Source organism: Moschus berezovskii, chromosome 6 (genome assembly GCF_049115385.1).
Source record: "Moschus berezovskii isolate FMDL1 chromosome 6, NW_MosBer_1.0, whole genome shotgun sequence".
Classification (NCBI taxonomy): Eukaryota; Metazoa; Chordata; class Mammalia; order Artiodactyla; family Moschidae; genus Moschus; species Moschus berezovskii.
The window spans coordinates 53,270,911-53,415,089 of NC_142465.1; the positions used below are offsets into that span (position 1 = coordinate 53,270,911).

Below are 144,179 nucleotides of genomic sequence, written 5' to 3' on the forward strand. Positions count from 1 at the left end.
ACTTTTGCACCAACCCAATAAATCTATGGAAATCTTTACTGGAATTGCATTACACTTCTTCACTACTTTAGGAAGAATTAGGGAGCCTATTTGCTATATTCAGTCTTTCTATCAAGGAAAGATGATTGTCTCCATTTATTTTCTTTGATCTGTTTTAGAAAAGTTTTCCTCACATGTCTCATACATTACTTGTTGAATTAAACTGTAGAAAATTCTTAGAGATGGGAATACCAGACCACCTGACCTGCCTCCTGAGAAATCTGTATGCAGATCAAGAAGCAACAGTTAGAACTGGACATGGAAAAACAGACTGATTCCAAATAGGGAAAGGAGTACGTCAAAGCTGTATTGTCACCCTACATATTTAACTTATATGCAGAGTACATCATGAGAAATGCTGAACTGGATGAAGCACAAGCTGGAATCAAGATTGCTGGGAGAAATAATAACCTCAGATATGCAGATGACACACTTATGCCAGAAAGTGAAGAACTAAAGAGTCTCTTGATGAAAGTGAAACAGGAGAGTGAAAAAGTTGGCTTAAAACTCCACATTCAGAAAACTGAGATCATGGCATTGGTCCCATCACTTCATGGCAAATAGATGGGGAAACAATGTAAACATTGACAGACTTTACTTTTTTGGGCTCCAAAATCACTGCAGATGGTGACTGCAGCCATGAAATTAAAAGACGCTTGCTCCTTGGAAGAAAAGTTATGGTCAATCTAGGCAGCATATTAAAAATTAAGATATTACTTTGAGAACAAAGGTCTGTCTAGTCAAAGCTATGGTTTTTCCAGTAGTCATGTATGGATGTGAGAGTTGTACTATAAAGAAAGCTGAGTGTTAGAGAATTGATGCTTTTGAACTGTGATGTTGGAGAAGACTCCTGAGATTCCCTTAGACAGCAAGGCGATCCAACCAGTCCATCCTAAAGGAAATCAGTCCTGAATATTCATTGGAAGGACTGCTGCTGAAGCTGAAACTCCAATACTTTGGCCACCTGATGTGAAGAACTGACTCACTGGAAAAGACCCTGATGCTGGTAAAGATTGAAGGCGGGAGAAGGGAGTGATAGAGGATGAGATGGTTGGATGGCATCACTGACTCAATGGACATGAGTTTGAGTAAACGCCAGAAGTTGGTGATGGACAGGGAGGCCTGGAGTGCTGCAGTCCACGGGGTTGAAAGAGTAGGACATTACTGAGTAACTGAACTGAACCGTCACCTGAAACAGTATCTGTTGCACTTAAATGCTCATTAATGTAAATGGCTGAACAAATCCATTTTAATGGATATTCAATCCACTAAAAAACCTCAATATCCCACATAGGCAGTCACTTCAACATAGCGTCATGTCAACTCCCACACCAAAAGAGTATTTTGTAAATTTTGACCCATTGTCACTTTCATGTTATGGTCTTTTCAGCTGTCAAGTGTGCAAAGTGAAGAAAAAATTTAGTTAGATGGGGGTTGCACCTGGAAAATAAATTTCTTAAACTCCATATATGTTTCAAAACTGCTGGGTTCCAAGTCCATCTATGAACTCCCAGGCTGCCAGTATCACGTGCAGCATACTAAAGCTACACTATCTCAATAGCTTATTGATTCTGTATAAATCAAGTCAATCAATATGCCAACTTGTAACAGACTGCACACTTTTAACTGAACATGGCAAAATATTCACTGTCTTGAACTTTACATCATTTGATGTTGAACAATGAGGCAAATCCCAAAAGTATATACAAAAAACGGCTTTGCACTTACAAAAGACTGTTTCCCATACTGATTAATCCAGGCGGCTAACTCATTGGTTTATGCAACTTTATTGAAGAAAAATAAATCAGTTACTAGCAGAGCTAATAGTTGATCACTCGTCCACTGACGACCTGCATCATTTATTCTGTGCTATATTAAACAGTATATTGGAAGACAGATTAACTCCAAGTGACTCCAAGCCTCCTAACAATTTAAATGAAAATTACAAAATGTTTTGAGACCCTATTTTGGAATACAAAGGGTGTTTGACTTCCGATTTCCATTCTCTGTAGAACCAGAACCAGTCATTCCTTTATTGACATGCATAAAGTACATCACATTTTCTGTTCTGCTGATACTATAAATTCAATACCAATTCTCCAGCCACATCAGTTATGAGCATAAAGTATATCATGTAACCTCAAATCTCTAACAGTGGAAAGCTTAAACAAGAATGGCTGCTGCTAGAATAATGCTGCTTCCTTTGATGTGACAACTCAGCATCCATTTCCCGCCCTCTTAGAAGATTCTTCAGCACGTAAGAGCAGTGAGGAATGGTTTTAGTCTCATAACCAAGTTAGAGTGAAGACAACGGCCACATAATACACATGCTCCAATTTTTAAAAAATTCTGAATCTTGGGCAACTGTTTTCTTGTAACTACTTTACAGTTTCTAAAAGCAGTTATTGTTCAAACCTGGAAGAACTTAAGTCTTCTCAGATGAGCATGTGAATGAATGGAGGGAGGTAAATAAAAAATAAAATTAAAAAAGATGAGGTCTGACAGGGAAGCAGCCAGATAAGAAAATCAAAAGAGCAACAGTAATTTAAAGTTTACTCCAGTTATAATGCAGGTTATTCTGACTTTAAGGGAGTATCACACAGCATACTTCTGAGTCCATTCCTGAGATATTCTGTTGTACTTATCTCTGTCTGTTTTATAGATCCATGAAATCTCTGGCACTAGGGAGTCATCTGGGTTTGGATCACATAGCAGTGAACAAATGGATAAAAGAACTTTAGAAATAGTTAAAGCAGAACACTGTGATCTTAGAATATCGAGACAAATGCTGTCATTACTGTTAATATTTGGATGATAAATTCTTGTTGTAAATGCAACCTTAGGTGGTTTGAAGGGGTAGTCTGAAGGAAAATGAATACACCACCTTGATATGGGCTGTCATTAGGTCCCATAATTATAGCCTGCCTATGAACATATCATCCCCAACTGGACCTGCAGAACATTGTGCTGGAGGGTCACGGGCCAAATTATTAAGTTCCTTATTAATCTGTTTCAGCACCATAGTCTGTGCTTTTCATCTGGCTCCTATCTCGGTGTGTGCTTGAAGGTCCAGCCAAAACTCTTGATGATCCCAGTGGCTGGGAAGAATTGTCTCTTCATCTCACACCGGCTCTGCCAGACAAAGGCGCAGAGGGGCCGGGGCCTCCCTCACACTGCCCGTGAGGACTCAGCCTCCTCCCCGTGGGGCGGCTGGTGCCTCCCTGGCCCTATGGGGCTCTAAACAAACATTCACTTTTACTGTCACATAATTTTCAGCAAGAGTGACAAGATAATTCAACAGGAGCAAAGAATAATCTTTTCAACAAATGGTGCCAGGACATCCAAAACAGATATTCACATATATAACAATGAAGCTGGACCCCTACGCTCTCATTGTATATAAAACACAGCTCAAAATGGATCAATGACCTAAACATGACAGCAAAAATAATAAAACTCTTAGAAGAAAACAAATTACCATGATTGAGGATTACATAAAGGCTTAGGCAGCAAAACACAAGCAACAATGACAAAATAGTAAATTGGACTTCATCAAACATAAAGATCTAGGCCCAGGGGAACAGAATTCCAGGCAGAACAAGTATGAAGGCTCGAAGGTAAGCTGTGTATCAGAGGAGTAGAAAGTAAACCAGAGAGTGGAGAAAGCTGAGGCATGATAGAACTAGTTGAAGAGATGGGCACAGTCCAGTATATAGAGGGCCTTCAAGGCCATGATAAAATACATGGATTTTATTTGAAATGCAGTGGGAATCATTACAAGATTTTGTTTTAGGGAATGTCATGTTCTGATACATGTTTCTGAAGACGACTTTGATTCCTGCATGTCACATTAACTGCTGCTGGGCAGGGAACAAGGAAACCAGCTTAGGAAGCTTTTATAGCCATCCAGGCGAGACATAAATGATGGCATCAAGAGAATGGATAGATTGGAGATTAGATAGATATGGAAGAGCTGAAAGGACTAACTGAATGTGGTAACTGAGGAAAATGGAGGAAATAAAGGATAACTCCTAGGTTTTCAGTTTAAGATGTATGTAATTTATAGAGAAAGAAAGACTAGAAGAGTAAGTTTGGAGGCAGTTAGGCATGGAAATCAGTGTTTTGGTATGTAAAAGGTGAAAAACCTTTAGTCACCCAAATGGAGATATCAAGTATACAAGTCTAGACCTAGGGGAGGAGTCAATGCTGGAGATAAAAATGTGCGTCATTTATTAGGCCCAGGTAGGACTATCGTGGAGAAGAAAATGGCAACCCACTCCAATATTCCTGCCTGGAGAATCCCAAGGACAGAGGAGCCTGGTAGGTTACAGTCCATGGGGTTTCAAGAGTCGGACACATATTAGCAACTAAAGCATAAAACAGGACTATTTAGAGCAAATATCTAGATAGAGAATAGCAGAGGAGCTTAGACCATGGCCCACGGCACTGCAATACTAAAAGACTGAGTACAGGGGATGGAGCTGGCAGAGGAGACTGAAAAAGAGTCACCAGTTAACTAGGAGGAAAACAGCAACAGAATTGTGGTGTGTGAAAGGGTACTCAGCAATATTCAATTAGTTACCTGTATGCAGATTTAGTCACAGAGGTAGACAATCAAACACTTATCAAAGCAGAAAAGACCAAAAAATGTGCAAAAGGTGGGAAAAGGGAGGAAACAAATTGCAAACAGTTTAGAAATAGTAAGTCTTGTTTATACATTTTTTTTCCCAGGTTCTCCCAAGCTTTTTATTTTTTATTTTTTTAATTTTTATTTAACAAATGGTACAAAGCACAATGCCAAAAACATTAACGGTTAAAATTTCACCAAATGAAAAAATACTATAGAATACACAGTTGTAAAAGCTACATTAAGTTATTTTACAACTGCCTCAGGCTGCAAAAAGAAAAAAAACCCAATGCCATACCTAAGTTATCCCTCTCTCAAAATAATGCCATTTATGTTATAAACCATAAGCACCCCATCAAAAGACGGGAACTGCTTTTGTTAATTCATATATATATAGATGTGACTGTATCACTTTGCTATACACCTGAAACAAACACAACACTATAAATGAAATATAGTACAATATAAAATAAAAATAAGTAACAGACCTTTGGGGCTTTACACCGAGTTAGAGTTCCTATCAGAGGGATAACAGCACCACAGCCGCCCTGAATCCTCATGAAGGAGGCAAACGAATGACTGGATTACAAGAGTTATAGGAATGAGAGCTGCTCACTTCCCAGAAACTACAGGTCACAGAAAACCAACAAAGGCACGAGATACAGACCATTCACTTATGAATGTGTAAAACTCAAGAAAGTCCACATTATTCCTACAACATGTTGAAAGTGCTTCAGAATTCACACAATACTAATTTTCTTTTGGTTCTGGTTAAATTATATATACCAGTTTATCACAAATGGTAGAAACCATTTTTAAGTAATCTTTTAAAACTTTGAACAGAGTTACAGATTGTTTATACATTTTTTTTAATAAACTGAGTAGTTAGCAGCTAGACTGTCTTTGAGCAGGCTGATTTTATCATAAAAGAAAAACTGTTTCAATTTATGGCTTTGCCAGAGCCTTGAGGGTGTCACTATAGAACACACCTGACAGGCTTTCTTTGTGTGATTTTTCAGTCTAGTCCCTTAATTGTAAATCATTTCCTCATCAGGAGTACTCAAGTGTCACAGAAAAAAAGAGGGGAAAAATATTAAAAAGTATTTCAAAAATAATATGGAAGCCAAAAATCATAATCAGAAGGTGCAAATTAATCTGACAAAGGGTACCTTTACATCGATGGTTCTCAAACTTGAGTATGCCACCAGCATCATCTGGAGGATTTATTAAAAGAGTGAGTGAAAGTTGCTCAGTCGTGTTCAACTCTTTGTGACCCAAATGCTCCAGGCCAGAATACTGAAGTGGGTAGCCTTTCCCTTCTCCAGGGGATCTTCCTAACCCAGGGATCAAACCCAGGTCTCCTTCATTGCAGGCAGATTCTTTATCAGCTGAGCCACAAGGGAAGCCCTTGAAACAGAGTACAAGGCCCCAATTCAAAATTTCTGATTCAGTAAGTCTAGAGTGGGGCCCCAAATCTGCTTGGACTAACACATTCCTAGGTAATGTTTATACTGCTAATTGAGGAACCGTATTTCTTGAGTCTCAATGACCTAGGAAACTTGAACGGCAGCTGGAAACATGTCCAAGAAGAAATATTTGTAACTACCCATGAACTTAAAGAAGACATAAAGATGGCTAACAAACACATGAAAAAATGCTCAACATCCCTCATAATCAGAGAGATGCAAATCAAAACCACAATGAGATACCATTTCACACCAGTCAGAATGGCTGCTATCCAAAAGTCTACATGCAATAAATGCTGGAGAGGATGTGGAGAGAAGGGAACCCTCTTACACTGTTGGTGGGAATGCAAACTAGTACAGCCACTTTGGAGAACAGTGTGGAGATTCCTCAAAAAACTGGAAATAGAACTGCCATATGATCCAGCAATCGCACTCCTGGGCATACACACCGAGGAAACCAGAATTGAAAGAGACACATGTACTCCAATGTTCATTGCAGCACTGTTTATAATAGCCAGGACATGGAAGCAACCTAGATGTCCATCTGCAGACAAATGGATAAGAAAGCTTTGGTACATATACACAATGGAGTATTATTCAGCCATTAAAAAGAATATATTTGAATCAGTTCTAATGAGGTGGATGAAACTGGAGCCTATTATACAGAGTGAAGTAAGCCAGAAAGAAAAACACCAATACAGTATACTAACGCATATATATGGAATTTAGAAAGATGCAAATGATAACCCTGTATACGAGACAGCAAAACAGACACAGATGTATAGAACAGTCTTTGGGACTCTGTGGGAGAGGGTGAGGGTGGGATGATTTGGGAGAATGGCATTGAAACATGTGTGTTGTCATATGTGAAACGAATCACTAGTTCAGGGTCGATGCATGTTATAGGATGCTCGGGGCTGGCGTGCGGGGATGACCCAGAGGGAGGATAAAGGGAGGAGGGAGGTGGGAGGGGGGTTCAGGAGGGGGAACTTATGTACACCCGGGGCGAATTCATGTCAATGTATGGCAAAACCAACCAATATAATATTGTAAAATAATTTGCCTCCAATAAAAAATAAATTAATTAAAAAAAAAACAAACTAAAAATAATCTAAATGTCCATAGTTGAATGGATAAATCATGGTATGCATTTTGTAACAGAATACTACATAGCCATGACGATGAGTGATTGCTACATACATCTATACAGATGAATCTCAAAAACGAAGTTGAGCAAAAAAAGTCACTAAAGTATACATATGATTCTATTCACAGAAAAGCCAAAAGCAGGAAATACTGTACTTATAGAGACACATAAACATGTGATAAAATTATAATGAAAAATAAAGATTGATACAAAATTCAGATAGTTGTCATCTGGAAGTTAGGAAAGAAAGAGAAGCATTAAAGACACCGCTGCTACTAAGTCGCTTCAGTCATGTCCAACTCTTTGTGACCCCATGCAATGCAGCCTACCAGGCTCCTCCGTCTATGGGATTTTCCAGGCAAGAGTACTGGAGTGGGTTGCCATTGCCTTCTCCTAAAGACACTGAGGCATTTCAAAGTTAATGTTCTATTTTTTAAATGATGTTGTACTTCAAAATGTAAGTAAAAGATACACTTCCTAAGTGAAAGTCAAAGTGTTAAGTCACTTGGTCATGCCCGACTCTTTGCAACCACATGGACTGTAGCCTGCCAGGCTCCTCTGTCCATGAGGATTTCCCAGGCAAGAATACTAGAGTGGGTAAACATTTCCTTCTCCAGGGGACCTTCCCAACCCAGGGATCGAACCCACATCTCCTGCATTGCAGGCAGATTCTTTACTGTCTGATCCACCAGGGAAGCCTTCATATATATTCTAGCATGTGTGAATTACTTCATAATAAAAATTTTTAAGTAAAATGGGAGGTAATGAATGATAAGCTGTGTTAGATGGTGCTGAGTACAAGAAAGGTGAGGAAAAAGAAATGACTCTAGAATTTGGCAAAAGGAAATTTGTGGTGATCTCTAAAGAGTGATTTCAGAAGGGTAATAAGGACAGAAGCCAAACTAGAACACAAGACAGAAACTGCCAAAACCATCAGTTCAGTTCAGTTCAGTTCAGTCGCTCAGTCGTGTCAGACTCGTTGAGACCCCATGAATCACAGCACGCCAGGCCTCCCTGTCCATCACCAACTCCCGGAGTTCACTCAAACTCATGTCCATTGAGTCAGTGATGCCATCCAGCCATCTCATTATCTGTCGTCCCCTTCTCATCCCGCCCCCAATCCCTCCCAGCATCAGAGTCTTTTCCAGCGAGTCAACTCGTCGCATTAGGTAGCCAAAGTATTGCAGTTTCAGCTTTAGCATCAGTCCTTCCAATGAACACCCAGGGTTGATCTCCTTTAGAATGGACTGGTTGGATCTCCTTGCAGTCCAAGGGACTCTCAAGAGTCTTCTCCAACACCACAGTTCAAAAGCATCAATTCTTCGGTGATCAGCTTTCTTCACAGTCCAACTCTCACATCCATACAGGACCACGGGAAAAACCATAGCCTTGACTAGACGGACCTTGGTTGGCAAAGTAATGTCTCTACTTTTTAATATACTATCTAGGTTGGTCATAACTTTCCTTCTAAGGAGTAAGCGTCTTTTAATTTCCTGGCTGCACTCAGCATCCGCAGTGATTTTGGAGCCCCAAAAAATAAAGTCTGACACTGTTTCCACTGTTTCCCCATCTATTTCCCATGAAGTGATGGGACCAGATGCCATGATCTTTGTTTTCTGAATGTTGAGCTTCAAGCCAACCTTTTCACTCTCCTCTTTCACTTTCATCAAGAGGCTCTTTAGTTCCTCCTCACTTTCTGCCACAAGGGTGGTGTCATCTGCATTATCTGAGGTTATTGATATTTCTCCCGGCAATCTTGATTCCAGCTTGTGCTTCTTCCAGCCCAGCGTTCCTCATGATGTACTCTGCATAGAAGTTAAATAAGCAGGGTGACAATATACAACCTTGACGTACTCCTTTTCCTATTTGGAACCAGTCTGTTGTTCCATGTACAGTTCTAACTGTTGCTCCCTGACGTGCATACAGGTTTCTCAAGAGGCAGGTCAGGTGGTTTGGGATTCCCATCTCTTTCAGAATGTTCCACAGTTTATTGTGATCCACACAGTCAAAGGCTTTGGCACAGTCAATGAAGCAGAAATAGATGTTTTTCTGAAACTCTCTTGCTTTCTCCATGATCCAGCGGATGTTGGCAAATTGATCTCTGGCGCCTCTGACTTTTCTAAAACCTGCTTGAACATCTGGAAGTTCACGGTTTACATATTGCTGAAGCCTGGCTTGGAGAAGTTTGAGCATTACTTTGCTAGCGTGTGAGATGAGTGCAAATGTGCAGTATTTTGAGCATTCTTTGGCATTGCCTTTCTTTGGGATTGGAATGAAAACTGACCTTTCCCAGTCCTGTGGCCACTGCTGAGTTTTCCAAATTTGCTGGCATATTGAGTGAAGCACTTTCACAGCATCATCTTTCAGGATTGGAAATAGCTCAAGTGGAATTCCATCACCTCCACTAGCTTTGTTCATAGTGATGCTTTCTAAGGCCCACTTGACGTCACATTCCAAGATGTCTGGCTCTAGGTGAGTGATCATGCCATCATGATTATCTTGGTCATGAAGATTGTTTTTGTACAGTTCTTCTGTGTATTCTTGCCACCTCTTCTTTTCTTCTGCTTCTGTTAGGTCCATACCATTTCTGTCCTTTATCGAGCCCATCTTTGCATGAAATGTTCCCTTGGTATCTCTAATTTTCTTGAAGAGATCTCGTTTTTCCTATTCTGTTGTTTTCCTCTATTTCTTTGCGTTGATTGCTGAGGAAGGCTTTCTTATCTCTCCTTGCTATTCTTGGAACTCTGCATTCAGATGTTTATATCTTTCCTTTTCTCCTTTGCTTTTCACTTCTTTCACAGCTATTTGTAAGGCCTCCTCAGATAGCCATTTTGCTTTTTTGCATTTCTTTTCCATGGGGATGGTCTTGGTCCCTGTCTCCTGTACAATGTCACGAACCTCTGTCCATAGTTCATCAGGCACTCTATCAGATCTAGTCCCTTAAATCTATTTCTCACTTCCACTGTATAATCATAAGGGATTTGATTTAGGTCATATCTGAATGGTCTAGTGGTTTTCCCTGCTTTCTTCAATTTAAGTCTCAATTTGGCAATAAGGAGTTCATGATCTGAGCCACAGTCAGCTCGTGGTCTTGTTTTTGCTAACTGTATACAGCTTCTCCATCTTTGGTTGCAAAGAATATAATCAATCTGATCTCGGTGTTGACCATCTGGTGATGTCCATGTGTAGAGTCTTCTCTTGTGTTGTTGGAAGAGGGTGTTTGCTATGACCAGTGTGTTCTCTTGGCAAAACTCTATTAGCTAACTCTAACTCAGTATCAAAAGGCAAAATGATAGGATACTGAAAGAGGAATTCCCCAGGTCAGTAGGTGCCCAGTATGCTACTGGACATCAGTGGAGAAATAACTCCAGAAAGAATGAAGGGATGGAGACAAAGCAAAACCAATACCCAGTTGTGGATGTGACTGGTGATAGAAGCAAGGTCCGATGCTGTAAAGAGCAATATTGCATAGGACCCTGGAATGTTAGGTCCATGAATCAAGGCAAATTGGAAGTGGTCAAACAGGAGATGAAAAGAGTGAACGTTCTAGGACATTCTAGGAATCAGTGAACTTACGTGGATTGGAATGGGTGAATTTAACTCAGATGACCATTATATCTACTACTGTGGGCAGGAATCCCTTAGAAGAAATGGAGTAGCCAACAAAAGAGTCCGAAATGCAGTACTTGGATGCAATCTTAAAAATGACAGAATGATTTCTGTTCGTTTCCAAGGCAAACCATTCAATATTATAGTAATCCAAGCCTATGCCCCAACCAGTAATGATGAAGAAGCCGAAGTTGAACGGTTCTATGAAGACCTACAAGACCTTTTAGAACTAAAACCCAAAAAAGATGTCCTTTTCATTAAAGGGACTGGAACGCAAAAGTGGGAAGTCAAGAAACACCTGGAGTAACAGGCAAATTTGGCCTTGGAGCACGGAATGAAGCAGGGCAAAGGCCAAAACCATAAGACAAGTGAAATCAAATACTTCAGGAATGCACACGACAGAAATTAGGGGCAAACAATAACACTTTCTGTAAGAGGAGCAACATTTGGGTATATAGAAGAAGGAAATGAAGCATGTTTCAGGCCAAAAGAATAGCAACAATGCCAGTAAAGTCAGAATCAAAAAAAGGTAAGTATGAAGGGAAGGGCAAGCAGTACAGTTTAGCTGTAGCACAGTGGCTGGGTGAGTACGAGGATTTAGCTAGAAACGTACAGGTTGTCTAAACTGGCACTGTCAATGTGGTAATCACTGGCTACATTAACTACTGAGCACTTAAGAATGTGGCTGGGACAACTGAAGAACTGAAGTTTTTAATTTGAATTAATGTAAATTTAACAACTGATACCTGATTTAGTTATAGGAACATTTTTAAGTCTGTTTGGAAGAAACTGGGTATATGAATAAACTTCTCAAACTGCAGATTTTATGAAACCTAAATATAGATCAAACATTTTCAGTGAAAATGTAGCATCTGATAGATGGGCTATAAATAAGGTGACCATCTGTACAAGTTTTAATACTGTAAGTTATACAACACAGGGTCACCCTAGCTGTAAACGTAATCTATACTCTAGATGTCAAAGCATGTAAAAAATCATTAATAAAATCTTTTATTACATATTGAGATCATAATATCCTGGATATATAAGGTTAAATAAAATGTATTAAGATTAATCTCACCTGTTTTTTTACTTTCTACAATGTGGCCATCAGAAATTTTAAAATTATACATGGCTGACATTATATTAAGTATTATACAGCACTGATCTAGAGAAAGACAGGCTAACTTGAGCTTTAGCTATTACTCAGTAGTAAAGTTACTGAAATCTCAAAATATCCACATTTTTTTTTAAGTAAAAGGAAGTATTGTAGCACTTGGAACTATTAAACTAGAACTGCCCTTTAAAGTTACGTTTTTTAATTAACTCAATAAATCAAAGGAGAAATGAAGTCACCAAGGGAAAAAAATGGTTTTCAGGCCTATAAAACCTAACTTGCTTACAAAGGCTTTATAAGGGCATAATATACAGCAACAAACGAGTTCCTGGTCATGAGTGCGTGGCAAACCATTTACAAACAATCTTATTTAAAAACCAACTTTTGTATTTATTCCTTCTCTCAACAGTCATAGGTTTACAGACATACTCAACATCTCATTTTCTACAATCAGGAAAATTTTCAATCAATCTTAGATAATCATAGACAATGCTAAAACCTTGTGGAAGTGCACAGTTCTGTATTTTGGAGCAAGCCTCAAAAAAAGGGTGATAGATTGTCCTTATAACCTTTCTTCCAACAATGTCCTACACTAGAAAAAGAAAAGTCAGAAGGACTATTTAGCCAGCTGCTGCTAAGTCACTTCAGTCGTGTCCGACTCTGTGCGACCCCACAGACGGCAGCCCACCAGGCTCTCCCGTCCCTGGGATTCTCCAGGCAAGAACACTGGAGTGGGTTGCCATTTCCTTCTCCAATGCATGAAAGTGAAAAGTGAAAAGTGAAAGTGAAGTCACTCAGTCGTGTCTGACACTTAGCAACCCCATGGACTGCAGCCTACCAGGCTCCTCCATCCATGGGCTTTTCCAGGCAAGAGTGCTAGAGTGGGTTGCCAATGCCTTCTCCCTATTTAGCCTAACTCTTGCGATTCTGGGAAGTATCCTGTATCCTGACTAGCATCTGGCTCCCTTCCCCCCATCCCCATCCATAATTAGGGAATGTTAACACCATCTAACCAGTTGCCCAAGCTAGAAATGTGAGTCTCTTTCAACATCACCCCATTCAAAGACCTTTTCAAATTCTACCCTCTTGTTTCAGAATTTTAATATCTCACCCCAACCCAAATTGCCACAAAAGGGTCAAATAGCTATATACGGCAGAATTGGGATTAAACTAAATTTCTGTCTCTATATGGACTCTCTCTCTCTCTGGGTCATCTAATTCACCTCTGTGGTTTTAACTCCCAAATTATATCTATCTCAGGCTCAGATTTTTCTCAGAATACCTCAGAATTGAAAATCTAATCACCTACTAGGAATATCCACCTGGATATTCCATAGGCATCCCAATCTCAACATATCAAAAAATTCAATTAATTATTTTTCCCATCCAATTTCTCATTTATCACCTGTTCTCCAAATATTGGATTAGAATTCTTATATTAGAAAATTGGATATCAATTTCTCTGTCAATATCCAATTAATCAAGTCCTTCCCATTTTATTTCTTGGATATTTTTCAAATCCTTTCTCCATTTTTCAGCCCAACAAATCCTCAGCTGATCTCCCTTTAACAACCTTCATCCAAATTCAGACTATAACCTACGTGTTCTATGAACCGATCATCAACTATCTTTCATGTCTCTAGACATTGTCTTGTACTCAGTACTTCAACCATGAGAAACAGTGTGTAGTTTATACATGCGCTAGGTTGTTCCTCCTCAATCTGTCTTTTTCATGTGTTCTCTATGCCTTGTTCAGTCACTCAGTTGTGTCCGACTCTGACCCCATGGAATGCAGCATGCCAGGCTTCCCTATCCCTCACCATTTCCCAGAGTTTGCTCAAATTCGTGTCCATTAAGTCAGTGTTGCCACCCAACCATTTCATCCTCTGTCGCCCCCTTCTCCTCTTGCCTTCGATCTTTCCCAGCATAAGGGTCTTTTCCAATGAGTTGACTCTTTGTATCAGGTAGCCAAAGTATTGGAGTTTCAGCTTCAGCATCAGTCCTTCCAATGAATATTCAGAACTGATTTCCTTTAGGATAGTCTGGTTTGTATAACTGAATCATTTTGCTGTACACCTGAAACACAATGATGTAAATAAACTATAATTTTAAAAATTGAACAATTTTTGCCTCTTTCAGTTGCTGCTTTCTTATCTCTGGGCCAGCTATCTTTTTAGTAAAATTCCTAAGCCAAATAGATTTTGAATTTGTCTGTTGTATAATGATGTATAATAAAGCTGCTGCTGCTGCATTACTGTTGAATATTCAGGGCTGATTTCCTTTAGGATTGACTAGTTTGATCTTCTTGCAGTCAAGGGACTCTTAAGAGTCTTCTCCAACACCAGTTCAAAAGCATCAATTCTTTGGCACTCAGCCTTCTTTATGGTCCAATGCTCACATCAATTCATGACTACTGGAAAAACCATAGCTTTCACTATATGCATCTTTCTATACCTAGATGGCCTTCTTTCCAACTTTAAGGAGCATGTGCAGGTCTACAATGTCCACCCATGCAAGCAACGGTAAATCTAAAGTACTCAGGTTCTACTGGTTTTAAAGTCTAAGAATCAACAAAATGAGTCTATCCTGCTGCCCCAAGCAGAGGTTCTTAGGTATAGAAATCTACCATCAGGATGTATTTCTAGTTATAGAATTTATCCAGGGAGACTTAAAGGGAATAGCTAGTCATGCTCACTATACCAGTAGAATGAGCATTATGGACATTTTCTTTAGACCACAACTAATGGTTTCTAATTTTCAATTAAATACCTGTTCTTGAACACCCTTTCCAAGAGGGGCTGCCAAAATTCTGCTTGATTTAGCATTCTTTGTTGAGTCATCTGAAGAAGTGACTTGATGAGTTAAGTCTAGGGAAAAAGGGTGAAGCCACCACGTAGGTGACCTATAGTAATGTAATGTCACCAGGAGCAAGGAATGAAAATTCTAAGGTCAATATGATTAAAGGAAATGTTCTGGGCATATGATACTTCAAGACATTGTTCACTTGGAAATTACAACTTGTCATCCAAACAGTGAATAGCACATAAAGAAAATATAACAAAGTTCAATAAGAGGCTTCAATATTCACAGGATATTCAAGAATCTGCACACCAATGAGCATGAAAATGGATTTGTAGTAACTCAGGTTCCACACATCAATTTTTATGAGCTCATCACAAGAATAGAAACTTCCCTGAGAGCTCAGGGGAAAAGAGACTTATCACTGTATCTACACTAATTCAAAAGTGTCTGTTATTAATACTTGGTCTGTCCTGGTATCTTTTCCATCTACTAAGATGCATAAGGTACCTCTCTATACTCCCAGAATTTATTCTGCTTTCTTCTCTCACTATATTTTCAACACTACCTTTTAAGTAAGCTATGTCCTTCCTCTCGATTATGACCATCTTGAAGATTGTGTCATGTCTTTTTCATCTTTGCACTCCTAACAAATAACAGTGCCTGACATTTGTTAGCAATCAATAAAATTCTACCAACGAAGTCTTCTTTTTACTTGATTAAACCATCTAAAAATCTAAACCAATGCTACTCAAAGTAGCAAGACCACAGACTGTTTATTTATGATAAGGCGTCTGAGCCAGAATGTGTGAAAGAATGGCTTCCTTTTTTGAGCAAGTCTTACTATGAAAAAATGTTTAGCTAAACTAAGCAGTGCTATCTGATCTATATTCTTGCCCCACTTTGAGCCAAACACTTGAAAGTTAAACAAAGACATTTTCATAAAGAAAATTAACTTTTATAGCATATGTATATTTGGGCTTCCCTGGTGGCTCAGAGGTTAAAGCGTCTGCCTCCAATGTGGGAGACCCAGGTTCGATCCCTGGGTTGGGAAGACCCCTGGAGAAGGAAATGGCAACCCACTCCAGTACTCTTGCCTGGAAAATCCCATGGATGGAGGAGCCTGGCGGGTTACAGTCCATGGGGTCGCAAAGAGTCGGATATTTACAAATACCCAAAAAGATTAAAAATAAAGGGATCTACTTTCATTGGTTAAAAAAATAAAGACACAGAGCACTTAAAAAGTTTTTTTTTAAAGCCAAGACACATTAAAAAAAAAACCTAATAAATTTTTAATTAGAATTTTTTTCCTTTTTTTAAACAGGACAAGTAACAGATTACATCAAACTTCAGAACTTCTCAAATATCTAGTTATTATACACATTCCCATCTGTCTTGCAGGGAGGGATCTTGGTCGGCTTAACAGTTTCAGGTAAAATAAGCTGCATAATAGTATATATTACAATAATAAGTGTACAATGCTTACATGGAATATGTTTTAGAAGCAAGAAAAAGATGCATATGCATCAAAAGGCGACCTCTTAAAATGCCACAACTATTTTTTTTACAGTCACTCTTGTAACAGGTCACAAGATGGGGTCACTAAGCTCAGATAAATCACTGTGATGCACATAAAATACAGAAAGATTGGTTATTTTATATATTATATATATATTTATATTTTCACACGTTAGCATCTGAGACATAAACTGAGAATTTAAAATTTATTCTCTTCAGATAACAAATCATTTTTTATTCTTCATAAACATGGTGCCCACAAAAGCACATAGGTAAGGCACAATAAGGTTTTCTGTTACAGAACAGTGTGCATCATGTTTACTTAACCAGGAAACGTGCATTAACTGTGCAAGTTCATGCTTCAAACCTAACACATATACAGTTTTAAATAAAAGGAAACTGAGCTTTAAACAAAATCAAAATTGGTACAATTTCAGCTGTTTCACATATTCATTTGGACTGACAATGATATATCAACAGGTTATTTTTAAAAAGCCAATTGCTACATTACAAGTAAACTTTGCTCCATAACTATTTTAATCTGAAATCATAAACCATAATAAAGTAACTTTACTGAAACAAAGTAAATACCCAGGCACAAAGTGACCGTCACCCGTGCATTTAATATATACGAACTTTCATAACCCAAAATTGCAAAAAAGAATTTTTCAAATACACATTTTGCTGCGACAATGTGCCCTGCTTTAATCTTGACATACAACAGGGAAGCTAACATTTCATTAAATTATAAATAGATTGGGAAAATGACTTAATCCCAGTGGTACTATGTCAAAGCCCTAGTATTTATAATAAATACAGCTTTTCACAAAATATTTTCCCAATATCTGCCAATTGCTTTTTTATTGCTCACATAAATTTGAATCTATTACAACTGATATTGGAACTTTCACACAAAATCACACAGACATTTTTATATAAAACCTATAAAAGTTATTTTAAACTTGTATCTAATACTTCCAGGTGTTTGGCTGTTTGATCTGTATGATAGTACAGCCATATGTATATATGTGTGTGTATATATACACATATACACATACACACATATATATATACATACACACATATATACACATACATATATATATACACACATTAGATTATGAATAAAATAGGAAGCTTATTTTACTGCTTTAATGCAGACATCCTCACAAAACAGACTACTTTGGCCATCACCAGCATTTATACATATATACAAAAGCCAGTTTAAGTACATGTACATCCACTTAGACTTTTATGTAACCACTAAACCCGAACTGATTTTCCCATATTCCAGCTGGAGCAAAAGAGTCTCTTACAAGCAACAGAAACCTAGGGTTAAATTGGGAAATTAACAGTTTTACCACATTAGCCTGTAAGGAACTATTTAGGTGACTGTATACAAAAATTCACAATATCAGTTTACAGGAAATTATGGAAAAACAAGAAGCCTTTTCCCCATGCTTTTGTGTGGTTATTCAAACACTTCTTGGTGCAAAAATACAACCATCACATCTGAAAATGCTTAATAAGGTCAATGTTCCTCATGCAAAACTTTTAAGTGCATTGGCTTAACTGAACTCCAAAAACTGAACAGAACAATTACACTATCTACTCAGCATTGCTGCCTCACTGCTAAGTCCCTTTGGAACCTTAAGATTTCTGGAACGTTCAAATAGAGCTGTATTCAGTAAAAATATTACATACAAAAAGCATTTAAAAAGGGAGACAGGAAGCCAAACAGGAATTTTCTTACTGTAAAGAACAGTCTTAGGAGTGGAAGAAAGTCTTTTCAGGAACCTCCTTGAGAATTGGCTAGGCCAGTCCGAAGACGAAGATGAGACATAGAGTTCATATGTTTATTTGATGGCTTCAAGGGAGTGTTGCAAGTAAGAGCCTGGGGAAAGCGATGGTGGTATCTATCTAGTCGTAAATATTTTACTGTAACCAATTTCCCTGTTGTAAGATAAAAATAATATTTTAGATCTGTATGAATGTGCTTAATATTAATAGAAAACAAACTGTGGTAAAAGATAAATTAACACAAATAAAATAATCTAAAAATTATTACTCTACAAATGATAACCGAAGATTCTTTAAAATCTGGTAGAATTTAACAGTAAGCCATAATATATCTTTCAAAATGTTTGTAGTATTCAAATTTCTTACCATCAAACCAAGAGCCATGCAATGCCTTAAAAGCTTTCCCAGCATATTCTGGAGACAGACATTTAACATATACACAACCCTGTAATATTTTAAAAAGAAAACAAAAAGGAAGAAAGAAATAGTCTTAGTTTAGTAGCAACAATTCAAAATGTAGAATTCAATACTGAAAGTTATTTTACCTCACGAGAGTTCTTGTCTACTGCAATGTGAACAATGCCATCATTATCACTGCATTTTTCTAAAATTGCTTCTTGAATTGCCAAATGCCACTGATCCCCTATTTCCCTAAAAAATTAATGAAAACAAAAATCAACAGCCATATTCCTACTCAGAAAGAAGTTTTCTCTCTCTTCAATGAATGCATGCTAAGTTGCTTCAGTTGTGTCTGACTCTGCAACCCCATGGACCATAGCCTGGCAGGCTCCTCTGTCCATGGAATTCTCCAGGCAAGAATACTGGAGTAGGTTGCTATGCCCTTCTCCAGGGGATCTTTCCGACCCAGGGATTGAACCTGCGTTTCTTATACATTGGCAGGTGGGTTCTTTACCACTAGCATCACCATATAACTAACTAGAATTAGGACAGCTTAAAAACCATATATTATAAAAAACTAATAGTATATAAATGCCTGTTACTAGCAGTAGGTCGGAGAAGGCAATGGCAAGCCACTCCAGTACTATTGCCTAGAAAATCCCATGGATGGAGGAGCGTGGTAGGCTGCAGTCCGTGGGGTCACTAAGGGTCGGACACGACTGAGCGACTTCACTTTCACGCACTGGAGAAGGAAATGGCAACCCACTCCAGTGTTCTTGCCTGGAGAATCCCAGGGACGGGGGAGCCTGGTGGGCTTCCGTCTATGGGGTCACACAGAGTTGGACACGACTGAAGCGACTTAGCAGCAGCAGTACGTAGATTTTTAAAATGTGGGCATTCAGAAGTCCCAGCTATGTTCTCACTTTCCAGTATAAGAATGTACAAGCTGAGGCACTGAAGGATCAGCCTACCATAACAAGAAGGATCAGCCTACCCTAGCAAGATAAATATGTTTTCAATTTTATGTTTAAAATCCTTTGCACTTACAGTCATTTCTCTTTTCAAACAAGCGTTAATAAACACTTCAATGAGTTGTGGTAAACTTATAAAAGTTAAGTATTATTTTTTAATGACAGTTTCAAATTCCTAACTAAAGGAAAATTCTTAGTAAATATTATATTCTGAGCTGTTTTTTCCCAAAATATTAGAAACTTTACACAGGACAAACATTTTGCAAAAATAAGTCACTTTACTATTATGAAAGAGGTTCTGCTATAGTAATACACATTTGTCTTTCTTGTGAGATACAGATGGTGGGGCACAGGAAAAGGCCATTACACTTCAAATCATAAATCTTCATCTCAGGTAATAAAATACTGGACTGGCATAGATTTCCTAATCTCTAAGGTATGAGGTAAGACTCCCAATAGAGGGATCACCAGACTGCTGTTTCTACCTCTGCAAAATGAAGGGTGTGTGTGTGTGCATGTGTATGCTGACAGTGCTTTGTCACATTAACAATTTCGCTCTTAGTCTACCATATCAACTATTTCTTGAAATAAATGAGTTATCAGATGGGAATTATGCATATTTTATATATAATACAATTTCCACTATCAGCTTTTTTTTAAAAAAACAGAATTTGATTTGTCCTATTATTGGACAGATAAGCAGTCACCTCTAGGAAGCAAATTCTAAAGATTATTACAGCTTATACGTAAATATTATGGATTTTAAAGAAATAACTATACTATTTTCTGGAATGCATGTGTCACTGTAATTATATAGAAAAGTTTCTCAAATGGTAAATGGACATAAAAGTTCCTCAAATATTGCAATGACAGGTAGACAAATCTTATAGAAAGGAGGGTATACACATCTTTCATAGAAAACTTTTTATAATAAGGGTTTGGAAATTTTAAGACAGCAGATATTTTTACTTATATTGCCTACAGAGGCCAAGAGTGGTGGCAAACATGACATACATTTAATAAAGGATACTGTTGTTTATCATCATATCTGTCATTAATCTGATTCAAGCATCTGTCTTCTATAGGGATTCACAGTAAATACAAAGATTTTAAAAAGTTTTTCAAATCATTATACACCTGTGTCTTTTGTGAAACTTTGTTTCAAGTTTAAAAAGAAGAATTGGGAAAATTATAACATTTTGGTAGTTAAGATTCAGAAGTAAAAGAGATTTTTCAATTATAGACACAGCATTATAAGTCTACCAGGTATTTTTCAGCCAAATATTTTAAAAATTGAGTGCACCTTTTGTCATAATACTTACATAACTGGATCAAACATATTTCGAATCTTCAGACATGGCGTCAAACTATTTGGTGGTGAATTTCTTCTATCTAAATGAAATGCTATAAAAAAAACAAATTAGTTTTACTATTTTCCACTGTTCCATTTTATTGAAAGGTATTCAGTCACTGAGTTCATTCAAAAAAATATTCATTGCATGTTTTTACTATGAGCTAGATCCCTGGATCAAGGTGAATAAGACAGACACAATCACAAGACAAACACAGAGTCACTGATCTCACACTTTACAGTGGGGGAGACAGATGAAAAACAGTATCCCCAAAGAAATTCCAAGAAAGAAGGGTATAGAAAGCTGTCAATGTACTTAAGCCCATCTGTGAATATCAAATAACACTGAGGATGGTGTACCTATGGTTGATGCCTGTTGATGTATAACAGAAAACCACAAAACTCCGTAAAGCAATTATCTTTCAATTAAAAAAGAAAAAAAGAAAAAATTTATGCTGAAACCTAAAGAATAAATAAACATAGGCAGAATAAAGAGAGGTGTAAAGGACACCTAAAACAAAGGTGACAGCTTATACAAAGCCCAAGGCAAGAAGGAACTTGATATATTCAAATAACTAAAAGACAGCCACTGTGACTAGAGATGGAACAACAGAAAGATAAACCTGAAGAAGATGCTGGATTATGGAGGATTATGTAAACCACATTAAAGTACTTGGACATTATCATAAAAGCAATGGAAATCCATTCAAATGTTTTAAGGACAGGAATAGTAAGATGGGATCTCTTAAAATTTTTAAATAGACTGTTATGTGGAAAATAGATGGAAGTAAAAAATGAATGCAAGGAGACCAGTTAGAGGTTATTATGTTGTCCAAGAGGGAGATGATAGTAACGTGGATAAGACAGGTCAACGATGAAGACGGAAATAAGTGGACAGAATCAGGACATTATGGAATAGATTTGACATGACTTGTTTAATGACCACACATGTAGGGACTAAGGGAGAGATTAAGGATGACTCCCAGGTTTTTGACAGAACCAACTGAAGAGGGGATGGTATCATTAATTAAACAGGACACTGGAGGAGAGGTCAGTTTGGAGAGAGATGACATCATGTTTGTGCATGTGTTGAAAGTCTGGCGCTTCTTAGTACAGAAGACAAGTACACAGCTGGGTATAAAAATCTGAAAATCAGAACAGAAGACTTAGTGCATGATATAAAATTGAAAGTTATCAACATATATATATAGCAAATGAAGTTGCAGCATAATATCATTTGAGAAGACCAGGATAAGATAAAAGATGGCCTGGGAAAACTTCAATACTTAGAGGTCCAAGAAAATCTGGAAAAGAAGATTCAAGAAATGCCAAGAAGTAGGATGAAAACCAGAAGAAAGTGGCAACCACAAAACAAGAAAGTACCAAGGCAGGTTCAATTGTGAATACTGCTAAGTAAAATAAGGACAAGAAAGAAAAAGTCCAATTGAAATTAGCAACATCGAAGTCTAAGAGCTATTTCCTTGAAATGATGGGGATGGATAACAGATTGAAGTCAGGGGACGACAGAGAATGAGATGGCTGGATGGCATCACCGACTCGATGGACATGAGTTTGAGTGAACTCTGGGAGTTGGTGATGGACAGGGAGGCCTGGCGTGCTGCGATTCATGGGTTTGCAGAGAGTCAGACACGACTGAGCGACTGAACTGAACTGAACTGAAGGGAAGATATTTGAGAAGACTAGAGGGAATGAGATCCAGAGGGATCCTCTAAAGAGAAGGGCTGGGTCCTTGTTAAGTGAGATAGCTCCTTGATTTCAACAAGAGGTGAGGATGAGCATGTATGTGTGTTAGTTACTCAGTGAGATAGCTCCTTGATTTCAACAAGAGGTGAGGATGAGCATGTATGTGTGTTAGTTACTCAGTCATATCTGACTCTTTGCAACACCATGGACTTGAGCCTGCCAGGATCCTTTGTCCATGGAGTTCTCCAGGTAAGAATACTGGAGTGGGCTGCCAGTTCCTTCTCCAGGGAATCTTCCCAACCCAAGGATCAAACCCAGGTCTCCCACACTGCAGACACATTCTTTACCATCTGAGCTACTAGGATAGAACAGATTCTGGTAATTCTATGGATTTGGTGGTGGAAATTTGAGGCAGGTACAATCCGATTGCCTTTTTTACTTGAGTCATCAACTGAGAATCAGAAGACAGAAGAGCAAAGGTTTGAAAAGAGGGGATGAGATCTAAAACTGCTATTGAGTAGAATAGGAAACTGAAGTGACTAGCAAAAAATATAAGAACAAGAAAGGCAAGTAGTACTGACAACCTAATTGCAGTTAATTATTTATAAAGCTGCCAGTCTGCCAAGTGGTTATGACTTTCCTTGCTATGCTCAGTCATTAGCATAAAGACAATCAGAGATAAACAGTTCCACCCTTGGTTGGAATTTACCAGGGTAAGATTAAGGACAGGTGATGACATAAGGGCACTAGCAAGAGAGTGACTGAAAAGATGGACCAAGGAAACTAAGATGGACAGAAAAAGAAGTAAGATAGGAGAAAGGCTAAAGAACTGGAGAAAGAATGTGTACTGAAGAATCAGATTCTGGAATTCCCAAATACATGAAGCAGGAAGGTTGAAAGGATGAGTTCATGACCAAAACCAGAGTGTATCGATTAAAGATTTCAGAAGTGTCAGTAGTAAGAAATATCTGGAGTATGAACATTTGAACAGTGTTTGACACGGGATGGAGGTATAGTCACTAGATATGAAAAATCTTTGCCAAAGCTCACATCAAGAAGGTCTGTGAACCTCTAGTACCTTCTGAACTTCTCAAGCAGTATATAGATTCTGTTATTAGATGACCTTTTAGCTGTAGACAGTCTGACTTCCTTGAAATTCTAATAATGACCTATGTTAGCAGGGGTTCAACCGGAGAAAACAGAAACATTCATATCACCTTATTTTAGCCTAGACCCAAGACTCCAGAAAATAAAAGACCTGGAAGAAACTATCCCTGGCCAATTCTAGTCAGAAAGTAGTCCAAAAGATCAAACTGATTAATCTAATTAAACTCTAATTCCCATGGCTATGTAAAGATACAGTAGCTACTGAATGATACATTTTAAATACCTTAGGAGCTACCTTTGGGTCCTTCTAATGAATGCTATTTATTCTAAACATGACATTTGTCAGAAGCATAGATAATTCTTGTGCTTCCCAGCAGATAGTGTTTAATTTTTAACTGGTGCTTTAAAATACCTTTAGACATACTAATATTATCATCCATTTCGTATTTAAGAACTATTTAGAAACTGAACTAAAAATTCAGTAAGGTTGATTATTTAACAGTTACTTGGGGAAAGTACCATTAAATGACAATAGCCATTAAATGACAAAGTACCATTAAATGACAACTGGGTTTTTTTTCTTTTTGCAGCCTGAGGCAGTTGTAAAATAACTTAATGTAGCTTTTTACAACTGTGTATTCTATAGTATTTTTTCTTTTGGTGAAATTTTAACTGTCAATGTTTTTGGCATTGTGCTTTGTACCATTTATTAAATAAAAATTTTAGAATAAAAATAAATAAATAAATGACAATAGCCTGCAGTGGTAGTGAACTCAAAAGACTACTGTAACTATTATTCCAACTCTTCAGACACGCACCATTTTGTTATTTAGCCACAACACTCGGTTGTGGGGTATCGCACTTCATTGACCAGGGATTGATCCTGGACCCACGGCAGTGAAAGCCTGAAATGCTAACCATTAGGCCACTAGGGAACTCCCCAGCATGCACCCTTTAAAGCAAACAGTTGATGGTTTAGTGTCACCTTGGCAACAAAGCTTCATTTTTATGCCACGATTATGGAACCTATTACTAAAGGTCTTTGAAAGTGAAACTCAATTAGAGAAAAAAGGGAGAGATTGGATTTTACTTCAATTTCAAAACAATTAACCTACCTTTCCCATATAGTCTAAGTATAGCAAGCATTGATAAATACGCTTTTTATCCAACAAGATTAAAAGAAACTCAACTCACTACTAGTTCTGAAATACAAATTAAACTAGCCATGAGATTTCTTTTTGCAATTAACCATTAAGATACAAAAAATTTAAATGGGCTAACAGTTATTACTTGTAGAGGTTTGGGTACATAAGGCAACCAAACACCAAATCCTCCTATAAACTTATATCTGTTTTTGCAACTATACAAACATTAAGAAAAATGTGGAAAGACACCCACAAAAGTGACTTGGCAATGAGATATGCAAGTATCTCATTGGTGAAAGACTCTTACGAAAAAGGGAGCAAAAATAGAAAAAAGTTAAAATGTTATGATTTCACTTACATATGTTTTAAATATAAAATAAATATGTGTATAAATATATACTTGTGCATATATAAATATGTATATATAAATAAAATATATATAAATTATATATTACAAATTATCTGCACAAAAAATATCAGAGGAAAAGAATGCAGTTAGATCTTTAATACTAGGTTGCTTTTGGTAAGTGAAAGAGAAAAAAATCAAAGTAATGTATCTAGTACTATACCACTGTGAAGACAAACCACGCTATTTGTATTAGCACACAGAAAAGTGGGAGGACACTGACTCCTTCTAAGGGATGGGGCTGGAAGGGAGCTTTGCCATCATATATCTTTCAGTTGTACTATTTTAAACACATAAGAATTCTATATTTGAAAAAATTATCTATATTTTTTGTTGTTTAAGCATACATACCTTGACCTTGCCACACTTTAGAAGGTATTACTAATATTTTGTCACAGGAGGCAGAAGGCTGGATCCACCGCCAAACTAGAAAGTCTGCACCACCTATTCTTCGTGTTTCTGTGCGAACTCTAGACTCATTAGCAGCAAGGAAGTCAACAGCTCTATCCCAGACTTTCTTCATTCTCTTCCTATCATTTGAAGGAAAATGACAAATTTACTACCATCTTTGTTTGTCATCTTTTTCAAATATTAGTAACTGAAGGTAGTAGTTGTTATTCTTAATTAGGGCTGTTCTTATCAATGCTTATGCACTTTTTTCCAAAAAGATTAAGGTGCCTGAAACTCCCCTCAGATTTACCATATTTGGATGTCCAGAGGTGGAACAATGCATTGGTATTTTCCCCTCTCAAAAGCTCTACTGATGATTCTGATGTGTTGCTACACATCTTACACAGGTTAAGAACGCTGCTTTAGGATGTGACATCATCTTTTATTTTCAAGAAGTTGTTGTTGAATTCTTTTATTTTAAAAGCTTCATTAACAACGAAATTAAGTATTTTAAAACATTAGTAAAACATCACTGGCTACTGTCTGTCTCTGTTTATTTATCAGGATGTAATTGAAGGAAATAAGGTAGAGACTTTTAAAAAAGTAAGAAAAGTATGCTTAGAAATCCAGTTGTCTATTATGCCACTTAAAATCAGGTCAATAATAGATGAAAGCTTAGAAAAGAGTTTAAAGAACAAAGACACCTGTATAGTAAAACAGCTATTGTTGAGAAGGGTCATAACTCTCAATGCAATTTTCATGACCGCAGAAGGTAACATTCTGATTTACTTCAACTCATAACGCTTTGAACACACCTGTCATGAGGCTGTATTAAAGAATCTCGCACATGGGGAATAGGCATGTAAGGCTGTAAATCTTTATTTTCCTGGCAAGCTTCATTATGACTTCGTAAAACATCTGAAAGTAAATCAAACAAATTTACAAAGAAAACAACTATTGGAAACCATGTAATTTATCACATGATGACTATTCTAGAAATAGTTTAGATTTTTACAAATACTGTACCTATAATCTTTACCACCATATCATACATCTGCCTTGTTTCCTCTTCCTCTTTTGTCCAGCGATATTTCATGTAACGCAGAACGACACAAACCATCACTACACCTGTAATATTTACATATACTGTGTTTTAAAATTGTGGTCAGGGGCATTCAGTAATATTTGCTGCAACCTGAAACAATTGTCAGTTGTTAAATCTGGTATAACAAAGTAGAGGGAAAAAAAGCCATTTTGACAGTTTCTACAGTGATTATTTTAACTGCCATAATGGGATAGTGGAATAAGGCTTCAAGACAGTGGTTTGATTTAGCTACATAATAAAATTAAGTATAAAAATTTATTAAACATTTCCCAGTGTGTCACTTAATCTTTCCAGAAAAAAACATTTCTTCTTTAGGTTGACAACTGAACATTTAAATTTCATTTTTTTTTTTAATACAAAGTAACATGGTTCATTGGAAGGACTGATGCTAAAGCTGAAACTGTAATACTTTGGCCACCTCATGCGATGAGTTGACTCACTGGAAAAGACTCTGATGCTGGGAAAGGTTGGGGGCGGGAGGAGAAGGGGACGACAGAGAATGAGATGGCTGGATGGCATCACCGCCTCTGTGGACATGAGTTTGAGTGAACTCCGGGAGTTGGTGATGGACAGGGAGGCCTGGCGTGCTGTGATTCATGGGGTCGCGGAGAGTCGGACACGACTGAGCGACTGAACTGAACTGAACATGGTTCACAAACCTTTTTCTTTACAGCATTAAGCTACTAGAAAAGTGAGTTTTATGAGACTGTAAATATTTAATTTTAAGTAAACGAAATTATTTTTAAAGGACTTGGGTAGAAAAGAGAAGAAATTTCTAACATAAAATTAGGAGGTCTGAATGAAAATTTTAACTTGGGTAAATAATAAAAATTAAAAATAATTTTTAAAAAGCTCATTTCTAACCCAGTATTTTAAAAATAAGCTAATTTTTATATTTTCCTGCTCTATTCCCTAAAGTGGATTTCTATCTATGCACTGTATTTGCTTTTTCTGTGACATTCATATGACAAAGTCTGATTCCTACTTCTCATAGCACTGTTTCCTAAGCCCTTAGATTGATACTGACATTGTGTATGTGTTAGTCCCTTCAGTTGTGTACAACTTCTTGCAACCCAATGGTTTGTAGCCACCAGGCTCCACTGTCTATGGGATTTCCCAGACAAGAATACTGCAGTGGGTTGCCATTCCCTTTTCCAGGGGATTTTTCAACCCAGGGATCAAACCTGGTCTCCTGCACTGCAAGCAGATTCTTTACCATCACAGCCACAGGGGAAGACAACTGACATTATAAAAAACCCTCAATATTACTATATCTTAGCGATTTATAATGACAACTATTACAGAAGTATATTCCCAACCTTGGCATTTGATGAAATACAGATGCAAAAATCTAGACTACAATGTATCTTTCTCATTCTCACAACTTACCTAAGCATAACAACAATAACCTGTGGGTGACAGTAACAAAAGCACGTCGAAAACGACACCAGAAGGACATCTGTGGTCTTGTGGATTGTAAAAACTGAACATCAACTATATCTGTCAATTCTTCCTCAGGGCCATAACCAACACACCTATGCAAAAATAATTAAGGGAGAATTTAGAGTCAAAATCACTGCTTAGACTACAAAATAGACAAAGTAGAAACCAAATCCTTTACCTTATTCCAACATCTTTTCCATTTTTAAAAATCCACTGTAATGAGATGTTAAATATATCTTCATATTCAGGACCTAAATCCTAATAAGAAAAATAAAGAAACTAACCTTAATAATTCACATTCACTTGGTTTTATGTGTAATCTGTCCTATAAATAACACACCTTATATAACACTTTAAACTATATAATAAAAATATATTATTCAATATAGAAAAATGAAAGAAATAAAAGAAAAAAGTCACCATTTCCCCACCACCCTAAGATAACCACTGTTAACATTTTGCTATGCTTTTTCATTTTTTATTTAAAAAATAAATTTAGATTTTTTTAAAAATTGCTTTTCAAGTATCATCGTGATAAGAGTGAATTAGTCACTTTTTCTTTTTAATGGAACACTATTTGTAGATGAACAAAATAACAAATTACTTAGACTTGGTTTCACAGCCATTTTCTCAACAAGTGAATGAAGTATACCCATCAGTTTCAGAGAAACAAATGATTGTGTTATTCACTATAAAATTAAAGCTTTCAAATGAAATGAACAGCAGAATTTTAAATAACTTGCACCCATTATTATGAGCTTAACAATTTCACAGTGCTCAAAAACTTTTGAAACGAGACTGTGCTGTGATATTCACAAATGTGACTTTAGAGTATAGCATAGTAAAACGTGTCAACATTTGGAGGATCCGAATAACTAGTGATCCAATATTTTCCAAATGAGCTATAAAATCTTGCTTAGGTAAAAGATCCATTCTAACTGCAAGACAGACGAAAAGGCCTTAGTATGAAAAATTCACTGTCATGGTTTTAAATTCTACACTACACTAATCTTTTAGGAAACTATTACTTGTAGAGTTTTGATGCTGTATCAAAGAAGAGTATCTATCTGACTTGAGAATTAAAATACTTTTCCCTGTTTTGACTACTTATCTGTGTGAGGCTAGATTTTTTTTTTTTTATACAAAGCACAATGCCAAAAACATTAACAGTTAAAATTTCACCAGTGAGGCTAGACTTTTGTGATGTACTTCAACCAAAACAGCATCACAATGGATTGAATGCTGAAGCAGATATGAGAATTCAGTTGTCTTTTATTAAGTTGGACATTTAAGAGATCTGCAAAAACGTAAACTGATGCCACTTCTCACTAAATGTTTTTACTTTGGAAAATAGTATTTTTCATAAAACACACTATTTATGCTAACATGTAATAAATTCGGTCATTATTCTTATTTTAAATGAATAAGTCAATTTCAAAATGTTGCTTTAATTTCTAATATGGCAAATATATATCTAAATAAGTAAATACATACATATATATTCTACAAACAAATGCCATTTAGGATCATCAGTAATTTTAGGACTACAAAAGGATCCTGAAACCAGAAAGTTTAAGAAGTGCTATGCATAAGTGGATTATATATTTTTTAATCAAAATATTAAAAACGAAAGTGGTGTTGTATTAAACATACTGTTTTTCTACTTGCTTTTTTCACAGAATGAACTGGTGTTGTCAATGTATATCAGTATAAATATTCATGGAACAATTCCAATTTTTTTACAGCACAATAGTATTCCATTGTGTGGTTATTTTACACCATCCCCCTCTCACTAGTGAACATGAAATGGTTCAATTATTTGAGTATAACAAATAATACTGTAGTAAACATCCTTAACAGTTCTTTCATTCAAAATATTTATTGAGGGCCCACTATGTGCCAGGTACTGTTCCATGACCTAGAAATGTAGTACTAAGCAAAAAGCCAAAATTCTCCACGCTCATAGAACTTGTATTCTATTCAAAAGTATTTCTTTATATACTTTTGGAAGTGCAAAAAATGCATTTCTGAAAGTAGAAACAAGAAGTCACTTTATAAAATTCTTTAAAAATGTTTATATGTAATAGCTACTGCATTTTAAAAACAGATTCTTCAACAGCATTGGAAATTACAGTGTTCTCATTTGATCAGTTTACTGTCTAACGTTATTTTAATATATCAATCTGAAAGTATAATAAAGAATTTTATGAAGCAAAACTAATCTTGCTAGGCATCATTACTATGTGTAACTACTGCCAGGATTTTCAGATGCTAAAGATAACTATTGGAGAAGGAAATGGCAACCCACTCCAGTGTTCTTGCCTGGAGAATCCCAGGGAAGAGGGAGCCCGGTTCCGTCTATGGGGTCACACAGAGTCGGACACGACTGAAGTGACTTAGCAAAGATAACTATAGGCTATTTTTTTAAAGTGTGATAATTTCAGTATTATTTATAAATACCAAAAAAGTTGTAGTCAATGTTATCATTTAATTATTAAAAGATGATTTATATATGAGATCACTTCTGTTGGATATTATTAAATTAGAAATAATCATGATGAGAGCTAAATAGTTATATACTTTAAAAAGTAAAATACAGCAACCAACTATTCCTAACTATGAAAGATACACACTCATGTGAATAAGAACTAGAAAATAAGGAAAAGTAAATTTTGTTTAGTATTACTTCAAAGTTATGCAATTATGCAAGATAACTTCAGGCAATTTCTGCCATTTTTTTATTATTTTTTTATTGAAGGATGATTCCTTTACAGAATTTTGTTCTTTTCTGTCAACCTCGATATGAATCAGCCACAGGTATACATATATCCCGTTCCTTCTGAAACTCCCTCCCAATAATTACTGTTTTAACTGTTATAAGTAGACACTAGAAATCACTTTGCATATAACTAAAAATCAAACAGAACTCATATTCGTTTACTCTAAATTAGAGAAGATTAAAGCTGTGATAAAGAAACATCAAAAGAACATATTTCTGGTTATAGTGCATCGATGAGGAGTAGATAAAGCACAAACAATACAAGATTTTGTAACCTCCATACAACAATATTAATATGGGAAAGACTAGAGATCTCTTCAAGAAAATGAGAGATACCAAGGGAACATTTCATGCAAAGATGGGCACAATAAAGGACAGAAATGGTAGGGACCTAACAGAAACAGAAGATATTAAGAAGAGGTGGCAAGAATACACAGAAGAACTATACAAAAAAGATCTTCACGACCCAGGTAACCATGATGGTGTGATCACTCACCTACAGCCAGACATCCTGGATTGCAAAGTTAAGTGGGCCTTAGGAAGCATCCCTACGAAGAAAGCTAGTGGAGGTGATGGAATTCCACTTGAGCTACTTCAAATCCTAAAAGATGATGCTGTGAAAGTGCTTCACTCAATATGCCAGCAAATTTGGAAAACTCAGCGGTGGCCACAGGACTGGGAAAGGTCAGTTTTCATTCCAATCCCAAAGGAAGGCAATGCCAAAGAATGCTCAAAATACCGCACAGTTGCACTCATCTCACACGCTAGCAAAGTAATGCTCAAACTTCTCCAAGCCAGGCTTCAATAGTACATGAACTGTGAACTTCCAGATCTTCAAGCCATATTTAGAAAAGGCAGAGGCACCAGAGATCAAATTGCCAACATCCATTGGATCATCGAAAAAGCAAGAGAATTCCAGAAAAAACATCTACTTCTGCTTTATTGACTATGCCAAAGCCTTTGACTGTGTGGATCACAACAAACTGTGGAAAATTCAAGAGATGGGAATACCAGATCACCTGACCTGCCTGCCTCCTGAGAAATCTGTATGCAGGTCAAGAAGCAACAGTTAGAACTGGACATGGAACAACAAACCAGTTCCAAATCAGGAAAGGAGTATGTCAAGGCTATATATTGTCACTCTGATTATTTAACTTTCATGCAGAGTTCATCATGAGAAACGCTGGACTGGATGAAGAACAAGCTAGAATCAAGATTGCCAGGAGAAATATCAACAACCTCAGATATGCAAATGACACCACCCTTATGGCAAAAAGTGAAGAAGAACTAAAGACTCTCTTGACGAAAGTGAAAGAGCAGAGTGAAAAAGTTGGCATAAAACTCAACATTCAGAAAACTAATAAGATCATGGCATCTGGTCCCATCACTTCATGGTAAATAGATGGGGAAATAATGGAAAGAATGACAGACTTTGTTTTTTGGGCTCCAAAATCATTGAAGATGGTGACTGCAGCCATGAAATTAAAAGACGTTTGCTCCTTGGAAGAAAAGTTATGACTAACCTAGACAGCATATTGAAAAGCAGAGACATTACTTTGCAACAAAAGTCCACCTAGTCAAGGCAATGGTTTTTCCAGTAGTTATGTATGGATGTGAGAGTTGGACTATAAAGAAAGGTGAGAAGAATTGATGCTTTTGAACTGTGGTGTTGGAGAAGACTCTTGAGTCCTATGGACTGCAAGGAGATCCAAGCTGTCCATCCTAAAGGAAATCAGTCCTGAATATCCATTGGAAGGAGTGATGAAACTCCAATACTTTGGCCACATGATGCGAAGAACTGACTTATTTGAAAAGATTCTGAGGCTGGGAAAGATTGAAGGCAGGAGGAGCAGGGGATAACAGAGGATGAGATGGTTGGATGGCATCACCGACTAATGGACATGAGTTTGAGTAAACTCCTGGAGTTGGTGATGGACAGGGAGGCCTGGTGTGCTGTAGTCTATGGGGTCAAAAAGAGTCGGACACAACTGAGTGACTGAACTGAACTGACGACCTTGTATTAATTCCTGTTTGTAATATATTGGTTTTTAAAAAGGATTTTGTACTCATTTAGTTCCTTTCAAAGACTGTATCCTTCAAAGACACAAACAAGATACCACCCTTGAAAGATGTGGATATTTTAAAAATCAATGACGTACATATATTGTATTTAACTTGTATTTATAAACACATTTTTCAGTTTCTATTCAATCAGTATGCAGTATTTTACGACATTTTTTCATTACTATACAGAACGTGAATAATTAGACTATAAACATATTTCAAATAACGCTAAAAAAATGAATTTCCAAGTTTACTTGCTGTGTAATTTAAATATAAAAATGGAGGCTAAAGATTATAAATAGCATAACTGTCCTCATTAATTATCCTTAAAAACAAACATAATGGTTCAAATTAAGGAGGACAGCTACTCTAATAAGTTAAATAGGTGGAAGAACAAAGAGCTTAACACATCTAGTTATAAAACAGTAGAAGGATAGAAAAAGGATCTGTTGTTATTTTTCCATTTTCTGTTCTCCTTTCCTATGTAAATACCCCTCAATATCCAACCACTACTTGGAATACAACAGGACCATGGAATGTTCCTTTATGAATATACATTTTAAAAAACAAATGATAATTTATTTAAAACTTTCATTAAAGATTTAACAGAGTTTGAGTTCTTAAATAAGTCATTACTTCCACAAATACTGGACATAGTACATGGAGTTCTATAGTATCATAAAATGGAATTTTTATAGAAGTAAAAGTTGAATTTTTTTCTGGCATATGTGAATTAAACAGTTTATGCTAACACTGCAGCATATAGCATCTACCTGATTTTAAGTCTGAAGTGCTTTATTCACTTTTTGGAGCCACCTGGAAAGCTATAATGCAAGGGGTAAGCCATTTTTTTGGCAAAGGGCAGACAGTAAATATTTTAAGCTTTGCAACATATACATTTCTGGTCTCTGTCACTTACATATTTTTAATGAACCTTTAAAAATGTTGTAAAACCTCAGCAGGCTCATGAGCTGTAGTTTGCCAATCCTCGAGGTGAGGCATTCCTGTATCATAAAACACCCATTTTCAAATAACTGATGACAAAACTGAGGAGGAAACCAAGTTTTAAATTTTTAAAGTAGGTCTATTATTAACATAATTACTTGTTACTATTTATTTATAGGCAACAGTTCAGCTAACACATTGCTGAGAGCATCACAGAAATCTTTCTAAATTGAAAGGAAGTTTTCCCAAATCTTTAACAAATTAAATCTATTTTAATACACTGTGATTCCCAATTACAAATTTACCTTATTTTCAAAATAACTAGCCAAAATGTGTAATTAAAAAACCCATATCAGATGCTTTGAACTTGGATTACAGTTTCAAAGCACAAAAATAATACTGCTTTCATGTAAAAGATTCAGTTCATTAAGGAAAGCAACAAAATGTGTGGAGGGGAAAAGATAAGTGGTACTGGGAAAAGTCAAGCCAATATTAAAAATCTACTGGATAAAGTTAACAAATGGATAATTTGCATGGTAGTAATAGCTATGTGGCTTTAGTGAATATTCTGGTGGCCCAGTGGTAAAGAATCTGCCTGCAATGAAGGAGCCACGGGTTCGATCTCTGAATTGGAAAGATAGCCTGGACAAGGAAATAGCAACCCACTCCAGTATTCTTGCCTGGAAAATCCCATGGACAGAGGAGCCTATTGGGATATAGTTCATGGAGTCTCAAAAGAGTCAGACATGACTTAGGGGCTAAACAATACACACTAGATGCTACCTTTAAATTACATAAAATATGACACACAATAAAATCAATATGACACACATAAAATAAAACCAATGTGACATACAATAAAGTCAATAGTGAGTATGATTTAGTTCTTAATGTTTCAGTGGAAAGTTGATCTTTTACTTCCATGAATAATGGAAAGAATATGGTCTTTAGAATCCAAGAGGCCTGGAATCAGATCATGACTCCACTACTGAATTGCTGTATGTATAACCACAAGAGGACATTAAGGGAAAATAAGTCATGTAGGCAGATGCATATAATTTGTTCATATCTTCAGATTCTCAACCCTATTCAGGGTCAGCCTCTTGACCACTCAATATGAGGGTATGGGTTATAAACCAGGCTCTTCCATCTAAGAGGCAGAATAGTATAGTGAAAAGAGCATACATTTTGATTCTATTCACAGTTCCATCACTTACTAGCTGGATGACCCCTCTGAGCTTTATTTTCTTTATAAAGGTGAGTCTGAAACCACCTACCTTGTTTCATCACTGTGAAATCAAAGGTAGCATACAGTAAGTACCAAGACAAATTATACTTGAAATACTATAACCATTATGAAAGGTATTAATTCATTCCATTTTTTAGGATATTTATTTTTCCACAAAGGCACAATCTTATTAACAGTGATTAACATTCCAAGTTAGTCCATAAAAATTTATTCAGCCCATAAGTTGGCATATTTGCAACCTTCTTTCCTATTATAGTCTTCACAAATCTGAAAACATATTGTATTTAAAATTAAACAGGTCTTAAAAGTGACCTAGGAAATGAACCACCATTCATTTCATCATTTTATTGCTATGCTATCATACAGAGCTCCTATCATTTAACTTTGCATCTACGTCTTTTCATGAAAATATAGTGCCACGTATTTCCTAAATGTTCCACCAGAGGGACCTCTTAACTTTTCACAAATCAAAAATAGATTTCAACCTCAAAAATGAGGAATAAAAAGCCCAAGAAAAACACTGTAGGAGTAAGAAAAAATTTTAAAAGTTATTTAAATTAATTGTCACATTTATTTAAATTTTCTTTGAAGGAGAAAGTGGGAGAAACAACAACAACAACAACAAAAAACCGAATATAAAAGTAAAAAAAGTTTTTACTGAGGCTTATTCACTCATTTTGGGCTTCCCTGGTGGCTCGGTGGTAAAGAATCTACCTGCCAGTGCAGGAGACCTAGGTTCAATCCCTGGGTCAGGAAGATCCCCCTGGAGAAGGAAATGACAACCCACTTCAGCATTCTTGAGTGGGAAATCCCATGGAGAGAGAACCCTGGTGGGTTACAATCCATGGGGTCACAAAAGAGTTGGAGATGCCTTGGCAGCTAAACAATTCATTCCTTTTACTCCATCAAACATTTACTTAAAATGCACCAGACGCTGGGGAAAAATTAGCTTACAGCATAGGAGTCCTACACATTCTCTAGCTCATTTATTCCTGAATGCAAAAACTTAATTGTGTTGTAGGTGAAACCACGGTACAAGTACATAAAAGGTACAATAGCTCTTTCTCCATAAGCAGAAAGCCTACAATATACATACGGATGTCACTGTTTGATACCAGAATTGTAGTGGGATTCTTCCATATTTATGTTATTAGAACTTGGGTAAAATAAAATAGGTTGTGGCGCGTTTGCGGCTGCTCGCCCGGGAGGGCCGCAGCATGGCGGAGCAGGAGCTCGAGGCGCTGAGGAAGCAAAGGCTGGCTGAGCTGCAGGCGAAGCATGGGGATCCTGGCGATGCAGCACAACAGGAAGCAAAGCACAGGGAAGCAGAAATGAGAAACAGTATCTTAGCCCAAGTTCTGGATCAGTCAGCCCGGGCCCGGTTAAGTAACTTAGCACTTGTAAAGCCTGAGAAAACTAAAGCAGTAGAGAATTACCTTATACAGATGGCACGGTATGGACAACTAAGTGGGAAGGTATCAGAACAAGGTTTAATAGAAATCCTCGAAAAAGTAAGCCAACAAACAGAAAAGAAAACAACAGTTAAATTCAACAGAAGAAAAGTAATGGACTCTGATGAAGATGACGATTATTGAATTTGTCTAGAGACTGGAACTTAACGAAGTGCCAGTATTATCTAGGACAGATAATACTTGGCAGAGGTTAAGATCTGGTGGTGTGTTTACTTTGTTTATTGTCTATATACCTTTTAAAAATAAACTTGTTATGCAAAATAAAAATAAAATAAAATAAAATAGGTTGTGCTAAAATTATAATTACAAATTAGAAAGTAATTTGGCAACATATTTCAAAAGTATTAACAAAAGTTCTTTGAACAAGTGATATCTTTTCTAGGACTATTTCCTAAGGAAATAATCACAAAATCAAATGCTATAATGCAAAATTAGTGTGCTTTTCATAATACTGAAATCCCACAACCCAGGACAATAAAAACATGCAAAGAAATATTATTCAGTAATAAAAAGGAACAGTTTTTAAAAGCCTGAACAATGACATAGGAAAATGCTAACAACTTTCAGGGAAAAATATCAGTATTTATAACATTTATACTGATACTAATTTCAGGGGGAAAATGTAAGACTAGAGAAACATGGACCAAAATGAGTGGCTAACTTTAGGTGGTGAATCTGAAGTGCAGTTTTCCTTTTATTTTCTGTATGAGTTAAACTATAAGCATGGGGTAATGTTATATTGAAACAAAAAGAAGCAGCAGCAGCCTATTAAAAACAGCACCTAAGCTTTTATCTAATAGACCATAAAACTTTATTTTTTTGGAAAAATTCCTGTTCAATGTTTTTCTTTTAGTAGCAGTCCAATCTGCATCTTTGGTACAAATTGTATCAGATTTCACAGCAACTGAAAACCTGAAAATGAAACTCCAAGAAGAATACACACACACACCCCTAAATGTATAACAAAAAAGATATTATCTACATAAAGAAACTTCATTTAACTAATTAAGAAATTAATCCAAAATCTTTTGTAAAAATACACATTATATGGTCTACTAAATTTCTTTTTTAAAAAGGCAAAACCTAATCAGAAACATAAAACAGTTCCAGAGAAAAGATATGAAGATCTTTTAAGACTGGAATTCACTATCATCATTAAAAAAAAAAAAAAAACTCAATACAGACAGTTCTCTACTCAACTCATGAAGGGCTGCTTCTAGTAACTTCTTTGCTGCCGGATTTTAATAGAACTAATCTTTTGTACACACTGCTGCTTGACTTAGATTTCAATTGTCCCAACTCTGGTTCTGTGTCCCTTCTTTTTTACCTTATCCAGTCAAACGGCTGGGGAGGGGAAAAAGATGCAGTTAATCACCTTTCCACACCAACCCTTGACTCCTCCAGCCCCAACTTAACTACCGAAAAAGTCTTATCCTGCTCCCAAGCCCTATCCAATCCATTTAGTTCTTCCTTCAAACACAATTCAGTAGACTTAAAGAATCTCATGGTTCTTGTGAAAGTAACTTAATCCTATCCCAGGAATTTATGACCAATGATAGCACATATCTGATATCTGTGCCATTACCATTCTGAGAGAGTCAAGTGAAGTGAAAGTTGCTCAGCCACATCCGACTCTTTGCGACCCCATGGACTATACAGTCCATGGAATTCTCCAGGCCAGAATACTGGAGTGGATAGCCTTTCCCTTCGCCAGGGGATCTTCCCAACCCAGGGATTGAACCCAGGTCTCCCACACTGCAGGCAGATTCTTTACCAGCTGAGCCACAGGGGAAGCCCAAGCCACAAGTCAAGCCAAGAGAGAGTCAACTAGGGGGGAAGAGGGGAGAAACCAAGAGGGACTCATTGCTTGGGGTCAGTTTTTCCTACTGCTAAGAGTAAAAACACTTTCACTTGCTGGCTTTGGATACCCATATGTTCTGCCCTTTTCCTGGACTATTTGACTCTATGTTCCCTTTAGCCTACTCAATCCAATCCTATCTTTGCCTTCACCTGCAATATTCATCTAGCAATTCTTCTACTCTTTAAGACAGAGTCTCGTAATTATAAGCCCTCCTTATTTAGACCTGTTTGGATCCTGATCCTTCAGCTATCCAAACTATTAGCTACTACACTCTCCACAAGTTTACCTGTCATTAATGTTGTCACCTAGGCCACAATTGAAAATGAAGGAGAGAATGAGGTTGACAGATAAAATCTGCAGCATGTTAGAGAAAACTCTCTTCAGAATGACACTTGTTTAGTTAGGAAACACACAAAAAAAGAAATAAAATTTATTGGAAGTTAGTATAACCATCAGGAACTGAGCTAGGTACTTTATACTTTCACTTAAGTCCTCCCAACAACTCTGATAGTCATTAATACCAATGGTCCCACTTTCACACTGAGACAGAGGTACAGAGAAGTAAAGGGACTTTACCAAGACACAAAGCTTCTACATGCCAGTGCTACAATTTGAATCAACATCTACTCCTCATTGTATTATATTGTCTTAACATCTTTTGTGTATCTACACGTAAGTTATGAATTAAGTTAAAAACTGAGTCCGTATTTCTCTTTTTTCACAAGCATATCATGGGAGATTGCCACCAAAACCTTGCTGAAAGCTTTAGAACAATACAATGTTCTAAATTTAAAAACAAAAAAGAGGGGGTAACAGCAAAACCGCTGAATAGGAAGCCGCTGATCCTCTTTCCCTGCTAGAGACACAAATTCAACAATACACAGATTAATTCCCTTTGTATGAGAAGAAACCCGGAAACTAGTTAAGAGGTTCTTGCATCCCAAACAAGTACAAAATCAGCTGCATAAAAGTAGAAAAATTTGTTTAACACTCACTCACTGGAGCCCCTGCCCCTGGCACAGCATAATGTGATCGGGAGAAAATTCCCAATTCCTGGCTTCTCCTTGAGCAGGGAAAGAGAAGACTGGAGTATCTGTCTAAATGTTCAGACTTTTGGGGGGCCACCAGAGGGATGGGGTTCTGTTGTGCTTGAATCTAAGCACGAATAGGTCAAAGGGCACCAGGTTAGGGACCATCAAGAACAAAGGCAATGAACTAGCACACACTCACTTGCCACTGACCCTGCCTGCAGCTCAGTGCAAAATAAGTGCTAGAAAACCCCCAACTCCTCATTTCTCCCTGAGGAGGGAAAGAGCTGGAACGTGTGTCCAGTGTTTCAGTTTCTCAGGGAGCTACCCATACTGGTTTCTGTATAACTGTTTCAAAATACCGAGACCTGACATAGGCTAGATGCCTAGGGGTTGCTGATAATAAAGAGCTGGACAGCTTGCTGTTGCTCCACAGGACCCGCAGTACAGCAGGCAGACACCGGAGGGAGCAAGAGATTACAAACTCCTATGAAAAGAAACCTGCACATTTTTCTTGGTTTGACTATTAACTGAAGTACAGATTTTGTTCAAATTTCACAAAATTTTATATTAGTGTCCATTATTTGTTTTCATACTTCATTCAAGATCCCAGATGGTATTTAGCTGCACTGAGCAGCTTCAGCTGCATGCAACAAATTCTGATAAAATCTCTTCACTTTTATTCGGTCATGCATATTTTCTAATTTTCCTTGATGTGGGGCTTCCCTGTGACTCAGATGGTAAAGAATCTGTCTGCAAGGCAGGAGACCTGTGTTTGATCCCTGGGTCGGGAAGATCCCCTGGAGAAGGAAATGGCTACCTACTCTAGTATTCTGACTGGAGAATCCCATGGACAGAGAAGCCTGGCGGGTTATAGTCCATAGGGGTCACAAAGAGTCGGACAGAACTCTTTCCTTGTCATGGCTCCTTAGATACATCCATCATTTAAAAGTGGACATTACCAAATACATGGGATTTTTAAAGTATCTTTGGTATTAACTTCTTATTCTGATATTAACTTCTCATTTAAATGCTCTCTTCTCTGCAATTGCCTTTTGCGCTTTTTCAGTCTTCTAACTATATTAAGGCTTTCAATGGCTAAGTCAAAGATTTCTCGTGGTATATGTCACATTGCACTTGAAAATACGTGGGTTATTTTCAAATATCTTTTGATAGATTTCTAACATAATTCCATGGTGATAAGAGAACAGACCCTGTATTTCAATACCTTCAGACTGTGAAATTTTTATACTTCATTTTACATTCCTGGATATGTTCCAGTGTCTCCTGATTTACAATCTATGGGAACCTGAATAGAATTTGTATCCCACTGTTGTGTGAAAATTATATAAATCTTAATTATTTTGAATTGGTTCATAGTGCTTTCCAGATCTACTATACCCTTCTACTTTTCTGTCTACTCATTCTATTATTAACTTTTGAGAGTTTGATACTGAAACTCCAACTAAAAATTTATATACTTAAAAATAATTGTAATATATAGTGGAACTATTAAAAAAAAAGAAACCTGCAAAACCTCTCTAGTTGGGAGTATACACCCACAAGTCCACAATAAAGATGTGAGGAGACCGCAGCATATCTGAGCTCACAGGTAAAGATCTTCCCCTGCATGAAGGCAGTTCTTAAAGACTGGGAGATGTGGCTGTGTTTTCAAATGGAATATCCCAAAACAAAGTAGCAAGACACACAAAAATAAACAAGGAAACACAGCCCAACTAAAACAACAAAATAAATCTCCAGAAACTGACCCTAAAGAAATGGAGGTATATGAATTATCCAATAAAAATTTCATGGTAAACTGGCATAAAGATGCTCACTGAGCTCAGGAAAACAACATATAAATAAAATGAGAATATCAAGAGAAAAAATACTAAAAAGAACCAACAGGAACTCTGGAGCTGAAGAATACAATAACTGAACTGAAAAATTCACAGCATGGGTTCAGCAGCAGTCTTAAATCCATCAGAACAAAGAATCAAGGAACTAAAAGATAAGTCATTTAAAATTGTCCAGTCAGAGAAAGAAAAGAGAATGAAGAAGAGTGAAGAAAGCTTAAGAAACTTATGGAACATCATCAATTGGACCAATACATACATCATGGAAGTCCCAGAAGTAGAAGAGTGAATAGGAACAGAAAGTTTATTTGAAGAAATAATAACCAAAACTTTCCAGTTCGGGGAAAGAAATGGACATTCAGATGTAAGAAACCCAAGAGCTTCTTATGGGAAACAGCAAAAGCAGTTCTAACAGAGAATTTCACAATGGTAAATGCCTACATTAAAAAAGAAAGATCTCAAATAACCCATCTCTACACCTCAGAGAACTAGAAAAAGAATAAATTAAACCCAAAGTTAGCAGAAGGAAACAATAGGAATTAGAGCAAAAACAAAATAGAAAATAGAAGGAAAAAACAAAACAAAACAAAACAAAGATGTGTTTTTTTTAAAAGATAAGCAAAATTGACAAACCCTTAGTTAATAAAAAGAGAAAGAAGACTCAAACAAAATCAGAAATGAAAGAGGAAGGGGCCTTACTGTTGGCTCAGTAAGTAGTAAAGAATTCATCTGCCAATGCAGGAGACATGCAAGGGTTCAATCTCTGAACCAGGAAGATCCCATATCTGCAGAGCAAGTAAGCCAGTGTACCACAACTACTGCGCCCTTGTGCTGCAATTACTGAAGCCCACTCTGCAATGAGAAGCCACTGCAACGAGACCGTGTACACCAAAACTAGAGAGTAGACCCTGCTCGCTGCAACTAAAGAAAAGCATGCAGAGCAACGAAGACCTAGCAAAGCCAAAAAAAAAAAAAAATTTTTTTTTAAAGAAATGAAAGAGATCTTAAAGATTGATGTCAGAGAAATACAAAGGATTTTAACAGATTATGCACAATTATTTGTCAACAAACTAGATAACAGAAAAAAATGGATAAATTCCTAGAAACATATAACCTATCAAGACTAAATAATGAAGAAAAAATCTGAACGGACCTATAACTAGTACAGAAACTGAATCAGTAACCAAAAGCCTCCCAACAAAGAAAGGTTTGAGATTCAATGTCTTCACTGGAGAATTTTGCCAAATATTTTTTAAAAAATTAACATTTAGCCTTCTCAAAGTCCTCCAAAAAACTTAACAGGGAACACTTTCACACTTATTTTATGAGGCCAGCATTACTCTGACATCAAAGATGCTTCAAGAACGGACAATTCAATGCAATTCCCATCAAAAATCTCAGTAGCAGTTTTGTTTTTTCTTTTTCAGAAATAGAAAGATCAATACTATAATTCATATGGACCTACAAAGAATCCCAAATAGCCTAAATAATATTAAGCAAGAAGAACAAAAGTGGAGGCCCCATATTTCTGATTTCACAGCATATCATAAAGTTACAGTAATGAAACAGTATGGTGCTGGCATCAAGACAGACACATAGACCAATGGAATAAAATGGAGACACTCTCACATTGATGGTCAACTGATTTCAGCAAGTGTGCTAAGAACACACAATAGGAAGAGGATAGTTTCTTCAAAAAACAGTACTGAGAAAACTGGATTTCCACATGTAAATGAATGAAACTGAAGCCTTATCATACACTACACAAAAATCAACTCAAAATGGATTGAAGACTTAAGACATGAAACAAAACTTTTAGAAGAAAATTTAGGGAAATACTTCATGACATCGGTCTTAGTAATGACTTTTAAATTATGATTTGGCAATGATTTTCTGGATATGACACCAAAAGCACAGGCAACCAAAGCAAAAGGAGCAAGTGGGACTACATCAAACTATAATGCTTCTGCACAGCAAAGGAAACAATCAACAGGGTATAAAGGCAATTTGTGGAATGGGAGAAAACATTTATAAACCATCTGATAAGAGTTAATATCCAAAAATAAATAAGGAACTTCAACAGGTATATGAAAAGATGCTTGACATCACTAATCAGAGAAATGCAAATCAAAACCACTGAGATATCACTTTACACCTGTAAAGATGCCCGTTGTTTTAAAAACAAACCAAAACCAAAAGGAAACAAAAGTATTCAAGAATATGGAGAAAAGGGAATCCCTGTAAACTGTGGGCTTCCCAGGTGGCGCTAGTGGCAAAGAATCCACCTGTCAATGCAGAAGATGTAAGAGATGCAGGTTCAGTCCCTGGGTTGGGAAGATTGCCTGGAGGAGGACATGGCACCCCACTCCAGTATTCTTGCCGAGAGAATCCCATGGACGGAGGAGCCTGGCAGGCTACAGTCCATGGGGTTGTAAAGAGTTGGACACGACAGAGTGTCTGAGCACACACGCACATTGTAAACGGTGGGAATGTAAAATGGTGCAGCCACTAGGAAAATCAGTATGGAAGTTAATAAAAAAATTAAAAATAGAAATATTACATGCTCCAGCAATCTCACTTTTGGGTATTTATCAGAAGAATTGAAAACATGATCTAAGAGATATTTGCACTCTTATGTTCACTGCAGTATTAGTCACAATAGTCAAGAAGTGGAAACAACTAAATGCCCACCAACACATCAATGGATACAGAAAATGTGGGGTATATACAGTAGAATATTATTCAACTTCAAAAAAAAAAGGAAATTCTGCCATCTTTTACAACATGAATGAACCTTAAGGGCATTGTGTTAAACAACATTAGCCAGTTACAGAAAGACAAATACTGCATGATTCCATTTATATGAGGTAGTACCGTAGTCAAGCTCATAGAAGCAGAAAGTAATATGGTGGTGACTAGGGAGTAGGAGAAGGAAAAGGGGAGTTGCTGTGCAATGGGTACAGAGATTCAGTAACGCAAGATGAAAAAGTCTGAGAGATCTGCTGCACAATGACGTATACATAGTGAACAATACTGTGCACTTTATGGTAGATTTCATATTATGTGTTTTTTACCACAATTACAATGAAGTTTGTATGACATGACCTGTTCTCAATGAATGGATGCCAACTTTTAGGGATTAGTATTTCCATCTGCAAGTACTCACATCTTTATGGAACTGGACTAACATCAAGCTCCCTAGTATGATTTTCAAAATCCACTCTCCCCTCTTTAGCAATCAGAGTGATACTTCTCCATCTTAACCTTCTAATACCGTTCCTTTAAGATTTCCTAAACATTATTCACAGTCATATAGAAAAATGCATCTGCAAGTTCTCTTAGAACCGTGAAATGAAATTATCGCATGGCAAAAGGACTGAAATAAAAGACAATGGTTAGATGTTTACTTGCTTTCTTATGTACTACTTACCTATCTCAATTTCTTTCTCACCAACGGTGTTTGTACCCTTTCCAAAGTACTGTGCATTCTCTCGTAAGAGAGTGATTTAAAACAAAACATTTGAGTAATTCTGCTTTCTCTATCTGGTCACATTACACCAAAGAGCAGGCCCAAAGTTTTAACATTAAAAGTAATCAAATGCATCATACAGTAAATATAAATTGTAATAATTTATATTAACTTTAAGAATAGAGCTATTAAAATTCTAATTTCACTGCTTACTTTCAAATATGCAGCTGCCTCTTGGACAGAAAGTGTTCTCTGACTAGAACTGCCACATTCATGATCTCCTGAAAAGATTAGCATATTAATGTTGAATCAGTACTGTGTTAAACAAAAGAAAATAAATTAATCAAAACAGTTTTATAAAATACACAATTATAGATTGTATTATTATAATCGGTAAAGAAAGAAGATAAAACACTCTTATATTGTCTAGAAAAAACTTCCAATAGGCAATATAAACAAGTATTTTTACATAAACCACAACCTTTATATTCATTTCAATCTACATAGAAACATACCTTCCTTTTATATTCCTAATGAAATTGTTAGCCAGTTAGTGCTCACTGATGCCTATTCATAGGTTTGGTGCAAAGAAAGTCCTCTAAGGATGTATTTTTTAAGGGGGAAAATTCATTGTGCTAATTTGTACATCTATTACTAAAGCTAATAATTCAAGACTCAAGTAAATCTGCATTAAAATGTCCAGTTGGGAGTACTACTAAGCCTACTTTTAGCAAGGCATATGCAAAACTTAAAAAAATATTATAACACAGATCAACAGGGAATTTAGATAGAAGCTTCTAGCTATAATCAGGTGCACTACATACAAAAGTCTGGAAAACTACATTTTCCTTTTCTCTTAGCTATTTATAAGAGAATCCAAAGCTTTATTCATCCCACCAGGCTCTCTATGGTTATGAGACATCAATTATCCTTACAGTGAACTTCAATTTTGTTTCTCCTATTATTTCTTTCAAGTACTTAAAAAAATTTTTTAATATAAAATTATAATAGTTAAAGTAAAATTTTTGGCAAATTTTTCTATCATAAAAGCAACCATATTCCAACTTTACAAATTTTGTTCCGGATTTTAATGGTCATGGTTGTAAAACGAGAATACCTATTAGATGAACCAAAAATAGTCTTCAGACTTTATAATCCATCCTCAGAGATTCCAATTCTACAGATCTTATAGCCGCTGCTGCTGCCAAGTCACTTCAGTCGTGTCCGACTCTGTGTGACCCCACAGACGGAAGCCCACCAGGCTCCCCTGTCCCTGGGATTCTCCAGGCAAGAACACTGGAGTGGGTTGCCATTTCCGGGCTGGCAAACCCAAAGACCAACTGTGGTCTACCACCAGTTTTTATAAATGAAGTTTTATTGGAACACAGCCACACTCATTCATTTATGTATTGTCTATGGTTGCTTTTATGCTCTAATAGCAGAACTGAGTAGCTGTGACAGAGACAGTCTAGCCCACAAGGCCTAAAAATTTACTATCTGCCCCCTTCACAGATAAAAAGTTTGCAGACCCCTGCTCTACAGGAAGGAATTTGTATCTTTAAAAGCACTCCAGATTATGTTGATCTAACACACTTCATAAAAAACTGCTATAGAGACAACTGTAGAAGTTTGTATTATATGAGCAATATCAGGAATTCCATGTAGATTATATACTGTATTTCTGGGTGCTACAGCTAAATCAATGTCATTAGTTTGCAGCATATGTATCTAACAGTCCATCAGTCAATGCAAAAAATGCTTTTAGTGATATACACATAATTATTAGCCAAAAACACTGACCAGAATTAAAGAACTAACTTCTTCCTCCCAAAAAAAAAACCTTGGTGAGAGGATGGGGAACTATCTGGATTCTAAATGCTTCTACTGGACCAGAGAAGTTCCACATTTACCTACTAGGCTTCTATAAATGATCCTGTTTCTACAAAAGGACTTACTACACACAAAAGTTTGTAAAATTACATTTTTCTTTCCTTGTAACTGTTTACAGGAAGAGAATCCAAAGTCTCTTCTTTCAGATTATATGCAAAATGAGTGAAACAACTTAAAATAAACGACAAGGTGGCTACTACAGCTTACAGATGCTAAACTTGATGCCAATTCACTGCTCTTGTTCTAATTGCTGATATGCATACCTGAGAATTTTCAGACTTACATAGAGCAGAATATGAGGAAAACACAATGTGTCAGGAGAAAGAAATTCTGTAATCTATTTAATTTATCCAAAGAAACGACACATATATCTCCACCAAAAAAAATCTGCACTTTTATATTAGATCTATGATTTTAGTTAATTTGTTGCTTACTCAATTCAATTGATACACAAGCTTTCAGAATTCTGTTACTATCAGTGAAATAAAAAAGTGATAACATATAATACAGTATATATCTATATTTCATTTTCATTGTATGTCATAAGTCAGGCAGGATAAAGGCCTTGATTAAACATATCTATACAAATAAAAATCCATTCCCTACAGGGAATAAAAACTTCTAAAGAGAAAATATCCACATGCATGTAACCTTACAATACTGAACTTAGGAAAAACCATTTCTATTGATATCACATGCTACATATACAAATTAATTTTCAAAACATTTTTACATACTATGAATGTTGAGACAATTACCTGCAAGCTGTGCCAATCGATCATGAAGCTTGTATAAAGTGTTCATCATAAGATTTTTCTCACTTTCCTAAATTTAAAAGAAAAACATTATAAAATATCTGATCCTAAGGGAAAATGCACCAAATAATAATCTTTGTCTGAAAAGAAAAATAGTAAATAAATTTAAAAATCAGAGAAGCTACGTAATATAAAAGACAAATTCATATTTAACCAATGGCTACCATATTTTAAAGAAACCTTTACCTAAGAATCTAAACTATCTATTCTACTTTCTTGAGGATGATTGAGATATTGCACTACCCTTAGTGCCAGAAAAGATCTCCTACATAACAAACTCACCCCACCATCAAAGTAATGCTCCCAATTCCCCTCTATACAATGCATGCCTATGCATATTAACTGTTTTCTTCATGTTTTGTTTTAACCCGACAACCACATGATGTCAACCAACCTGACGTTTTTGATTAACGCTCAAACCACTCCAAGGCTCCCAAAGTGGCCATGGATACATTTATGAACCATTAAAGTGAAAGAAACATTTAATGAGCATCTACAACCCTGAATATTCACCGGAAGGACTGATGCTGAAGCTGAACCTCCAATACTTTGGCCACCTAACATGAAGAGCCGACTCACTGGAAAAGACCCTGATGCTGGGAAAGATTGAAAGCAGAAGAGAAAGACAGAGGGCGAGATGGTTGGATGGATCACCAACTCAATGGACGTGAGTTTGAGCAAGCTCCAGGAGATGGTGAAGGACAGGGAAACCTGGCGTGCTTCAGTCTATGGGGTCGCAAAGAGTCGGACACAACTGAGTGACTGAACAATAACAACTGGGAATTAAGAACTGCTCTCAGAAAAGCAAGAAATCCACGCCAACAAGATGATTCCTGTTCTTAAGGGCAAAAAACATGCTAAATATTATATTACAGTTGCAAACAAAGTACAATGTAAATACAGAAGACAGAGGGGTGGGAAGATCCATTTATGGAAGACGAATATCTGAACTGGGCTTCACAGAAAGAATAGAATTGACCAGCATTCCAAGCAGAAGGCACAGCATAGGCCTGAAAGCATAAATGCTTTGGTTATATTTCTTACATAACCAGTAGCCAACTTTGACTCAGCAAACTCCTAGAAAAGTAGTTTGGAATCAATAGCTAGAAAGCCCTAGATACCAAGACAAAGAGTTTGACTTCATCCTGAACATTTAGAAGAAAAGTAAAACAGAAATGTGTCTTAGGAATATTCTGACCATATGAAAGGAGACCAGAGTAGAGACTCCTGTAACACCTAATTGCCCTCTCAAGAAGGCTAAAGCAATGAGACCTCAATTTAAGAGTAATCATACTTAACAGAGATGGATATAAACAACGGAGGAGGGTAGGTTAGAAGAGGGGGTAAGAATAGCTTATCAAACTATTTGAAATAAATGCATGATTCATGAGGGGTTATGTCTTCATGATTTCCTTTCTCCCGAAGTTTCTGACAAAATAGGATTATTGGATAAATGTGACCAGGAACAAATTCATACAGGATATAAAAAGCAAGGAAAGTAAAGTTCATATGCCCCGTGACATGCAATCACATCCATTTATTTTCACGATGTATGTTCAAGGACAGAAGAGACAAGTTTGCACACTATGCACGGCATACTTTTGTCAATGAAGCTTTAATGAGTAACAGGAGGAAGAAGAAAATTCATCAGAGGTGCCACAATCCTACTAGCAGGGTCCTTGGTTTTATGTGAAATGGTTGATAGAGACAGAGATAAGTGACAATCCTTTGGCAAACTACTTGCTTTCCAAGTAGCAAGTAGCAAACTACTTGCTTTTCCCGTTTGCTTTTTCACCCCCTCAACTCTATCTCAATCAGATTCTGAATCAAGTCAGTCCTTATCAAATAAGATTAAAAATCCAAACTTAAAAATCAGACATCAAAAAGTAACTGCTGGGACTGAAATACAGGATTCTGAAAGCTATGCATCTCTGATAGATTAAACCACAAAATCACTTTTAATAAATATGTTCAATATAATAAGATGAGGTGTCCCACTGATTGCGTAGATTACAGACTTGATATATAAAACAAGGTAAATCTGACTAAGTTTTGGTACTAAAATAGCTGAGAATTTTGGTCTCTTTCCTCCCTTATCTGGGAAAGAGACTGATTTCCTTTTTGTTTTACATGTCTTGATCATGCCCATCCCCACACCCCTTTCAAAATCAAAACTAAATCCAAAAATGTGACACTGTCCTCTGTGATTATATCTTTAATGAACATCAGAGTCCTGGAAATAAACGTCATCTGTTAACACTGGACTAGACAAGTAGAAAAAATAACAAAACTTAATCATACATAACTGGATCTCATACTGGATAACATATACACTATTATAGTCTCATACAAAGAATTTAAACATCCCAAAATCTCAACTATAATTTTTTCAAGAATTATTTTTCCAGGGACAACTCATTCAAAATGACTATCTATATTACTACAAGGGTGTCAAGTGCCATCCAAATGATCAACTAAATTATGATCTAAATAGTTTTTATGGAATATTTTATTAATGGTAACAAATCAACTTTGAAGAGTAGAAAGGCTTTGGTTCAATAATCTTTAGCACCATTATGCTAAACTAGAGGTAAACCTGAAAGGTCTGTATATTAAATTCCAAAGTTACTTTCTTAGAGAAACTTATATTGGCTTTTAGTTTCATTATAAACTTCTTCCCTTCTGTCTGCTTTTCAAATTCTAATACTTGGCTTGAAATGCGTCTACTGATCACCCTGAAAACAAGTTAAAGATCTACAAACAAATCCATATTTAAAGTAAGCTTTCCAAAGTAACCTTTCATTAGCAAAAATAATTTTTAATTTGAAATATTAATAGCTACCTTCTAATTGTGTGTTTTGGTAAGCTCCAGATTTTCTTTTAATCATATAAATCATTCTCTGAAGCAAATCCCATTCTCTGAATCATTCTGATTTGTAGGAGTAAAAGTCAAACTATAGGGTGACTCCACCAAATTTTCTCACATTTAAATTTTCTCACCTTTAAATATTCCCCTCTTCTATCTCAGCCAACTGTCTCAAGGATATTTTCTGTATTTGTATCAAGTCCTTAATTAAATGATAATAATGGATTTTAATTACTTAGCACAGTGCCTTGCACAGAATAAACACTCAATATAAGTGACTAGCCATTACCTTCATTATAATTATTACTATTATTCAGAGGTTAGGAACTTCAGGTTCCTCCAAGTGGAAAATTATACAGAAGAAAATAAAGTCTTGCATTTTCAATGTTCAGTGAGTATATACTGCAAATTTAAACTACGATGCCATAGCAGTGTTAATCTTAATATCATAACTGATCAACTTAAAAAAAAATTTATCATCGCAATAAAATACTACTGAAAATAATCAATGCTAAAAATCTAAAGTGACATTCTATGGATCTGACTTCACATTATTATTTAGCACAACAATGTTTTCCATACAGGTCTATCTATATTACTGTCAGTTCCTATAATAATAAAATAACAACTAATTGTGTATTATAATATGAACTTAAATATCACAACCTTTGTATTGCCTATATTGATTGATGATGGGCAAGTGAAAAATATTTCCACATAACACTTAGGTTAAAATTAATATTATAAATCCTTTAAAAAGAAAAGGAATCATAAATAGGTTGCATAAGACTCTAAATCTTTTGCTTCCTGACAGTTGAAAAGGCCTGCCAATGAGCAAAAAATCCAAAGAGAACAAAAGAAGAGCAAAATCTGCTAGAGTATCCAACAACTAAGAAAACACACACACACACTTTAAAGGCTAAGACCAGATCTCCAGATGACATGCCACTGCCATTTTACTTTGTGATTGGCTTTTATCTCTAAATGATAAACAGTTCCGCTCTTTGGATAAAATCTGTGTTAGATTTAATTATACTATAGAAAAGGAATACTCAAGAAAATTTATTGCCTCAGCATAGAAGAATCTTTAAAATTCCTATTGTCAGTTGATATTCATCCTAATACTTTTATCATAAAAAACATGACATAAAGTATCAGTATTAAGATTTTTTACTTACTTGTATGTTTCCAAATGTTTCATCAAAGGGGTTTTTTACTATCAAGGAAAGAAAAAGAGAGAACTGTTAGTATCATTTAAGAATAAGAATCCCCCTAACCAAGCCCTCAGAAATGCTAAAACGTACTCTGCTAAAACTGAATGTAAACATGCAAACAAAATATAAACAAATTGATGATAACAAAGGTTAGAGAACTAATTTTTCAGACTTGCTATATTTACCATTCTCACTATCATTTTATAGTTTGCTCTATAATAATTAAGAGCAGGTGGTCTATGGGGTCGCACAGAGTCGGACACGACTGAATTGACTTAGCAGCAGCAGCTCTGGTCTCAGACTTGGTTCCAGTCCTAGCTCCAGTGCTTGCTAGCAACGTGACCTTGAACTACTTATCTACTTAGCCACTCTAAGGTGCAGTTTCCTCTTCTATAAGGGAAGGATGTAATGATGCCTACTTTATACAGTTGTTAGAATTAAATGAGATAAATCATATAAAATGCTTGATATAGTGTCAAACACTTAATACATGTTACCTATGATCATTACTATTAATGACTTCATTTTGGCTCCTTAACTTGGTTTCGCTTCAAAATATAAGAGTCAGTTACTACTAGAGGAAATATGCAGGATGCTTTAAAACTGAGTAATTCATTTAGAATTCTTACTTCCAATGATTAAAAAACAAACCTGCCTAGTCCTTGCTAACATCTGGAAAAGTGTCAAGAAACATACACACACATCAAAATAACTAAGAATTAGGTCTCAACATTAAACAACTTATTTCTAATAAATATTATAAAGAAAGGATTGACCATTTTCCATCCAACCTCCCTACATCCATCCTTCCCCAAGAGTCAAACAAGTTTATGGCTGAAAATTATATAGCACTTTTCCAGTTATTATTTAGAATCTCCTCCTTACCCTCTCCTTTAACATTATATGCAAAAGTATTCAAAGCTCTCAGATCCCTGGGTCTCTGTAAGTCAGGACACAACTAGGATGGGCTGAGCCTACAGAGCGGTTCACCCGGCCAGGCTTCCTTTCTGAGGCGCTTTTCTATTTTTATTTGAGAAAACAGGAAGTCTCATAGGAACCAGGAACTACTTGATTCTGAGACAGTTCATGTGTGAGACCAGTTTAAATTAAAAAATACAATTAAAAGAAGGGGGAAAAACGTATCTGCTATCATCTTAAAAGGATTTGATAATGAATTTTCAGACAGCATTTTTCTATAAAGCAATAGGGTTTTCATGCCAAGAAAAATTTTTTAAAAACAAAAGATCAAAAGTACTCAATAGGAAATAGGAAGGAGAATATAACTTAAAGATTAAATAAAATGTTAAGAATCAGGACATGCTTGGACTGAAAAGATCCTTTTTAATACACTAATTTTTATTAATGTAAAATTTGAATAATTTAAAATAAAGCCATATTTAGTTCAATATATTACCAAAAATGCTTTATCAATCTACTTAAATTGGTCAAATGATTCTCAAAAAACAAGTATTTTATCTGCTCTCTATATGGGGTCACAAAGAATCGGACACGACTGAGCAACTGAACTAAACTTATAAGAATAATTCTAAAAAAAATTAAAACATGCAATTCTAAAATATAGGCTTTAATATTTATGAAGAAAATTTAATATTTATGAGAGGACCACTTTTTGACTGTTTATGCATTTGTTTTTCGCAAGATTACTAAATGGAAACTAGCTCTTCAAGTATCTCTATGAAAATATTACTGTAGATTGTGGATGTTCTCCCACTAGATTGCTCTGCTGTGACTTTCTCACAACAAGGGATCACGTGTATTCAGGTCTGTATGCTCAGAGTCAAGCATAGTATTGAACAAACAGTGCTTGAAAAGTGCTGTTTGAGCTGTCTAGGCTAAACCTGCCCTTCTTTACTCAATGTTGTGTGTTAACATAGAAGCAGAAGTGTTAAATTTTGCAGGAAGCTGGAAAAGGCTATGTCTGAGCAACTGGGAAGGGAGATGTATACAATGACAATGAGAAAGCCAAAGAGCAGAACAGTAATTCTGTTGAAAAACACTGCTCTGCCATTTGTTTCTTTCTAGGTTTCGGCCTTTTATCCAACACACTTAGCTAGCTGAGAGTATAACATATCTAAAAGGCCAACAATATACACACCTAATGCTAAAAGAATCAAAATGTTCCCTGACTTCTGTGAAAACTGTCACATACTAAGTTAACAGACAGACCTACTAAATTAACAAACAAAAGTAAACAGTCTTGAGGTTAAGATTAGAAAGGAAACTCCATCTAAAAACAGCAGTTTTAACAAAGCAAAAGCATTTCTACACATCTAACTTTTATTCCCCCAAATCATTTCAGTATTTCTGAAACTACATCAGAACTTTTTCTCTCACCCACATTACCTATGATCATCGATGGATAAAAAACATTCTGTTATCCCGAGTGAAAACATTCCTCCCTCCCCTGCTAATTAGGCCATTGTAGAGAAGAAACTATATTCCAAAGGCAATTTACAGCAAAAAAAAAAAAAATTGTCACCTCACTTTCTAGCCTCTTTTCTAAGGATGGAAACTGAGAGTAAATTATAGTTATTGCTTTGTTGGTGTTGTTTACTTAGTCATGTCCGACTCTTTATGACTCTATGGACTGTAAGTCCATGGGATTTTCCAAGCAAGAATACTGGAGTGAGTTGCTATTTCCTTCTCAAGGGGATTTTCCTGATCCAGGGATCGAACCTGCATCACCTGCATTGTCAGGTGGATTCTTTACCACTCAGCCACTAGGGAAGCCCTCTATCGCTTATCCTAAAAGCAATGATAATAACAAGTTGGTATTTCAAACACTGTCCTCCTATATTCCCTACATCCCAAACAGCGTCTCATTACTGCTTTTTCTCAAATTCTCCTGTTGTGGCCATTTTTCCTTCATTTTTCTTGTTCAGATTATTTCAAATCTCAAATACATCAAACTTTTCTTTATAAATGTCCTTAAAAATTTTGACTTCTCTTCTTCTGACTTCTTCTGACTAGCAAAAATCAAAGTCCTAAAAATGTCTTTAATTATACTACTAGACTCTTCAAAATCATTCAATCATTTCCCATCACATTTTGCTTCAAGGAACTAATTCAAATCTTGTGATACCTTCCTACTTACTTACAAGACATACTGTTGACTCCCCTTCTCTAAACCTTTCTCTCACATAAATTTCAAAAATGTTACTAGTTTTACTGACCCTTTCTAACCAAGTGTAAACTTTTCCATTCTTTTAGGGTGAGATCAAACTAGTCAATCATTATGAATTCTCAAATAAAAAATGGGAAAAATGAATTTATTACAAATGTAGGGTTTTTTTTCAGACATAATGCTATTACACGTTTTTTAGACAGTATAGTGTAAGCATAATCATACGCACTGGGAAACAAAAATTTCCTGTGACTCCACTTATTGCAATCTTCACTTTATTACAGTAAGTCTGGAACCAAACCCACAGTATCTCTGAGGTATGTCTATATTTGCAAAGTACATGTTTAATGTTAACCAAATGAGCTGATGCTTTCCTCAGGAAGGCCCCGTTTTGGTCATTCAATGGCACTAAAGGAAAGAAAAGTCTACAGTGACCAAAGTTCTTTTACAACTCAGAAAGAAAGAAAAAGTTTATTCATTTAATAAGTATTTCTTGTCTAGTTTGCGCCAGGCACTGGAAGTGTGGCTGTGAATTAAAAAAAAAAATGTATCTGCCCTCAAGGAGTCTATATTTTAGAAGGATTAAAAGAGACAATGATGAGCAAATGCACCTTTTACAATACATGTCAAATGGTTCTAAGTGCTTTGGAAATAAAACAGTAGGAATGGCACTTGACATGTGAGGGAACTTCTATACTGTTTTCCCTAATGCCTGTACCAATTTTTACATTCCCACCAACAGGGTACAAGAGTTCCCTTTTCTCCTCTTTCCTCAGATTGCACTGGAGTAGAAGAAACCTGAGAGAGCTGAGGGAACAAGCCACATGAATACCTGAAGGAAGACGTTTACAGACAGAAAGAAGTCCACAGGCTGTGAAGTGGTAGCATGTCAGTCATATTACTCCTGGAAATAGAGCTGTGTGGATGAGAGAGCAAATAGCAAGAAATGAAGTCAAAGATTATTTCAGGGAATTAATAGGTAAGATAATGTAAGATTTTGAAGATTTTTTTATCTATTAATCTGAGCAAGAAATCTCAGAGAATAGGAAGCATGCTACCTGGCTTACCCTTTAAAAGAAAGACACATGTAATAAGTGACAGGTCACTCTCTCGAAATAATACATTCAGGGTACTTTCCTCCTGCTTCCTCTACATCAGCACAGACAGTTTCAGTCAGCCCCAACATTCAGTTCAGTTCAGTTCAGTCGCTCAGTCGTGTCCGACTCTCCGCGACCCCATGAATCACAGCACGCCAGGCCTCCCTGTCCATCACCAACTCCCGGAGTACACTCAAACTCATGTCCACAGAGTCGGTGATGCCATCCAGCCATCTCATTCTCCGTCGTCCCCTTCTCCTCCCGCCCCCAACCTTTCCCAGCATCAGAGTCTTTTCCAGTGAGTCAACTCGTCTCATGAGGTGGCCAAAGTATTGGAGTTTCAGCTTTAGCATCAGTCCCTCCAATGAACATCCAGGATTGATCTCCTTTAGAATGGACTGGTTGGATCTCCTTGCAGTATAAGGGACTCTCAAGAGTCTTCTCCAACACCACAGTTCAAAAGCATCGATTCTTCGGCGATCAGCTTTCTTCACAGTCCAACTCTCACATCCATACATGACCACGGGAAAAACCATTGCCTTGACTAGACGGACCTTGGTCGGCAAAGTAATGTCTCTGCTTTTTAATATACTATCAAGGTTGGTCATAACTTTCCTGCCAAGGAGCAAGCGTCTTTTAATTTCATGGCTGCAATCAGCATCTGCAGTGATTTTGGAGCCCAAAAAAACAAAGTCTGACACTGTTTCCACTGTTTTTCCATCTATTTCCCATGAAGTGATGGGACCAGATGCCATGATCTTTGTTTTCTGAATGTTGAGCTTCAAGCCAACCTTTTCACTCTCCTCTTTCACTTTCATCAAGAGGCTTTTGAGTTCCTCTTCACTTTCTGCCATAAGGGTAGTGTCATCTGCATATCTGAGGTTATTGATATTTCTCCCAGCAATCTTGATTCCAGCTTGTGCTTCTTCCAGCCCAGCGTTCCTCATGATGCACTCTGCATATAAGTTAAATAAGCAAGGTGACAATATACAACCTTGACGCACTCCTTTTCCTATTTGGAACCAGTCTGTTGTTCCATGACCGGTTCTAACTGTTGCTTCCTGACCTGCATACAGGTTTCTCAAGAGGCAGGTCAGGTGGTCTGGGATTCCCATCTCTTTCAGAATGTTCCACAGTTTATTGTGATCCACACAGTCAAAGGCTTTGGCATAGTCAATGAAGCAGAAATAGATGTTTTTCTGGAACTCTCTTGCTTTCTCCATGATCCAGCGGATGTTGGCAATTTGATCTCTGGTGCCTCTGCCTTTTCTAAAACCTGCTTGAACATCTGGGAGTTCACGGTTTACATACTGCTGAAGCCTGGCTTGGAGAATTTTGAGCATGACTTGACTAGCGTGTGAGATGAGTGCAATTGTGCGGTAGTTTGAGCATTCTTTGGCATTGCCTTTCTTTGGGATTGGAATGAAGACTTATTCTGCTCTAAATAGTTGAAACTACTATTACCAGCCATATAAAAATATTCTGCCAGGAAGAACTGAATAGACATTTTTCTAAAGACGACATACAAATGGCCAAGAGGTATATGAAACGGTGCTCAACATCATTAACCATTAGGGAATTGGAAATCAAAGCCACAGTGAGATATCACCTCATACCTGTTAAAATGGTTATCCTTAAAAAGACGAGGTAAATTTGGTGAGGATGGGGAGAAAAGTGAAGCTTTATACACTGTTGGTGGGAATGTATAAATTGGTACAGTCACTATGGAAAACAGTATAGAAGCTCCTCAAAAAATTAAAAACAGAACTACCATATGAAATCTCACTATGAGGTATACATCCAAAAGAAATGAAAACATGATCTCAAAGAGAGATCTGCACCCCTATATTCATCACAGTATTATTTATAATAGCCGAGATATTGGAACATCCTGTCATTGGGTGAATGGATAAAGATGATCTAGTACATACATACAAAAGGAGTATTATTCAGTCATGAAAAAGAAGGAAATCCTGCCATCTGCAATAACATAGATGGACCTTAAGGGCATTGTGCTAAGTTGAAATAATTCAGATGGAGAGAGACAAATACAGTATGATATCACTTATCTGTGGAATCTAAAAAAGCCAAACTCAGAGAAACAGAGAGCAGAGTGGTGGTTACCAGGAGATGGGCAGTGGGGGTAATGGGGGAAATATGGATCAAAGGGTAAACTTCCAGTTGCAAGATTGGCAAATTCTGGGAATTTAATGTTCAGCACGGTGATTATAGCTAACAACACTGTTAAAAACTTGCAGGCTGCTAAGAGCAATAGATATTAAATGTTCTCACCACAAAAAAAGAAATGATACCATTCTGTGACAGGTTGGAAGTGGTGGCTAATGCTAAGGTGGTAATAATTTTGCAATATATAAATTTACCAAATTGACATACTTGCACATCTTAAACTTACACAACATTGTATGTCAATTTTATCTGAGTAAAGGTGTAAAAAAATTTCTGCCAGAAAGACTCTGATCCTTTTTATCCTTCTGATCCTCTTAATGTTTTTTTCTTCTCCTTCATTCTGTCTTTAAGATCCAGTTTGCAGCTCTCCCACAGTCATGAAGGATGCCTAACAACTGCAGTTTATCAGGACCTTCCTCTTCTCAGAACTTCCACATATTTACTTTCAGTATCCCTCAGTTCAGTTCAGTTCAGTTCAGTCGCTCAGTCGTGTCTGACTCTCCGCGACCCCATGAATCACAGCACGCCAGGCCTCCCTGTCCATCACCAACTCCCGGAGTACACTCAAACTCATGTCCACAGAGTCGGTGATGCCATCCAGCCATCTCATTCTCCGTCGTCCCCTTCTCCTCCCGCCCCCAACCTTTCCCAGCATCAGAGTCTTTTCCAGTGAGTCAACTCGTCGCATGAGGTGGCCAAAGTATTGGAGTTTCAGCTTTAGCATCAGTCCTTCCAATGAACATCCAGGATTGATCTCCTTTAGAATGGACTGGTTGGATCTCCTTGCAGTATAAGGGACTCTCAAGAGTCTTCTCCAACACCACAGTTCTATCTTATAATTTAACTATCAGTTTTTTGTTTTCTCCACCAACAAGACTGCAAAATCTCTACCCGTCTTGCAGATACTGTGTACTAATACATGTCAAAAGAACAGAAGCCTGAAGGCATAGTGCAGCCTCCTACAACAGCTTCCCTAATGCCAGAGAAGTACTACAATCCTGCTCACTCCACAAGATTCTCCTTTGAATAAAAAGGAAGTAATATTTCTTAAATTCTTGATATGTTCCAGGAATACTGATGCCATGCTTTTAGGAAGTAGCTTATTTCTCATTATACCACTATTTTACAGCAGGTATTACCCCTATTTTGTGGACAGAGAAACTGATGCATGATTAGGTTAAATTGCTTCCTTCAGGTAAATGCTGTTTAAAGATCTGAGATCCAAACCTAAGTCTGACTCCAAAGCCTACTTTCTTTTCAGAAAAGGCAACTACAGAAAAGAAAATATTTGTTCTAGTCAGTTTACAGAAAACATTCTTCTCTAGAACTTTCAGATTTGGAATCATTAAACTTTAATCTCCTTATTTAATGCATGAAAATTGCCTAAAATGGGGATAAGGAGGAAAAGACACTGCTTTAGGGAAAATACACAGATGTCACTTAAGATGATAAAAACTCTTCAAAACCAAGTTCTCTAAACTGTAGTCTAGGAAAAGATTTTCCATGATATATCAAAACATAAAGTATCCGACAACTACCATGCGCAGCACTGACCATTCCCCTTCTCTCTGCTGCCGCAGCACTTTGTTCTCAAGGCTGCTATAAAACTTACCATGAGGCATCTGCTTTAAAAAAAAAATAATTTTCTGATTTAGAACCATACCACATCTAAATAATATTTTGGCTTCATCTTCTAATCTAAGATACTCACAAACATATCAAGTGCCTACTAGGTGCCAGGCATTATGCTTGTTGCAGCAGATTAAAAAATGAAAATATATATATAAGCTCTGTCCTCAAGAAGTTCAGTCTGGAGGTCAGTAACTCTGCAGACATGCTCTTTCAAAGGTAAAGGCAGTCTCTTGTAATTCTAAAACTCTGACCTTAAGGCTAGGTTTTTAGTTTTTGGAAACTTCAAGTCATCTAGACAATTAAATTCAGCTGCTTAAATGACCAATTATCTCTCTGAGTTGTACCTAGTTATAAACAGACATTCAAATTCTCAAATCCCATCTTCTAGCGTTAACAGTTTAAACAGAGCATATTTATATGTGAAGGAGTAGGGGGTGGGTGGGAGGGAAAATGTTTCCAACAGCTGCAGAACACTGCACCTGTGTGGCAAGCACTTCTGCATTTCACTGCCAGCCAGACTGATCTAAAAATGGACATGGTGAACAAGGCAGTACATTCTTTTGCAACACAGCACTGTTGCCCATTTGTTCTCTGAGAGTTCACCTATTGTTTCACAGCTCTATTAAATATATGGTCATTTTAAAGCTCAGGAACAGCTCATTTCAAGTGTACTTAGTAAATTACTGTGAATATTGAGATTAAATCTGCAATCAAAACAGGCAGAATAATATGGACAAGAACTGTCTACTATAAAATATGCCTAAGGCAAACTCTTGTACCACCGTGTTCTACTCATAAATAACCTTTCCATATTAAGCCTACCTATCTATCTGGATTTACAGAGGTACAGACCTAGATTGGGATAATCAGTGAAAGAGACGAGACGGGGAAAAACACAGATGCTTCTCCACTTTTCATATACTATAAGACTTCCAACTTTTCACTTGCCCTATTCTGAGAGGCAACGATCCTGTGCTACTTCCAAATAAGTTTTCTTAAAGAATAAGAAATGTACACAGTGACTCTATAAAATAAAAAGGGCTTTAAATGTGATTATCAAAGTACCAAGAATATAATGAAAACTGAAATAATGTATTCAGAGAAATAAAAGGTCAAAGTCATCATTAAATTGGCAATAGTCTTATAATTTGATTCCCACTCTTTACCCCTATATGCTAAGAATCATTATGGTGTCTTTCAAACTTATGGTCATTTGAAAGTCTCACATTTGCTCACCATAAAAATGAAGACTCCTTTTGAAAAAAACTGACAACAGACTATAAAATTTTTCTTAAAATTTTATTTAATCTTCATCCAATGTTAATCTAGTGTTAGTCCTGCAGTCGTCTCTTGACTCTTTGGGACCCCATGGACTGGAGCCCACCAGGCTCCTCTGGTGGGAGGAATCTGGTGGGATTCTCCAGACAAGAATACTGGAGTGGGTGGGCATTTCCTTCTCTAGTCATCTAAGCACTGATTTTACATTATAATTGTAACTCAAGTTTGGGATCTCTGTAACAGAACTGTAAGAAAGACTTTTAACTATAGACCATTCAACAAGTATTAGTGGGGCATATTTTATACACCATGCTATGAAAACATGTTGCTTACAGAGTAGTGAAGATAAATGAGTATCTAAGATATAACAAATACTTTAGAATTTAGTATAGAGTGCTTTAAGAATTCAGGAAGGGACAAATAATTTCTATGTAAAGTACACCCGAGGTTTCAAAATAAACCAAAAGTAATAAAATGGAATTAACTACTACAAAATGCAACATTCAGTTCAGTTCAGTCGCTCAGTCACATCCGACTCTCTGCGACCCCATGAATCACAGCACACCAGGCCTCCGTGTCCATCACCAACTCCCGGAGTTCACTCAAACTCATGTCCACAGAGTAGGTGATGCCATCCAGCCATCTCATTCTCTGTCGTCCCCTTCTCCTCCCGCCCTCAACCTTTCTCAGCATCAGAGTCTTTTAATGTACCTCAAAAAGATCATGCTGAGTGAAAAAGCCTCACAAAAGAGTATTCTATGAATCCACTTATATGAAGTTTTAGAATAAGCAAAATAAATCTATGGTAAAAACAAAAGAACAGTGACAGTGTACTGACAGGGCAGGAGGAAGAAGAGGTGAAGGTAATGTTCTATATCTGCAGGGGCTTACGTTACATGGCTAGATGTGTTCCTTGAAACTCATCTGATGGTACATTAAAGATTTGTGCATTTGACTACATGCAAATTTTACCTAAAAAGAACCTCACTCTTAATTACTAACATTCATGAAGTATGTAAGGGTGGAATATTCTAATATCTTCAATTTACTTAGACATATTTTTTAAAAAGAATGGTGGATGGATAGAATGATGAATAAGATACATAGTAAAGCAAATACAGAAAATGTAAACTGTAGAATCTACAGTGCTCACAGCACAATCTTTCAACCATGTTTCATAATAAAATACTAGGGGAGGAAAAGTATAAAAAACAAAACAATAAGTATTTGTTAATGGTGGTTGTTGTTTGGTTGTTGTTCAGTCGCTAAGTCACGTCCAGCTCTTTCAAAACCTTGTGGACTGTAGCCCACCAGGCTCCTCTGTCCATGGGATTCTCCAGGCAAGAATATTGGTAGGCATTTCCTTCTCCAGGAGATCTTCCCATACCAAAGATCGAACACTCATCTTCTGCACTGGCAGGCAGATTCTTTATCACTGAGTGACCAGGGAAGCCCCATTCATTAATGGTGCTAAAATCCTACCATAGAACTGGTAAAAGACCACTTCAATTCCTAGATACATTAGGTTAAAACCCCAATTATAACAGCCACAGCTTATTGTACAAAACAAATTTTTTTCTTCCCTCCAAGTTAGTCTAAATTCTTAACAAATTGAAAACTGAAAAGTTCCTCTTATGCAAGAAGCTAGAAGAGTTACTGGAATGTAAGAGTATTTCTGTTTTGTTTCAGAAAGACCTGACTACTATAGTCTTATTTTTAAAAATTGATATAATTTACATTTACAGATAAGATTTTATCCTATTTTACTAAAATAGTGTGATAAACTTTGCATATAGGGAAGTAGCAAAATGTAGGAGTTTGTGTCTAGTAACTTGTAAGAAGTAAATGTTTACAAATATTCAAAACTATTTTCTAATACATTTAATCTCCTGAGCTGGAGGTAGTTCATCTACCAATGATTTTATAAAACTGGCTTCATTTACCTAAAATAATTATAAATTAGAAAATTAGATCACTAGCACATCAAAATATTACACATTCCTTCTAAAAATTAATTCTGATATTTTAATAGAGTATCCATAACTAAAGAATATCTCTGAGTTCCTGATTACTGAATCTGACTAGCAAATAAAATTGAAGTTCCCACTCAAAAAATGTTTAATCTAAAAGAAGACTCAGACTTACAGAACATACCAACAACTTATTCTAAAATAAAATACAAACATATGAATTTTTCCCTACCCCAACATCTGGTCTCAGAGGTTCAAAATCAAAGAGAAACGATCAGGCTACTGCCACCATCTAGTTCTGTCAGCGAAAGACGCTTCTGTAGTTTACCCAATGTTGGGAAGAAAGGCCATATAAGAACACATTCAAATAAAGACATTATATCTAATTATGGAACTTTATCTTACTACACTGCTTAAGGTCCAAAAGTTTTGAGTGACCTACTTTTTCAGTACTTTCAAAGTCTCTTCTTGAAAACTATTTTGCATATATGCCAGTTAAAGAATTATGCTACTGCATGGTGACAAACGAACAGAAAAATAAAAGTCAACCTACAAAGGTTAGAAACAAACCTATAAATAATAGCAAGCATCTGTGCAACAGATATCTTGGCACCCAAAGGAATTTATGTTAATGCAATACTGTAATTTATTAAACATGGTGACAGCTCACTGTATTAAGAGATTTTAAACATTAACTGTTATACACTAGAGACTGGCTATAACACTTCCTCAAGGTTTACGTTGCCAAGAATACAAAAGAAACTGTATTATCAAGAGGCTGTTCTAAAAGAATACTGCTAAAAGAGAATTTAGAAATCCAAAAGGAATCTGTGATACACTGTACAACCCATCTCCAGCACAATGCAATAAAACAATATGCATTTCCCATACAATTAAATTCATGAGATTTTCCTTCTACTTGGGGAAACAGTAGAAACAGTGTCAGACTTTATTTTGGGGGGCTCCAAAATCACTGCGGATGCTGACTGCAGCCATGAAATTAAAAGACGCTTACTCCTTGGAAGGAAAGTTACGTCCAACCTAGATAGTATATTAAAAAGCAGAGATATTACTTTGCCAACCAAAGTCCGCCTAGTCAAGGCTATGGTTTTTCCAGTGGTCAGGTATGAATGTGAGAGTTGGACTGTGAAGAAAGCTGATCGCCGAAGAATTGATGCTTTTGAACTGTGGTGCTGGAGAAGACTCTTGAGAGTCCCTTGGACTGCAAGGAGATCCAACCAGTCTATTCTAAAGGAGATCAGTCCTGGGTATTCATTGGAAGAACTGATGCTGAAGTTGAAGCTCCAATACTTTGGCCACCTCATGAAAAGAGCTGACTCACTGGAAAAGAGTCTGATGCTGGGAGAGACTGGGGGCAGGAGGAGAAGGGGACGACAGAGGATGAGATGGCTGGATGGCATCACCGACTCGATGGACATGAGTTTGCGTGAACTCCGGGAGCTGGTGATGGACAGGGAGGCCTGGCGTGCTGTGATTCATGGGGTCTCAAAGAGTTGGACACGACTGAGCGACTGAACTGTGGGTTTCCCTCGTGACTCAGTACAGAATCTGCCTGCAATGCGGGAGACCCAGGTTCGATCTCTGGGTTGGGAAGATCCTCTGGAGAAGGAAATGGCAACCCATGCCAGTATTCCTGCCTGGAGAATCCCATGGACAGAGGAGCCTGCTGGTGTTGCAGAGTCCATGGTGTTGCAGAGTCAGACACTGAGCGACTAACACTTTCCTTCTACTTAGTAACATTCTCAGTCACAATGCATGGTTAGTTTTGAGCAGCAAGTAGAGATTATTCAAATAGGAAAGCTGGAGATAGAAAAGTTGCAGTGCAATGAGAAAGTGAATAAAACTGAAAAAAAACAAAAAATAGTTCTTATTCCATGCATTAAACAGAGACAAGGGAAAGGGGCATTATATGCAAAGACAAAGCACAGAGATGACCAAAACTAACATATAAACTGAATTTGGAGCTAACAGAAAAAAAAAACCCTCAACACCATCTTTATGAACAATGTGCTCAAACGTTACATCTTGCCTTTTAGCTCCGGAAGAAAGCAGATGAAATTGAAGTCATTTGGCAAACAGAGGAATTTAAATACGTCATCATTAGGTCAAAAAAAAAGAAAAACATTCAATAAAAGAAAATGTAAGCAGTTTTGACGTGGTAAAATAGTCTAAGTAAGAAACTTTTTTGTTGGTAAAAATATATGAAACCTTAAGAGTAAAACTCAAGCTTGAACACAATGAACAAAAAGTACAACATTTGCTGGAATCATCAGATTTTCACCTAATGTCTACTTTTAACTCCTACTTGTAGTAGAGAGAGAATACAAATAAATACGCGTGAACATGAACAACCACTTAGACAAAAAAGTAAAGCATACAATTCCCAATAACCAATCTACCCTGATACAGTCAAAACACATGTGCTCTAGACAAAGCCCGAGATGGGAGAGATGACACTGCCATTCCCTCAGCTGCTCTCAGTCTCCATGTGGTTCTCATAACTAGGAATACTTCAAGCACTGAGTATGATTTTAATGTTTAAAGATGTACTATGGACCTTAGAGCTCCACCAAGTACTAAAACAGTTCATTCTTACACTGGATGAAAAAAACAAAAAACACAAAACTGGCCTTTTAGAGAAACCACATAGCAGCCTCTAGATCTAGAGGACTTTTCAACGGCATTTCTGAACACACTTAAATTTTGCTAATTTATGCTCTGACTTCAAAAAACCTAACTTCATAGGGCTACCATATACTAGAGCTGAAAATTCAAACTTGTCAGTAACAAAACAATTTTTCTGAACCAAGTAAGTAAAACTAATGCTCTCATACTCAGTAAACATTTCAAGGTATCTTAAAATTCCCAAATTATGACCAATTTTAAGCTTCAGTTCAGTTCAGTCGCTCAGTTGTGTCCGACTCTCCGCGACCCCATGAATCACAGCACGCCAGGTCTCCCTGTCCATCACCAACGCCCGGAGTTCACTTAAACTCATGTCCACAGAGTCGGTGATGCCATCCAGCCATCTCATTCTCTGTCGTCCCCTTCTCCTCCCGCCCCCAACTTTTCCCAGCATCAGAGTCTTTTCCAGTGAGTCAACTCGTCGCATGAGATGGCCAAAGTATTGGAGTTTCAGTTTTAGCATCAGTCCTTCCAATGAACACCCAGAATTGATCTCCTTGCAGTCCAAGGGACTCTCAAGAGTCTTCTCCAGCACCACAGTTCAAAAGCATCAATCCTTCAGCGATCAGCTTTCTTCACAGTGCAACTCTCACATCCATACATGACCACTGGAAAAACCATAGCCTTGACTAGACAGACCTTTTTTTTTTTTTTTTTTAATTTTTTTAAAATTTTAAGCTTACTTCCCCACATACTATCTCTTGTTTGTTAAATTCTCTTCAACGAATATTTTTGAGCAATCAAAAAACCAGATGCTAAGGAATACAAAGACGAAAACTCATAGTACCTTCCTCAGAACAGCTTACAGTGCAGTGATTCTCATCTGGAGGGTCAGAGACCCTTGAGAAATTGCCAAAATCTATAGACCTTATCCCGAGAAAAATGAATACACATTCAAAACTTGCATCTAATTTCAAGGAGTTTACCTGGAGTCCACTTACGGCTTAAGGTTCAGAGACCACAGAGGGTTAAGAACTCCTGGTCTAGTAGAATATAAAACTTTTGGGGGAGGGGGAGCTGGTGAAGATAGTTTCAAATGAAATCCAGGTAGACAGTACTGTACAAGGACAAATATCACATGCCGGAAGTCAGATTCTCTGAAATCTTGGTTCCACTACTTACTAACTTTAGACAAGTTTCTTAACCTCCCTAAGCCTCAGTTTCCTAATCTAAAGGGAATGATACCACCACCTGGCTCTCAGGATTGTTTTAAGAAGTAAGTGAAATAACTGCACGCAGTACAGACCCAGAGTACCTTGACCGGAATTGATTCCTAAAGTTTTTACAGTCCAAATCCACAGACACCCTGAGTAAACCTCCAGTTTAAGACTCTTGAGAGATGAACTAAAACACCTTCTCCCAAATCCCACTGTCCAAAGCAGACAGTGACTTCTAAAAGTCCTTTAAACTCTAAGGTGATTGTATAAGACAAAAATGTTGACTTTTTTCATCTGCTTTTATTCATTCAGTGGAAACTTCCTTCCCTTAGAATCAAAATTTATTAACAAAAATAGGCCCCCTCCCCAAAAAAGTATGGCAACAAATCTGTAATAAACTGGTAGAAAAAAAGTCTTATAAATTAAAGCACAAGATTACATATATATTTACATTCATGTTATATCTGTTCTCGGAGAAGGCAACGGCAATCCACTCCAGTACTCTTGCCTAGAAAATCCCATGGACGGAGGAGCCTGGTAGGCTGCAGTCCATGCGGTCGCTACGAGTCAGACATGACTGAGCGACTTCACTTTCCCTTTTCACTTTCACACATTGGAGAGGGAAATGGCAACCCACTCCAGTGTTCTTGCCTGGAGAATCCCAGGGACGGGGGAGCCTGATGGGCTGCCGTCTATGGGGTCACACAGAGTCGGACACGACTGAAGTGACTTAGCAGCAGCATATCTGTTCTAGTTAGCGAACTGACTCGCCAGAATTTTGATTTACTATTTTAAGCTGTTTCTCAACCCCTGCAAATGTATACTCTACAAGCTTTAATCTTGCTTTAAAACATCAAAATCCATATCACCATGTATTTACAAAATCCATTACAAAATTACCAAAAAAGAATTTTAAAGAAAGGAGGTATTTGCTTAAAATAAATAAAATTAAATAAGCAATCTAAATCAACCCCCTCTCCACAAAAAAAAGAGAGACATTACTTTGCCAACAAAGGTCCATCTAGTCAAAGCTATGGTTTTTCCAGTAGTCACAAATGGATGTGAGAGCTGAACCATAAAGAAAGCTGAGAGCTGAAGAACTGATTCTTTCGAACTGTGGTGTTGGAGAAGACTGTTGAGAGTCCCTTGGACTGCAAGGAGATCCAACCAGTCCATTCTAAAGAAAATCAATCCTGACTGAATATTCATTGGAAGGACTGATGCTGAAGCTGAAGCTCCAATACTTTGGCCACCTGAAGTGAAGAACTGACCCATTGGAAAAGACCCTGCTGCTGGGAAAGACTGAAGGCAGGAAGAGAAGGGGACGATACAGGATGAGATGGTTGGATAGCATCACCAATTCAATGGACACGAGTTTGAGCAAGCTCTGGGAGCTACTGATGGACAGGGAAGCCTGGTGTGCTGCAGTCCATGGGGTCGCAGGCAATGAGTCAGACACGACCAAGTGACTGAATTGACTGAAACAAACCCAACAGAATGTTGTACCACTATTTTTTAAAATGTATGTGGACTGATATTCTGCCTACAATAAAATTTAGGCAATGACCTAAATCATTCTATTTCTCTCATTTTCTAGCTCAAATATTACAGAATTTTCTTATAAAGGCACCAAATATTTTCAAAGTAATTGGGTGGTATTCTTTTTCCTTCTTGGGTGATACAATATTAATATAATTTATATCTTTAATATATTAATTTCAACCTATTAAAATTTTTAAATTCAAATTACAGGATTTCTTTGGTGGCACAGTGGATGAGAGTCCACCTACCAGTGCAGGGGGACACAGGGGTTTGATCCCTGGTCTGGGAGGATTCCACATGCCGAGGAGCAACTAAGTCCATGCACAACTACTGAGCCTGTGCTCTAGAGCCTGCTGCTGCTGTTGCTAAGTCACTTCAGTTGTGTCCGACTCTGTGTGACCCCATCCTGGGAGGTGCCAACTACTGAGCCTATGTGCCGCAACTACTAAAGCATGCATGCTCTAGAGCCAGTGCTCTGCAACGAGAAGGCATTGCAATGAGAAGCCCATGCGCCGCAATTAAGACCAGTCCCCACCTGTCGCAACTAGAGAAAACCCACACAAAGCAATGCAGTGCAGCCAAAAATAATTTTTTAATCTAAAATTACAAATTAAAATTTTATAATTTAAATAAAAATTTCCTCAAGTAATGCTTACTTCTGAAATCATGTCATTTAGATGAATGAAAAATAACTCTTCACACTGAAAGGCAGTGAGGTAAAATGAAAAAGAAAAATCTCTGGAGCAAGGAATACTCGCTCCAAAATTTATGACTTGGGACCCTCGGCAAGTCACCCTCTTTGAGACTCTATCTAGCAAATTAACATAAAATGGGATGGTTTGTGACTATGCTTAGCAATGTGGGGAGAAAAGAGATTAATAAATCTTAGCTTTTTCATTTTTTTCCCAATCCTAGCACAAAATTTAAAAAAATAGCACTCAGTTTACAAAATAACAATACACTACTACTCCATTCCTCACTTGTCTCTGCCCTGGAGCTACTGGGAAGAAATGACGGTCCTCAGAAACTCTTTAAGTTAGAAAGAGACAAAACAGAAGACCCCCAAGGCAAGGCTTTCTGCCCAAAACCTCCTTACCTGAATTTTATATACTAAATGACCAAAATTTCACTAATCAGAGACAGAATTTGGGTTAATAAAGATCTTCTATTTAAAGCAGAATCACCTCTGAGAAGATTAAAGGGATTTTACCAGCTGAAGGTTGGCAAGCCAGTCATTCATTCAAATATTAAAACTGATTTCCCATTATTCACTATGGTTGCCTTGAAAACAGATTCTAAAATATAACTAGTGTATATCATTTCCTTACAGCATGTTTTAAGCAATGTTTCTTTACAAGTAAAAGTATTTCATTTACATCATGATGTTCAGATCCCCAAGGTAGTATTTTTAGTATTCACACACTAAGAAAATATGACAAAATTCTATCATGAATATGTAATTTTTTATATTCTAATCATGGTAGTATTGATACACAGTTAAAAATAAGAGCACAATATGAGAAGGGAAAATCATCTGTTAGGTCATGTGACAATACCTTCTAATGAGTGGTGTTCCCAAATGTTCTCAGCCCATTAAGTTGAGAACTACTGACCTAACTTCTAACTGAAAAATGGAGGCAACCCAACTACAACACATATAAGAACGAAGGATGATTTAGAGAAACAGGATTAAGTTCTGATTCCATACTGGCTCAATTCTCACTGAAGATCATCACATTATCAAGTTTTATCAAAATCATATTTTTATTATCAGAATTCTATAATACTGTGAATTAATTCAATCAAATGAATTTCTCTTACCAATCAGCTGAAAGTAGATGAACTCAGAAAATCAGACTTGCAATTTGTTAAAAGGGAAAGAGGGAACGTGAGAGAAATGCAATATAGTAAAATAGGGGGTGAGTTTTCGATTCATACTGCCACAGTTCAACCAACAACCTAACTCCTTAACTCCTTTCTCAGACCTGCAATCTCGGACTAAGTGATTAGCCTAGTCTTCCATTACAAATTCTTCATTTGTCAAAATATGTAAACAAACTGCTTAAGATTTAAATGCTTAAGTGCAAACATTTATGTTTATACTTGGCACCCAACAATTGGACCTACTATTTATTACAGGGTATTATGCTACGTGAAATCAGTCAAAGACAAATCCTGTATGATCTCACTTGTATGTGGAATCTAAAAAAACAAACACACAAAACTTATATGACACTGAACAGATTGGTGGCAGCCAGAGGCGGAGGGTAGGGCGGTGGGGGAAATGGGTGAAGGTGGTCAAAAGGTACAAATTTCCAGTTATAAGTCCTGGGGATGTCATGGACAGTGTGGTGACTATAGTTAATAATACTGCACTGTATACTGAAAGCTGCTAAGATAGTAACTCCTAAAAGTTCTCATCACAAGAAAAAAATTGTAACTATATATGGTAATGGATGTTAACTAAACTTAGTGATTATCACTTCACAAAACATACATACATCAAATCATTATGTACTAATAGCATACCTTAAACTAATACACTAAGTCAATTATATCTTAATTTAAAGAAAAAAAAGAAAAAAATCTGAAATACTGACCCCTTAGATGTTTAACCAAGATCATAGCAGAATAGCAAGAAGCTTAGGCCAGTATAAGAACAGGAATTAAGAGACAGAAAAGAAAACACAAAAAACCAAAAATAAACTTGCTGTCTCCTAATGCAACTCCCATGGAACATGCCAATATTCTAAGGACCTAAAACTTATACCAATACTGAAGGAAAGTTATGACCAACCTAGGCAGTATATTAAAAAGCAGAGACATTACTTTGCCAACAAAGGTCCGTCTGGTCAAGGCTATGGTTTTTCCAGTGGTCATGTAAGGATGTGAGAGTTGGACTGTGAAGAAAGCTGAGTGCCGAAGAATTGATGCTTTTGAACTGTGGTGTTGGAGAAGACTCTTGAGAGTCCCTTGGACTGCAAGGAGATCCAACTAGTCCATCCTAAAGGAGATCAGTCCTGGGTGTTCAATGGATGGACTGATGTTGAAGCTTAAGCTCCAATACTTTGGCCACCTGATGAAAAGAGCTGACTCATTTGAAAAGACCCTGATGCTGGGAAAGATTGAAGGCAGGGGGAGAAGTGGACGACAGAGGATGAGGTGGTTGGACGGCATCACCAACTCAATGGACATGGGTTTGGGCAGATTCCAGCAGTTGGTCATGGACAGGCAGGCCCGGCGAGCTGCAATTCATGGGGTTGCAAAGAATAGGACACGACTGAGCAACTGAACTGATACCCATGCTAAAACAGGATATATACTTTTTATGTACAATATTATATAGTTGATGTACAATATTATATAAGTTACAAGTATACAATATAGTAATTCACAATTTATACTCCATTTATAGTTATTATAAAACACTGGCTATATTCCCTGTGTTGTACAATATATCGTTGTAGCTTATTTTATACATAACAGTTTGTACCTCTTAATCCCTTACCTCTATGTTGCTCCTCTCCCCTTCTCTCTCTCTAGCTCTCCCAAGGTACCATTAATTTGCTCACTGTATTTGTGAGACTGTTTCTTTCTTCTTATATTCACTAGTTTGTTGTATTTTTTTTAGATTCCAAATATAAGTGATATCATAGAATTCCCTTTCTCTGACTTATTTCACTTAGCATAATACCCTCCAAGTCCATTCATGTTGGTGCAAAAGGCAAAACTCGGTTGCTTTTTTTATGCCTGAGTAGTATTCCATTGTGTGTGTGCGTATCTGTGTATACACACATCTTTACCCACTCATCTGTCATGGACACTTAGGCTGCGTATCTTGGCAACTGTAAATAAAGCTGCTATGAACACTGGAGTGCATGTACCTTTGTGAATTAGTTTTGTAAAACAATATGGTTTTAAATAACTTTTTATGGACTAGCCTGGGAACTTAAAACAGTGTAGTTAGACATGTTTCAAGTTTAAACAACTATTTTACACATGATACGGAAGACAACCATTTAAAAATCATAGACTGTCCATTTTTCCTTCTAGAAGCAAACAACTTGTCTTTATGAGCAAACATTAGGCATTTAAATTCATTAAATGTTAAGTGTAAATTCACTATAAAATAACACCATGCAAAAGAACTGAGTTGTTTTATAAATCAAAGAGCGTGATGAATAAGACCACTCCTTATCTTTCTCAGTTTAGTTTAAGGTCAAGTTCAGTTTAGTTTAAGTTCAAGAAGCAACAGTTAGAACAGATATGGAACAACAGACTGGTTCCAAACTGGGAAAGGAGTACAGCAAGGCTGTATTCTGTCACCCTGCTTTAACTTATATGCAGAGTGCATCATGCAAAATGCCAGGCTGGATGAAGCACAAGCTGGAATCAACATTACTGGGAGAAATATCAATAACCTCAAATATGCAGATAACACCACACTTATGGCAGAAAGCAAAGAAGAACTAAAGAGCCTCTTGATGAAAGTGAAACAGGAGTGTGGAAAAAGCTGGCTTAAAACTCAACATTCAGTAAACTAAGATCATGGCATCTGGTCCCATCACTTCATGGCAAATAGGTATGGAAACAATGACAAACTTTATTTTCTTGGGCTCCAAAATCAATGCATATGGTGACTGAAGCCATGAAACTAAAAGATGCTTGCTCCTTGGAAGAAAAGTTATGAAAAACCTAGACATCATATTAAAAAGCAGAGACATTACTTTGCCATTAAAAGTCCACCTAGTCAAAGCTACGGTTTTTCCAGTAGTTATGTACGGAAGTGAGAATTGGACCATAAAGAAAGCTGAGTGCCTAAGAATTGGTGCTTTTGAACTGTGGTGTTGGAAAAGACTCTTGAGATTCCCTTGGACTTCAAGGAGATCCAACTTCAAGGATTTCCATCCTAAAGGAAATCAGTCCTGAACAGTCATTGGAAGGACTGATGATGAAGCTGAAACTCCAATACTTTGGCCGTCTGACGTGAAGAACTGACTCACTGGAAAAGACCCTGAATGCTGGGAAAGATTGAAGGCAGTAGGAGAAGGGACAACACAGGATGAGACAGCTGGATGGCATCACCGACTCGATGGACATGAGTTTGAGCAAGCTTCGTGAGTTGTTGATGGACAGAAAAGCCTGGCATGCTGCAGTCCATGGGGTCTCAGAGTTGGACACGACTGAACTGATGACCGAAATCTTTCTCAAAGTAAAGTACTTCTAAAACCTATAATTTTTTTTTTACCACAACAAAAGTTTTATTAGTTATTTCTATTTTCATTTTTCTCAACAGTAGCTGACTTTTTCCTTATCTCCCAAAACAGTCATGTGCCAGAAACAAAATGTCATTCTTTCCTCCCACATGTCTAGTTTGAAGAGCTACACAAAGCAGTTTACAACAGGAAATGGTGAAAAGAATATAAAGAATGTTTCCCATAAGAAATATAAGGAAGAATTTAGGGGATACCTCTTCTATTTTAGGTTAAACTAAAATGCTCTGTATTTATACTTTAAAAATAAGGATTAATTAAATCAAGTCACTGCAGTGAATCAGAAATGACTGAGCAGTGGAAGAACTGAATCTCACTCACCAACCTGCCTTCAGTTCAGTTCAGTTGCTCAGTCGTATCCGACTCTTTGCGACCCAATGAAGCACAGCAGTGATTACGCTTTACAACAGTGCAATACAGTGAAAAGGACAAGGATTTTAGGGTCACACTTGGTTTTAAATCCCTGCTGTCCTACTTGTTTGATCTTAAACTTTAAATTAATATCTCCTATACCTTATTGTATTTACAAAATGAGACAGCAAAACCTACATCATGAAGTTATTATAAAGTGAAAATATTATAGAGAACACAATGCAAGGCACATCGTAAGATTCAAAAATTAGCAGCTGTTCAGTTCAGTTCACTCAGTCGTGTTCGACTCTTTGCGACCCCATGAATCACAGCACGCCAGGCCTCCCTGTCCATCACCAATTCCCGGAGTTCACTCAAACTTATGTCCATCGAGTCAGTGATGCCATCCAGCCATCTCATTCTCTGTCGTCCCCTTCTCCTCCCACCCCCAATCCCTCCCAGCATCAGAGTCTTTTCCAGTGAGTCAACTCTTCGCATGAGGTGGCCAAAGTATTGGAGTTTCAGCTTTAGCATCAGTCCTTCCAGTGCTGTTAGATCTTATTAAACCAACAATATAACTCCATAACTCAGGGCGGTCTAGACCTGTGCTATTCTACAGAGTAGCCACTAGCTACCTGTGCCACTGACCACTTGAAATTTAGCTAGTCTGAACTGAGACAGTCTGTGAGTATAAAATCGGCTATAAGTACCATACATTCTTATATAGAAAGAATGCAAAATATCTCAATAATTTTTAAACTGATTACATTGAAATGATAATATTCTAGATTACCAGATTAAGTAAACCTGTCTTACATCTTAATGTTGCTACTAGAAAAACTAAAATTACATATATGGCTTATACTACGTTTCTATGAGACAGTTCTGGTCTAAAACCATATCTCTGATACAATTTCAAATGCAAAATGGGATGAAAATTTCATTATGTTCTACCTATGAACTAATAGGAGACTAAAGATCCTAATGCACTTTAAATTCCTTATTAAATCAGCATGATATTATCAAATTCATTTTATTATTTTATACCCCCCAATCTCTTGATTACTTCTTGTTCAATCTACTGCCTATTCATAGGGGCACACCTCATCTTCCCACTTTAGCAGTAACAGTATTCATGGTATCCTATCTTACAAACTAGCTGAAGAACAGCATCTGACAGGCCATTCTTCTCTACCAGCTGCAAGTACTGTCTGTTCTTCAGATAACGTTAACAGAGGCTTACTCTAAGACCCATCTATATTTCTAAGAGACGTTTTCACTACTATATTTTGGATTAAAGCAATGTATCCCATCTTTCCTATCAGCAACTCTAACTTCGAATGGTCAAGGAGGCTAAAATCTAGTTTCAAACCGTGTTTCATAACCTATTAAATTAATATAACTGTAAAGGTAAGAAGGGGCTTCCCTGGTGGCAGAAAGATAAGAGGAACTAAAGAGCCTCTTGATGAGGATGAAAGAGGAGAGTGAAAAAGCTGGCTTAAAACTCAACATTCAAAAAACAAGATCATAACATCCAGTCCAACCACTTCACGGCAAATAGATGGGGAAAAAGTGGAAACAGTGACAGATTTTATTTTCTTGGGCTCCAAAATCACCGCGGACAGTTGCCTGTTCCTTGGAAGAAATGCTGTGACCAACCTAGACAGCATATTAAAAAGCAGAGACATCACTTTGCGAAAAAGGTACCTATATTCAAAATTATGTTTTTACCAGTAGTCATTTATGGATTTGAGAGTTGATGCTTTCGAACTGTGATGTTGGAGAAGGCTCATGAGAGTCCCCTGGACAGCAAGGAGATCAAACCAGTTAATCCTAAAGGAAATCAACCCCGAATATTCACTGGAAGGACTGATGCTAAAGCTCCAATACTTTGGTTACTTGATGCGAAGAGCTGACTCATTGGAAAAGACCCTGATGTTTGGAAAGACTGAAGGCAAAAGGAGAAGAGGGCGACAGAATGAGATGGTTGGATAGCATCAATGACTCAATGGACATAAGTTTGAGCAAACTTTGGGAGACAGTGAAGGACAGGGAAGCCTGGCATGCTGCAGTTCATGGAGTCGAAAAGAATCAGACATGACTTGGTGACCAAACAACAACAAAGATAAAATTCTTTTTCAGCACCTAGAGATGAGGCACTAATTAGGTAATATTAAAAGACGACTCCTTTTATCTATTCGGACAGTTTGAGAGACAGCTTAAAAAAATTGATAGGAGCTATAAATTTAACCAACTCTTCCATTACTTATTAACATCATAATAGGACATGTCATGGTGCTGAACACATGCTACTTAAACTATTATTGCTGGGAAATTCTAACTTATGATATTAAAAATAACAGAAGAGGGTGGGACAGATTAAGAAAGTAGTGTTGACATATATAGACTGCCATGTGTAAAATCGATGGCTAGCAGGAAGCTGCTGTGTAACACAGGAAGCCCAGCCTGGCACTCTGTGATGACCTCAAGGGGTGGGATGAGGGCTCGAAATCTTGAGATACACACATACACACAGAGTCATGACTGATTCGTGTTGTTATATGGAGGAAACCAACACAACACTGTAAAGCAATTATCCTCCAATTAAAAAAATAAATTGAAAGATAACATAGCTATGCATCACTTCTAATTTCTAGAAAGCATTTCCACAAACATCACACTGATGCCCTACAAAAGTCATGGTTTTAAGTTGATTTTACAATCCCCTTATTTGACAGATGCAAAAACCAAGGCCCAGAGGTTACGAGTGACTTACCTGCCCCAATAAAGTTATTAGGTGAGAAAAGATACATTAAAAAAATCTACTACTTCCCAGTGGCTAAGATTGTGGACTCTTAAGTCAGATCATGGGTTCAAATTGTGGCCTGAAAACTTAGTTAGTGGTGGTAGTATCTTAACACAAGGCAAACCTAACCATTTTGTATTTCAGTTTCCCCATGGAGATAATATTAATAGCTCCCTTCATGTACACTCCAGTATTCTTGCCTGGAGAATCCCATGGACGGAGGAGCCTGGTGGGCCACAGTCCACGGGGTCGCCAAGAGTCGGACACGACTGAGCGACCTCACTTTCACTTTCTTTCATGTCAATTAAGATAAACTGCTCAAATACAGAAAGGTCTTAGTAAACGCTTTTATCATTTACAATTTTGGCTTTACAATCCAAAAGAAGGGAGATTTAAAGATGACATTTTAAAAAAACAAAACAAGACTTTTGTTGTAAGAATACTTCTAGAACATCTTGAACCACAATCATAAACGTTTCAAGTTGATAATATTTTCATTTTGGATAAATTCATTCTTCTTATCTCTCCTTTTTACTTTTAACATTTCTATTTTTAATTGGAAGATAATCACTTTATGACATTATTTGTTTCCACCACATAATAAAACGTGAACCAGCCCTAACTACACCCATACCCTCTCCTTCTTGATCTTCCCTCCCACTGCCCCATCCCACCCCTCCAGGTCATCACAGAGCACCAGGCCTAGCTCCCTGTGCTATTCAGCAACTTCTTACCAGCTATACACTTTATTACTTCTAAAATCCTGTAAGAAATGAAACTACTTCTTTTGTGGTAAACTTTATCATAGGGAGTATTCAAATTTGCAGAAACTAAGTTTTAAAGTCATCTTTCCCAAGTTACAATATACAAATCTGAAACAATGATGCACAGTAATGAAATTTCAATTCTGAAGGCTGCTGCTGCTGCGTCACTTCAGTCGTGTCCGACTCTGTGACCCCATAGATGGAAGCCCACCAGGCTCCCCCATCCCTGGGATTCTCCAGGCAAGAACACTGGAGTGGGTTGCCAGCTAGCACATAAATTTAGAAGAAGAGAATGCAAGGGGAGAGGAGGAAGGTGGTGTGTTGGAAAATGTATCACTCCTACAGTTCTAGAAAGTATATACTCATCTTCTAGAATCACATCTGTTGGTGCCCAATAAATAATTTATGAGTGAGTAAGTGCATGAATGACTAGGAGAGACAATGTTTCTTCAAGTGAACTAATTCAAGAAAGCAAGCATTTGTGATACCTTAATAGGTATCCTTAATCTAGGAAGTCATTACTAAGGCTGAGCAAGGTTCTAAGCCACACCCCAGGGACTAGAAGAAACAGATAGTCTAAAGATTTCCCTCTGCCAATTAATTTCAATTATTCTCTTTATATGTAAATTTAAAAAATTATACCTAGGTGAATTCCTACAGAGCAAAAGTTTCCTTTTTAAGTATAAAGTGCTTTCAGGAATTAGTCACAATTAGCAAATTCCTTTTGTACGTATATACACGTAAAAGCAGTCTCAAACTGCAAAATAAAATTGATGTTCCATGTGTTAAAATGCCCATTGCTCCTAAAGGAATTTTTCCCCATTCATGTATATTCAGGACAGGGGAGCAATTTTGTTGGTAATTCTTCATCACTTATCACTAACTTGCAGAGTTTTGCACTCAAGCCTTATTTCTAAATATTAGCTTGCCATTTGATATCAATACAGCTATAAAAATGAATGCATAAGTCATTGTGTGAAAACACTATAAGCAAAAAAGCTATGGACACAGAGCAGTAACTCCGCTACCAAGACAAAACAAATAACGTAACTTTAAACTCTATGTGTGTGCTCAGTCACTCAGTCATGTCCAACTCCTTGAGACCCCATGGATTGTGGCCCACCAGGCTCCTCTGTCCATGGGATTTTCCAGGCAAGAATAGTGGAGTGGGCTGCCATTTCCTCAATTTGAACCCAGAGATGGAACTTGCTCTCCTGCATCTCCTGTATTGGCAGGGTGATTCTTTACCACTGAGCTACCTGGGAAGCCTCCTTAAAATCTATACCTCTAGAAATAAAGAAAAACAATTAAGACCTTGTAAAAGTAATAATGATGGTTTCTATATGACAGACTTGTTACTTTATTTTCAGATATTATTACCTGTTGGTATAAATTTTTATAATCCCTTTAAAAAGGTAATTCCTTAGAAATGTATTTTCAAAAGAATAAGATAAAACATGTAAAACCTAACTATAAAAATGTTCCATTAAAAACTAACACCTAAACACTTCCCTCCTGGTCAATTCTTGTTTAAAAATTATTTTTCAGAGTGATGTTAATGAAGAATATTAATCAGATCAAGTTTTGTTTTTTAAACTACCACTTGTGAGATTCAGGTGAAAACATACATTATTAAAACAGCAAAATCCAAACACACTGCTACTGGTTCACTTTAAAATCTGTTAAAAATAAATTCTGAGTATGAAAGTAAAAATCTAAAGCTATGAGACAATAACTGCTATAATAATTTATACAATTAGTATGGGCTTGGTTCCCAAATTAAATAGTAGCAATTTTTCACGTATACTAAATACAAGATAAGAGTAAAGATATACCATTAGTAATATTCTTTTCATAAAGAAGCTACTATTACTTGCTTACCATATATTTTAAAGATTACTCAGTTTTACCTCTTATAAACTAGATAAATATCTCTTCGCACTGATGTTATAACCTCTTTGGCTTCCCAGTGGCTCAGACGGTAAAGCGTCTGCCTGCAATGCAGGAGACCTGGGTTCGATCCCTGGGTCGGGAAGATCCCCTGGAGAAAGAAACGGCAACCCACTCCAGTACTCCTGCCTGGAGAATTCCATGGACTGAGGAGTCTAGTGGGCTACAGTCCATGGAGTTGCAAAGAGTCGGACACGACTGAGCGACTTCACTTCACTTCACTATGACCTCTTTGGTCAGAGGTTCCTTTCATTTGAAGAAAATACTTCTCAGCAAGGAGAAGTTATTTTAAGAGTTTATAACTCCTGAGAAATAATGACGATATCTTAATTTTTAAAAAATCCAAGAAATTGTAGAATGCTTCATTCTCACTGAAATAAATTATAAGCATAGGAAAATACATACAAAGTTCTTTTAAAAGGTGCAAAAATGTATTATACTTAAAAGATTTTTACATCTTGAAAATGAACAATGGGAAACTTAAGTTTTAAAAGTGGTAATACAAATCAGAGGACCACTTTCCCCACCACTTTTGAGACTAGGTCAATCTTTCAAGAATTAGAAATAGTATCATATGCCTTACGGTTTTACATATTATGTAACTTGTATTATATTATAGTACACTGCCCTCCTCATACATCCGTGAATTAATTAATCTAAGTAAGGATAAATGGTTCCACACCATTCCTAAATGTCAAGTGAGTAAAAATTTGTAATTTCTTATCCTAATGAAGTTGTTTCACAGATTACCCTTGGCACTCTAGGATTTCATGTATTAAGCTGCTTCACCTATCCACATCTTTGATAACTGTCTAGATAATAATAATAGTAGAGGACATATACACAGCCTTTATGTACTTACACACATTAAAAGGCAATCTAGCAGAGAGGCTAAGGGCCACTATCTGGGTCTAAACACTGCCTCTGCGCTCATGACCCCAGGCAAATTACGTTAACTTCTGTGTCTCAGTTTCCCTATCTACAAAATCTGATAAATACCTGCCTCATAAAGATTATGTAACAATTATAATTGTTTAGGTTCAGTTCCTGGCACAAAGTGCTACATAAGGATTAGCTGCTATTATTATTTTGTGTCATGTACTGAGCCAAGTACTTTACATGCATTATTTAATTCTCACAACTCTATTTTACAGGTGAGAAAATTGAGGTTTATAGTGGTTCAGCAGCTTGCCTTCAATAAAAAAGCTAACAAGAGGAAAGGCCCAAATTCAAACCCAGGTTTCTTTTCTAATGATCCAAGCCCTGATATTTATGCCAGTGTTTCAAACTGGACTCCATGAATATATTCATAGGGAATTTACAAGTTTTCTGATGATTTTTATTTAAAATTCTGCTAGAGATAATTTTCAGATAAAATATATTTTATATAGTAGATTTTAATTTCTCAAATCATCAAACTGAGGTATACAAACCCCTGGTTTTCCCATGAATGTTCTTGGAAGTTTAAGAATTTTTTTCTTACAAAGTGGTCAACTTTTAAAAACTTGAAGCTCACTCAGCTTTCATTCTTCAAGAAGGAGAGCAACAAATAATTTTCAAAATTCTTTATACCTGAGTTATTACAAAGATACAAAGTTTTAGAACTTTTGGCTAGTCAAATTGCTTGAAAAAGTAAAAACATAATTTTAAAAAACTACGGTACCCTTTGCAGCACTTGATTTTGTCTTGAAAAAGAAAAATCCACATTAAAAAAAAGAAACAAATATTAAAAAGTTATCTACTCCTTTAATAAACGGCACTTTACTTTCACATTATGCACCACTCTCTCATCTTTAATCCAACTGTGTAACTACAATAGCCTATAGGTTATTACTTGAATAACTCAAAAAATAAGCTTCAAATAAACTAATTTTCTCTATGCCACCTTTCCCCAAAAAATCCCTTTTCAGCATCTCTAATCCCTGTCAATGGTATTACTGTTCTCTCAGTCATCCAGGCTCATGACCCTGTGGTCAAGCGAGAGAGGAGGGATTCAAACACAGAACTGAATGAAAAGCCTGTGCTCTTTACCAGTGAATTCAATTCCTCCTGTAGGAACATTACCTCAAGGAGCTGTAATCTATGTGGCACAGTGGGCATACACAATTATAAATGCTGAAATAAACGATATGAAGAATGCAAAAGATCTTATTTGAGCAGCAAATGATGAGCCAAACTCCAGGGAAAAGAAGATAGGGAGTCAAGAGTAGTCAGAGGTGAGACTTTTAAGAATGAAAAGCAGTTACTGAGAAGAAACAACCTTCTCAAAGAAGGGAATAACATGCACAAAGGCACAAAAACCTCATAACAGTCAGTGAACACCAAGTAGTGTTCCAGAAAGTTCCAGAAAGTAAAGTGTGATAAAAGGGACTATTAGGAAATGAGGCAAGGAAAAGCAGGAATATTTAGATCGTGAACAGTTTAGCCAAGGAGTTTAGATTCGATCTAATGAGTAAGGGAAAGCCACTGAGTAATTTTAAGCATGAATGAAATATTACTTTTTTTTTTTTTTTTAGAAATAATCCTCTGGCACTGAAAAATAGACTGGAAAAGCTACAGTCCAGAAGCATAGACAACTGTTAGGAAACTGCTAGAATAGTTCAGGCGAGACAGTGGGGAAAGAGGAGAAAGAGACTGATTCAAAAGATAGGTAGGAGGTAGAACATCAGGATTTGGTAACAAGTTAGACTGTGATTTGAGTTTGGAAGCAAGATGGAGGAAAGGAAGGAATGGAGGCAAATTTAAGATTTTTAGCTTAAGTTCTGGGTGGATGGAAATGCACCATGTTATTAAATGCAAATGTTAACTAAAACAGGGAACAAAACAGGAGAAACAAAGTAAAAGAATGAAAGCTGACAAGGACAGATGGTGTTGTTACTTCTGGTACATCCAGAAGAAGCTATCTAATAAATGATTAAGTCAAGAACCCAGGAGAAAGAAATCTAAGGCAAAAAATATAAAATTGGGAGGTATTAGCCAGGAGAAACTAGCTAGGGAAACTGCAAAAGAATAAGACCACCAATATTTAAAATATAGGCACACAAATAAATGAAAAGTAGGAAAAGAGCAGTGATACAGGAGTTTGGGAAGGAGTTTCATGAAATGTGAACTGTCGATGTACTGAATGTATCAAAGAGGTGAACTTTAATCCTCTTGGATTTGACAACTGAATAACGAGGACAAACAGTGAGGTTACAGAGGTAATGGATGGTAAAGAAAACTAAACTAGGACTTCCTTGTGGCACAGAGAATGGGAATCAGTCTGCGGACACAGGGGAGACGGGTTCGATCTCTGGTCCAGGAGGATTCCACAAACACAGAGCAATTAAGCCCACGGGATGCAATTACTGAGCCTGTGCGCTGAAACCACTGAAGCCCATACGCCCTAGAACCAGTGCTCCACAAGAGAAGCCACTGCAATGAGTAACCCCAATCGCTGCAACTAGAAAATGATGCCGTAGCAGCAAAGACCTAGAACAGTCAAAAATACATAAATAATTTTGTTTTAAGGCTTACAAATAATAAATGCTGAAGAGGGTGTGAAGCAAAAAAACAAGCTAAACTAGATGGGGGCTGAGTGAATGGGAGGGGAGGAAAGAGACATTTATCTTGGCTGAGAAGGAGTAAGAGCTAGAGAACAGAGTTAAATAACATTTTCAGGATGGCAGAGATTTTAGCATTTTTATAGGATGAGATGGAAAAGGAAACGGCAACCCACTCAGTCTTCTTGCCTGAGAAATCCCAAGGACAGAAAAGTCTAGCGGGCTACAGTTCATGGGGTCGCAAAAGAGATGTACACAATTTGGAGACTAAGCAGCAGCAAAGGATGAGAAAGGGACCAGTGAAGTGTGAGATTTTTAAAGTATGGCTTTGTACTTAGGCTTAATATAAGGAAAGTTAACCATGATACAGTATTAACTGAAAAAATAAGCTGAAGCACATGTATGGTATGACGTAACTTCTATGGCCTTCAAGTCACTCTGTTAGCAACTACCACTAACTGAAACCACTCCCACCTCCCCAGCCCCCCCAGGACGAAAACTCTGTGAGAGGAGAGATTTCACCTGCCTTGCTCTGCACACAGCCCCGCAGCTTAACATACTGCTTGGCACATGCAGGCACTCTACTGTTCAATGAAAATGTCTGTGTGCACACACTCATGTACATATGTATGCATATATTGATATTTACATGCAAAGCATTAAGAAAGTTCTAACTTATTATCTGAACTTATGCCAGGGTTGAGTGTAAGACCAGGGGGTGAGACATACAATACTGATTCATTTTTTGCTTTATAGATCTCTGTTCAAACTTTTAAACAATGACCATATGAGCCTAAGGAAGTTAATCTATTCTGCCTTTCTATTTTCTTTTGGTGGGTTGTCATGATTTAATGTGACTTAGCTGATCCTTGAGTTGTTTTGGTAAGGCAGTTCAAAGTCAGAATCTTAAAACTTAGAGCTGGAAAGAACATAGGCATTATCTAAGGCAATCCCCAAATTTTACAGATGAGAAAGCAGAGACTCACAGTAACTTAATTACTAAAACTAGGGTACTGATAAGAAGTTTTTAAAGATCAAATAATTAGAAACTATTTAAAGGGCTAATCTACCATACGTTATACATAACTTAAAAGATAACTAATGAAAGCTCGCTAAAGCTTACTCTCACATTTAACTTACAATCTTCTGGTGAAATTATTACTCAAAGTAAACTATTTCCATAAGAACACTGGTTGACCAACAAAAGCTATAGTTCATGGGGTCGCGGAGAGTCGGACACGACTGAGCGACTGAACTGAACTGAACCATTATACTGTGACAAAGGATTCAAAATACATAAACATAGGGAGTGAAGCTATTCACCGTTAGGTGTGCACACTAACTGAACTAACAGGCACCTTCTTTCTACCAGGATATACAGTAGGTCAAGCATGTAATACATTTAAGGATTCATCACAGTTTGACTCAAATTTCTATATCAGTATCTATAATATGTATTTAACAGAATTCAATAAAAATTAAATGTTGAATAGGCAAGAAATAATCTAATAAATATTAAAAAATGACAACCATTTCTCTTCACGTATATACTGTAGTTTACCAGGAATACAACTGCTGTCCAAACTTTTGAGTATCACTTTACATTTGTTTACAAACTATGTCATTTGATCCTCACAACTGTGACAGACAGCAGAAATGGTTTCTCCCATTTAATATGTAAGAAAACGAGGCTCAGAGGTTAACTTGATTAAGGTCATTTTGACAAGTCCTAAGACCTGGATTCTCTCTTAGCCACTGTTCTTTCCATCCCCCAGGCTACCTTACATTTACCATTTATTAAAGTGCAAACCACTTTATAATTTCCTTCCTTCCACACTGGTGAAAGTGATTGGAGGTTACCTAAGCACTAGCAATCCTATCTCTTTCTAGTCCATTTAAAATTTTCGTGCCTAAGAAAACATTAGTCATTCATCTTAACAGTGACAAGAAAAAGGTGTAAGTCACCTTAGTTGAGAATTGTGCACCTTTCATACAGTAATTCTGTATGAAATCCTACCAAGTATTCAATTACTTTCTTAATTCTAATAAAAATATCCTCTAATTTAGAAAGCTCTCTACAAATAATACCCAAAGTAGTATGGGCTTAATAGTTGAAAAAAAATCTGAAACCAAATCTCAGTCCTGTCACTCACTAGCTGTTTAACTGTGGGTACATTTCTTAGCTTGAGTCTCACTTTCCTCACCTATAAAGTGAGGATGACACCATCTGCCTCTGTTGAGTTTGCTGGGCAGATTCAGCAATAATACTTGCAAAGCCTTTATTTCTTAAAAAAAGGCCAGTTCATAGAACAGATCAGTTCCATTGTAGAAACAAGCATGCAGATAGGTACTGCTCATAAGTAATGTCATTTATGTGAATTTTACTAGTGTAACTTCTAGATACTAGACTTTTATTTCTTGTCTCTCTCTGTAATATCTGGGGTAGGACACAATATATACATACATATATATATATACATACACAATATATACATATATACATATATATATATATATATATATATATATATATCACTCTTGCTCCCAGGGCACCATAACATGAGTGCTGGATTTCAGTCCTCTTCTAATCCCTCTATAGTTAAGGACTATCATAATCTATTATTTGACTATCTTAGAATTGGCTATATCCAAACTGAGGCTTACACTATTTTCACTCCACTGTTGAAGTCTGCTAACTGCATCTTTTGACTATTTCGAAATAAAACTAAAGATTTTGAACTAGGAAGTCAATTTTATAAATATAAACCATGACAGTGAATTCATGTTGAGTGAAAAGGATAGAAAGTTTCGGGGACTGGGGTACAGGGGAGAAGGACCTAACACTGAGAACTTACCTATTCAGCAGTACATCTTTCTAAATGTTATAAATGTTACATTTTGTAGTATTAAGTATATGTGGAGATATCTCTAATTTCTTTAAAGTACATCTAAAGTACATCTTACTAAATTTACTTTCTTTTAATCTTCCCAAGCATCACTCTAAGCAAGATTAGCATCATTTTACAGATGTCAGGGAAGCTCACACTCTAGCTCACTCCCCCTTAGGTACGATAACTACAGGAAGGCTCTTGCTCAACTCAAGGCCTTTCCTCCTCCTCTTGTAACCTCTGCCCAGAATGCTCTCCTGTCTAATACAAGGCTGTCGTCTTGTCCTGCTTCAGGTCTCATTTCACAAAGTTCCCACCATTACCATGTCTACAGTGGTGGTGGAGTCGCTAAGTTGTGTCCAATTCTTCCGATCCTGCAGACTATAGCCTGTTAGCCTCCTCTGTCCATGGGATTCTCCAGGCAAGAATACCGGAGTGGGCTGCCATTTCCTTCTCCAGGGGATCTTCCCAACCCAGTAATCGAACCCAGGTCTCCTGAATTGCAGGCAGATGATTTACCAACTGATCTATGAGGGAAGCCCTATATAGTAGAGCCCTGTCTATAGTAGAGTACACCAATTACACCATCCTTATATTCTTCATAGAACATAAAGTGATCAGTATTCATCTTCTTTCTGTGTTGAAGGGCAGGGACACCTTGACTTACCACTGCTGTATCCTGAGTGCTCAATACAGATGATGCTGGCTTAATGAATGAGTGAACATGTCTGCCCACAGCCATTCAGCAAAGTAAAAGGCAGGGCCTGGAGACGAATCCAAATTAACATGACTGCAAACCCCTGCACTGCCATTCCACTACTTTTCTCCACTGGTGGAAGTGGAGCTGCTCTGGGCTGGGAAATCAATCAGTTTAGAAAAGCATGCCTTTTGACCTTCTACATTCATTAACTTTAAAGAAATTAGAGATATCTACACATATACTGAATACTACAAAATATAATACTGAAATATTACAAAATATTTAACTACAGTTTCAAGAGATCTTACACTGCCTTTTAGAACAACTCAATTTGAAAAAACAAAAAAACCCACTGCCTTAATGATGCCTGAACAATCAAAATAACTTCAAATTTTGAGTAATTGGACTGGCATCTCCACGTATGGTTACTACTTAAGGCCAAAAGAAAACTTAAGTCACACATTTTAAATGCTCTCAACTAACAGGCTTGTTTATAGTACCTTGTTCTTTTAGAAAATGTTTTGAATTCCCCAATACAGAAAAATCTTAAAACCAGACACGGGGTTATCATTCTTATCACGATAACCATATTCTTTCTTAAAGAAAGATGACACGAATGGCTTCACTGTGTTGTGCTGCACTATTAAACCATGTGCTTGCAGGTTAAAGTCACCTCGGGTAAAATGCCCAGTGCGGCTAGAGCCGGCCACTAACACATTCCCTTTGTTGCCTTCACCACGGGGTTGAATACTTACTGCCGAGTCCTCCATCCTCGGATACTCCTGTCCCTCTCATGCCTAGGTAAGTCAGTCCCAAAATGAGGAAAAATAGGCAGGCAGCAGTTAAGAGAAACATGGACAAATAGTGGGCACTGAAACCCCCCGTTGGGGACACCTCCTCCCGTTTAAATTGTTGGAGAAGTTCCTCCTCGGGTTCGGAAAGCTTCGGTTTGTTGTATGTGTTCTTCAGGTAGGTATGATTGGAGCCTGTATGATTGGAGTGATTGATCCTGAGTGAACTCGAGGCGGCCGCCGCCGCGCTGGGAGGGAGGCTGTTGGAAAAAATCCTGGGGGAGTCCACGCCGAAGGCCCCGCCGCCGATATGATTATTGGTTTTAAGAAGGGAGCCTGTGGACGAATCCAGGGTTGAGTCCATGTCCGCGAGTGGCGGCGGCAGGAGAGGGGTTAGTTTCTTAGCGTTAACGCGGTATCTAGGAATGGGGCTGGAGTCCAGCGGATCACACCCTCCTCCCTGCTCCGCCGCCGCCGCCGACTCCTCGAGGTTTCGGCTCCTGTCTAGACTCCCGGCGGCCGCCGCCCTGTCATTCATCGCGATTCCTCCCCCTCCCTGAACTGAGGTCTCTAGCCGGCCGCCGGCCGATTTCGCAGGCAGCGGCGAGAGAGGCTTACTGTGGCCCCGCCTGGGCCGGTGCCGAGAAAGGGTATCGTCCTTCAGTACCTGTCTGCTGGAGGCCACGTCGTCGTCCTCCTCCTCCTCCGAGTCCGAATAGTTTTCCCGGCAGCTGTAGGGCAGAAGCCGGCTGCCATTCACGGTCCGGCCGGACCACAGCGGCTCCTCGGCCTCCGGGTCCCTGTCCTCGCCGTCTTCCCCCTCCTGCTCCTCGTCGTCCGCCGCCCCATCTCTCCCCGACGGGCTCTGCAGCTCGGGGGCCGCCGGCCTCCTGGCCCCCCACCACGAGTGGGGCTTCCTCCGCTCGGCCGAGTTGCTGTTCGTTACCTCGCTGGCTGCCAGGGGCGCCGACGGCGGCTTGAGCCCGCGATACTGGAGCGGAGCCCGGTCTTTCCTCCCGCCGCCGCCGCCGCCGCCGCCGGCCTGGTCCCGGGGACTGGCCTCCACGTCCGACTCGTCCGAGCTGAAGCCCAGCAGTACTTTGCTGCCAGCCGTGGGGGTGGCCGAGGCGCCCCCAGGCCCTCCCAAGGGGGTCTCAGGACCCGAACCCGAAATCCGGCCCAGGCCCCCAGGAGTCCGTAAGTAGGAGAGGTCGCCGGAGACCGGCCGGACCCCCATCCCCACGGCCGCCGCCGCTGCTCCGGCGGCGGCGACCGTGGCGGCTGCCGTGTTATTGTTATTACTGTTCCGCGTCTTGGTGCCGCGGCCCCCGGACCGGTGCTGCTGCTGCTCTTCCTCTCGAAGCTTCTTCAGCTTCTTGAGGTAGACCGGGCGGGTGCTCTCCGTCACTGGGCCAGGAGATAGGCCGTAACGGCGGAGCTGAGAGAAAAGCTCCTCATCCGAGAGCTGCTGAGGCGCCGAAGCCGCTGCCGCCGCCATTTTCTCTCCAGGGTGTTTTACAAGCTCCGCGCTACCGGAAGTGACGCGCCGCCCTAGACCCTGAACTAGACCGGGCTGCGTCGCTCTCCCAGCGCCACGGGCGCCTTGGCCAATGGGAGGCGCGGGAGGAGCTCACCTGAGCGGGAAAGGGCCACCTGAGCCGCGCGCGGCTTCAGCGGCCGAAAGTTTTTCTGCGCTCTCGTTTCGGGGTGTCTCCTTCTCCTCCTGTTCTCCGCCCTGCCCTTTTCAGCGCCTTTCCCGGGAGTTGCCTCCTGCCAAGCCACACCTTGACCTCTTTTTTCCAGGTTCCTGCCACCGGGCAGTAATAATTGAAGAGAAATCTGCCTTGAAGTTCTTGGCATTAATTTTCTTTTCATCCAGATTCCCGCTGCCAAGGGGAGCCTAGAGACTTAAAGAAATCTTGATGGCCAGGTGATTGGCAAGTTTCCCTGAGCCCTGCTTCTCTCTTTTTACTTTGTCTTTCCTCTTGACTCACCAAAAAAAAAAAAAAAATAGTGAGTTTCTCTCGCGGCTCATTTTGAGAAGCCGCTCCTCCAATGTTTCAAGGAAAAGATACAGAGTAAACCAGCCCCAATACAATTTTCTTCAAGAGTAATGCTTATTGATTCCCGAGTTAGTTGTAAGATATCATCATTTTTTCCCTTTTAAAATCTGATAACCTTCATAGGTCGTCATTTGGGGAACTGAAAGAGCCAATCACATTATATGACTGAAGAAACAAAAACGTGCCATCTTGCTTATTTTCTTCTTGGAACCGTTCCAACCTATAGTTCTTTATTTTTCATGATTACTTTATGCACTTGTCTTCCTATTTATTTATTGTCTTATGCCTTTGAACTGTAGGCTTTATGAACAGAGGAATGTTGCTCCATTCACCCTGCTAGTGCCTGACAGTAGAAATTCAGTAGACGTTTGTCAAACTAATTTAATGCATTGCAAAGCTAAGAAAGTGTGAGATGAATATTTTCACTTGAGAGTAGTGGCAGAAGAGAAGAAACCTTCATCAGTTCAGTTCAGTCGCTCAGTCGTGTCCGACTCTTTGCGACCCCATGAATCACAGCACGCCAGGCCTCCCTGTCCATCACCAACTCCCGGAGTTCACTCAAACTCATGTCCATCGAGTCGGTGATGCCATCCAGCCATCTCATTCTCTGTTGTCTCCGTCTCCTCCCACCCCCAATCCCTCCTAGCATCAGACTCTTTTCCAGTGAGTCAACTCGTCGCATAAGGTGACCAAGTATTGGAGTTTCAGTTTTAGCATCAGTCCTTCCAATGAACACCCAGGATTGATCTCCTTTAGAATGGACTGGTTGGATCTCCTTGCAGTCCAAGGGACTCTCAAGAGTCTTCTCCAGCACCACAGTTCAAAAGCATCGATTCTTCAGCGATCAGCTTTCTTCACAATCCAACTCTCACATCCATACATGACCACGGGAAAAACCATAGCCTTGACTAGACGGACCTTTGTTGGCAAACTAACGTCTCTGCCTTTTAATATGCTTTGTAGGTTGGTCATAACTTTACTTCCAAGGAGTAAGCGTCTTTTAATTTCATGGCTGAAATCAGCATCTGCAGTGATTTTGGAGCCCAAAAAAATAAAGTCTGACATTGTTTCCACTGTTTGCCCATCTATTTTCCATGAAGTGATGGGACCAGATGCCACGATCTTCGTTTTCTGAATGTTGAGCTTAAAACTAGTTGATCTGATCATATGGACCACAGCCCTATCTATATCAATGAAACTAAGCCATGCCATATGGGGCCACCCAAGACGGACGGGTCATGGAGGAGAGGTCTGACAGAATGTGGTCCACTGGAGAAGGGAATGGCAAACCACTGCAGTATACTTGCCTTGAGAACCCCATGAACAGTATCAAAAGGCAAAATGATAGGCTACTGAATGAGGAATTCCCCAGGTCGGTAGGTGCCCAGTATGCTACTGGAGATCAGTGGAGAAATAACTCCAGAAAGATTAAAGGGATGGAGCCAAAGCAAAACAAATACCCAGTTGTGGATGTGACTGGTGATAGAAGCAAAGTCCAATGCTATAAAGAGCAATATTGCATAGGAACCTGGAATGTTAGGTCCATGAATCAAGGCAGATTGGAAGTGGTCAAACAGGAGATGACAAGAGTGAACGTCGACATTCTAGGAATCAGTGAATTAAAATGGACTGGAATGGGTGAATTTAACTCAGATGACCATTATATCTACTACTGTGGGCAGGAATCCCTTAGAAGAAATGGAGTAGCCATCATGGTCAACAAAAGAGTCCGAAATGCAGTACTTGGATGCAATCTTAAAAACGACAGAATGATTTCTGTCCGTTTCCAAGGCAAACCATTCAATATTACAGTAATCCAAGTCTATGCCCCAACCAGTAATGCTGAAGAAGCCAAAGTTGAACGGTTCTGTGAAGACCTACAAGACCTTTTAGAACTAACACCCAAAAAAGAAACCTTACACAGTCAAAAACACGGAATCAATTAAGAGCTGGATATCCAACCCCCTCATTTACAGAACAGGAAATGAATCTCAGAGAGATCTTTGCCCTGTTTGGTAAAGAACATTTCCCTTTTCTCTAACCCTGGCAGACTGACACTTCTTGAATACTCAAACCCTAGCAGCTATGTGGCAGCATCTACCACAGTATCTAACACACCATGATGTCTTCATCAAATGAATTATTTTGCCCTATTACATTATACACATCTGAACAGGAAAATTTGTTAGTCAAAAGTATAGATACTAGCTTTTTGACATCCTGAATCCAACAGCAGAATAATACTCAGTAATCTGAATTTTTACTTTTGCCATCTCCTCAGAAATACTCTCACGTGGACAGGCACTTCCTAGTCATTCATCAGAAGACTTTAAAATCCATAAATGTTCCTGAGTTCTATGACTGTTAAGTACTTTAAAGAGGGTTTGACATAGAAAAGTTTAGCCACTATGATGATAATGACCCAAAATGTGTTACCATAATTGCATGGGGAATCAAATGATTACAAACATACTAGACCTGTGTCTCAGAATAGCAGAGTGGTTAAGCTGTGAGTCTGAAGTTAAGCAAAACTGGATACAGACCCAGTCCTGTCACAAACTTTCAACATTTGTTCCACACCCGACTGTTTCTTCAGGTAGGAATCACAGAAGTCAGCCTTGGATTTTCAGGAATCTTTAAATATTCTCCTATAAGGATTGTCAGACTATTTCTATATATTTCTGCCTGTGGCTTTGGTCAAATTATTTAATCTGTCTGAGTCTTAATTTACATATTAACAAAAGAGAGATGACAAACCTTCCTCAGAAAACTATTTTAAGGATTAAATGAAAATATGTCTGCCTAATTCTTAGCACCACACCTAATACACAAGGTACACTCATATGTTAGCAAATAATGTACAGCCAAGCATTGTGTGTGTATTTGGTAAGCATGGATTCTGAGAGAGAACTCCATGTAACAGCAATTAAAGAAAATACCATCACCAGATGGTCAATATTGAAATCAGATTGATTAGATTCTTTGCAGCCAAAGATAGAGAAGTTCTATACAGTCAGCCAAAACAAGACCGGGAGCTGACTGTGGCAGATATAATGAACTCCTTATTACCAAATTCAGACTTAAACTGAAGAAAGTAGGGAAAATCACTAGACCATTCAGGTATGACCTAAATCAAATCCCTTATGATTATACAGTGGAAGTGATACATAGTTTCAAGGGATTAGATCTCATAGAGTGTCTGAAGAACTATGGACGGAGGTTCATGACATAGGAGGCAGGAATCAAGACCATCCCCAAGGAAAAGAAATGCCAAAAGGCAAAATGGTTGTCTAAGGAGGCCTTACAAATAGCTGTGAATATAAGAGAAGCAAAAGGCAAAGGAGAAAAGGAAAGATATACCCATCTGAATGCAGAGTTCCAAGGAATAGCAAGCAGAGATAAGAAAGCCTTCCTTTAGCAATCAATGCAAAGAAATAGAGGAAAACAATAGAATGGGAAAGATTAGAGATCTCTTCAAGAAAATGAGAGATACCAGGGGAACATTTAAAGCAAAGATGGGCTCAATAAAGGACAGAAATGATATGGACCTAACAGAAGCAGAAGATATTAAGAAGAGGTGGCAAGAATACACAGAAGAACTAATCAAAAAAGATCTTCATGACCCAGATAATCATGATGGTGTGATCACCAACCCAGAGCCAGACATCCTGGAATGCCAAGTCAAGTGAGCCTTAGGAAGCATCACTATGAACAAAGCTAGTGGAGGTGATGGAATTCCAGCTGAGCTATTTCAAATCCTAAAAGATGATGCTATGAAAGTGCTGCACTCAGTATGCCAGCAAATTTGGGAAACTCAGTAGCCACAGGACTGGAAAAGGTCAGTTTTCATTCCAATCCCAAAGAAAGTCAATGCCAAAGAATGCTCAAACTACCGCACGATTGCACTCATCTCACACGCTAGTAAAGTAATGCTCAAAATTCTCTAAGCCAGGCTTCAACAGTACGTGAACTGTGAACTTCCAGATGTTCAAGCTGGTTTTAGAAAAGGCAGAGGAACCAGAGATCAAATTACCAGCATCCATTGGATCATTGAAAAAGCAAGAGAGTTCCAGAAAAACATCTATTCCTGCTTTATTGACTATGCCAAAGCCTTTGACTGTTTGGACCACAACAAACTATGGAAAATTCTGAAAGAGATGGGAATACCAGACCACCTGACCTGCCCCTTGAGAAATCTGTATGCAGGTCAGGAAGCAAAATTTAGAAGTGGACATGGAACAACAGACTGGTTCCAAATTGGGAAAGGAGTACGTCAAGGCTGTGTGTTGTCACCCTGCTCATTTAACTTACATGCAGAGTACATCATGAGAAAAGCTGGGGTGGATGAAGCACAAGCTGGAATCAGGATTGCTGGGAGAAATATCAATAACCTCAAATATGCAGATGACACCACCCTTATGACAGAAAGCAAAGAAGAACTAAAGAGCCTCTTGATAAAAGTGAAAGAGAAGAGTGAAAAAGCTGGCTTAAAACTCAACATTCTGAAAACTAAGATCGTGGCATCTGGTCCCATCACTTCATGGCAAATAGATGGGGAAATAGTAGAAACAGTGTCAGACTTCATTTTTTTTGGCTCCAAAATCACTGCAGATGATGATTGCAGCCATGAAATTAAAAGACGCTTGCTCCTTGGAAGAAAAGTTATGATATAACATAACAGCATATTAAATAGCAGAGACATTACTTTACCAACAAAGGTCCGTCTAGTCAAGGCTGTGGTTTTTCCAGTAGTCATGTATGGATGTTGGACCATAAAGAAAGCTGAGTGCCGAAGAACTGATGCTTTTGAACTGTGGTGTTGAAAAAGACTGTTGAGATTCCCTTGGACTGCAAGGAGATCCAACCAGTCCATCCTAAAGGAAATTAGTCCTGAATATTCATTGGAAGGACTGCTGCTGAAGCTGAAACTCCAATACTTTGGCCACCTGATGCAAAGAAGTGGCTCATTGGAAAAGATCATGACGCTGGGAAAAATTGAAGGTAAAAGGAGAAGGGGATGACCAAGGATGGCATCACCGACTCAATGGACATGAGTTTGAGTAAACTCCGGGAATTGGCGATGGACAGGTAGGCCTGATGTGCCTCAGTTCATGGGGTTGCAAAGAGTCGGACACGACTGAGCAACTGAACTAAACCGAACCACTGCAGAGACAGAAATATAAATGATGAATCTTTGCCCAGGGTGTTAAATAGTCACATTTAGTGGTTAAGGAGACGAAGGAATTTGGCAACCATAGTCCTTAGTCATTTCAGCCCTTGGGGCATTAAGTTTGGAATGATCTGGGAACCAAAGGTTTGGTGTCTCCGAGTTATGTGACTTAAGGAAATCTCAGATTCTCAGAACCTCAATTCTTTTCTAAAATGTTGATAATATAGTCTATCCTTCTTGGGTACACAAATAATATTCAATAAGTATTTGTTAAGAATAATTAATGAATATTGTATATGAAAATGCTGTTCAAATATGTTGTTTGCTTGTTAGGTATTATAGCCAGATATTCATAAGAATGAAAACTATGATTGGTATAAAGTTTATACTTTACGAAGAGTTTTTATATACATAGTCCCATGGCCTCTACTAGAAACCTTTACTCCTTCAAGATACTGAGGGCATGATTTATTACATGGAATTACTGTGGGTTTACAATTACCCTTTGTTTGAGCAGATTTAATATTTCTCAGGAGAACCTTCCCTGACTCAGCACTGCCGCTACTCACTTCCAACATTTTCCTCATTTAACAATGGTTCTTACTCCTGCTTCCAGATTGACTCACTTAGCACCAGCTCTAAATTAGCAAGCTGCACCCACATGCACTACAGGGAGTGAAGTCTCAAACTCACTCCTGCTCTCCAGCTTCCAGAATTTTGACTAAAGGAAAATTTATGAAGTACTGCAAAAGAATAGATAATCTGTCTCTTCTTCTATATATTTTTAATGTTTAATATATGTTTAATATGTTTTAATATGCCTTAAACCTGCTTGTCAGAGACCAGTGTAGCTTGAGCCACGTTACTAGCGCCATACTCCCCGTGGTTCCCAGGAATATACGTTTTGCCGTATTTCCTTTAATAATCATGACATCAGCCTATATTGAAGGACCTTCTGAAGAATGATGACACATGATGTTCAATGATAATGCTAAGTGTTTATTTCCTTAGAGAATGTTCTTTCTGACCTCAATGTTATCAGTGGTTGCAATTTTCCAGACAACTCATTTGTTTCCGTTTGGGATTTTGCTTTATTTATTTATTATTATTATTTATTGAAGTGAAATTCATGTAACATAAAATTGACCATTTAAAAGTATACAATTGGTGGCATTTCATACATTTTCAAAGTTGTGCAGCCATCACCTCTATCTAGTTCCAAAAAATTTTCAACACTCCCAAAGGAGACCCCCATAACCCATTATGAAGGCATTCCCTCTTTCTTCCCCTCTTCAGCTCCCAGGCAATCTAATCTTCTTCCTGTCTCTATGGATTTAACTCCTTTGGATATTTCATATAAATGGACTCATACACTAATGTGACATTTTGCATCTGACTCTTTTCATTTAGCATTTTGAGATTCACCAAGATGTCATATGTATCCAGCACTTCATTTCTTTTTATGGCTGAATAGTATTTCCTACTATGGATATACCATATTTTGTTTATCTGTTCATCCATTGATAGAAATTTTGGTTGTTTCTACTTGTTGGTTATTGTGACTACCACTGCCATAAATATTAAGTATCTGCTTGAATACCTCTTTTCAGTTATTTTGGGTATGTACCTAAGAATTTCATTTCATATGGTAATTGTGTGTTTCACTTTTTGAGGAATTGCAGAACTAAAAATTTGTTTTTCACCTTGTGTATGGACACTGTTAGTCTGCTGTTGTTGTTGCTGTTGTTTAGTTGCTGAGTCGTGTCTGACTCTTTTGCAACTCCATGGACTGTAGCCTGCCAGGCTCCTCTGTCCCTGGGATTTCCCAGGCAAAAATACTGGATTAGCTTGCCATTTCCTTCTCCAGGGAATCTTCCTGACCCAGGGATCAAACCCACTTCTCCTGAATTGGCAGGCAGATTATTTACCACCGAGCCAGCAGGGAAGCCTGTTGGTTTGCTGACTTGCCATTGTGTCCTTCTTTGAGATGACAGCTAGGAAGTTCAGATTCAAATTTATGTCCCAACCATAGCAAGTGTTTGACACTGTTTCCACTCTTTCCCCATCTATTTCCCATGAAGCGATGGGACCAGATGCCGTGATCTCATTTTTCTGAATGTTGAGCTTTAAGCCAACTTTTTCACTCTCCTCTTTCACTTTCATCAAGAGGCTTTTTAGTTCCCCTTCACTGTCTGCCATAAGGGTGGTGTCATCTGCATATCTGAGGTTATTGATATTTCTCCCGACAATCTTGATTCCAGCTTGTGCTTCTTCCAGCCCAGCATTCCTCATGATGTACTCTGCATAGAAGTTACATAAGCAGGGTGACAATATACAGCTTTTCGTACTCCTTTTCCTATTTGGAACCAGTCTGTTGTTCCATGTCCAGTTCTAACTGTTGCTTCCTGACCTGCATCTAGGTTTCTCAAGAGGCAGGTCATGTGGTCTGGTATTCCCATCTCTTTCAAAATTTTCCACAGTTTATTGTGATCCACACAGTCAAAGGCTTTGGCATAGTCAATAAAACAGAAATAGATGTTTGTCTGGAACTCTGTTGCTTTTTTGATGATCCAGAGGATGTTGGCAATTTGATCTCTGGTTCCTCTGCCTTTTCTAAAACCAGCTTGAACATCTGGAAGTTCTTTTTGGGTTCCAAAATCACTGCAGATGGTGATTGCAGCCATGAAATTAAAAGACGCTTACTCCTGGAAGGAAAGTTATGACCAACCTAGATAGCATATTAAAAAGCAGAGACATTACTTTGCCAATAAAGGTCCGTCTGGTCAAGGCTATGGTTTTTCCTGTGGTCATGTATGGATGTGAGAGTTGGACTGTGAAGAGAGCTGATCACCGAAGAATTGATGCTTTTGAACTGTGGTGTTGGGGAAGACTCTTGAGAGTCCCTTGGACTGCAAGGAGATCCAACCAGTCCATCCTAAAGGAGATCAGTCCTGGGTGTTCATTGGAAGGACTCATGCTGAAGCTGAAACTCCAATACTTTGGCCACCTTATGTGACGAGTTGACTCACTGGAAAAGACCCTGATGCTGGGAGGGATTGGGGGCAGGAGGAGAAGGGGATGACAGAAGATGAGATGGATGGATGGCATCACCAACTCGATGAACATGAGTTTGAGTAAACTCCAGGAGTTGGTGATGGACAGGAAGGCCTGGTGTGCTGCGATTCATGGGGTCCAGAGTCGGACACTACTGAGTGTTTGAACTGAACTGATATCAAGTGTTTAGAGCTGTATGGGTATATTGATAAATCAATTACATTGCTAACGTCATCTAAATTTTCTAACTTTATATTCATGTGCCTCATTTTTAAAATGATTTTTTATGGAGGGGACAGAAAGAGAGGCTTTATTTGCCAGGCAAAGGGAGAACACAGTAGGCTAGTGCTTCAAGAACTGTTCCCCACTTCTTACTGAGGAGGGAAGGTTTATATAGTCAAGCAGCAACATGTGATCAAGGCAGTAACAGTCTTATACTCTTACTTCTGCAAAATTGCAATAAAATGATTTTAATTTTTTTTTCTCTTCTAAAGATAATGTGCACTTTTTAGTTGTCTTTTAATTTTGGGGGGCGTATCATATAATTCCTCGGACAATCCAAAGGGTATATTCTATTAGTTTTCATCTTTTACAAGTAAGAAAACTGACATTAGAAAAGTTTCTTGACTCAAGTCTGAAGAGCCAGACAGAACTGAAACCCATGCCCTCAGAATCCAAATTTCACATTCTTTCCAGTATAGCATACAACCTCTTGAATACTTTTCTTAAATCATCCAGTAATATATATGAAAATAAATTTAGTTCACACTTTTCTCACCCATCCTAAAGAGAAAAGAGTCTGTAATGAGGTGAGGAAGAGGAAAAAAGCTTTTACAGTTAACCTATTTCTTAGTTTAATTGCTACCTGCAACAATTGGAAAGAAAACTCAGAAATAAAAAAAGCTTATTATTTCATTTAACTTCTTAGCAGATCAAAGAAGTAACACAATATTATAATGATGTTATCACTTAACTTCTCTTAAAGTGCCTCAAGGATGTCTTTGACCTGCAAAGTTCCTGATGTTTTTCTTTTTAGTTGCTCAACTTTTATTCAACACTAACAGTGCTTCTAAGGAAGAAGCCAGAATAAACAGGCTGAAAATACAACATGGTATTGAGAAATGTTAGATAAAATTCTTATCCTATGTTATTGTGAGAATTAGCCAAGAACGTTTCATAGAAAGAGCATCTGTTTTAATTTGCTGTATATTACTCAAACATTGATGAATGCTCATACAACTCAAGTAAACAACATATATATGATTGATAATTATAATCTACCCTGTGCAAGAAGATGAATTGCTAAATCATGTACAAGGAGTCATTGAGAGTGTTTCATATTAATATGTGATAGACAGGTCTCAATGTGAGGAGATTTGATGTCTAGTCCAGTTCTGCAGTTAATTAATTGTAGTAATATTCTATATTTTCATATTATCTCATAATCAAGAAAGCTTTTTCATGATCCCATTTGATCTTTTTGCCAACCCTAACAGGCAAGCATTATTGTCCTGTTTCTATGGATGCTAAAACTAAGGCTCAAGAAAGTTTGATAATTTGTGCTTAATGAGAGTTTACTAGCTGATATCCAGAATCATGCCTAGATTGTCTCACCCTAAGTTCACTGTTTTTTCCAGTGCACCACAATGCCTGACATGAGAAGACTGTACTTCACAGAGGAAATCATTTAAACTTTTTTCATTTAGTTTCTTCATCTGTAAAAGGAAGTAAGAATATTTGACCATTAAGATCTCTTACAAGTTCCAATCTTTCTGAAAGTACTTTCATGTAGTACTTCTTATTGTGCATTTACATTAGACTTATTTATATACTTGGTTTATTTCCCCCTCTGTGTTCTTTGAGATAAGGATCTGTGTCTGAATGAAATTTCCATCCTTCCAAGGGCCTGGCTTATTAAGTGATACCACATGTCACAAAATAGTATTAGAAAGACTTTGAGGTGGCACACAAAGAAGAAATACATTAGAGACAAGACTCCTATAGAATTAGCTAGAAATAGGAGAGAAGCATGAGTCTACAAATTCAGCATGAAGTTTAAGAAATATACCTGCAAAGAGGCTCATGACTCAGGCTACTCTAGAGATTTGGTTTCCTTAAGCAGCAAAACGCTTGTTAACACCAAAGTTTTCTGTCTCATATTATATAAACAATGGTGTAAAGAGATCTGAATAGCTCAGTTTATGATTATCCAATTTTTCTACTAAATCGTTACTTTGTGTTATATTGATTGTGATATAAGAACTTGATAGGAGACAGGCACAGAAAATCATCAAGTCTGTATTTTATAATACTTTCAAACTTTTGGTTATGTATCCTTTGATATTTCTTATCCATTCTTCCCAGAAGTTTAAGCCTGGACAGAGTGGGTAGCAGAGGGAGAAGACCACTTTTGATTTTTGTCAATGGGATGGAAAGCTTGGTCTCCCATCACTCATGACAGAAACTTGCTCCTGGCTTCTGCTTGCCTCTAAATAAGAGCATTTCTGCCCACCCAAACAAAAGGAACATTTCTGAATGGTGTGTGTTCTTTCATTGTGCATTTGGCCCCTGAAGAACAGATCCACAGTGATGTTCACTGGGTTCCCCTCTCTGCTGTCAGGCTTGAAACTTCTGTCCAGATAAAGTTGGAGCATCAGGCTCACCTCATTCTTCCCTCCTTTCTCAGTGATCAGTGTCCTTCATTGCCTGATATACAATGTCTTCAAACTGTTTCAGTTTATTTTCAGTTGTTGCAGGTCAGAGGATAAATCTAATCTCTGTTACTCCATTTTGAAGAGAAGGAGAACTCCTAGTACATGGGGGTTTAACATACTAATCTCTCTACATTTTTTACATGTTTGAAATTCTCCAAAATAAAAAGAATATTTTAAAAAGTTAAAGACCTCACGCCTGGTAGTAAGGAGGTTTTTGAAGGAAAACAGTGTTGCATAATGGGAATTTTATTTAATTGTATTATCCATAAAGATGGAAAGATTACCTCCTTTAACCTCCCAAGAATTTTTCATTAAAGTATACATAACTACTTTTTTTGTTTTCATATACAAAAGGAATTATATTGTGAACATCTATGCCCATATTACCTCCTTCAAATATCCATTTTGTTGTCTGAGTTTGGTATTTAGCATTCTCATGCATCTTCCATTTCTTCTTGCTCTCTCTGTTTCTCTGTCTGTCTTTGGCTATATACATACAATATATATATATATCATAATATCTATAAAATATGTTTAAGCTATTTTAAAATTTTATATATGTATAAAATATGTTTTCTTCTGAACTTACATTTTTATTGAGGTATAGTTGATTTACAATGTTATGTTAATTTCTGCTGTACAGAAAAGTGATTCAGCTATACATATATATATTCTTTCTCATTATGATTTATCACAGGGTACTGAATATAGTTCCCTGTGCTATGCAGTAAGACCTTGTTGGTTATCCATCCTGTATATAAAAGTTGCATCTGCTAACTCCAGATTCCCTTCTATCCCTCCCCCACCTCTCCTTCCCCTTGGCAACCACAAGTCCATTCTCTGTGTCTGTGAGGCTGTTTCTGTTGCTTAGATAGGTTCATTTGTGTCATATTTTCAATTCGACATATAAGTGATATCATCTGGTATTTGTCTTTCTCTTTCTGACTTACTTCATTTAGTATGATAATTTCCAAGTCCATCTGTGTAGCTGCAAATGGCATTGTTTCATTCTTTTTTATGACTAAGTAGTATTCCATTCCATACATGCACCACAGCTTCTCTCTCTGTTCATCTGTCCATGAACATTTAGGTTGCTTCCATTTCTTAGCTATTGTCAACAATGCTGCTATGAACATAGGGGTGCATGTATCTTTTTGAATTATAGTTTTGTCCAGATACATGCCCAGGAGTGGAATTGCAGGATCATATGTCAACGCTAGTTTCAGTTTTTTGAGGAATCTCCATGCTGTTTGCCATAGTGGCTGCATCAACTTATATTCCCAACAGTGTTCGAGGGTTCCCTTTTCTCCACACTCTCTCCAGCATTTGCTATTGGTAGACTTTTTAACGATGGTCATTTGAGATGGTGAGGTGTTACCTCATTGCTGTTTTAATTTCCATTTCTCTACTAATTATTAGAGAATTATTATTTCTCAAATTACTTCTCTAATAATTAACAAAGAAACTCCAATACTTTGGCCACCTCATGCGACGAGTTGACTCACTGGAAAAGACCCTGATGCTGGGAGTGATTGGGGGTGGGAGGAGATGGGGACGACAGAGAATGAGATGGCTGGATGGCATCACCGACTCGATGGACATGAGTTTGAGTGAACTCCGGGAGTTGGTGATGGACAGGGAGGCCTGGCGAGCTGTGATTCATGGGGTCGCAAAGAGTCGGACACGACTGAGCGACTGAACTGAACTGAACTGAACTGAAGTATCTTTTCATGTGCCTGTTGGCCACATATGTGTATTCTTTGGAGAAATGTCTGTTTAGGTCTTCTGCTCATTTTTTGATTGGGGCTTTTATTGTGTTTTATGAACTATTTGTGTATTTTTGGAGATTAAGTCCTTGTTGGTTGCATCATTTGCAGATAATTTCTCCCAGACCCATAGGTATCTTTTCATTTGTTTATAGTTTCCTTTGCTGTATAATAGCTTGTAAGTTTTGTTACATTTGTTTATTTTTGCTTTTGTTTCTATTGCCTTGGGAGACTGACCTAAGAAAATATTGCTACACTTTATGTCAGAGAATTTTTGCCTATGCTCTCTTCTAGGAGTTTTATGGTGTCATATTTTATAAAGTCTTTAAGTGACTTTGAGTTTACTTTTGTGTGTGGTATGAGGATGTGTTCTAACTTTGTTGATTTACATGTGGCTGTGCAACTTTCCCATCATCTCTTGCTGAAGAGACAGTCTTTTTTCCCTTGTATATTCTCTGCAACTTATATTTTTGATCAATACCTTATTTGTGCAGTTCAGATGTATATAGCTCCAAATCAGTCATTTTCACTATATCAATTCAATGAATGGCATGCCTACTTTTTAGGTGCTGAAAGTAAATATTTTGTCATCTCCAGCTAAGACTGCAGGGTTTGTTCATTGACTTGTTCAACAAATATTCATTGATTGTTTATTGTAGGCCAAACATTGTTCAAGGGGATGGAGATACTACAATGAACAAAATAATATCATGGGTCTTACATTTTAGCTCAAGAAGATAGTCATTAACAAATAACAAGTAATGTGTCAGTTAATGAACGGTGCTGAGAAGAAAAACAAAGCAAGGTAAATGGGATAGGGAGTAAAGGTGATAGGTGGGGGACGCTATCTCATGTGGGTGGTTAGGAAGACCTTTCCAATAAAGGGCCATTTGTGTAGGCATCTGAAGAGAATGGCAAGGGCAAAAACCAGAGTAGGAATATGCAAGGTGGGACCCTGCTTTCACAGAAAGTCTGATGAACAGAGGGAGGTTTTGAGGAATGGAGCAACATGATCTAACTTACATTTAAGACCTGTTGTGTTTAGAATAGATTTTAGGAGGGGAAAGAGAAAGAAAAAGAGATGTTAGGAGGCTACAGCAGAAATTCAGGTGAAAAAGATTATGGTTTGGAATAGAGCAGTAGTGTGAGGAAGTAAGAAGCATTTGGATTCTGAGTATATTTTAAGGGTAGAGCTACGCAGGAATTACTTACAAGTTGGATGTTGGATCTGAGAGAAAGGAATCAAGAGTGACTCCAAGTTTTGGGGATGGAGTATCCAGAAGAAACGAGTTGCTATTTACTGAGATGTAGCTCCCTGGAGATATAATAAGTTTTGGGGAGCTTCAAGAGATTCATTTGGATATGTTATATTTCAGTTCAGTTCAGACGCTCTGTCGTGTTCGACTCTTTCTGACCCCACGGACTGCAACACACCAGGATTCCCTGTCCATCACCAACTCCCAGAGCTTGGTCAAACTCATGTCTGTCGAGTCAGTGATGCCATCCAGCTATCTCATCCTCTATCATCCCCTTCTCCTCCTGCTTTCAATCTTTGCCAGCATCAGGGTCTTTTCCAGTGAGTCAGTTCTTATCATCAGGTGACCAAAGTATTGGAGTTTCAGCTTCAGCATCAGCCCTTACAGTGAATATTCAGGATTGATTTCCTTTAGGATTGAGTGGTTTGATCTCCTTGAAGTCCAGCAGACTCTCAAGAGTCTTCTCCAGCACCACAGTTCAAAAACATCAATTCTTTGGTGCTCAGCTTTCTTTATAGTCTAACTCTCACAGCCATACATGACTACTGGAAAAACCATAGCTTTGACTAGGCAGACCTTTATTGGCAAAGTAATGTCTCTGCTTTTTAATATGCTGTCTAAGTTTGTCATAGCTTTTCTTCCAATGAGCAAATGTCTTTTAATTTCATGGTTGCAGTCACCATCTGCAGTGATTTTGGAGCCCAAGAAAATAAAGTCTGTTATTGTTTCCATTGTTTTCCCATCTATTTGCCCCTGAAGTGATGGGAACGGATGCCATGATCTTAGTTTTCTGAATGTTGAGTTTTAAGCCAGCTTTTTCACTCTCCTCTTTCACTTTCATCAGGTTCCTCTTTGCTTTCTGCCAAAAGGGTGGTGTCATGTGCATATCTGATGTTATTGATATTTCTCCTGGCAATCTTGATTCCAGCTTATGCTTCATCTAGCCCGACATTTCTCATGATGTACTCTGCATAGAAGTTAAATAAGCATGGTGACAATATACAGCCTTGAGGACTCCTTTCCCAATTTGGAACCAGTCTGTTGTTCCATATCCATTTCTAACCATGGCTTCTTGACCTGCATACAGATTTCTCAGGAGTCAAGTAACATGGTCTGGTATTCCCATCTCTTTAAGAAAATTTCCCACAGTGTGTTGTGATCAACACAGTCAAAGGCTTTAGCGTAGTCAATGAAACAGAAGTAGATATTTTTCTGGAATTCCCCTGCTTTTTCTATGATCCAGTGGATGTTGGCAATTTGATCCCTGGTTCCTCGGCCTTGGCCTTTTCTAAATCCATCTTGAACATCTGGAAGTTTTCATTTCATGTACTGTTGATGCCTAGCTTGGAGAATTTTGAGTATTACTTTGCTAATGTGTGAGATGAGTGCAATTGTGATAGTTTGAACACTTTTTGGCATTGCCTTTCTTTGGATTGGAATGAAAACTGACCTTTTCCAGCCCTGTGGCCTCTGCTGAGTTTTCCAGATATGCTGGCATATTGAGTGCAGCACTTTCATAGCATCATCTTTTAGGATTTGAAATAGCTCAGCTAGAATTCCATCACCTCCACTAGCTTTGTTCGTAGTGATACTTCCTAAGGCCCACTTGACTTCACATACCAGGATGTCTGACTGTAGTTGAGTGATCACACCATCGTGATTATCCAGGTCATTAAGATCTTTTTTATATGGTTGTTCTGTGTATTCTTGCCACCTCTTCTTAATATTGTCTGCTTCTGTTAGATCCATACTATTTCTGTCCTTTTCTGTGCCCATCTTTGCATGAAATGTTCCTTTGGTATCTCTAATTTTCTTGAAGAGATCTCTAATCTTTCCCATTTTATTGTTTTCCTCTATTTGCATTGATCACTGAGAAAGGCTTTCTTAATCTCTCCTTGCTATTCTTTGGAATTCTGCATTCAGATGGGTATATCTTTCCTTTTCCTTTTGCCCTTAGCTTCTCTTCTTTTCTCTGCTGTTTGTAAGGCCTCCTCAGACAACCATTTTGCCTTTTTGCATTTCTTTTTCTTGGGGATGTTTTTGATCACTGCCTCCTGTAGAATGTTATGAACCTCTGTAACATATTATGTTTGGGACTTCCAAATAGAAGAGTCTAATAAGCAGATGTATTACAGGAGTCTGGGCTAAAGTTATAAATATAAGTATCAGCAACATATGGATGAAATTCACAGCCACGGAAAACAACTACACAGAAATGAGAGAAGATAAGAGAATTGAACCCTGAAGTATTCCAACATTTAGGGAAAGAGAAGATAACATCAAACCAACAAAGAGGAGACTGAAACAGGCTCATGGTATGTGAGATAGAGAAAAACTTAAGAAAGTGACATCTGGGAAGGTGCTAAGCCACATTTCTGAAGATTCTCCTCGTCTATTCTCCCTGTGGATAATAGGCTCTTCCTGTGGAAGAAAAACTTTCTTAAGTTTTTTCTATCTCTTACTCCTTGGAAGGAAAGTTATGACCAACCTTGATAGTATATTAAAAAGCAGAGACATTACTTTGCCAACAAAGATCCGTCTAGTCAAGACTATGGTTTTTCCAGTGGTCATGTATAGATGTGAGAGTTGGACTGTGAAGAAAGCTGATCGCCAAAGAATTGATGCTTTTGAACTGTGGTGTTGGAGAAGACTCTTGAGAGTCCCTTGGACTGCAAGGAGATCCAACCAGTCCATTCTAAAGGATGTCAGTCCTGGGTGTTCATTGGAAGGACTGATGCTAGAGCTGAAACTCCAATACTTTGGCCACCTCATGCGAAGAGTTGACTCACTGGAAAAGACTCTGATGCTGGGAAGGATTGGGGGCGAGGAGAAGGGGACGACAGAGAGTGAGTTGGCTGGATGGCATCACCGACTCGATGGACATGAGTTTGAGTGAACTCCGGGAGTTGGTGATGGACAGGGAGGCCTGGCATGCTGTGATTCATGGGGTCGCGGAGAGTCGGACACGACTGAGCGACTGAACTGAACTGAACTGAAACTTCATAAAAGAATCTGAGGTAATGTCCCAAGTCATTTTTCTCTTCTTCGTTCATATTAATGTTCCCTTCTTAACATTCTGACTTTCTTGTTTAAAATTCCTAGTGGTGCATTTTTTCTAAAGGAAAGAAGTAATTGGTGGCTAATGTCTGAATCATTTAAACTTCATAGAAAAGATTAACTTTTCATTTAAATAATATGTATTATTGTTGTTAAAGTCTATAATACCCATGGGTTTTGGGTGGGGCCTGAGCTACAAAACTCACATTCAGTAACTGGAAAATTCTTTCTAGTTTAGCTTAAAGTGGTTCTTTAATTACTTTCCTAAACTTTTTGATTTCAGTTTGGTGTTTTAGAACTCCTTTAAAAAGCCTTTAGCTCTTACAGGCACTGCACCTCTACTCATATTTGAAATGCAGCTTAAGTATCTCAATCATTATAAAAGCCACCAGACATGTACCTTAATGAAGACAAATGTGCAAATAAGATTTGTGTTATTCTTGAATGTGGGCCAGCATGACAGATTTTCAAAAATTTAAAAGCTGAGAGGGATCTTAGAAAGTACATAGGCAAATCCTATTGTTTTTAAGTTAAGAAAATAAAGCTTAGACGGTTATATTATTTGTCCAAGGTGCCTCAGCTAGTTAGTGAGAAAATGAAGGTTAGAACCCAGGCATCCTAACTTCAGACCAGCTCTCTGTACTATGTAGCTGTATTTTAAGGGAGGCGGGGGAATAACAGAATAAGAGAAGAAGCTTATTTAATTGTACCTGGTTAAGGATCTTTGGCCATTTTTCTTATTTTATATCAGTACTGCTTTGGCACTTCCATGATCTCACTGAACAGCCCTATTGAATAGCAAAAGCAAGTTATCATCATTCTCATTTTATTTAGGTGATGAAATTGAGGCATGGAGTTTCATTTACTTCTCCAAGATCACAAAGCTAGAAAATGTGATAGTACCTAGGTCTTCTGAATTTATTTACTTTTTCTTTCTATACTATAATTAATCATATCAGAAGAATCATTTAAATGATCTCGGAATATAATCTCAGCAAAAAAGAAAAAACAACCCTTTTGTGTTGCATACAGTTGGAAGACAAGGGGGACAGGGTGATGATGGAAAATGTAATGGCTGAAAAAATAGTAACAACTAACAGTGTTGCCATAGTAGCAAAACTGAGCAATTAGAAGCATTGATGCAAATGTCTTTGAACAAAAAGAATCAAATTCTGTGAAAGAAGTAATTTTTGGTCAGTCCTTACATTGTTTCAAAATACCTACTGCACAGAGGCAAAGATGACTAGATTTGAATTAACTTCAATTTCTGGGTGAACAAAAATGGGAATTTTTGTTCATTAAAAACAGAATGCAATTCAATGTTATGACTTGGCTTCCAAGAAAGCTATTGTAATCCTACGTGACAGTGATAAAAGGATGTATAGAGTAAGCTGTGTGGGTTATACTAAAATTGGATCACCATATTAATCATCGAGCCAGATTTTAGAAAGGACACTAAACACATAAAATTTGTGTGAGAAGATGACCAGAATGAAAGTCTGGAAACTATTTGAGCCATTGAGGAACTTTTGAGGAACTAGAGCATTAATCTGAGAATAAGAATTAAGGGTTCCTTAAATTTATTCATTCATTCAACAAAAACTTATTGAATACCTACTATATGTCAGGATAGGGCCTTTTAGTGAAGTTACTCAGTCATGTCCAACTCTGTGCAACCCCATGGACTGTAGCCTGCCAGGATCCTCTGTCCATGGGATTTTCCAGGCAAGAATACTGGAGTGGGTTGCTATTTCCTTCTCCAGGAGATCTTCCCAACCCAGGGATTGAACCCAGGTCTCCCACATTGTAGGCAGACGCTTTACCATCTGAGGCACCAGGACTTCAAGACTTTGGCCAGTTTCTACATGAGTTGGGGAGCCATGTGGAGGATTTTTTTAAATTGGAATATAAGTGCTTTCCAGTGTTGTGTTAGTTTCTGCTGTACAACATAGTGAATCAGCTATATGTATACCTGTATCCCCTTCCTCTTCAACCTCCCTCCCACCCTTCCATTCCGCTGCTCTAGGTCATCACAGAGCAGAGAACTGAGCTTAGATAGAAGAGTGACTGTATCTCATGTGTTTTTGAGGCATATTTCTGATTTCTATTGTGAGTAGGCTGTTGCGGGTGGGGCCAGGGTGGAGGCATGGAGGCAAATCGGGTTATTGAAATAATCAGGCAAGAGTTAATGTTGTTTGGACCAGGGTGGTGGCAGTGCAGGAAATGAGAAGTGATTGGATTTGGGGTATGTTTTGAATTGGAGATATATTTCATATACATGAAGTTTTTTTTAGGTTAAACTTAATTTAAACCCCTCTGTCTCCAGAAGATAGCACCAGGATCTTTGGATGGTGTTGGAAGGGGAAATGGGAACAGGAGGAGGGAACCTGCCAATTGGCAGACGTTTCAGTGGCAAGAGAGGAAGTGAGTGGCGGGGTGGGCTGAGCTGGAACATGTGTCTCTTCCTCCCCCTCTAATGTCATAGCATTTTGACACAGTGTCACAGAGGGAGACAACATTCATAACTGTCAGAAATATTATAGCATTTCTAAAAGTTCATGAAATTAGCAATATAAATTGCAAAGCATAAAACTGCTGTTATATTTGTTCTGCAATAGTGTAAAAACAATACATTTAAGAAAAAATAAAACGAGATCAAAGAAAGACTACAACCCACCACTTTCTTAAAGAGTCACTTGGGATTACTACTAGCAAGTTATCTACATGGCCATTGCCACCCCACATGCCCATTCATCCCAAAGTCATTTTATGCACTCAACAACTATGAAACACAAGAATTAACTAATAGAGAAATTCCCTGGATGTCCAGTGGTTAGGACTTGGTGCTGTTACTGTCCTGGCCCAAGTTCAGGCCCTGGTTGGGGAACTAATATCCCATAAGTCTCAAAGAATGTGACCCCCAGAAAAGGTAACTAATAGAAAAATGAACAGCAAGGATAATATAGACAATTATTTCTACCTTGAAATGGTCTGATGTAAAATTAATTGAAATTGGACTCACAGGACATGAACACCATACCTATGCCACTGGGAGAAGAAGAATTGAAATGTGAGCTGGAGGCTAGTCTAACATAAAAACAAAGGAGGATTCTAGTAAAAGTATCATAAAAATTGACTGTTTTTTTTTTAATTGAAGTGTAGTTGATTTTCAATGTTGTGTTAGTTTCTGGTATAAGCAAAATGATTGTTTTATATTTAACTATATATATATGTATATATATATATATATGTATATATATACTCTTTGTACTATATGGTAGGACCTTGTTTATCTATTTCATTTGTAATAGTTTGTATCTGCTAATCCTCTTTTGGCCATCTGAATGTATTCTTTGGAGAAATATCTATTTAGGTCTTCTGCACTTTTTTTTGCTCGGTTGTTTGTTCTTTGTGTGTATGAGCTGTTTTTATATTTTGGAAATTAACCCCTTACCGGTTGTATCATTTGCAAATATTTTTTTTCCAGTCTGTAACTTGTCTTTTTGTTTATTTATGGTTTCCTTTGCAAAAGCTAATAAATTTGTTTAGGTCCCATTCATTTGTTTTTGCTTTTATTTCTATTGCCTTGGGAAACTGACCTAAGAAAACTGCAGTTTTATGTCAGAGAATATTTTGCCTATGTTTTCCCTCGGAATTTTATGGTGTCATTCTTATGTTTAAATTTTTAAGCCATTTTGAGTTTATTTTTGTGTATGGTGTGAGGGAGTATTCTAACTGATTTACTGTTATCCAACTTTTCCAACACTATTGCTGAATAAACTGTCATTTCTCCACTGTATATTCTTGCCTCCTTTGTCAAAGATTAATTGACTATAGGTGTGTGGGGTTATTTTTGGCTTCTCTATTCTATGCCATTGATCCATATGTCTATTTTTGTGCCAATACCATGCTGTTTTGACTGCTGTAGCTTTGTAGTAGTATCTGAAGTCTGGGAGGGTTATGCCTCCAGTTTTGTTCTTTTTCCGTAGGATTCCTTTGGCAATTCTGGGTCTTTTATATTTCTAAATAAATATTAGGATTCCTTGTTCTAGTTCTGTGAAAAATGTCATGGATAATTTGATAGAGATCACTAACTTTGGGTAGTATAGCCATTTTAACAATATTAATTCTTCCAATCTAAGTGCATAGGATAGCTATCCATTTAAATCATCTTAAGTTTCCCTTATCAATGTTTTATAGTTCTCAGCATATAATCCTTTCCCTTCCTTGGTCAGGTTTTTTCCTAAGTATTTTTTAATACAATTTTAAAAGGGATTGCTTTTGTATAAACGAACCTATTTACAAAATAGAAATAAAGTCACAGATGTAGAAAACAAACCTATGATTACCAAGGGGAAAAGGGAAGTGAGAGGGATAAATTGGGAGATTGGGATTGACATATACACACTACCATATATAAAATAGGATTACTAATAAGAACCTACTATATAGCACAGGGAACTCTACTCAATACTCTATAGTGACCTATATGGGAGTAGAATATAAAAAAGAGTATATATATGTATAACTGATTCACTTAGCTGTATAGAAGAAACTAGCACAACGTTGTAAATTACCTATACTCAAAAAAAATTTTTTTTTTAAATAAAAGGGATTGTTTTTCTTTTACTTTCCCTTTCTGATATTTCATTGTTATATAAAGAAATGCAAATAATCTCTATATGTTAAACTTGTATCCTACCTTGCTGTAGGATACAGCAAGTATTTTTTGTATGGAGTCTTTAGAATTTTCTATATGTAGCATCACGTCATCTGCATATAATGACAGTTTTACCTCTTCCCTTTCAATTTGGATACCTTTTATTTCTGTTTCTTGTTTGGTTACTGTGGCTAGGGTTTCCAATCCTATGATGAGTAGAAGCAATGAGAGTGGGCCTTCTTGTCTTGTTCCAGATTTAGTGGGAAGGTTTTCAGCTTTTTATCATTGAGTATTATATTGGCTGTGGGTTTGTCATAAGTAGCTGTTATCATGTTGAGATATGTTCCCTCTGTACTTACTTTGGGAAGAAATTTTTTTATGAATGGATATTCAATTTTATCAAATGCTCTCTCTGCAGCTACTGAGACGATATGTGGTTTTTGTCTTTTGTTGATGTGGTGCATCCCGTTGATTGATTTGTATACCTTGACAATACTTGTGATGCTGGGATGAATTCTACTTTATCTTGATGTATGATCATTTTTATGTATTGTTGGAGTTCAGTTACTAATATTTTGTTGAGAATTTTTGCATCTATATTCATCAAAGATATTTGCCTGTCATGTTCTTTTTGACAGTGTTTTTGTCTAGTTTTGGTATCAGGATCATGGTGGCTTCATAAAATGACTTTGGGAATATTCCCTCCTCTTCAGTCTTTTGGAAGAATTTGAGAAGGTTTGGTATAAGTTCTTCTTTTGTATATTTGGTAGAATTCTCCAGTAAAGGCATCTGGTCCTGGACTTTTGTTTGCAAGGAGTTGTTTTGTTTTGTTTTGTTTTAATAATTGGTGGATGTTTGACACCTTACAAGTATTCTTAGTAATTGATAGAAATAATTTGGTACTGTAATATAATCAAGTTTATGATTCAATCAGTAATTTTAAGTTAAGCCTTATTGCAGATACATGTTTCTATATAATCAGAATTATGTTGTTAATGTAAGAGATAGTTTATTGATTCTGTATGTGTCTTCTATGTGCCAGGCAATGTATAAGGGGATTAATGCTGAATAAGACTAACTGTACCCTATCCTCAAGTAATTTATATTTTTGTCCAGTAGTTCTTAAATGTTAATGTACTTGAAAATCACCTAGAGAATTTATTTAAAATGTAGATAGATGGGCAGCTCCTTCCAATCCTGTTCCTGCAGAAATGTTGATTTGATAGTTTAGAGTGAATATCAAGAATCCATCTCCATTTTAAACAAGCTTCCCAGTCGATTCTAATGCAGGAGGTCTATAGACATCCTGGAATGTGACAGGGAATGAAGAGAAACAGCATAGCTCTCTGTCAGCCTCTCGGGGGCAACAAAAGGTCAGTATGACTACTTACAAACAAGCCGGTATCCTTTGATGAGAAAGATTATTCTTAGTGAGTAGGAAATGTGGCCTTCCCTAGTGGCTCAGTGGTAAAGAATTTGCCTGCCAATGCAGGAGATACAGAAATTGGGGTTCAATCCCTGGCAGTATTCTTGCCTGGAAATTTCCATGGACAGAGGAGCCTGGCGGGCTGCAGTCCAGGGGGTTGCAGAAAGTCAGACATGACTGAGCAGACACACACATACACATACATGCATACACACAGGAAATCATGGGTGAGTGTTATAAAAGGATATTTTTCAAAATATCTGACCATGTGGGGAGCATTTGCCATCAAACACACACTGGACCAATCAGTCAGTTTGCCAGTCACTCCCAACTGTACCTTCTACCTTGACCTGCCACATCCATTGCCCGCAGAGGGATATACAATTAACCTGCCCCCGCCTCTTCCCGAGCTAATTTGACTTGGGATGAATACCTAATTCAAAGTCAGCCAATCTACTGGCAGGTCAGAAAGCATATTTTTCTTTCCTTGGATAATCTGACATAGATTTGTAGTCACTTGATTGTAGGTTAAGCTAAAAGGTCACGAGCAGTCAATGTGAGATGATTGAACAGAAACCTAGGAGGAAGAGACACCAGAATATCGTGTAGAAAATAGCAGTGAAGCCACAAGAGAGACACAAATATGAAAGAAAACACTTGACCCTTGAGAGATGCGAAGAATAACCACAGTTCCTGACTTCCCATTTCCCTGCTCCAGTTCTCCTGGACCCAGTTCTAATTCATGCTCTTAGTGTCTTGAAGTTTCTTTGTGCTCTTTCAATAAAACTAATATTTTTGAGTCAGCCACAGAGGGTTCTATCTATTGCAACCAACTTGTCCCTAACTAAGTGAAGCAGAGACTAAACACTTCAGGGGAAAAAAACTATCCACTCATTCATATATAGTGTTTTGGTTAGAGATTTGAATCATAAGCAACAGAAACAAACACTAAAAAATAATTAAACCATCAAGAGGCTATTGCAGTGCTTAACTTGAGATTAGAGAACCAGTTTCTGAAATGAACAATAACCAGGGTAACACAAATTGCTGTGGAAGCTGAAAGGCAGCCACTGTCTCATAACTGCAGACTGCAGTTGGCTCACTACCTCTCCTCTGTGTTGAATGATGTCTATTTTTTAAAATTCATTCCACATTCTAAGATTAAAAAACGGAAGGGAAAGTATGTAGTACCAAACCTAGGACGCATCCTTATACTACTTTTATGAGGGCGAAGAAAGGAAGGATTTGCCCTTTGTTTCCAAAGTGGGAGCCAAGCAGACAGGTTTTTTTCTTCTGAAAACCATACACCATGGAAGAAATAGGAGAAGGCAATGGCAAGCCACTCCAGTACTCTTGCCTAGAAAATCCCATGGATGGAGGAGCCTGGTAGGCTGCAGTCCGTGGGGTCGCTAAGGGTCGGACACGACTGAGTGACTTCACTTTCACTTTTCACTTTCACACATTGGAGAAGGAAATGGCAGCCCGCTCCGGTGTTCTTGCCTGGAGAATCCCAGGGACGGGGGAGCCTGGTGGGCTTCCGTCTATGGGGTCACACAGAGTCGGACACGACTGAAGTGACTTAGCAGCAGCAGCAGCATGGAAGAAATATGATTTCCTAAAAGGAAATTGAGGCTTTCTGTGAGTGGAAATGGCTATCAGAGATACTTTGAAATAGAGATAAGTAGCAAGAGACTATGTGCTTGCCCTCAGACAGAAAACTTACAGAGAAATTATGTGGTATTTGACATTAAAAACAGAATTCCATTGATTGGTCTGATGGTTAGGAAAGTGGAATAGCCAGGCTTGTGAAATAGTGAACTGTCCCTCTATTCAAGCAAGGGTTGTATAATCATTAGTCAGTAACATGGAAGGAATTTCTAGATTGGATGACAAATGGGCTCAATGACGGGTTTGACTACTTACAGTTCTTTATGGTCTATGAGGAAAATGCATTTAAAGCTCTATATCTATTTCATATCTTGAGGGTAATGAGTACCACACATATACTAAATACCTTATGAAGTAGTTTTGCCTTTTATTCACCTTGAAATTATTCTTTTAAGCTTTAAACTGCTCTGCTTGTTGCCCTGTCCCTGCATCTCTCTAATTGTCATCACTGAGATGTCTTCACCTTGAGATAAAGGTGTCATCTTGTCCAGCAAATTGGGATCAAACTTCTTCCTAGGCATAGGGAATGGCAGGAGCCACAAAAAACCCCAGAATAGAGGTTTATCCGGAGAAGACAATGGCAAGCCACTCTAGTACTCTTGCCTAGAAAATCTCATGGATGGAGGAGCCTGGTGGGCTGCAGTCCGTGGGGTCGCTAAGGGTCGGACACGACTGAGCGACTTCACTTTCACTTTTCACTTTCACACATTGGAGAAGGAAATGGCAACCCACTCCAGTGTTCTTGCCTGGAGAACCCCAGGGACAGGGGAGCCTGGTGGGCTTCCGTCTATGGGGTCGCACAGAGTCGGACACGACTGAAGTGACTTAGCAGCAGCAGCAGAAGTTTATCAACTGAACACAGGCTGTCCTGAAATTGATTCTGATTGCCTGATAACTAGGGCAGCGTGTTGTTTTCTTGTGATGGAGACTGTGTCTGGCACACCTGTTTCTTTTAGGAACTTAATTTCTGTCCCTGAACTGGCTGTTTATTTTCACATCTGGTTGCTAAAACCTTTGTTGAATATCTCCTAACTGTGTGTTTCACAGTGCTAGAAAGAGATGCCATCTGAAGTATTTTAAGTAGAAAGGGATTTGTGATAGAGAAGGTGATCATTTTAAAAAATGATCTTTTCCAGTGAGTCGGCTCTTTGCATCAGGTGGTCAAAGTATTGGAGCTTCAGCTTCCAAATCAGTTCTTCCAATGAATATTCAGTGTTGATTTCCTTTAGGATTGACTGGTTTGATCTCCTTGCTGTCCAAGGAACTTTCAAGAGTCTTCTCCAGCACCACAGTTTGAAAGTATCAATTCAGTGCTCAACCTTCTGTATGGTCCAACTCTCACATTCGTACATGACTACTGGAAACATCATAGCTTGGACTGTACGGACCTTTTTCAGCAAAGTGATGTCTCTGCTTTTTAATACACTGTCTAAGCTTGTCAGACACCAGTCACAAGTCCAGGTTGTTACCTATACTTCTAGCCAACTGGCTATAAATCAGAGGTTTCTGGGACCCCCTCCCTGTGTTTAATTAATTTACTAGAGCAGCTCATGGAACTCAAAGAAATATTTTACTTACTAGATTGCCAGTTTATTATAGTAGGATATAACTCAGAACAGCCAGATGGAAGAGATGCTTTGGGCAAGGATGGAGCTTTCATGCATTGTCCAGGTGCTCAGTTCTCCCAGTACCTCCATGTTCACCAACCCAGAAGCTCCCAAACCCTGTACTTTGGGTTTTTATGGAGGCTTCATTGATTGATTAAATCATTGATGATTGATTCAACCTCCAGTCCTTCTGCCTTCTCCTGATGTGGACTGAAAGTTCCAATCCATTAATCACTTCATTGATTCCTCTGGTGACTAGTCCTGACTTTTAGGTAATTTAGGAGTATTCCAAAGGTCACTTCATCAAAATAACAAAAGACACCTTTATCACTCTCCACACTTAAGTAATCTGAAGGGTTATAGGAGTGCTGTGCCAGAATTATATTATTCTTATAAATCACAGTATCACAAAGATATAAAGTTACAGTAAATAATACAGTGTGGTATCCATATAAGAGATACAGATCAATGGAACAGAACAGTGGTTCCAGAAATGGACCCACAGAAACTGTCAGTTGATTCTCCAGTAAGGTGTCAAGGTAATTCAGTGGGGGAAAGGAGACTCTTTTCAAAATGATGACGTGAGCAACTTCAATTCATAGGAGGAAATGAATTCCAATCTTTCCTCACACTGTATACAAAAATGAACCAAAATGGATCACAAGCATAAAAACTAAAAGCATAGTATTTCTAGAAGAAAACATAGGAAAATATCTTCATGACTTCTACATATACAAAAATTTCCTAGACAAGATACTGCATAGTATTTAAGATTCAAAGGGATTTGGAGTCAGGTAGACTCTAGTTCTGCCACTGATAATATTTAAGCCTTTACTTATTTTATTACTCAAATAAGTTTCCTCTTCACTAAGGCTTTTTGTAATGATTAAATGAAATATATGAAGTATTTATTATACTGCCAATTGTCTACAGAGCTTCCCTGGTGGCTCAGATGGTAGACAATCTGCCTGCAATGCAGGAGACCCAGGTTGGATTCCTGCGGTGGGAAGACCCCCTGGAGAAGGAAATGGTGTACAATACACCCACAAAATGATACCTAATAATATAAACAAAGGTGGAAGTCACATTCAAGGACTTTTGTACAGTTTATCTAGATTATCTCGTTTATCTAGATTATCTCTTTTATCTAGATTCTAGCCTAATTCTGCAATTTGCAAGCAAACTGATAACAATTTGCAATTTGTAGCAAGTTAATACTGAGGCTTATTTTTTCTTAAACTAGAGTTCCTAAAGTTATGGTCATTAAGAAAAATGGTAAATTGAATGTCATTGAAACTAAAATATTCTGCTCTTTGAAGACCACATTTAATAAAATGAAAAGGCAAGCCACATAGTGGGAGAAAATATTCACAATACATATATCTGATAAAGAACATGTATCTAAAAACTTATCATTCAGTAAGAAGACAACCAGTCAGTTTAAACATGGGCAGAGTATTTGAGTAGACACTTCTCAAAAGAAGATATAAAAATGGCCAATAAACACAAGCTGATCGCCGAAGAATTGATGCTTTTGAACTGTGGTGTTGGAGAAGACTCTTGAGAGTCCCTGTACTGCAAGGAGATCCAACCAGTCCATTCTAAAGGAGATCAGTCCTGGGTGTTCATTGGAAGGACTGATGCTAGAGCTGAAACTGCAATACTTTGGCCACCTCATGCGACGAGTTGACTCACTGGAAAAGACTCTGATGCTGGGAAAGGTTGGGGGCGGGAGGAGAAGGGGACGACAGAGAATGAGATGGCTGGATGGCATCACCGCCTCTGTGGACATGAGTTTGAGTGAACTCCGGGAGTTGGTGATGGACAGGGAGGCCTGGCGTGCTGTGATTCATGGGGTCGCGGAGAGTCGGACACGACTGAGCGACTGAACTGAACTGAACTGAAACACATGGCAGTATGTACAACCTCACTAGTTATTTGAGTAAAGCAAATTAAAACACAGTGAAATACAACAGCATACCTACTGCTGCTGCTGCTGCTGCTGCTAAGTCACTTCAGTCGTGTCCGACTCTGTGTGACCCCATAGACGGAAGCCCACCAGGCTCCCCAGTCCCTGGGATTCTCCAGGCAAGAACACTGGAGTGGGTTGCCATTTCCTTCTCCAATGTGTGAAAGTGGAAAGTGAAAAGTGAAAGTGAAGTCGCTCAGTCGTGTCCGACCCTTAGCGACCCCACGGACTGCAGCCTACCAGGCTCCTCCATCCATGGGATTTTCTAGGCAATAGTACTGGAGTGGCTTGCCATTGCCTTCTCCGAGCATACCTACTAGAATGGCTAAAATTCAAAAAGGTGGTAACACCAAGTGTTGACAAGGATGTGGAGCAACCAATGCTTTCACACATTGCTGGTGAGAATATAAAATGGTCCACCCACTTTGGATAATAATCTAGCAGTTTCTCATAAGGTCAAACATAAACTCACCATGTAATCTAGCAATTCCAGTCCTGGATATTTGCCCCTTAAAAAGGAAACATATCCACTCAAAGATTTAAATATGAATCTTAATACCTAACAATACACTTAAATGAATGTATTTTATTATATGTAAATCTCAATAAAATTGATTTAAACTGTAGAAATCCAGACCATATACATACCTCTAAATGGAAAATCTAATTCCCAGTTTATTTTCTCCCTGCCCCAGGAGCACATAACCATAATCTATTTTCCCACACTGATAACCTGAAACTGCAGGTGATAAATCTTTTAAAATTATATTCCATTTGCTACCCAAAAAGACACTTCTAACTGGCTTGCATGGTCCAGATATTAGTGACTTGTCTGAAATGCTAACTTTTAAAGGGCAAACAAATGAAGAGTAACCAATATAAAAGATGGAGAAGGAAGAGGAAAATCTGTTTTCAGAGGAAGGAAGTGTTAGTCACTTAGTCATGTCTGACTCTTTGTGACCACATGGACTGTAGCCACCAGGCTCCTCTGTCCATGGGATTCTCCAGGCAAGAATACTGGAGTGGGTAGCCATTCCCTTCTCCAGGAGATGTTCCTGACTCAGGGATCGAACTTGGGTCTCCTGCATTGCAGGAAGATTCTTTACCATCTGAACCACCAGAGGAGTAAAGGAAATAACATTTCCAGCTTCTCTAGGGCCTCTCTCTCTGTCTCCTCCCCACCCAAGCCCCAGCTGAATGGTACTGTCTCCACTTTCTGAGTCAAAACGTTGAGAGCAATTTCTGGTTTCTCCTTACCCTGACCATCATAATCGTTTACAGGTCACTTGGTAAGTCCTTTGTAATAGTTCCTTCATAAGCATCCTTTCCCTCCTGTCCATTACTTAGGCCATTTTTGTCCAATTGACCTTTTCCTACTCTAAGTAGATGAGTTAGGTCCTTATCTCTAGGCTCTCCTTCCAAACCAACCTACCTGCTGCTCTTCAGTTTATTTTCCTGAAGCACATGTCTATGATAGTGCCCACAACATCAAGCACAAACAGTAAGAAAAAAACAAACAAACAAAAAATTCGTGATTTGCTTACTAAATAAAATTTCAATACTGGCATTCAAGGTCCTCCAGAATTGAGTTGCAATCTGCATTCCTAGACCTGTATTCCATTATTTTCTTACATCTACTCAGGCTGTGCAGTATAGTGTGTGAAAGCTGTTATTATCTCCATATTAACAAAAATAACAGAGAGTCAAGTATTTCTAAATAAACTGTGTGTAAGGGTTAACTTCTGGCACTTCATCAAATATTCAGAAAGACCTCTATTCACAAGTGTTTCTGTGGCCTGGTTTTCTTCAGAGTATGTGTTTCATTCAAGTCTACCACCATGTAAAATGATGGGTACCTTCTCACGTATTGTGCAAAGACATATTTAACTAGTTCATTCTCTAAGCAAAGATTTACATATAGTAAATAGCCTTTTGTATTTGAACAAGTCTTTGTTTTAAATAGTCTGCTCAAGAAACATTGGTCATGCTTTCAGAATAATTTTTTTCTGTCTTAAAGAATACAATCTTTATTAAATTGAATAAATATCCATTGAATAAATTTAATAAATATTCATTGAACTCTGTGAAATATGCTGTACTAAAAAGGGCCTTCATAATATTAAATGATAAGCGGGACAAAAACCCTTAAACACTTAAAATCCAGTAAGAGATCAAGATAACAAATTATGAAAATCTTTGAAGAAAATATTTTCATCACTAACATACAGAATGCTATAATGGCTTAAAGAAAGAACAAGTTATAGCTGCTGCACAAATCAAGGATTTTTTTGGCAAGGGTGATATTTGACAAAGTCCTGGAAGGATAGCTAGGGTTTGATAGGCAGAGATGCTTCAAGAATACTTTTTAGGCAGAAGAAATAAAGGATAAATATCAGAGAATTCAGAAAGTGTTTGGGTTATCGGGTAGGAACCAGGATGCCAGGTCGACTGAGCCATAGTGTCCATAAAGGGGGCAGTTGGTGATGTAGGTTAGACTCATGTCAGTAGAAAGTCTGGTGTGTTGGGCTGAGGGGTTTCGACTTACGTTCAAAGCAAAGAACCTGTTGTTATTTAGTCGCTAAGTTGTATCTGACTCTTTGTGACCCCATGGCTGTAGCCCGCCAGGCTTCTCTGTCCATGGGATTTCCCAGGCAAGAATACTGAAGTGGGTTGCCATTTCCTTCTCCAGAGGATCTTCCTGATCCAGTAATCAAACCTGCATCTTCTACATTATAGGTGAATTCTTTGCCACTTAGCTAACTGGGAAGCCCCAAGGAACCTGGTGTGTATGCTAGTTGCTCAGTTGTGTCCGACTCTTTGCGACCCCATGGACTGTAGCCCACCAGGCTCCTCTATCCATGGGATTCTTCAGGCAAGAACACTGGAGTGAGTTACCCTTCCCTTCACCAGGGGATCTTCCCAACCCAAGGATCAAACCTGGGTCTCCTGCATTGCAGCAGATTCTTTACCGTCTGAGCTACCAGGGAACCTGTTAGGTAACACATAAGAAATGCATGAATGGCATGTTTGAGGAGGAAAATCTATAAGGATAGCAGAAGAGAGAAGAAACTGGAAAATTAGGAGGTAAACTAGGAGTCTAATTCAATTCTGGTGAAAGGTAATACATTGGAAGGAGGGAGTCATAAAGAGAAAGGTAAGCACAAGTGGCATTTTTAAAAGTTTTTACAGGACTTGGCAGTGTATTGAGATTAAAGGAGGACAGGGAAGAAGACTACCGTGGACTGGGAAGCTGCATGATCTTGGCATTGTGCTCAACTGTCTTATTGAAGGATTCAGGCAAGAGGATCAACAAAGCTTTACAGATTAGGGAATGAGGAGAATGCTTGTTCCATTAGCTGGAATGAGGAAATTAGGAGGTAGTTTAATTTGGATATGTTGAGCTTGAGGTTCTGGTGGAATATTTAAGTGATGAAATTGAAAATAAGACAAGGGAGCCCAAGAGCGGTGACCAGGTAGGTGACATCGGTTTGGAAATCATCCAGATAGTTGAGACAGTGAAAGCTGAGGATTCAGTTCAGTCAGGTCAGCTGTGTCCGACTCTATGCGACACCTTGGACTGCAGCACGCCAGGTCTCCCTGTCCATCACCAACTCCCGGAGTGCTCTAAATCATATCTGTCGAGTTGGTGGTATCATCCAACCTTCTCATCCTCTGTTGTCCCCTTCTCCTCCTGCCTTCAATCTTTTCCAGGATCAGGGTCTTTTCCAATGAATTGGTTCTTCACATCAGGTGGCCACAGTATTGGCACTTCAGCTTCAACATCAGTCCTTCCAGTGAATATTCAGGACTGATTTCCTTTAGGATTGACTGATTTGATCTCCTTGCAATTGAAGGGACTCTCAAGAGTCTTCTCTAGCACCACAGTTCAAAAGCATCAGTTCTTCTGCTCTCAGCTTTATGGTTCAGCTTTCACAGGAAAAACTATAGCTTCGACTAGATGGACCTTTGTTGGCAAAGTAATGTCTCTGCTTTTTAATATGCTGTCTAGGTTGGTTATGACTTTTCTTCCAAGGAGCAAGCGTCTTTTAATTTCATGGCTGCAGTCACCATCTGCAGTGATTTTTTAGCCCAAGAAAATAAAATCTGTCAGTGTTTCCATTGTTTCCCCATCTATATGCCATGAAGTGATGGGACCAGATGCCATGATCTTAGTTTTCTGAATGTTGAGTTTTAAGCAAACTTTTTCACTGTCCTCTTTCACTTTCATCAAGAGGCCGTTTAGTTCCTCTTCGCTTTCTGCCATAAGGGTGGTATCATCTACATATCTGAGGTTACTGATATTTATCCTGGCAATCTTGATTCCAGCTTGTGCTTCATCCAGCCTGACATTTCTCATAATGTACTCTGCATCAGTTCAGTTCAGTCACTCAGTCGTGTCCGACTCTCCGCAACCCCATGAATCACAGCACGCCAGGCCTCCCTGTCCATCACCAACTCCCGGAGTTCACTCAAACTCATGTCCACAGAGTCGGTGATGCCATCCAGCCATCTCATTCTCTGTCGTCCCCTTCTCCTTCCGCCCCCAAACTTTCCTAGCATCAGAGTCTTTTCCAGTGAGTCAACTCGTCACATGAGGTGGCCAAAGTATTGCAGTTTCAGCTTTATCATCAGTCCTTCCAATGAACACTCAGAATTGATCTCCTTTAGAATGGATTGGTTGGATCTCCTTGCAGTACAAGGGACTCTCAAGAGTCTTCTCCAACATAGAAGTTAAATAAGCAGAGTAACAATTAAAGCCTTGATGTACTCCTTTCCCAATTCAGAACCAGTCTGTTGTTCCATGTCCAGTTCTAACTGTTGCTTCTTGACCTGCATAAGGTTTCTCAGGAGGCAGGTAAACTGGTCTGGTATTCCCATCTCTTTCAGAATTTTCCACAGTTTGTTGTGATCCACAGAGCCAAAGGCTTTGGCATAGTCAATAAAGCAGAAGTATATGTTTTTCTGGAATTCTCTTACTTTTTCTGTGATCTAACGGATGTTGGCAATTTGATCTTTGGTTCCTCTGCCTTTTCGAAATCCAGCTTGAATATCTGGAAGTTCTTGGTTCTTGTAATGTTGAAGCCTAGCTTGGAGAATTTTGTGCTTGACTTTGCTAGCGTCTGAGATGAGTGCAGAGAGGAAGGGGCTCTGTGGAGTGTTGATAAAACCTCTTCATCACTTTAAATACTGTTGAATGATTAGTATATGCCAAGTATCACTTTTCATGCATTAGGTCATTTATGACAATAAAGGAATCTGTGAACTTTATCACAGATTAATTATAATTAATTCATTATTAATACACAAAGTAAAAAATTAATTTTCCAGAAGTAAAATCTCAGATGATTTCAAGATGTCAGGTACTGTAGAGGGGGCCATAAAACTGGATTTATTTTCTACTGGAATCTGAGTCTTTGACTTTTTACTAAGAGAATTAAATTCATTTGCATTTATAATCATAAATCTTACACGTATGTTTGTTTCAAGATTTAGAAATTCATCTTGAATTAACTTAGGCAAAATGGAAAGGCATTGGCTCCTGTAACCAGAAAGGGCAAGAGTGCAGCTAGAGACGCCCTGAATCAGAGGCTTGAGGCTCCAAGATCCTCTTGCTTTGCTTTCCTTCTTTGCCTCTCTTACTGTACTGTCCACACATACCTCTCCACCCATCTTCCCAGCTTTATCCTCAAAGTTAAAAAAAAAAACAAAAACCCTTTTGCACAACTACTGAACAAACCCTGGAAAAGGAGTATGATGTTGAGGGCTGGGTGGTGAATGGATGGGGATGTTGAGGTTCTAGGACTGATTTAGCTTAAGTCAGATATTCACGTCTACATAATTAGGCCAGGTACATAAGATCATGTAAAACGATGTTATTTCCATCTGTAGTCTATGGTAGAGTGGGGATGGAGGATGGGGTTCTTTTCTCAGAAAAATGCAGGGGTTCTGGGCAGAAAAAGAGGTAAATGACCATCTTAATTGTTACAAGAAGCAAAAGGTCTTATCTTATAGTTCCTAGGTTTTAATCCCTTTCCTCTTTTAGACATGGATTGTTAGTTTGTTCTTATAGTCTGAGATAATTAAGAAGGAAGGCATCCTGTTTCAATTAAACCATTCTTAGACTTTTACCATCTAATTACTAAAATCAAGAGCAACTTAAGAACCTTACTCCCCATTATTAAGGATGCAAAACCCAGAGCTTTGATTTCCTTTGGTGAAGCTTCTCCTTTCTCTCCTGTGGTTTCTTTTGTGTGTGGGGGGTGGGGGGAGGGTTATTTTAGATTGTAGTAAAAAATTACATCATTATCTTTATGTTAAATAGTATGAATCACCTGTTTCAAGTAACTAACTTTATTTCAAATTTATACACTACTTGTAAAAATTCAACTTCTCTCTTGATATTTAATTTACCTCATTGATTACACTAATTCCTTTAGCCACCACTTTTATTTTCTTGAATCTAAATTTTTATTAATATGTTGGGATTGTGAAGCAAGCCTTTAGGGCATTTGTTTGGAAAGACTATATGACTTCTGTGTTCTTGGATACCTAAAAGTCATTCTATGCCTTTCCTATCTGATAATAAATGGTGTAGGTAGCTCAGAGTGGATGGAAAATCAGTGCCTTTAGCTACTGAGCCATGGTCACTGTGGCAACAAGTAATGAGCAAGAACCAGCTTATTTCATATTTCAATCCTACTTCACAGATAGGCAGGACTATTTTGTTTCTTAACAAAATCTGACTATATCTTTTATTTTACCATATGTTCGTAGACAGGTTTTCTCATTGAAGTTTCTTTCCTGGTTAACGAGGAGGCAATTTGGGAGAGATTTTTCACTGTGCCTTTTCTCACAATTTTATGCAAAAGGTAAGACTAGTGCTGTGGTTCTGCAGCTGGGTTTGGCAGCTTCAGAGTCTGCGCAAAGAAAAGACTTTAGGGATTCCTAAACTTGAGGTCTGGCCAAACAGACGATGGCATAAATTTATGTAGTGATGAAAGAGTCCAGTCTAGTGATCAGACAAGAGCACCACTGGCATAGTGTCGCAGTGGATAGGGAGATAAATGAAGTTGCAGCCAGCAGATATTATGAAAGAGCAGGGAAAAGTAAAACTTGAATTTATTATTTGGACAAATAGGTTTGTGTGCATGTGTATTTGCTCAGTTGTGTCTGACTCTTTGTAACCCCATGGACTGTAGCCCGCCAGGCTCCTTTGTCCATGGAATTTTCCAGGCAGGAATACTAGACTGGGTTGCCATTTCCTTCTCCAGGGGATCTTCTGACCCAGGGATGGAACCTATGTCTCTTGTACCTCCTGCATTGGCAGGCAGATTCTTTACACTGCACCACTTGGGAAGCCCAGGAGGTTCAATAGGAGTAAAAGAAACGGATGATTAGAATGATGTGATCAGAACTGAAATGGCAGAATTGAAAATCTCATTGCATCTTAGTTGCTCATATTCTTTTTAATTCAGAGTTTCAGGTTTATCCTACATTCATATTTTATTTGAACCCTATAGTCATTAACAGTTTGATGATACTAGTTCATTGTTGGGTTGTCTTTCCTCCAGTTGTATAATTTTTAAAGTAATTTTTTCTCTGACTCATACAGATTTGAATTGCTTATTTTTCTATAAGCTAGATTCCTAAGCAGCCTTTCCAATTTTATTCATGGAAGCATATCTTTGTTAAGAATCAGGGATGAGATACCCATTTTCCCATCTATGAAAAATGCCACCTCTGTTTTAACTATCCTCCGGTTTTGAATTTTCAGTCTCAGTGTAACTAATATGCCAAAACTTTCATAATTATGCATATGCAGGGAGAACAATGTGTACATCTGTTCTGAAGCGGAGAAGAATTAAAAGGATAGACTAATGTTAACTCCAGCTTAGTAAACACATACTTGCTATGCATGCCACAGAGCATTCAGAATGAGGAAAAAGCTCTTCCTGATTCCCTGATTACATAATTGAGCTTTATAATTTATGTTCTACTACATACTCTGCAAAAGATTTCATGGACTGCTTGATTGTGGTTGTGACAAAACCTAAAATCAAACTCTAGGGTTTTAATCCCAAGTTGTGGTTTTTCCACTATTCCACATTGATCTTGTGTCTTTTTTAAAAATATTATTATTGAAGTATAGTTGATTTACAATGCTGTTGTTAATTTCTTCTGTACAGCAAAGTGATTCAGTTATACATATATAAATTCTTTTCCAGATTCTTTCCTGCTATGGTTTATCACAGGATACTGAATATAGTTCCCTGTGCTATACAGTAGGACTTTGTTGTTTATTCATTCTGGATATAATAGCTTGTGTCTTCTAATCTCAAACTCCCAATCCTTCCCTTCCCTAGCCCTGGCAACTACAAGTCTGTTCTCTATGTCTCTGACTCTGTTTCTGTTTCGTAGATGTGTTCATTAGTGTCATATTTTAGATTCCACATGTAAGTGATATCATATGGCATTTGTCTTTCTCTTTCGAACTTACTTCACTTAGTATGTTAATCTCAACAGGTTCATTCATGTGGCTGCAAATGACATTGTTTCATTCTTTTTTGTGAGTAATATTTCATTGTATATGTATACCACATCTTCTTTATCCATTCATCTGTTGATGGACATTTAGGTTGCTTCCATGTCTTGGCTATTGTGAATTATGCTACTGTGAACATAGGGGTGCATGTGTCTTTTCAAATTATAGTCTGGATATGCCCATGAATGGGATTGCTGGATCATATGGCAACTCTAGTTTTAATTTTCTGAGAAAACTTCATACTGTTTTCCCTAGTGACTGCACCAATATACATTCTCACCAGCAGTGTAAGAAGGTTCCTTTTTCTCCACACCCTCCCCAGCATCATTATTTGTAGACTTTTTGATGATGGCCATTCTGATTGGTGTGAGGTGGTAACTCATTGTAGTTTTGATTTGCATTTAGAGAATTAATGGCACATATCTTTTCATTTGGCTATTGGCCATCTGTTTGTTTTCTTTGGAGAAATGTCTATTTAGGTCTTCTGTCCATCTTTGGATTGGGTTGTTTGTTTTTTTGTTGTGGAGTTTTATGAACTGTTTGTATATTTTGAAAATTAAACCCTTGTCGGTCGCATCATGACAGATGCATGTGAGATGGCATCACCGACTCAATGGGCATGAGTTGGAGTAAACTCTAGAAGTTGGTAATGGACAGGGAGGCCTGGCATGCTGCAGTCCATGGGGTCGCAAAGAGTCGTATATGACTGAATCACTGAACTGAACTAAACTGAGTCGCATCATTTGCAAATATTTTCTCCATCTGTAGGTTGTTTTTTTATTTTGTTTACAGTATAAAAGCTTATAAGTTAAGTCCCATTTGTTTATTTTTCTTATTTGTGTCTTATGTGCCTTCCAAGACTGTGACTTCCTTGAGGGAAGGTACTCAGTAAAAATTTTTGGATTAAATTTGTCTGAATCCATGTGTTCAAAATAAAGAAAGAGGTTGTGACATGAAGAATTGGTTCGTATTCCTTTATATTTAAGCACATTTTAATTTCATTAATTGAATATCATAAAATTTAAATTGATTAAGTATAATATATTTATATTTATGTAATATTAAGTATGGTTTTAATTCTGAAGCCAACTGGAAATGAAGGAAGAAAATGTTAATTGGAGTTACTTCTGGGTTCAAAATGCTCAGTCAGAAAAATACAAATAATACGGGTAAATCAAATCCTCTTTCAGTAAACTATTCTCTTTTCAACTTCATTTCAATTTGAACCTATATAAGCACATCCACACAAGATTATAAAAATTGTGGACATTCACTGAATATGGTTTTATATCTTATTCTCACTTAAATGTTGCATCACGAGCATTCCCTACATTAGCCGATACAGTTACACAGCTGGCTGTTCATAACTACCTTATATTCCATCTTTCCCCTATTGTTGGCTATGCACCTTGTTTCTAATATTTCTGCTATTGTAAATTATGCTGCAAAGAACATTTTTGCTCAAAAGCCTGTCTGCACCTTTGATTATTTCTCAAGGGTAAATCCTTACATCAGCCAGGGTTTTAGCAGGAAATTGATGACCTATTCCAAATGTTTAATTCAAGAGAATTTCATGAAAGGACTGATTACTAGAGGTGTGGGCAGGGTTAAAGGAATCAACAAGGAATGGTGAAGCACTCAGGAATTGGCCTAGCCAATTATTAGCCTTCTTATGCCTAGCCCAAGAGAGAAAAGGGCTGCATTGTTACTGGCTCACAAAGAAAGTCTCAACCGAGCAATTAGAGCTGCCCCACAGGAAACCATGGCCTTAAATCTGTACTTCTCAAAGTGTGGTCCCCAGACCAGCAGTATTAGCAACACCTGGAGATCTATCAGAAATGCAAATTCTCAGGCCTTTCCCCATTCTACCAGTTGGAAACAAGGCCTCCAAATGATTCTGATGCTCTGAAGTTTGAGAACCACTGGCTTAAGGAACAAAGTTGTTCACAAAGCCATGGCAGCAGGGAGGGATTAAGTGATGGGAGGTAAATGTCCTCAGATTTCCTCCACTTTTCTGCTCTCTCTTCTCCTTCCCTGGCTAGACCCAACTGGAAGCTAGAGAGCAAGGGAGCCCAGGGATCTTTCCGTGGACAACCTGTAGTAGAACCAAGAACGGTAGAGTGGTGACAAGGAGGGACAGAAAGAGAAAAACCATCCACTCCCTAAACGTGAACCACTGGAGAAAAAAATGTAAGCATTTTTATACCTTTTAATGTTGTTATTGTTTAGTCACTAAGTTGTACCTGACGATTTTGTGACCACATGGACTGTAGCACTCCAGGCTCCTCTGTTCCTGGGATTTCCCAGGCAAGAATACTGGAGTGGGTTGCCATTTTTTTCTCCAGGTGATCTTCCCAACCCAGGGATCAAACCTGTTTCTCCTGAACTGGCAGGCGGATTCTTTACTGCTGAGTTATCAGGGGCTCCCCATACCTTCTAATACACACTAGCAATTTTTTTTTTGTAAAGTACTCATAAATAAACACCTTTACCAGCATTGGTTTTGACTGCCTGTCTGGTGGAACTCTTTCTAACTTTGAATATGAATTTTTAAAAAAGGTTCCAGTTTTTTTTTTTTTTTTTTGGCCGTGGGGCATGTGGGATCATGGTTCCTGGACCAGCATCTAACCTGTGCCCTCCAGCATTGGAATTGTGGAGTCTTAACCACTGGACCACCAAAGAAGTCTCCTGTTCAGGTTTTGGAAATTAAAAATAGTTTCTTAGTCTTGTTTTAACTTGCATTTTCTCCTTAAAAATGAGATAATTTTTTAAAAAATATGTTTTTTACCATTTGCATTCTTCCTGGTTATTATCTAGTTATGTTCTTTGCCCACTTTCCATTAGGAAATTTTCTAGTTTGATAGAGTTCTTTTTCAATACGAAGATGATTTCTTCTCTCTCTCTCATATTTGTTCTGGGTATTTTTCTCAGTTTGTCATTTGTCTTTTATTTTGGATACATGGAAATTTTACATAGTCAAATTTATTAATCTTATTCTTTATGATGTATTCTTTTGTTTGATTAGCTCTTTAAAAATGATTTGTTTGAATTGTGATAATGATGGATAAGTTGGCTTCTTTATCAGTTTCTTATCACTGCAGTAACAAATTGCCTCATAATTAGTGGCTTAAAAATGATCCAAATCTATTATTTTATAGTTCTGAGGGTCAGAAATCCAAAATGGGTCTTACTGGGTTAAAATGAAGGTGTAGGCAACGCTGTGTTGTGTCTGGTGGTTCAAGAGGGAAAATAATTTCCTGGCCTCTTCGAGCTCCTGAAGGATACCCGCCTTCCTTGGCCTGTGGTTCTCTTCTCCATCTTCAAAGGGCATCACTCAGCCCATGCTTCTGTTGTTCCGTCTCCTCTGTCTCCCTCTCCTGCCTCCCACTTTCCCTTAGAAGGACCCTTTGATCACATTGAGACCACCTGGATAATCCACCATAATCTCACCACCACAAGATCTTTAACTTAATCACACCTGAAAATTTTTCTTTTGCCATGTAAGGTAAAGAATCTCCCTGCAATTCAGGAGACCCGGGTTCGATCCCTATGTTGGGAAGATCCCCTGGTGAAGGGAATGGCAATCCACTCCAGGATTCTTGACTGGAGAATTCCATGGACAGAGGAGCCTGGAGGGCTATAGTCTATGGGATCACAAAGAGTCAGACACGACTAAACAACTAACACACAACACAGGGTAATATATCCACAGGTTCTGGGGATTAGGACACAGGAAATCTTTGGGGGCCGTTTTTCTGCCTATCCCAATTCCCAGCACCCCATTCTTTTAATAGCTCTTGCCCAGCATGGTCCAGTGTAGAAACCTACCTAGGTACACTGCCCTTACTCTCCTTCAAAAAGTATTTTTCAAGCATGCTTACCAGGTTCAAATTCTCTTTTTGTTCAAAAACTGTTTTATTATCCCCTTTCTGTTTTAAATCACCCACAGAATATTAAAGTACCTTGTTGACTGGCAATTTCTCCATAACCCAAAGAGCAGTTTCAGTCACTAAATTCCACTTATTCATAGCTGGTTTTATTTCAGACTTACCATTTGGCTGAATCCCATGAGCTATATTGAATATCTAAAGTGAAATTTATTTGTGAAGCCAAACATCTGCCAAGTATTGCACTGTCTCTTATACTTATGGTCACTTCCAATTTCCATCACACTAAAAGCATAAAAAGTCATTTTTACAGGAGTCCATCATATTCCAATATTCATGATTTAAGAAGTAAATCACTATTCATGGTAACGAACGTTTCCTTTTTTACCCACTTAACGCTGTGCCTGGTGTTGGGGATATAAACAAAAATAGGACATCATCTTTGCCCTCAAGGTCAAGGGGAAAACGTGGTTCCAATCATATTTTTAAAATCAGAAATGAAATCAGAAGGTCATGTGTTTGCCTTTTTTTCTTAAGCTCATTGAGCTCTTAGACTCCATGTGATATGTATGTGTTTGTATATGTTCATTTATATAGGTACTATATATTCTGAAAAGAGAATACAGTGTAGTAAATAAGACATTTAATCAAATCTTGGCTCTACCATTTACTTGCCCCATTATCTTATATGAATCATTTAACTATGAGCCTTAGTTTCCATATTTGTAAAATGTGGATAAGAGTACCCACCTCACCGGACTTTGTAAGGATTAAATGAGATAACATGTAAAGCACGTAGAATAGCCTGGCCAATAAGTCAATCCTCAAATGTGTTGGGTGGAGTCAGAATGTAAAGGAGGGATGGTTTACTTACATTACAGAGCGATTAAGCGCAAACACTCTGGAGTCGGGCTAGTTGGTTTAAAATCTCAGCTGTCACTGTCATTAACTAGCTGTGTGACCTTGACTGTCAAGTGGAAGCAGTCATCATCATCATCATTATTACAGACCTCACTGAGATTATGAGTTAAATACACTAACACATGTAGAATGCTTACAAGAGTGCTGAGAATGAGATGGCTGGATGGCATCACCGACTCTGTGGACATGAGTTTGAGTGTACTCCGGGAGTTGGTGATGGACAGGGAGGCCTGGCGTGCTGTGATTCATGGGGTCGCGGAGAGTTGGACACGACTGAGCGACTGATCTGATCTGATCTGAAATGACATATAATTGTTGGCTATAATTATATCTCTTCTAAACTTTTAGTTCCTCAAAATAAAATGCTACGTATATATTAGCTATATTAACTAATACAGTTCTATTAATTATATTAACTAAACTTATGGTTTCTTAGCATAAGATATTATGCTGCTGCTGCTGCTAAGTCACTTCAGTCGTGTCCAACTGTGTGCGACCCCATAGACGGAAGCCCGCCAGGCTCCCCCGTCCCTGGGATTCTCCAGGCAAGAACACTGGAGTGGGTTACCATTTCCTTCTCCAGTGCATGAAAGTGAAAGTGAAGTTGCTCAGTTGTGTCTGACTCTTAGCGACCCCATGGATTGCAGCCTACCAGGCTCCTCCATCCATGGGATTTTTCCAGGCAAGAGTACTGGAGTGGGGTGCCATTGCCTTCTCCAATAAGGTATTATAGCTGCTATTATAACGTAATAAAAAGACCAGTCTAATGGGTTGACCCACATTTATAAACACATCTGAATGAACAAGGCACTATTGCTGTGAGCTAGTGTCTTTCTCTGTGAAAAGGTCACACTAATCTCTGCCTAACACAAGATTCTTTTATCATTAACACAGTAAGACACAAAGTCTCACAGATGACCTGGGTTTGAATCCCAATTACTGGAGATTTTACCTTGGACAGTCATTAACCTCTTTGCCTTCATTGTATATACATTTTTTTCATTGAGAGAAATGATTTCTATAGCCCTCACCATAATTCTTTCCAAGGTGGGGGAGAGCTGTTTTCATTTAGGAAAATATTTTAACAATAAGTGGGAAGTGCAAGTGGGATCACAGAGCATATACTGAAAGAGGAAATGTTATCTAAACTGTGCTTAGTGGAGAAACAAACAGCTGAGAGATGAGGGAGAATGCATGGGAGGGAAGAGAAGAGAAAAGAGGGAGAGGACAAGGCTGGAACCTGGGGAGAAAGCTTGCCAATGGGAACTATAAGGTGAACAATTAAAACACTTGCAGGAAAAGGGATGTCTAAGTCTGTGTTTGCATGTCTTTGATTTAACCCCCTTTCCCAGGATTTCACCAAAATCTCACCTGTCTGTACTTATATGTGAGTGAGTGGTTGGGTCATAAAGAAAAGACCAGTCCAATGGGTTGAAAAAGACCAACATGGACAGTGAGGTCTACCCTACAGTCACTTTTTCTGTAGTCTGTGTGGGGCTAAGAGTGTCATGTGACAATGACAAGAGATTTGAAGTTTCAGGTGGCAGGGAGGAGTAAAAAATACATGGTGGTCCAGAGAAGTCTCTCTCCTATACCATATTACAGGAAAGTGACCTTAGAAGGAGGGAAGCTGTGGAAAAAATTACAGACATCTTAACTGTAAAATACCGGGTTGGCCGAAAAGTACGTTCAGATATTTCCGTAACTTTTTGGCCAACCCAGTATGTCACACAGGGTTCCTGTGCTGTGTGCTGTGCTGTTTCGATCAGTCGTGTCTGACTCTTTGAAAACCCATGGACTGTAGCCTGCCAGGCTTCTCTGTCCATGCAGATTCTCCAGGCACAATACTGGAATGGGTTGCCATGCCCTCATCCAGCGGATCTTCCCAACCCAGGGGTCAAACCCAGGTCTCCCACATTACTGTCTGAGCCACCTGGGAAGCCCTGGAGGTCCTATATAAAGCCTTTTATTTTTTCTCTCTCTCTTAATTGATTTAACAAATATGCATAGAGTGCTAAATAAGTGCATTCTCCCAGGCCCTGGGAATATAGTAGTGAACAGAACAGACTAAGCTTGCAGAACTTAGTTTTGGGGAGTGTAGAGATGAGAGAGTGTATAAAGTACATAAGATACATCAGATGGTGAGAAAGACTACTGATCAAAATAAAGCAGGGAGGGGAGATGAAAATGTTGGAGCAGGGTGGAGGAGGGTATGGTTTTAAATAGGGGGATAGGAAACTTCAATACAAAGACGAGTTTGAGCAAAGGCCTGAAGGAGGTGAGGGAGCAAGCCTGTCTGGGAGAAAAACATTTCTGGTGGAGAGAATAGTAGATACATAAGCCTTGAGTAGGGAATGTGACGGATGGGCTAGAAAGTTGGTGAGGAGCCTGTGTGGCTAGAGTGAAATGATCTAGGGAAGAATTGTAGAAGTCAGAGAGGTAGAGAGTTGTATGTGTGGGGACAGGCATAGGTTCCACACACTGACTGCACGTTGGAATCACCACAAAAGCCCCAGGTTGATGCTGCCAATCCTGATGTGTTTGGGCTTGGTTAGGACCTTAGCCAGGGTAGGTTTCCAAAGAACCCCAGAGAGTCTAATGAGGCAGGAAGCAGATGCCCACCCTGCCCCCAGTCCCAACCCTTGACAGGGTAAAGCAATTGAGGAGATTCATTCCCTATTGACTGAAACTGCAAGACAAGAATAGCAGGACAGTTAAGGGAGGAGGCTGGGCCCTGCCCAGACCACACGTTTCTTTTCTGAGTCAGGAGACCTCGTTGACCACACATGCACAGAGAAGGCTCCTTGGAGGCCACAGGGCAGTTACGTCAAGGGATGTTCTACCCAGACACCTTTGCAGTAAAATCCGTCTTGGCTAAAAGATGTGTGCACAAACATGGGAGGATCCCAAGATATACCAACTATGGACTGTTAACCAGGCAAATCAACATGATTGGCCAAAAGAAACCCAGAAGAAATGCCCCATAAAAGTAACTCAAACTGCTACGAGGGCGTGACTCAGTAACTCTCTCTCTCCCTGAGTCCCTGGTGTCTATCCATGTGTTCTGTACTTTTTTTCCCTCTTAATAAATACTTGCTTCACTACTTTCTATCTTTATGGAAACTCTTTTCTGCAAGGCTGAAGGCCAGGGCCCTTGTCACTGGTCTAGTGGCTAGGATCTGGTGCTTTCACCACCGTGACCTGGCCTCCATCTCTGCCTGGGAACCCAAGCCCCGCTCCGTGGCCACTCAAGATCACGAATATGCAGCCAGGATTGAGAACCACTAATGTGAACAATATAAGCAACTGAAAAGCTTCTTCATGAGAGGGAAGGGAGCAGCAGAGTGAATTATATGTTCTGATTTAAACGTTAAGAACCCCTGTCTTGAAAATGTATGCCACCCAGTTATATTCAACGTGTCTTTTAAACCACTTGAAATCTCTCTTGCAGTCACATGGATGAATCTAGAGAGTGTCATACTGAGTGAAGTAAGTCAGACAGAGAAGGGGAAATATCATATAAATCCCTTCCATGTAGAATCTGAAATGTTACAAATGAAGTTACATACAAAACAGAAAGAGATTCACAGATTTAGAGAATGAATTTATGGTTGTGGGGTAGGGTGAGGGCTGTTTGGGGAAAGGATGAGGGGAAAGGATACTTAGGGAGTCTGGGATGGACATGTACACACTGCTATATTTAAAATGGAAAACCAATAAGAACCTACTATACAGCACATGAAACTCTACTCAGTGATATGTGGCAGCCTGGATGGAAGGGGAGTTTGGGGGAGAATGGATACATGTATATGTACAGCTGACTCCCTTCACTGTTCACATGAAGCTGTCACAACATTGTTAATGGGCTATACCTTAATACAAAATAAAAAGGTTTTTTTTTTTAAGTTTTCTTTCTTAAAATCTTTCTTGAAACCTATGCATGCCTGCATTCTCAGTCATATCTAACTCTGTGTGACCCCATGAACTGTAGCCCACCAGGAATTCCCTCTGTCCATGGAATTCTCCAGGCAAGGATACTGGAGTGGGTTGCCATTCCCTCCTCCAGGAAATCTTCCCTACTCAGGGATCGAACCCAGGTCTCCTATATTGCAGGCAGATTCTTTCCTGACTGAGCCACAGGGAAGCCCTGTATATAAGTATGGTGTTATAAAAATAGAAGATATCAATATTATAACAAAAAATGCTTCATGTTTAAGGTGTATTTTGGTAAAATTCTGTTAAACATTATCTTTCAGTTTCTGTTGGAAGTTTATTGAATGTTACCTAGTATTTTAGGGAAGAATATGCATAGACTTCTGTATATGAGAAACACAGCTTATCTACAAAATCTTGTCTGAGATTGGAAATTATGCTTATCTGTGACAAACTGAAACTCTAGTAAGGATGGTAAATAACAATGGAGAAGATGGAAGTTAAATGACAAAATCTTTTTAAACTGGGCTAAATGCCATGTATGGCTATTCTCTGTGAAATGGTTTATTGTCATGTAAATTATATGCCATTTTCAATCTGGCAGTTTTCAAATTGCTTCTCTTTTTTGCAAAAAAAGAAGAGAAAAGAAAAATATTCTGTTAATGATGGAAAACATTCTTTTCTGTTCGGGAGTGTTTGAGAAAAGTAGCTATAAAATGTGAATTGCAATACAGTGCTCCAAATATGTAGTAACTCTGGGAACTCTATAAAACTGAAATCCACCCACAGCTTTCCAGAGCCTAATATCCACATCCACCAAGGGAATTGTTAACCTTCTCTAATGCTCCTTTGTGTGCTTGTGTACTTAGTCATGGACTGTAGCCCACCAGGCTCCTCTGTGCAGGGGATTCTCCAGGCAAGAATACTGGAGTGGGTTGCCATTTCCTCCTCCGGGGGATCCTCCTGACCCAGGAATCAAACCTGGGTCTCCTGCATTTCAGGCCGACTCTTTGCAGTCTGAGCCACCAGGGAAGATCCTAAGTATGATTTCAAAATATGTATTACTTTAATTTCTCTTAAAATGGTTGTAATAGAAAAAAGAAAAAGTAGGTTTCTATGGTACTAAGGCTGGTACTGCAAACCCACAGCATAAGCTATTTTTGTTTCAAAATGGGTAAATGAAATAAGGATGAGTATATTCAGTCTACACAGAAAAAAATTTTTTTTGTTTTAACACATGTTTCTCGTCTTTCAATTTTTAATGTTATGTTATGAAAAATGCCAAGCATTTTCAAAACTAAAGAGAATAGTATAATGAACTGGCATATATCCATCACCCAGCTTCAACAATTATCTCTGCTTATATTTCTTGTCTTGAAGTCAATTTTCTCTGATGCTAATAATGCCTCTATTTCTTATGACTAATGTTTGCTTGATATATTTAATTTTTTCTATCCTTTTACTTTTAACCTACCTGAGTTTTTATATTTAAAATACTTTTTTTTTGTAGGCAGCATTGTTGAGTCTTCCTTTTTTAAAATCCAGTCTGACAATCTCTGCTATTTAAATGGATATTTAGACTTTTTATAGTTAATGTGATTAAAGATATAGTTAGCTTTGTGCTGTGCTCAGTTGCCCAGTTGTGTCTCTTTGCAACCCCATAAACTGTAGCCTGCCAGGCTCCTTTGTCCATGGAATTTTCCCATTTCCTATAAGGCATCTTCCCAAACAAGGGATAGAAACCACATCTCTTGTGTCCCCTGCATTGACAGGTGGATTCTTTTCTTATCACTGCGCTGCCTGGGGAAGCCCCTTAGTTAGTTTTAAGTCTACCATTTTGCTATTTGTTTTCTGTTTATTATATCTATTCTGTTTTCATTTCCCCCTCTTTTAGATTATTTTTAGTATTCTATCTCCACTATTATTTTATTAACTGTACCTCTTTGTTTTATTTTTTTTAACTGTTTTTCCTAGGATGTACAACATTCATCTATAACTAAGCACAGTCTACCTTCAAATAATACTGTACCTCTCCAAGTATACTAACAAAAGTAATAAGACTATACTTCAGTTTCTTCCCTCTCATTCTTTGTGCTATTGCTCTCATATGTTTTACTTTTATATATTATAAACTTCGCAATACTTTATTACTATTTTTGCCTCAAAGAGTCAGCTGCTTTAAAGGAAATTTTTAAAAGAGAAAAGATTATTTTGTATTTATCCTCGTATTTAGCTTTTCTGATTTTCATCTTATATAATCTTCCTTTTGTATTTTTCGTATCAGATTTTTGGTGACAAGTTTTCTCAACTATTGTTTAAAAAGTTTTTGTTTCATTTTAATTTATTAAAGAACATTTCCAGTGAATATAGCATTCTAGGTTGGTGTTGTTTTCAGCACTGTAAAATCCATTTTCTTCTAGCTTGAATTGTTTCTAAAAAGAAGCCTTAAGCTTATTCCTCTATAAGTAATGTGTCTTTTACTCTCTGCCTGCTTTAAAGTTCCTTCTCTTTATCACTTGGTTTCAGCAGTTTGGTTAAGATGTGCTTTAGTGTAGTTTTCTCTGTTCATCTTGCTTGGGATTTGTTGAGCTTCTTGAATCTGCTCATTTAGTTTTCATCTAATTTGGAAATATTTTAGACACTTTTTTCAAATACTTTGTTCTTCCTCCTTTCCCTATGTCTTTCTGAAACTTCAATTACATATATGTAAGTCTGCTTAATATGTTCTACAGACATTGAGGCTGTATTTTGTTTCAGCCTTTTTCCTTCTTTGTGTTTCAGTTTAGAAAATTTCTAGTGCTATGTCAAGTTTATAGAAAACTACTATAATGTCTAATCTGATTTGAAGCCTATTCAGTGAATTCTTTTTATTTTAGATATTGCACTTTTCAGTGTGTTAGTTCCAGTTGTATCCTTTTTATAGCTGCCATCTCTTGCCTCATTATATTTATGTTTTCCTTTAAACCCTTGAGCATGTTTAAGGTAGGTGCTTAAAAGTAGTTATCTGTGAATTTCATCATTTCTATCATTTCTTACTCTTTTTCTATTGATTCATTTGTCTTCTAGTTTATGTATTACCTTTTCCTGCTTCTTCACACACCTAGTAATTTTTTTTATTGGATGCTGGACATTATGAATTTCAGGTTTTAAATGTCCAGATTTTAAAAAAAAAATTTTTAAGGGTTGAGTCTTGTTTTGAAGAGAGTTAATTTGCAGATTAGTTCGATCCATTTGAATCTTGTTGTTAAGCTTCATTAGAGTGGAAAGTGAAAGTGAAAGTTGCTCAGTCATGTCCAACTCTTTGCGACCCCATGGACCATACAGTCCATGGAATTCTCCAAACCACAATACTGGAGTGGGTAGCCTTTCCCTTCTCCAGGGGATCTTCCCAACCCAGGGATCAAACCCAAGTCTCCCGCATTGCAGGCAGATTCTTTACCAGCTGAGCCACAAGAGAAGCCATTAGAGTGGATCTGGAGTAATATATATTCTAGAGCTAGTTTAACCCTGCCATTAAAGGATTATCCTTCTGGCACCAAGTGCTTCAGGTGTTGTTCAGTGAAGTCTCTACAGTTTGGTTGATTGGAACTCAAATATCTCCCTGCTCTGCATCAGCTCTGGGAACTTTTAAGGTTATTGCTTCTGAATTGATCCTTAACCAGCCCTGTGAAGTTCCTCCCTGTGGATTTTCAGCTTAATAAGGGAACTTCTGCAAAGATTTTTGAGCTTCCTCCCAACCCCACAATCTCTCTTCTAAGTTCTTTGCTTCACAAATTCCATCTGCCTTGGTCTCCCCATCTCTGTCTCCCCAGAGACTAATTTGCTCTGCTTGAATTCCCTCTCTCTACTCCATAGTCAGGAAAGCCTTCAGAAAAACATCCAGAGCGATCTTGGGCTTTCTTTTCTTTTAAAGTTTACAAACTTAACAATTCCTAGTGTCACACAAGTGTATGCTCCTCGGTTTTTGTCTCATCACAACAAAGATTTGAAGTTACGGACATTAAAGCCCCCTCAGCGTGTCACAGCTCTCAGGTCTTGGACAGACCATGTTATAGCTCTCAGGTCTCGAACGGACCGTGTTATAGCTCTTAGACGAATCAGTGTTACAGCTCTGTTTTATTTAGAAGATAGCAGAAAAATCCATTTTCAAGGCGTGAGGGCGCGTCGATCCAAAGGCGCGAAGAGAAGAGCGCTTCAACAGGTGGGAGAGAGAGAGAGAGAGAGCTCGCTTTGGCTCCTCTTTTTATATGCTTTTTTCCCCTGGGCCTGCCCTGTGTAAATTGGGCCAGCCAGGAGTGTTGTTTGTTCTACCTGAGGTCCTCACTCCGGTCCTCGGACCTTCCTTTGTTCTATTTTCGTAGGCTTTTCCCTTCCTTGTCTTTTGGCCACCGCCATTCTGGACTCCTTTTCCCTATTCTACCTACCTAACACTAGCATTCAATGTCTTAAAACAGTTGCTTCTTATATTTTGTCCACTTTTCTTGTTATTTGCAATAGAAGGACAAGTCTATCACCAGTTACTTCATCATAGCAACAGAGGAAGTTTCAATTCCAATAATTATCTTCTCACGGCCAATCGTGTTTCATCTATACCTCCATCTCCACTCCCATCCCTCCAATTTTCAATTGATGATGAATGGGACAATAACAACTACAAAAGAGTCTGATGCTAGGAGGGATTGGGGGTGGGAGGAGATGGGGATGACAGAGAATGAGATGGCTGGATGGCATCACCGACTCGATGGACATGAGTTTGAGTGAACTCCGGGAGTTGGTGATGGACAGGGAGGCCTGGCGTGCTGTGATTCATGGGGTCGCAGAGTCGGACACGACTGAGCCACTGAACTGAACTGAACTGAAAATAGGAGTGCCACCTGAAGGTTGATGATGTGCCACTATAATAGATACTATAATAGAAAGTATGGTATCAGCATTGGAGCCTTCATCTTGCCTTCAAATCCATGGTTCAACTTATAGTCAATAAAGTACAGTTTGGTTTTTCCAATTTTTAAATTGTTTGATTTCACACTCAATCCCAGTATCAATTATTGTAAGCAAATTTAATGAAGTGACATTGATTTGATTCTTCTTTTAGAAAGTCAACATATTGGATATGAATTAAAGATTCTTAGCACAGGTATCAATTAATGATTATCTGAACCATATATCCTTATTACATATTCATATAACTTAATTGGTTAAATCATTAGATAAGAAAATGTAAAAAGCTAGTAATTTGTCATTTTGACATCTATTATTTGAATATTATCCAAATTAAGGCATTTATTAATGTTCCTTCCTTAACTGTTTTAATCACCTACAATAAGTGAACTAAACATTTCTACATGTTAAAATTTCCCAAAACAGTTTCAGAAGGCTGAAGAATAAATACTGTAAATGGCAAAAGGTCTTTAACACCCCAATCCAAACATTGAGTAATTGTAAACACCTTATAAAAATACAAGAGACTTGTATTTTCTCTTGTAGAAGTAATATTATAGTACACTTTTCTTCTAGCAAAAAAAGACTTTTTTTTGGTTGCTTTCTTAGTAAACTCATAAGGTTGTATAATATGAGTCCTGGTAATTTATTTTACTTTAGAGTTGTAACATAGTAATGAGTGAAAAAGCTGAAGAATTCACAGCATTCTTCCACTGAAGCACAAAACTAGAGAGGCCTTCAGTTCAGTTCAGTTCAGTCTCTCAGTCGTGTCCAACTCTTTGCAACCCCATGAGGCCTTCAGTTCAGGTCAGTTCAGTCGCTCAGTCGTGTCCGACTCTCTGCGACCCCATGAATCACAGCACGCCAGGCCTCCCTGTCCATCACCAACTCCTGGAGTTCACTCAAACTCATGTCCACAGAGTTGGTGATGCCATCCAGTCATCTCATTCTCTGTTGTCCCCTTCTCCTCCCGCCCCCAACCTTTCCTAGCATCAGAGTCTTTTCCAGTGAGTCAACTCGTCGCATGAGGTGGCCAAAGTATTGCCTTATGATGTAGTAAATTATCACTAGAATTAAGTGGCTAGATTTTAATCCTAACTGCCAATAACTTGCCAGCTTTGATTGAGATGTAGTTCATTCATGAATCCTATAAAGAGGAGTTTATATCTCTCCACATATCTGACACTATACAGAAGACTGAGGAGAATGAGTAGTTTAGTCACTAGAGATGTGAACTGTGGAAACATAAATATCATCAGGGTGTCTATGGCTTAGTTCAGTCGTTCTCAACACTAAGACCCAACACTACTATTTTGGTTGTTTATTTTCTGTGTTTTGTTTGTGGTTTTATCCCCCCAGGTTTTAAACATTTAAAAATTCACATACAGTAAAATTCAACCTTTTTTGGTATACACGTCTGAGTTTTAACAAATGCATGCAGTCATACAGTAATCCCTACCACAGTCAAGATTCAAAACAGTTAACATTGTCCCCAAGAAATACCCTCTTGATGCCCGGTTGTCATTAAACCTTTCTGGGAACCCCTAGCTTCTGGCAACCATTGATGTGTCCCTGATTTTCTAGAATGTCACATAAATGGAATTACATAATATATAGCCTCTATAGACTGACCCAAAGTTGCCTTTTTATTGGGTTGGCCAAAATGTTCTTTCAGGTTTTTCTGTAACATCTTATGGAAAAACCCAGTGAACTTTTGGCCAATCCAATGTTTTAGATATTTTGTTATTCCCTCATTATGATCCTTAAATAAAATCCAAATGGGTGTTTGCATCTACTTTAATGAAAAGTTTGGTTTTAAGGGAAATAAGAAGATAAGAAGGTATTATATATAAAAGTATAGAGAAATGAAAAAAGCAGAGGTGTGATGTGATTTTTCCAGAAGGTGAATAATTCTTGGTAAAGATCCAAACAAAACTAAATTCAGTCTTACTTTTCACAGAATCTCACTACTCCCAGTAGTTGCTCTTCTGGAAATTCAGTGTACGTTAGCAACTATATGTTTATATGTAGAATGGAGCTAGGTTTCTAGGTTCAGATAATTATAAAGAGGTTTTCATCTACACGAATCTCCAATGTAGTCATCAAAAGATACGTAGACTCTGGGACAGTTCATGTGTGATCCTGTCTTAAGAGCCCAAAGTGCCCTCCAACTGTTGTAATAACCAAAAGCATCCCCACAAGGCATTTCTAAAATGCCTCCCAGTGGATGGCAGTGGAGACTCACTGACCAAGATGAAGTAACTCATGCCAGCTAAGACTCTCAGTGGAGATCACCATTCACAGATCTTCTGATTACCAGGTGAATTCTGCAGATACCTTCATACTAGGAAAGGGAAGTCTTGGAGTGCTGACTTTTACATTCTAGTCTCCAAAAATAGATTCCCCATATTCAAGATTAACAGATTATCATTTTGGTTTATCCCAGTTCTGTTTTTAGTTTGTTTAGCCTGGAACAGTCTCTGAAGACCTGATCAACTTGAAAGCGACAAAATTAATTTCCTATTTTGTACCTAACTCTGCCAAAGTATTATTTTTTCCTCAATAGGTCTTACTTTCACAATTAGCTAATCTCCCTTGAAAATTTTGAATGTGTCCTTTCAAAACTTCACAAGTGCATATTTTTTTAAGGTTACTACATGCAAGAATCTGTTTTGCCTTAGTTGTTGTTTAGTCACTAAGTCATGTCCGACTATTTTGCAACTCCATGGACTGTAACCCACCAGGCTCCTCTGTCCATGGGATTTTCCCACGCAAGAATACTGGAATGGGTTGCCATTCCCTTTTCCAGGGGGTCTTCCTGACCCAGGGATCAAACCCACGTCTCCTGCTTGGCAGGCAAATTCTTTACCACTGAGCCACCTGGGAAACTCTATTTTTTTTTTTTTTTTGGCCTTAGTATATTACATAAATGAAGCCAGTCACATAAACTGGCACTGTTTGCTTGTGATCATTTCCATGAATGGACAGAAAAGGTGTCATGTTCAAATGATCCAGAGAAAAATGCCTCAAGAAACTTGAGTATTCTCAAGAATGAATGCAAGAGAGAATTCAACCCTTATTATGGTTTTAAATAAGGCAACTTCCACAATATATTTTATAAAAGCCTTGGTAAGTGTTTTTTAATTATGAAGAGAGTTTTTTCATAGGTGAGAAGAGTTTTTAGAGTCATGATGTTTTCTGAGATACTAGTTGATGCTGCTAAGTTCTTGCAGATTCTGAGGCTAGACCTACGTCCCCATTGTCTGTTAATGGTAAAGTTTTTATTGCAATAACCAAAGGACAGAGCGAAGTTTCTTCTTGGGGCCCAAGTTATATAGCTTCATATACACTAGTGATAAATATTCAAGACATTTATGCCATTAGGATAACCTCTGTTGAGAGTAAAGTTTTGCAGGCAGTCTTTAGTAACTTGGAAGAAGCTAGTAATTTACAGGAGAGAGACATTTGGATCCAAATGTTGCATTAAATCTTTCCATGTATATTTTACAGATGCTCACGAAATACCTATTATATTTCAGACACTTTAAAGCCAGAAACATTCCTTAAACTAAATCTGAGTTGAAGTAGCTAATCAAACAAAGCATCCTCAAATATTCAGTTGACGGGGTGTAGGGAAGGGAGGACTCTGTCCTGTTTCCACAATCTGTATTTTTTCCATTACTCCACATTGCCTCCCAAGTGGTACTAAAAGCCCAAAGAGAAGGTGAAATTTTGTGGGACTATAAATATATTGTAAACAAGGCTCCAGACAGCATTCAGTCCCTTGGTATTCTTGCATAAATGAGAACAGTCTTTGTAAAACCTGATTTTAATCAAGCTTGTTGATAGCTAACCCCAAATGATGCTATTGCAGACTCTCAAATAGTCATCATTTGCAGAGGCACATGACATTTTGATTCAGTCTCTTTGCTTGGGGCAAAAAAACCCATTAAATATTTTTCAAACCAGTGAAATAGCTTTACTGCTTTTTCTTATTAATACACCTTTATTGTATTAATAAAACTAAACAAGATAAAGAAGAAAGTGAAAATCTGTGATAAACTAATTATTTAATCACTGTTAACATAAGTAGTGTCCAGATATACACAAATATG

At 38.0% G+C, this 144,179-nt stretch overlaps 2 protein-coding genes and 1 pseudogene across 2 annotated transcripts; 1 reads left to right on the forward strand and 2 right to left on the reverse strand.

Moving 5' to 3' along the window:
* Nucleotides 1–1,807: 1,807 nt before the first annotated feature.
* Nucleotides 1,808–6,535, reverse strand: LOC148777613 (ubiquitin-conjugating enzyme E2 D3 pseudogene; annotated as a pseudogene).
* Nucleotides 6,536–17,713: 11,178 nt separating this feature from the next.
* Nucleotides 17,714–88,951, reverse strand: LEMD3 (LEM domain containing 3). Its single transcript, XM_055394125.2, has 13 exons — nucleotides 87,395–88,951; nucleotides 51,616–51,653; nucleotides 47,515–47,581; nucleotides 45,080–45,147; nucleotides 28,322–28,401; nucleotides 28,090–28,235; nucleotides 26,622–26,723; nucleotides 26,411–26,513; nucleotides 25,557–25,735; nucleotides 20,815–20,896; nucleotides 18,668–18,773; nucleotides 18,489–18,567; nucleotides 17,714–18,275 (listed from the first exon to the last, which is right to left on the reverse strand). The coding sequence occupies exons 1-13, from the start codon at nucleotides 88,926–88,928 to the stop codon at nucleotides 18,112–18,114; spliced, it is 2,748 nt and encodes a 915-aa protein (XP_055250100.1). The 5' UTR covers nucleotides 88,929–88,951; the 3' UTR covers nucleotides 17,714–18,111.
* Nucleotides 36,368–36,928, forward strand: LOC129535635 (programmed cell death protein 5). Its single transcript, XM_055394126.2, has one exon. It carries the CDS (start codon nucleotides 36,398–36,400, stop codon nucleotides 36,773–36,775), a length of 378 nt encoding a protein of 125 aa, XP_055250101.2. The 5' UTR covers nucleotides 36,368–36,397; the 3' UTR covers nucleotides 36,776–36,928.
* Nucleotides 88,952–144,179: the final 55,228 nt, after the last annotated feature.

Excerpts from the sequence above, each read along its gene's own strand:
- LOC129535635 (XM_055394126.2), top strand. The coding sequence starts at position 36,398 with ATGGCGGAGCAGGAGCTCGAGGCGCTGAGGAAGCAAAGGCTGGCTGAG.
- LEMD3 (XM_055394125.2), bottom strand. The coding sequence starts at position 88,928 with ATGGCGGCGGCAGCGGCTTCGGCGCCTCAGCAGCTCTCGGATGAGGAG. Across the intron at positions 51,654-87,394 it reads CGAGGATGGAGGACTCGGCA|TAAAAAACCCCTTTGATGAA; the intron begins GTAAGTATTCAA and ends TTTCCTTGATAG. Across the intron at positions 28,402-45,079 it reads AGGCAGCTGCATATTTGAAA|GATTTAGGTCCTGAATATGA; the intron begins GTAAGCAGTGAA and ends TTTTCTTATTAG.